At 35.7% G+C, this 140,184-nt stretch overlaps 18 protein-coding genes, 1 non-coding gene and 1 pseudogene across 27 annotated transcripts in view; 8 read left to right on the top strand and 12 right to left on the bottom strand.

Moving 5' to 3' along the window:
* Positions 1–812, top strand: part of LOC18021830 (F-box/FBD/LRR-repeat protein At1g16930) — a 2,227-nt gene extending 1,415 nt beyond the window's left edge. The window contains exons 3-4 of the mRNA XM_024158400.1: positions 1–80; positions 181–812. The exon at positions 1–80 is cut by the window's left edge and continues 61 nt beyond it. Of these exons, the coding sequence (XP_024014168.1) occupies positions 1–80; positions 181–468 (368 nt within the window). The 3' untranslated portion in view covers positions 469–812. The remainder of the gene's footprint in view (positions 81–180) is intronic.
* Positions 813–6,593: 5,781 nt separating this feature from the next.
* On the top strand, positions 6,594–8,060 carry LOC112088197. The gene is made up of 2 exons (XM_024158484.1): positions 6,594–7,403; positions 7,632–8,060. The coding sequence occupies exons 1-2, from the start codon at positions 6,594–6,596 to the stop codon at positions 8,058–8,060; spliced, it is 1,239 nt and encodes a 412-aa protein (XP_024014252.1).
* Positions 8,061–24,730: 16,670 nt separating this feature from the next.
* Positions 24,731–25,507, top strand: LOC18021829 (annotated as a pseudogene).
* A 2,648-nt stretch (positions 25,508–28,155) lies between these two features.
* Positions 28,156–31,764, top strand: LOC18021828 (histone-lysine N-methyltransferase, H3 lysine-9 specific SUVH6). Of its 2 annotated transcripts, none has more exons than XM_024158327.1 (2): positions 28,156–28,329; positions 29,042–31,764. In XM_024158327.1, the coding sequence occupies exon 2, from the start codon at positions 29,095–29,097 to the stop codon at positions 31,609–31,611; it is 2,517 nt and encodes an 838-aa protein (XP_024014095.1). In that variant the 5' UTR covers positions 28,156–28,329; positions 29,042–29,094; the 3' UTR covers positions 31,612–31,764. The 2 variants fall into 2 exon arrangements, with proteins under 2 accessions (XP_024014095.1, XP_024014094.1); XM_024158326.1 differs by having other exon boundaries at positions 28,162–28,329; positions 28,937–31,764.
* A 70-nt stretch (positions 31,765–31,834) lies between these two features.
* Positions 31,835–35,035, bottom strand: LOC18021827 (probable sphingolipid transporter spinster homolog 3). Its single transcript, XM_024158329.1, has 16 exons — positions 34,893–35,035; positions 34,532–34,663; positions 34,284–34,385; positions 34,084–34,188; positions 33,919–33,994; positions 33,755–33,829; positions 33,551–33,653; positions 33,412–33,474; positions 33,258–33,330; positions 33,082–33,179; positions 32,920–32,996; positions 32,724–32,837; positions 32,526–32,645; positions 32,318–32,446; positions 32,150–32,228; positions 31,835–32,051 (listed from the first exon to the last, which is right to left on the bottom strand). Exons 1-16 carry the CDS (start codon positions 35,033–35,035, stop codon positions 31,963–31,965), a joined length of 1,578 nt encoding a protein of 525 aa, XP_024014097.1. The 3' UTR covers positions 31,835–31,962.
* A 237-nt stretch (positions 35,036–35,272) lies between these two features.
* LOC18021826 (protein spt2) lies at positions 35,273–38,828 on the bottom strand. The gene is given in 10 exon segments (XM_024158375.1): positions 35,273–35,579; positions 35,680–35,763; positions 35,865–35,998; positions 36,091–36,914; positions 37,016–37,217; positions 37,303–37,360; positions 37,362–37,418; positions 37,509–37,732; positions 37,818–37,870; positions 38,520–38,828. Coding segments are annotated over 9 exon segments (1,698 nt in total). The 5' UTR covers positions 37,836–37,870; positions 38,520–38,828; the 3' UTR covers positions 35,273–35,482.
* Positions 38,829–41,690: 2,862 nt separating this feature from the next.
* On the bottom strand, positions 41,691–44,092 carry LOC112088247. The gene is made up of 2 exons (XM_024158552.1): positions 43,573–44,092; positions 41,691–43,486 (listed from the first exon to the last, which is right to left on the bottom strand). The coding sequence occupies exons 1-2, from the start codon at positions 43,960–43,962 to the stop codon at positions 41,819–41,821; spliced, it is 2,058 nt and encodes a 685-aa protein (XP_024014320.1). The 5' UTR covers positions 43,963–44,092; the 3' UTR covers positions 41,691–41,818.
* A 6,459-nt stretch (positions 44,093–50,551) lies between these two features.
* Positions 50,552–53,013, bottom strand: LOC18021825 (auxin-responsive protein IAA8). 2 transcript variants are annotated; one of them, XM_006404666.2, is made up of 6 exons: positions 52,759–53,013; positions 51,732–52,269; positions 51,420–51,649; positions 51,183–51,324; positions 50,928–50,989; positions 50,552–50,839 (listed from the first exon to the last, which is right to left on the bottom strand). In XM_006404666.2, exons 2-6 carry the CDS (start codon positions 52,244–52,246, stop codon positions 50,784–50,786), a joined length of 1,005 nt encoding a protein of 334 aa, XP_006404729.1. In that variant the 5' UTR covers positions 52,247–52,269; positions 52,759–53,013; the 3' UTR covers positions 50,552–50,783. The 2 variants fall into 2 exon arrangements, with proteins under 2 accessions (XP_006404729.1, XP_006404728.1); XM_006404665.2 differs by having other exon boundaries at positions 51,732–52,272; positions 52,759–52,949.
* Positions 53,014–55,330: 2,317 nt separating this feature from the next.
* LOC112088196 (glutathione S-transferase T3-like) lies at positions 55,331–56,476 on the top strand. Its single transcript, XM_024158482.1, has 2 exons — positions 55,331–55,340; positions 55,845–56,476. Exons 1-2 carry the CDS (start codon positions 55,331–55,333, stop codon positions 56,474–56,476), a joined length of 642 nt encoding a protein of 213 aa, XP_024014250.1.
* Positions 56,477–57,285: 809 nt separating this feature from the next.
* On the top strand, positions 57,286–58,614 carry LOC112088195. The gene is made up of 2 exons (XM_024158481.1): positions 57,286–57,919; positions 58,058–58,614. The coding sequence occupies exons 1-2, from the start codon at positions 57,286–57,288 to the stop codon at positions 58,612–58,614; spliced, it is 1,191 nt and encodes a 396-aa protein (XP_024014249.1).
* Positions 58,615–70,074: 11,460 nt separating this feature from the next.
* Positions 70,075–74,045, bottom strand: LOC18021824 (glycine-rich domain-containing protein 1). 2 transcript variants are annotated; one of them, XM_024158324.1, is made up of 10 exons: positions 73,918–74,045; positions 73,582–73,761; positions 73,149–73,266; positions 72,800–73,054; positions 72,255–72,710; positions 71,632–72,182; positions 71,345–71,525; positions 71,090–71,245; positions 70,452–71,015; positions 70,075–70,391 (listed from the first exon to the last, which is right to left on the bottom strand). In XM_024158324.1, exons 2-10 carry the CDS (start codon positions 73,743–73,745, stop codon positions 70,374–70,376), a joined length of 2,463 nt encoding a protein of 820 aa, XP_024014092.1. In that variant the 5' UTR covers positions 73,746–73,761; positions 73,918–74,045; the 3' UTR covers positions 70,075–70,373. The 2 variants fall into 2 exon arrangements, with proteins under 2 accessions (XP_024014092.1, XP_006404727.1); XM_006404664.2 differs by having other exon boundaries at positions 70,075–71,015.
* Positions 74,046–74,665: 620 nt separating this feature from the next.
* Positions 74,666–75,802, bottom strand: LOC18021823 (protein BRICK 1). Its single transcript, XM_006404663.2, has 2 exons — positions 75,431–75,802; positions 74,666–75,016 (listed from the first exon to the last, which is right to left on the bottom strand). Exons 1-2 carry the CDS (start codon positions 75,561–75,563, stop codon positions 74,892–74,894), a joined length of 258 nt encoding a protein of 85 aa, XP_006404726.1. The 5' UTR covers positions 75,564–75,802; the 3' UTR covers positions 74,666–74,891.
* Positions 75,803–79,693: 3,891 nt separating this feature from the next.
* Positions 79,694–82,865, bottom strand: LOC18021822 (agamous-like MADS-box protein AGL17). Its single transcript, XM_024158476.1, is given in 9 exon segments — positions 79,694–79,732; positions 79,734–79,784; positions 79,897–79,951; positions 79,953–79,978; positions 80,391–80,432; positions 80,607–80,706; positions 81,117–81,178; positions 81,319–81,397; positions 82,684–82,865. Coding segments are annotated over 9 exon segments (636 nt in total).
* A 27,957-nt stretch (positions 82,866–110,822) lies between these two features.
* Positions 110,823–117,822, top strand: LOC18021821 (probable rhamnogalacturonate lyase B). 3 transcript variants are annotated; one of them, XM_024158334.1, is made up of 16 exons: positions 110,823–111,095; positions 111,257–111,369; positions 113,575–113,653; positions 113,754–113,869; positions 113,974–114,024; positions 114,248–114,367; positions 114,540–114,659; positions 114,793–114,928; positions 115,033–115,203; positions 115,557–115,712; positions 115,803–115,909; positions 115,995–116,085; positions 116,201–116,342; positions 116,660–116,819; positions 117,078–117,194; positions 117,290–117,822. In XM_024158334.1, the coding sequence occupies exons 2-16, from the start codon at positions 111,272–111,274 to the stop codon at positions 117,651–117,653; spliced, it is 2,028 nt and encodes a 675-aa protein (XP_024014102.1). In that variant the 5' UTR covers positions 110,823–111,095; positions 111,257–111,271; the 3' UTR covers positions 117,654–117,822. The 3 variants fall into 3 exon arrangements, with proteins under 3 accessions (XP_024014102.1, XP_024014103.1, XP_006404724.2); XM_024158335.1 differs by having other exon boundaries at positions 110,823–111,369; positions 114,552–114,659; XM_006404661.2 differs by having other exon boundaries at positions 110,823–111,369.
* A 363-nt stretch (positions 117,823–118,185) lies between these two features.
* Positions 118,186–123,510, bottom strand: LOC18021820 (kinesin-like protein KIN-14R). The gene is made up of 18 exons (XM_024158333.1): positions 123,133–123,510; positions 122,480–122,778; positions 122,215–122,386; positions 122,051–122,121; positions 121,770–121,953; positions 121,522–121,631; positions 121,320–121,419; positions 121,156–121,242; positions 120,878–121,054; positions 120,521–120,794; positions 120,257–120,418; positions 119,965–120,180; positions 119,836–119,873; positions 119,582–119,745; positions 119,256–119,498; positions 119,044–119,172; positions 118,884–118,949; positions 118,186–118,798 (listed from the first exon to the last, which is right to left on the bottom strand). The coding sequence occupies exons 1-18, from the start codon at positions 123,359–123,361 to the stop codon at positions 118,319–118,321; spliced, it is 3,201 nt and encodes a 1,066-aa protein (XP_024014101.1). The 5' UTR covers positions 123,362–123,510; the 3' UTR covers positions 118,186–118,318.
* Positions 123,511–123,704: 194 nt separating this feature from the next.
* On the bottom strand, positions 123,705–126,574 carry LOC18021819 (KH domain-containing protein HEN4). 4 transcript variants are annotated; one of them, XM_024158570.1, is made up of 7 exons: positions 125,926–126,574; positions 125,292–125,720; positions 124,939–125,196; positions 124,686–124,847; positions 124,380–124,600; positions 124,184–124,295; positions 123,705–124,104 (listed from the first exon to the last, which is right to left on the bottom strand). In XM_024158570.1, the coding sequence occupies exons 1-7, from the start codon at positions 126,508–126,510 to the stop codon at positions 123,979–123,981; spliced, it is 1,893 nt and encodes a 630-aa protein (XP_024014338.1). In that variant the 5' UTR covers positions 126,511–126,574; the 3' UTR covers positions 123,705–123,978. The 4 variants fall into 4 exon arrangements, with proteins under 4 accessions (XP_024014338.1, XP_024014340.1, XP_024014341.1 ...); XM_024158572.1 differs by having other exon boundaries at positions 124,184–124,292; XM_024158573.1 differs by having other exon boundaries at positions 124,380–124,573.
* A 156-nt stretch (positions 126,575–126,730) lies between these two features.
* LOC18021818 (UDP-glycosyltransferase 91A1) lies at positions 126,731–128,254 on the bottom strand. Its single transcript, XM_006404658.2, has one exon. The coding sequence runs from the start codon at positions 128,223–128,225 to the stop codon at positions 126,807–126,809; it is 1,419 nt and encodes a 472-aa protein (XP_006404721.1). The 5' UTR covers positions 128,226–128,254; the 3' UTR covers positions 126,731–126,806.
* Positions 128,255–130,471: 2,217 nt separating this feature from the next.
* On the bottom strand, positions 130,472–130,544 carry TRNAA-CGC. Its single transcript has one exon. It is a non-coding gene; the product is annotated as a tRNA-Ala (tRNA).
* A 5,769-nt stretch (positions 130,545–136,313) lies between these two features.
* LOC18021817 (nicotinamidase 1) lies at positions 136,314–137,805 on the top strand. Its single transcript, XM_006404657.2, has 5 exons — positions 136,314–136,493; positions 136,693–136,876; positions 136,966–137,099; positions 137,216–137,401; positions 137,553–137,805. The coding sequence occupies exons 1-5, from the start codon at positions 136,347–136,349 to the stop codon at positions 137,631–137,633; spliced, it is 732 nt and encodes a 243-aa protein (XP_006404720.1). The 5' UTR covers positions 136,314–136,346; the 3' UTR covers positions 137,634–137,805.
* Positions 137,806–138,051: 246 nt separating this feature from the next.
* The window catches only part of LOC18021816 (protein NETWORKED 2D), a 3,322-nt gene continuing 1,189 nt past the window's right edge, over positions 138,052–140,184 (bottom strand). Inside the window, exon 2 of the mRNA XM_006404656.2 lies at positions 138,052–140,184. This exon is cut by the window's right edge and continues 729 nt beyond it. Within this exon, the coding sequence (XP_006404719.1) occupies positions 138,227–140,184 (1,958 nt within the window). The 3' untranslated portion in view covers positions 138,052–138,226.

Genomic DNA, 140,184 nt, shown 5'->3' with positions numbered 1-140,184 from the left:
ATGCTGGATTCAGAGAAGAATTCTGGGAAATGTTGCCAACCGTCCTTGAGAGCTGCCCAAATCTACACTCTCTCGTTCTGGTGAGTTTCCATTTGCTCACATATGCTCTCATGTAAATCACACTGTCATTTATGATGATACCGAAAAACTCAAAACTTCCCCTCGGTTATATGTTATCAGGAATTTAATCGTCTTCAAGATACGGAGCAGATTGATTTTTCAGATGTGCCACAGTGTGTCCAATCATCTCTCGAGTTTGTTCACATTAAGACGCCGTTCGTTGAAAGCATGCAAAAGGAAGGGACACCACTCACCAGAGAATCAAGTATGATGAAACTAGCAAAGTACTTTCTAGAGAACGGTGCAGCTCTCAAGAAACTGACAGTAAGTGCAAGTTTTTGTAACATCATCAATGAGATCAAGTCGATTCCAAGAAGATCTAGGAGTTGTCAGGTTGTCATAAATTAGTTTTTTTTGGGGGTAAAAACAACTATGGATTAGTGTTTTTTGGGTAAAAAACAACCATGGATTAGTTGTCATGGATTAGTGTTTTTTGGGTAAAAAACAACCATGGATTAGTTGTCATGGATTAGTTGTCATGGATTAGTTGTGCCAACCTGACATAAATCTCTGTTGGGTAAACCCTGAAACCAAAACCATTATCACAATGCAAGAGTTCTGGTACAGCACTGAACTCGTGAAATTGACATTGACAGTGTTATTTACTTTTCACCTAAGACACTGAATTAACTCGAACTCTTAGTTTCTGTGAGGAATTGAACACTGGAAAAAATGATTTTCAAGACCAAAACAACAAATCAATAGGATTAATGATGAAGAATTATAGATAAATGAGGATGGAGAGTATAAAGAGGACACGGACAGGCAGATACTTTTTCATTTCACTTCGCAAACTCATTTCTTTGTACTTTTAAACTCCTTTGAAATTGTTTTCATCTCTCTTTTACATGTGTTGATATTTGTTTTGTTTCATCGCCAATCTTGTACTCGGTTCTTTGCTTATTATAAACGAAACTCGATCCTTATAATATACTGGATTCTTGCATCCACAATAAGCAAACACGGTAGCATTGAATCCCTCAAAATCCATGGAATAAAAGGGTTTGCTTCTCTATCAAATATTGGTGAAAAATTCATTAATAGATTACTAGTTTCAAATTTGAGTTAGTAGTGATACCGACTTGGTCTATTTGAATTTGCTATGTTCAATTTTTTAAATGATCTGTTATTAGGCCCACAATCTCTTACTGTTTGAGCTAGCCCTGGGCATAAAACCCAGATCCAAAGAACCCGACCCGACCCGACCCACCCCGAAAAACAGAGTTCGGGTCGCATTTGGTTTTAGTGTTAAACCCAATAGGTTTCTGTGTATATTAATTTCGGTTCTAAGTTCGGTTTGGGTGAGAACCAAAAACCACCCGACAAAAATATATATCATATATATTATATATATATAGTTACATATTTACAGTTTTTCTTAATCGCTCCCCGATATTGCCGGTTCCACTTTCCATCTTCATCAAAACTTGACTATAAACTCAAATTAGACAATTTGGAAGCATTAATCGGTCTATCTCGTCGTTCTCCTCGTTCATCTTCGTCGAGAGTCCAGTCGCAGGTAATTCTAATCCCTTTCAAAAAAACCATTTCTTTATCCAATCATGATTTTGATAAAATTGATTCCCTATTTTTTAGGAAAACTAGTTTTTCAAATAACTTCTGCAAACAAAAACTAAAATCTACTCTTTAGTAGTTTTTATGTCTGAGGTTTTTGTTTAACAATAAATATATATATATATTAATTTAATTATTCTTAGCCATTAGTATATTTTATACATAAAATCAGTAGTCTCATACTATACACACACAAAAAAATCTCATAATCTTGTGAGTTAATTTAATACAAAATAAAATTATTTTATTAATAAATTTATATACTCAAATTAAATTTTTACAAAATAAAATTATTTTATTAATAAATTTATATATTCAAATTAATATTTTTAATACATGAATCAAATCTCATATGCATTTATGTATATAATGTGCTTGTTTTTTCTAACTTCATAAAATAGTCTATGTGCGTTTTTATTTAAGTTCCTATTTATAAATTTTTTTGAGTTTGATATATTTATTTTAGTAAAGTTTTAAGCATATGAAAAAAATGAAAAATAAAAACTAGAAAAATACGTTTTTAAAAAAAAGAATTGTAGACAAAAAATATAGAAAATATGTTTTCTGAGTAAAAAAGATTATATATTTATTTTAGCAATTTTTAAACACTTTAAACAAAACAAAAGGGGTTTAAAAAAATAAAACATATAACTCAAGGTCTTTTCATATATATATAGACAAAAACCAAAATCTAAATAATCTACCATTCAAGTTTTCCTAAAACCAAAATCTACAGCAAAATCAAAAACCAAAAAATCAAAACTAAAATCTGAAAACCAAAAACCTGAAACAAAAAACCAAAAACTAAAATCTAAAAACCAGGCAAACATTCATGGCCACGATTATGAATTTACGATTCTAGTTCTAGGATTTGAGTTTGTGATTTCTGTCTTGATTCGTTGATAGATTATTGTTGTATTGTTTGCTTGTTTCAAACTTTCAATGATTTTAGAACAATGAGAATTTGGGATATATTCTAAAATCAAATGTTCTAAAGTTTTCGTATCATTTCGAAGGAGAAGTGTTTACTTGTTGTCTATCACCTCGCAGATGGATTCTTCATCACCTCCTCACTTGAACAACAATGACGACCTGGGAGTACTCCTGCAAGTGGAAACAAGAGGAAAGAAGTTCCTAGATGTTCAACTAGTTCACTGAAGTCTAAGTCTAAGTTGAAGGAAAAGTCTAAGAAGAAAGTCACCAGCACAAGATCGCCTGCATGGGAGCACTTCACAAAAACAAAAGAGGATGCTAATATATGCTTGTGTAACTACTGCGGTAATAGTTTTGCTTGTGCGACTACTAATGGGACATCTAGCTTGATTAAAAGTCTCACACTCTGCAAGGAACATCTCTCTGTTGAGTAATGCCATTTTAGTTTCAAACCAAACCAGTTGGAATTCAAAGGTTGTTAGAATAGTAAAAGCAGAAAGTGTTGCTAAGCTATGTTGTTTAGAGTCTAGGTAAGGTTAGTGGGATTACTTGAAGTTAGGTGAGTGTCAGGAATAGTTTTTATGCCTTTTGTTTGTATAAGTCGGTAAGAAGACAATGTAAAAGAGAGAATGTTTTTGCAATGAAAAAAAATGAGTTCTAAGGGTCCTTTCTCTGAATATCGATTTCTTTGCAAGGTTACAATGTTTACAAACAAATTACATATGCTCTGTTTCTAAGTAGTTCAACATGGTATCAGAGCTCATGATGATTCATGGAGACTCTTTGAACAAAATGAAGATTGTGAATCAAGAAGATCCGACAAGATGAAGATTGCAAATCAAGAAGATCCGACAAGAAAGAGAACAAAAGTCAGAGAAACCGGTGCAGAGGTTCAAGAATCTCACAAGAACAAGAACAAAAGAGAATACTTGGCTCTGTGAACAAAAGACAAAAAAGAAGACACCAGAAACAGAAAAATAAGAATACAGGCGTCTGAGGAACATGATGAAAAGGAAGAGAATCACATGTTCACTGCAAGACAAGAAGAAGAAGAATCAAGTAAAGAGAATACTTGGCTCATAGAAAGTGGTTGTACAAACCACATGACACCTAATAGGAACATGTTTGTCAAAATCAACACAAACACCTATAAAGGTTGGAAATGGAGCTGTGGTAATGGCAGAAGGAAAATGAGACATCGAAGTAACAAAAAAGAAGGGAAAGAGAATCATAAAAGATGTCTTCTTAGTACCTAAACTTGGAAAGAATCTTCTAAGTGTTCCACAGATGATCACCAACGGCTATAAAGTCATCTTTCAAGGAAGCAACTGCATCATTCACGACAGATCTATAAGAAAAATCGGTGAAGTTCCTATGGTGAATAAAAGCTTTCACATCAAATGACACTCAAATGAAGAAGCTGCGATGGTGGGTGCAGACAAAAGTGCAGAGCTGTGGCACAAAAGACTCGGCCACACAGGATTTACAAATCTGAAGATCATGCAGTCAGAAGGTATGGTCACCGGCTTACCTAAGTTCAAAATAGCTCAAGACCGATGTGAAAGTTGCATTCTCAGCAAGCACAGCCGAGACTCTTTCCCAAAAGAATCCGATTCAAGAGCAACTCAGAAGTTAGAGCTGATTCATAGTGACTTGTATGGACCAATGCAAAACACATCCTTCAGTGGTAGGAGGTATGTACTCACCTACATAGATGATGCTACAAGAATGTTGTGGGTTTACTTCTTAAAGGCTAAGTCAGATGTCTTCAAAACCTTTAAGATATTCAAAAATCTGGTGGAAAATCAAGCCAACTGCAAAATCAAGAGACTCAGAACCGACAGAGGTTCAGAGTATCTGTCCGGTGAATTCACAAAGTTTCTTGAAGAAAATGGAATAGAAAGGCAACTGACTGCTGCTTACTCACCTCTGCAAAATGGAATCTCGGAAAGAAGGAATATGATATATCATGGTTTTTATGGTTTTTAACCATGGTATATGTCTTATTTATAGAGTCTTTTTAGTGTCTTTCGAGTCTTTTGGAGTCTTTACAGGTCCTAGGTACGTTTGGAGCTTAACTGGAGACTTTGGAGCACTTGGGAGCTTAATCAGGATCAAATTCGTCAAGTATGGATTTTGTGCTTTAGTGACGCTCTACACCATGGAGAGTGACGCGCGACACTTGTCAAAGAAATAAGGAAAAAGCGATTTTGTTTCCTATTTGAAGAAGGAGTTGGGCCTAAACGTTTCCAAGGAAGCCCAAAACGTGTCTTAGAGATATATATAGGGTTTTTATTCCCTTTTTACGATTACCTTAGATTTTCTTAGAGAGAGATTTTGGGGAGACAAGTCTGAAACTCTGTTCCGGAGAGAGAAGATTTCGAACCCCTGTTTATTAATCTATTTACTGCTTACTGCAAGCTATTCAATCATGTTTATTGCTTCAATCTCCATGTCTGAGTAGTTTGCTTGTTAGGTTTAGGGTTCTCATAAAGGTTTTCTCTGGATGTTTGATTAATTGATTTAGTTAGGATTCATAATCTATTTAGTTCTTCACCATAGGTTGTTCTTAAAGCTAATTCTGGACTGGCCACCTAGAACTTAGATCTTAGGTTGCTTAATTGACACGAAAGTGTAATTGAATAACTGGAAAGAACCTAGGGTGAGCAAAGTAGCTATTCGCAAAGGAATTTGGTTTAGATACTTTGTGAACATATCAAACTTGAGCATTAAAGCTGGTTTAAATATTTAGGGTTTGCAAAGGAATTTGGAATTCTAGGATTTTAACTTAGATAATTCTCACAACGGAAGTTGGTTAATTATAATTTTGTGATTCGAGTTCAAGAACCGTGCTTAAACCTGAACCCTGATTAATCGATTGTTCTGCATGCATTGATTTCCTGAGAAACGCCCTAAGCCTAATCTCCATCCATCTGAATCTTACAAACCGTTTTTATTGCTGCTTAGTCTAATTCTGTTGCATTGTTATTTATTTACAATATTTCTGCTTAGCGAAATTCAATTTCTAATAGGTTTATTGAGTGAATCTCTCGTCTCTGTGGTTCGACCCCTATTATACTACAATTGCACATCTGTGCTCTTGCAGAGTAGCTTTAGGGATTAAACTTTGAGCAGATCAAGTTTTGGCGCCGTTGCCGGGGACTTGATTTTCGCCATTAAACTTTAGTTCTTGAGTTTCGACTAAGTTTTTCTTAGTGTCGAGCGACACCAGCATTGGTGTCGCGCGACACCCGTTGTTTTTCTTAATTTTATTTTTGCTTTGTTACTTACATTGTTCTTTCTCTTTGTCTCAGAAACTAGCAAAGATGGAGAACGCATTGGCATTGATTCGTGATGATGCTGGAGTCTGGAGAGACCAAGAGGGTCATGTGTGCAATGAGAGAGGTCAGCGACTTGATGGACAGGGTAACATCATCAGGACGCTGGGTGACTACAACAGGCCTGAGCAATTCTATGCAAATCGGTCTGCGATTCGCGCTCCTGCGTTTCAGAGGAATGATTTTGAGCTCAAGCCTGTGTATTACACTCTTGTGGGTCAGCATCCTTTCCATGGCCACTCTCATGAGCACCCTATGGATCACATCGAGAGGTTTGAGGACTTGGTCACCAGCATCAAATACAATGGAGTGTCCAATGATTTTCTCCTCTGCAAGCTGTTTCCTTACTCTCTTGCTGGAGAAGCAGCTAACTGGTTGAAGCAGTTGGAGCCAGGATCACTCACCACTTGGGAAGAGACCAGGAATGCTTTCCTGCACAACTTTTTCGATGATGCTAGGTCTGAGGAGTTGAGGACGAAAATTTCGACATTCTCTCAGAAACCAACTGAAGCGTTCAAAGCTGGTTGGGTGAGATTCAAGTCGTACCAGCGAGATTGCCCTCATCATGGTTTCAGTGATGTTCAGCTGTTGGGTATTTTCTTCAGAGGTGTTGATTAGAGATATCAGATGGCTCTTGATGCTGCAAGCAATGGGAACTTCAACACCAGATACCCAGACGAAGCTGTTGAGCTCATCGAAAACTTGGCATCTAGCAATAGTACAAAGAATGCAGACTATCAGCGAAAGAAGCAGGGTGGAAACATGGATGGATCGCAGATTGCTGAGGTGAAGGCTAAGCTAGACTCTGTGCATAGCCTTCTAGTGGGTAAGAAATCTGTCAGATACCCTGCAGAAGTTCAGAATTTCGGACCAGATGAAGCACTTGAGGAAGAGGATGTTAACTTCATTAATGGAGCTGGATTTCAGGGTCAGAGATTTGGTACTCAGCAAGGGAACACGAATTACAATGGAAATATTCAGAGGAGTAGCTTCACAGGTAATCAGAACTCTTCTGGTTACAGCTTCAAACCTCAGTACCAGACATCCTACTCCATCAACAGTTTTTCAAGGAACTATGGTTCTCCTCCTCCTCAAACTCCAGATAATGAGGTGAAATCTATGCTGGAACAGATCTTGGAAGGTCAGCAGAAGATGACTGTGGATTTCAATGGGAAGTTTGATGCTCTGTATCTGGATCTGAATGGAAAAATTGAAGTTCTGAACACTCATGTCAAGAAGCTTGATACTCAGGTTGCTCAGACTGCAGAGTCTGTAAAAAGGCAAGAAGGATTCTTTCCTGGGAAGACTGATACCAATCCTAGGCATTACTGCAGTGCCATCTCGTTAAGGAGTGGTAAGAAGTTGACTCCTGTGCTTAAAAAGGGTGTTTCTGAGGATGAAATCGTGGAGTTAGACGAATCTGAAGAAAATTTTGAAGTTGCAGAGCCGGTGTCGAGCGACACCACAACCAGTGTCGCGCGTCACCAATTGCAGAGCAAAGCTGATATTGCTCAAAGCCCGAAATCTGCTGAGGAAAAGGTTTAAAAACCTAAGGTTCCTTACCCAAGGAGTCCTAGGAAGTCCAAGCAGGAGTTAGATGATGCCAGATGCAAGGCTTTGATGGAGAAGGTTGTGATTGAGATTCCTTTGGTTGATGCTGTGAAGATTGCTCCTACTCTCAGACACTATGTGAAGAGGATGGTGACTAATAATCTGAGTCATGAGGAAGGAGTGATGATGATTTCTGAACAGGTCAGTGTTGTGATTCAGAATAAGATTCCAGAGAAACTCTCGGACCCAGGAAACTTTGTTTTGGACTGCTCTATCTTCTCAAAGAGGTTCAAGAGATCGCTGTGTGATCTTGGTTCGAGTGTTAACCTAATGCCATACTCTGTAGCTGTTAGCCTTGGGATGACTGACTTCAAGCCAACTAAGATCTCTCTAATCCTAGCAGATCAATCTAAAAGAATCCCAAAAGGTGTCTTGGAGGATGTTCCGATTAAAGTTGGTGAGTGCATAATTCCTACGGATTTCGTGGTTCTAGAATATGGAGAGGAACCCAAAGATCCTCTTATCTTGGGAAGATCGTTTTAAGCTACAGCTAGAGCAGTAATTGATGTCAAGCATGGTAACCTTGATCTCCACCTGGGAGATACCATCATGACTTTCAAGATGGAGAAGCTGAAGGATCCCAACATAGATGGTCAGACATTCCAAGTCAGTGCAATACCTGAAGTGATAGTTGGAGATCAGAACGTGTTTGATGCTGAGAAGGTGAGAGATCAACCTGAGTTCACGAAAATGTCTATAGAACCAGTGACTGTTGTTGATCAGGAAGCTCCAAACATTGCACTCCATCCATCTCCACCAAAGCAAAGGTACGCACCTCTTGAGCCTAAGCCTAATTCTCGTGATATCATTGGAACTGATTCAAAGGATGCAGGCTCTGTCTCACGACGCAAGCTACGAGATTATCGTAGAGCACTTGGTTTTTTGTTTGATGATATTGCAGGCAATAGGTTGAAGCCACCCAAACACAGATCTCATCCTGGTGCTATTCCTGCATTCCTTGGACGACCTCATGCGCAAAACGCTTACACACCACCATGGATGAGACGAATTTCACAGAGGCACTCTTTGCCACTGTCTGATCCACCAGATGCATAGTCTATCCATAGTCAAGCTAATGACTTAAAACAAGCGCTTGGTGGAAGGCAATCCACTGGTAAGTCTGTAAATAAGTCTTTTGTTTCAGTGATTTTTGTTTTTCTTTTCGTGTTTTAGGTGAAACAGGGCTGGTGTCGAGCGACACCATACTCGGTGTCGCCTGTCACTTGATTTTCTACCTTTATCAAAAAAAAAAAAAAAATTAGGAAATCAGATAACCGGAGTCGAACCAGAAATTCGGATGGATCTGCTGCAATTCGGTACGAGGAGAACAAGTGTCGCACGACACTATCATCAGTGTCGCGCGACACCATCATTGCAGCCAGGTAAGTTCTTCGTTTTTCCTGCGTTTCTCTGTTTCTTTTCTTTTGTTTCACCAACTTCGGACTCGATAACACTGGGGACAGTGTTATTCAAGTCTGGGGGAGGTAGTTGCTGACATTGTGTTTGTTTTTCTTAAGAGTCAGTTGTGTCAAAATGTTTTTGAGTCAAAACCTGTTGGAGATCATGATGCTTTTCCTGGAATTATTGTGCTGACCTTTCACCTAAGTGACCACTGCTGCAGATTCAGTCTAGATCCGACTAATGAAAAATCCAAAGGCTGATCAGCTGACTAGAGGCGTCCATGTTTCCAACAGAATCCACTAACCTGAGCTAAGTACTGAACTTCACTTTTAACTCGCTGATGTGACTAATGCCTTAGAGCTTGATTCCTCGTTCGTACTTGATCAATGAAAGCATGTGTGAAATTTAATGAAGTGATTTCTCTCCCTTATGACGAGCCAAGAAAGTAAGAAAAAGGGCAAAAAGATTGAGATGACTTTCGCTTAGGAGTGAAGGGCTAGGAATGTTTCCAATGATCCCATTATTTCATTTCTAAGTTGGAATGATCACACAAAGGAAGGAAGTGAGGGGTAGGAATGTTTCCCATGACCCCACTATTCGCTGAAAACCTTTGATACAAGGTAAGGGGACAACTCGGGGACTCGATGGCAAACACCATCAGTACTCGCAGCTTTACCCTTATCGAGTATATGCCATAAAAAAATGATGATGAGTGTGCGAAAAGAATAAGTCTGGGGGAGAGAAAAGTACCAAAGTGTGTATGACTGATTTGCTTGAGTATAGTACGGGAAAGAATCTAGAAAGTTCTTGGCATCTGAATCATCAGTGAGATCCAGCGATGAAGGTTTATGGACCATGTTGTGAAATTTTGGACTTAATCTGGAAAGTTGTGAATGTCTACGGAGAAGTACATGGTGGTTCGATTTGGAATGATGAAGCAGTAGTTGAGTTGCAGGCAATTGGTCAAGGGCGATGTTCCAATGAAAGGTTGAGTCTCTGTGTTTTCAAACTTCTTTCTCTTGTTTGGTGTTATGTTTGCTTGAGGGCAAGCAAATGCTAAGTCTGGGGGAGTTGATATATCATGGTTTTTATGGTTTTTAACCATGGTATAAGTCTTATTTATAGAGTCTTTTTAGTGTCTTTCGAGTCTTTTGGAGTCTTTACAGGTCTTAGGTACGTTTGGAGCTTAACTGGAGACTTTGGAGCACTTGGGAGCTTAATCAGGATCAAATTCGTCAAGTATGGATTTTGTGCTTTAGTGACGCTCGACACCATGGAGAGTGACGCGCGACACTTGTCAAAGAAATAAGGAAAAAGCGATTTTGTTTCCTATTTGAAGAAGGAGTTGGGCCTAAACGTTTCCAAGGAAGCCCAAAACGTGTCTTAGAGATATATATAGGGTTTTTATTCCCTTTTTACGATTACCTTAGATTTTCTTAGAGAGAGATTTTGGGGAGACAAGTCTGAAACTCTGTTCCGGAGAGAGAAGATTTTGAACCCCTGTTTATTAATCTATTTACTGCTTACTGCAAGCTATTCAATCATGTTTATTGCTTCAATCTCCATGTCTGAGTAGTTTGCTTGTTAGGTTTAGGGTTCTCATAAAGGTTTTCTCTGGATGTTTGATTAATTGATTTAGTTAGGATTCATAATCTATTTAGTTCTTCACCATAGGTTGTTCTTAAAGCTAATTCTGGACTGGCCACCTAGAACTTAGATCTTAGGTTGCTTAATTGACACGGAAGTGTAATTGAATAACTGGAAAGAACCTAGGGTGAGCAAAGTAGCTATTCGCAAAGGAATTTGGTTTAGATACTTTGTGAACATATCGAACTTGAGCATTAAAGCTGGTTTAAATATTTAGGGTTTGCAAAGGAATTTGGAATTCTAGGATTTTAACTTAGATAATTCTCACAACGGAAGTTGGTTAATTATAATTTTGTGATTCGAGTTCAAGAACCGTGCTTAAACCTGAACCCTGATTAATCGATTGTTCTGCATGCATTGATTTCCTGAGAAACGCCCTAAGCCTAATCTCCATCCATCTGAATCTTACAAACCGTTTTTATTGCTGCTTAGTCTAATTCTGTTGCATTGTTATTTATTTACAATATTTCTGCTTAGCGTAATTCAATTTCTAATAGGTTTATTGAGCGAATCTCTCGTCTCTGTGGTTCGACCCCTATTATACTACAATTGCACATCTGTGCTCTTGCAGAGTAGCTTTAGGGATTAAACTTTGAGCAGATCAGAATAGAAGCTTAATAGAGATGGCTAAAACAATGGTTAAAGCTAAAGGTTTACCCTTAAAATTCTGGGCAGAAGCGGTCTACAATGCAGAATATGTTCAAACAGAACACCAATAAGAGCTCTAAAAAGAAAAACTCTCCTTGAAGCATGGAATGGTACCAAACCAGGAGTAAGCCATATGAAAGTATTCGGCTGCCTCTGCTACGTTCATATCCCAGACGAGAAAAGAACGAAGTGGGATGATAAGTCTAGAAGAGGAATATTTGTTGGTTACAGCTCTCAAACAAAAGGGTACAGAGTATATCTCCTGGAAGACAATAAGATAGACATCTCTAGAGACGTCATATTCGATGAAGATAACAAGTGGGACTGGAGCAACAAAGAAGTGGTAAAGGATCAGAACGTATCTCTTGAAGCCGAAACTGATAATGAAAACACTGAAACTGGAGAAGCAGAACAAAGCAACTATAATGAACCTGTAAATGAAAGCCTTGCTCCCATCAATACAAATCACATAAGTCCAGGAGGAAGCTCAAGTCGAGTGGATTACCATGAAACCTCTGCTCCAGTTTCAAGGCATGAAACAATCAGACTGCTTCTTGATGTGGCTGCCCAAAAGAGATGGAGATTGTTTCAACACGACGTTAAGTCTGCTTTTCTGAATGGAAGATTAGATGAAGAGATATATGCTGAACAGCCTCTTGGTTTTGAAAGAAAAGGGAAGGAAGAACATGTTCTGATGTTGCATAAAGCTCTCTACGGTTTAAAACAAGCTCAAAGAGCTTGGTACAGCAGAATTGACGAGTTTTTCAAAAGAGAAAACTTCAGGAGAAGTGACAATGATCATGCTCTATACACCAAAGAAGACAATGGGAAGTTACTGGTTGTGTGCATCTATGTAGATGACCTTATTGTCATAGGAGATGATGAAAGTATGGTGAATGAGTTCAAAGCTGCAATGAAGAACGAGTTCGAGATGTCAGACTTGGGGTTACTGAACTATTTCCTTGGAATGAAAATTGTTCAAAGTCAAAAAGGTATATTCCTGTCTCAAGAATGCTATGCTAAGAAGCTGTTAAAGAAATTTAACATGTATGAATGCAAGATCATGAGTACTCTTCTTATCACACCGCGTAAGAACCAGAATGAAGAATATGATCTTGCCAATAGCAGTGTCTACAGAAGCTTAGTAGGAGGATTGGTGTATCTAACTGCCATTAGACCCGACCTGATGTTTGCTGCTTCATACCTGTCCAGATATTTGAAAGAACCAAAAGTTTCTCACCTTAAGGATGCTAAAAGAGTTCTGAGATATATCAAAGGAACAATTGATATGGGGCTAATGTTCAGGGCTGTGAGGGAATCCAAATTGATTGGTCACTCGGATAGTGACTGGGGTGGATGCCAAAAGGATCTATAATCTACAACAGGCTATTGTTTCAGCATAGGATCAGCTGTTTTTACTTGGCAAACCAGCAAGCAAGATACTGTCGCACAGTCAACCCCTGAAGCAGAGTATATGGCTCTGTGTGCTGCTTCAAACCAAACAACTTGGTTGAAACGACTACTTGAAGATCTAAGGGTTCATACTCCAGTGGGAGTACCCATTTACTGTGACAGCCAGTCAGAAATAGCGATCAGAAAGAACCCTGTTCAGCATAGAAGGACTAAGCACATCCAAATCAAATATCATGTTGTGAGAGATTATGAGAAGAATGGGGAGATTCAGCTGCATTACTGCAAAGGTGAAGAACAACTAGCTGATATCTTAACTAAAGCGTTGGGGGGTCAGAGTTTTGAAAGATTTCGCATCAAGCTCGGTTTGATTGATAAAATGGCAAGTGGGAGTGTTGAGTAATGCCATTTTAATTTCCAACCGTACCAGTTGGAATTCAAAGGAGTTGTTAGAATAGTAAAATCAGAAAGTGTTGCTAAGCTATGTTGTTTAGAGTCTAAGTAAAGTTAGTGGGAATAGTTGAAGTTAGGTGAGTGTCAGGAATAGTTTCTATGCCTTTTTTGTTTGTATAAGTCGGTAAGAAGACAATGTAAGAGAGAGAATGTTTTTGCAATGAAAAAGAATGAGTTCTAAGGTTCCTTTCTCTGAATATCGATATCTTTGCAAGGTTACAATGTTTACAAACAAATTACATATGCTATGTTTCTAAGTAGTTCAACACTCTCGTGGGTGGAAAGTAAAAAGGAGAGGCAGAATGTTTTAACTCCTGAAGCGGAAGCTGACTTGAAGATGTCTAAAGCATCTGAATCGGTTTTTAGGCAAGCATGTACTAAGTTGATTGTGATGGGTGAATTACTTCAGGCGTTTATTGAAAGCATAGCTTGGAGGTATTTTTGTAGCAGGGTGAATCTGTAAAAGCCCATGTCTTGGAGAACAACTACCAAACATATCATGGAGTTGTACATCCAAAAGAAAGAAGAGATGAGGAAAATTCTATGTGGCAATAAGCAAAGGCTCTCACTAACAATATACATTTGGAAAGCTCCAACAACAGGAGCTAGCTACATGGTAATCACGGCTCACTTTATTGATTTGAAGTGGAATCTTAAAAAGATGATTATAGGCTTCAAGAACATCGATGACCATAAAGGTTCAACTATTTCATCTGTTTTGCTTTAATGTTTATCTGATTGGTGTTGTTATTCTTGTTTCAAATAGATATTTGTTGTGGATTGAGCTATATTTTTGTGTTTGGAAATGATACTTGTAAAAAGAGAAAGAGAGAGAGAGAGAGAGCCGTGAAACCTTGTTTCTTTCATTTCATTTTCTTAGTCAAAAACTTACACATTCTCTTGTCCTTACATCGACATATATCAAGAAGAAAAAGTCATCATATTCTGACATCAACAACTACAACTATTCATCACCAACTAATCTAGACTCTAATACATGTCTCACTCATTGTCGTTTACTGTTTCAACAACTCACCTTAACCACATTCTTCTAGTTTGGTTTGAAACCAAAATGGCATTACACAACAATTGGGGGAACTAATAAGGTTTTCACAATTACAGTTGACAATGGGACAGCCAACATTTCTGCTTTAAAACATTTCATGGAAGAATTCAGCAAAGTCGGTAATGATGCACTGGTTTTAGGAGGTGAGTACTTACATCTGCGTTGTGCTTCTCATATCATCAACTTGGTTGTTAAAGATGGTATACACGAGGTAGATAAAAGTGTTACTGCAATAAGAAATGGGGTTGAATACGTAAGAGGTTCTACAAACAGGGTGAAGGCATTTGACCTAAAGATGGAATCCACAAAGATGACCAGAGGAAGTCTTTCATTAGATTGAAAAACCAGATAAAACTCTACATACCTAATGCTAACAAGAGCTTTAAAGTTCATGACAGGTTTCGAAAGAATGCAAGCTGAAGACGTGCTCTACAACGCATACTTTGAGGAAAAAAATGATGGCAGAAAAAGGATTGGGCCGCCTACAAAGGATGATTGGGATACTGTTTCAAGGTTAGTGAGATTTCTAGTTATATTTTATAACTCTATAGTAGTTGTCTCAGCATCTACTTCAGTGAACTCTTACAATGCTACAATGAAATTGTCACCATTGAGAGTCACCTGATTAAGCTGAGCAATGACATTGCCCGGATGAACCAATGAGGACAAAAACAAAAACTATGAGAGATAAGTTCGACAAGTAATGGGACGGTTTAAATGAAATAAATAAGCTACTGATAATAGCTAGTATTCTCAACCCAAGTAACAAGATGAGGTTTGTTACTATATGTTGTGATAGGCTTTATGGAAAAGACAGTGTAGAAACTAAGGAGACCATCGCATCTGTCACGGATGCAATGACGAAGCTGTTTGAGGTGCATAGCAGCAACGTGGAAAACTCTGAAACTTCATCCAAATTCGCAGCAAATGGGTCTCAAAGTGGTCAAGAGACTCAAGAGTCACAAGAACAGGCTACAGGTAATGTTTTCGATCAAATGGATTTGGATTTTGAGAGTGGGTATGAAAGAATGGATTTTTTCTACAAGGAGATAGTAAGATGAATTAGGAAATGAAGATGTGATCTCAGATTTTGATACATATTTGAAGGAGAAGAGTGAAACTCCAAAGACAACCATGTTCCGTAAAGAGTATGATGTGTTAGGATGGTGGAAGCTGAATAGTACTACGTTTCCGGTTTTATCAGAGATGGCAAGGGATGTGCTTGCCATACAAGTTTCATATGTTGCCTCCGAGTCTCCATTTAGCACAAGTGGACGTATCTTAGAGCCTCACCTTAGCTACTTAACTCATTATATGATAGAGGTGTTTATGTGCCTAGGGCAATGGGCATACGGGTCCTCGGTTCGGGTTTGGGTTCGTCACATAACCCGAATTGATGTTGTCTCTGACCAACTTCGGATATCGGTTTGGACCGGATAATACCTGATATCCGAAATAACCCAAAAAATCCCGAAGAAAAACCAAAAACCCTTTTTATAGTTCAGATTGTGTTTGCCTCTTAGTTTTTCAGTCTGCGATTTCCCCTTTGCCTCGTTAAATCCCTGATTTCAATCTGGAATCAGTAAATCGACAAATCCCGCTGCCTTCTGAGGCATTGAGAATTCGATCTCAGGTAAGATCTTCTTCTTCTTCTTCCTTTAAATTGAATTGTCTGATGTTCGTCTTTTTCCTACTGTAAATAAAAAATATCGATTAGAACTACATTATTCCGATTAGAATTGATTATTGGATGCTCTGTTTTGTTTTATTTGAATTGAATTATCACCTATTGTTCATTGTTATGTAACTTGTGTACTTGTATGATGTTCTTCGGGTTTGATTAGTTTTTTCCGATAATAAAACTTGTTTGAGATCGAATTCATTTTTTTATGTTTGATTAGTTCTTCTGGTTTGATTATTTTTTTTCCAATGAACTCTCATATACTCGTTTCTCTTTATCATATACTCGTTTCTATTGTTTGTGATAATACTAACACAGAGAACGTTGTGAAGAAGATCAAGAAGCAGACATTAGGACTACTACTAGTCGTGGTAAACGAAAGGAATCTCATGAAGGTACTAGTTCTGAGCCACCAAAAATGAGAAAGCTTCTTGACACAAGGTCTGATGTCTGGAAACATTTCACAAGAACAAAGGAAAATCGAGACAAATGCAAGTGCAACTACTGCCAGAAGCTCTATTCATGCGCAACATCATCCAGGACTTCTAATCTGAAAAACCATCGAGGCATCTGCAAGCATTTCAAGGCATGGAGAGATGGTTATAGTCTGAGCCAAGGTCAGAGTCAGTCCGTGATAAATCTGAGTGGTTGTCTGAGCATTGCCAAAGTTCTTGAGGATGTTTTTCACCAGGCGACTAATGAGATTCTTGTGATTGGAGAGTTGCCACTGTCCTTTGTTGAATGTGATGCTTGGAAACACTTCTGCGAGAAGAAACTATATAAGCCTCGATCAAGAAGAACAGCAGCAAGGCACATTGTTCAGATGTACGTGGCTAAGAAGAGATCTCTCAAGCAGTTCTTCATAGATAACAAGCAACGAGTTTCACTAACAATACACATATGGGTATCTCAGCCTACAGGTAATCGGGTTTGTGTTTTTTTTTTTTTAAGTTTTCTTTGTGTCATTTTGCTTTGTTTCTAAATGACTAAATGTCTCTTGTATAGGTGTGAATTATATAGTGGTCAAAACACACTTTGTTGATGCATTTTGGAGGCTTAGGAAGTTTATCATTTGGTTTAAGCACATCATGGATCACAAAGGTCTGAAAATCTCTACTGTACTTTTGGAATGCTTAGCTGAGTGGGGTTTAGAGAATTTTTTTGGCATATCTGTTGACAATGCAACAGCTAATTCTTCTGCGCTTAGAAGAATTCACTATGATTTTGTTTTGTTAAATCCTGAAGCATTTGTATTAAATAGGGATTACATGCATATTAGATGTTGTGCTCACATCATGAACTTGATTGTGAATTATGGGTTAACTGAAATAGATGCTAGTGTGGCTACCATTCGTAATGCAATTGCATATGTAAGATCAAATACAAATAGGAAAAGCTCATTTGAACTAAGAGTTGATTTGGGTAAGCTGAAAAAAGGAAGTCTACCTTTGGATGTGAAAATCAGATGGAATTCCACTTACACCATGCTGTATAAGGCTCTTAAATACAGAGCAGCTTTCAACCGGATGGAGAAAGAGGACAGATTATACATTGAGTACTTCAATGAGATCGAGAATGAGAAAAAAAGGATTGGTCCTCCTATGGAAAGTGATTGGGAAGCTGTACAGAGGTTAGTACGCTTCTTAGTTATATTCTATGACTCGGCTTTGATTGTCTCGTCATCTGAAACTGTAAATGCGTACAAGTGTTATGGGGAAATAGTGACAATAGAGAAAGCTCTAATGAACCTCCGAAATAGTTCAGACTTAGAGCTGAAGAGTAAGGCTGATGTGATGTTCATGAAGTTTGATAAGTATTGGGACGGGATGAAAGATTTGAAGAAGTTGTTGATTATAGCTTCAGTATTTGATCCTAGGAAGAATATGGATTTTGCCGATATGTGTTTTGAGAGATTGTATGGTGAACAAAGTATAGAGGCACAAGAGCTGCATCAGTCACACTCTCCAAGGCAGTCACAAGACATGATGGAAGTTGTTGAAGATGATCTTGGTTTAGGATATGAAATGATGGACTCCATATACAAAGAAAAGGTAGCTGAGACTAGAGTGCATGATACAAGAGATAAACTAGATAGGTATCTAAAAGAGCCTGTTGAGAACCCGAGCACCATGGCTGGAACTGAATATGATGTGTTTGGTTGGTGGAAACACAGTGCTTCCAAGTTCCCAATACTATTTGAAATGGCAAAAGATATCCTTGCAATGCAAGTATCATATGTTGCTTCTGAAAGTTCTTTTAGCACATGTGGTAGGATTATTACTCCATAGGATTTGTCTAACTTACTTTATGGTTGAGGCTTTAATGTGCACAGAGCAGTGGATGAAGCAAGACCTTCGATGTAATGTTGGATCTATGGTTACAAAGAAACAAATCATCTCAGAATTTGAATATGAAGACAAGCTTAAGAGAGGTAATCTTCTCAATCGTGTATTCAGCTTATATCATTCTAGTGTTGTGACTTTTTTTTCATAAACATGTACAGAATTTGATATCCAACCAAATCAAGCTGAATGATTCTCATCTTCTCAAGTCATATTCAACTTCAAATCTCGGCTTTATGTAAGTTGTATATTGATCTTTGTTTGTTTCATTATTTGTCTCTACATATATATCATACGTTTTGTTTTGTATGTATTTAGGTATAAGATGCATTGTTTGAAGTTTGGACTTTAGAGTTTAGGCTTTGGAGACTATGAGTTATGCGATTTCAAAGACATGTTTGTTTCTTTGCCTTGGTATTTTTTTTGGAACTCCCTTATCATTCAAATACATGTTTGTTTAATCTTTGTTATGGTTTATGCATGTTTGGATGTTTGGATTGGAACTCTTCTTTTATGTTTGTTTTAGACATATTTTTTTTTAGATGTCTGAATGATGATTTCGGATAGTTTGTTTATTTTTCGAATAGTTTGGTTATTTTTTATTTTCTAATGTTTTTGGTTATAAAATATCCGAACAATCAAAACCCAAATTTTTTCAAACTAATCTCGGATTGAGAAATAATTACCCGAACCGATTATAACCCAAAATAATCTGAACCAATCCGAAATTTTCTAAATACCGAATTGATATTATATCCAATATCTGACAACCCGAAGATCTGATTATATCGGTTCGGGTTCGGATATCCGAATGCCCAAGCTTAAATTCACATCTGTTAAGTCCCATGTGCTTTTCTGCCTTTTATCAAGCCTCCTAATATATCTATTATATTAAAACAGAAGCACATTTAGTACCTGCTCCAAACACTCTTAATTTTTTTTAAGTGTTTAAAAATAATTTTAATAATTATTTATATTTAATTTCGAAAATTAGTTATTAATTTAAATATTTTTAGAGTTACTTAAATATAAGTAATTTAGATTTGATTTGATTAAAAATAATAAATTAGATATTAATTTAGATTTGATTTAAAGATTCTAATTTAAATAATTTCTATACTATTTAACATTTTTATCAAAAATATCTAGAATTTTTGAAAAAAAAATAATTCACATATGAAAAATAATGGTCATGTTTGAAATATAAAATATTTATAATGATGTAAATGATATGATATTTATGTTGCTTATATAATATATTTACGATTATAATTTATTTACAAATTAATAATAAAATAAAAGGTATAATTCAAATGTATAATATAAATATTAAAAATATATTTTTTAAAATTCATAGAACTAAAAATATATATTAAAATCAGGTTAAAAATATTTTGGTAACTAAAATCACTAATTTTGAATTATACATATATATTGAAAATATATTTTTCATACAAAATAAAAACATAAAAAATTAAAAATTATTGCATACACTCTAATGTGGTTTGAAAAACCAGTTGTACACTCCCTTCGTTGATTAAATTTTAGAAAATTATAATGCTAAATAATACTATTAATACATCTCAAACTATTAACAAATATTTATATTATACGGTAATATAAACGGAAAAGTTAGAATTATATTTTTATAATAATTCATTTTGCATTAATATTAGCGGACAAGTTAAAATTATATTTAATAATTATAATTAATTTTAATACTATAAAAATAGATCTAAACACAAAAATCAATATTTTCACTTATTAAAAAAATATTTATAAAAATAATTATATCTAAACTCAAAAACACAAATTATATTACCAAATTTGTTAAACAATAAAAAAATATTCCCGTGCGGATGCATGGGGTTAGAATCTAGTATTCTATTAAAACAGAAGAACGTTTAGTCTTTGCTTCCAGACATTCCTAAAACTTTTTTAAAAAATTATTTGGAAACACTTTTAAAATTATTCTAATTTATTGCAATATTATTTAAAAAAATATTTTCTTTTATATATATATATTTTTTATTTCTAAAAATTAGATATTAATTTAGATAACTAAAAATATAGGTTATATATAATTTAAAATTCAAACTATTTAAACTTTTGTAATTAAATTTAATTTTGGAAAATAGATATTGATTTTAAAATACTTAGACTTTCTTAAATATAGGTTAGATCTAATTTAACATTTGAAATTCTTTGAAATTCAAATAATATTTTTAAAATAACACATATGATTAATAAATACGTTATTGTATTTTTTTAATCATATTCAATCAGACTAAAATTTCACATATTGAAAACTGATAAATATTAATATTATATAATAATTTAATGGGATGGATTATGTTTTTTTTTATAATTGCGGTCTTATGTGGATTAGGTTATCAAAACATGCAAGATAAAGATAAAAAATCTTTCAAAATTAGTAAATATTTATATTATATAGTAATATGAATGAGTGTGTTAGAATTATGGTTTTATAGCCACATTCTTTTCGGATTAATAGAATGAGCGAGTTAAAAATATGTCTTTATAATAATGGTTATTTTTTATTAATAAAACGATTGGATTAGAATTGTGTTTTTATGATCGTGGTCATAATAATAATTGAAAACAATTTTCAAAACAAATTATATCTAAATACAAAAATAAATCTTTGTCACATAAATTCAATTAAAATTTTAATTAAAAAAAAATTCTTGTGCGGATCGTGTAAAATCTAGCTTTCCATTAAAAGTTACAACTAATATGAAGTTGTGGGCGAGCATTAACTACAAGTGTTTTTCTATACCAGAGACTTTAACAAAAAAATAATTATTATAATATCAGGATTAGCTGTTAAAAAAAATACCAAGCTTAATTGTATTTTTATAGTTGTATATACCATCATATATAAAAGGAGAGGAGAAACCTAGAAGAAAAAAAAGAATATTTTTGAATTCTGTCTTCATTTTAATAGTATAGATGGGTGATCTGAGTTTATATCATTTGACTAATCATTTAGGATGAGTGTAACCGTTCAGTAGTTTATTCACCAAGTTTTCTAATGAAACTTTTTTTTTTCTCTACCCAATTATTATATCACATATGGCTAATCAGAGAAATGGTTTGGGGACTATCCTCAACCGACTCGGTATGATTGATTTGGGAAAACATAGCTTATCTTGTTCGAGCTCCTTTTGCAAGACTATCTGCTCAGATATTTTGATTTATGGGGATATGAGCTAAAATTGAATTCTGAGAAGCTCTCTTGGAGAATACGGAAGGATTTCAACTCTATCATAAAAGATGGCCAATCTTCTAGAGATTCATACATGCTCACAAGGTTCGAACAATCAGTCTGGAAATAAACTGAAACAATCTGTCTCTCTCTCAAGCATGACATAGCCCATAAGAGGCTATCCATCTCAGCATGAAGGACCAAGAGGCTTCTGCGACATCCCTGATATCCAAAAATTTCATTTCCTCTGCCATCCTCCAAACTCCACCCTAGGTCCGGTCAGTGGTTGATACAAGAAGCATCAATCCAGCATATCGGAAAACGCTGGTCCTCGGATAAAGATATCGGAGGCGTAGGGAGGACCATCGTTCCACCTTCTATGACATCAACGTCTTCGGGTTGGTTCGTGACTCTCCAACTTTCTGTTTTTACCTTTACATGGAGCAAGATATCTTCCAGAAATTTTTCTTTTCTGTTGAAGATTTTGTCATTTCTTGCTTTTCAAATAAATCATAGGATCCACGGATATACATCATTTTGAGGATCTGTTATGTTTACCTTTTTCTTTTTCCGAAAAAGAAAGCTCATATTTTGATAAATAGAAGTATTCGAAAAGAGACCTAAAAGGGATGGGAAGTCTGATAACGCCCAAACTTATAAAACCGAGGGATATAAAAACGTAAAACGTAACATTATTTTGACTGGCCATATAAGAAAGATTTAGATATATACAAGTATTTTTGTTTGACTTTTTGTTAACATAATAAACAACTGTTGTGATTTAAGTCTAACGCATAGAACATGTATGAAAATCGCATACTACAAATTTTTTTAATTAGTTGAAATAGTAAGAATTTTTTTTATATTACTAATATGAAAGAAATTAAAAAGTCCAATTTAACACATTATATTGGCTTTAGTAACGTAAACAAATAGTTTAGTCAGGTGTTAGTTTTATGAAACAGGTATTGTTAGAGTCATATATGCAAAGGATATAGTTGTCATTAGTTCTCTACATAATCCCTAGTACATCGTGTATATATATTGTAATCATTCACACTAACTAGTGATTCTGCCCACGCAAGAAATAATTTTTTTACTTGGTTGTTTGAAAATTTAATAGTAATTTGGATTTATTTGTTTTTTTATTTTATGTTGTTGAGTATATTTGTTTATTAGATTTCTTTATATTTTAATGTTTGAAGAAATGACCGTAAAAAAGTGTAAAGAAAGTAAATAAAAACATATTAATATTCAAATAATTTAGTTTAAATTGTTTTAAAATTTTTTGATCACTGTTCTATATATTTTAGACATAGTTTTTGAAGTATCATACGAACTTATTCGAAGATGAAGGAAGGAGTTAAACAATTTAGAAGATGATTTTCTTTTTTTAGTGATATTCAATTAGTTAGAGATATAGAATCCTTTTTAACTTTTTGTTAGATTGTTTTTTAAATTTTGGTTTTCTAAAACTTTAGAAACGGTTTGATTTGAACAGCGAAATAAAACATTAAACCATAATAATTTAAACCGGTTTGTTTTAAGTTTTTTTTTACACATCATCAGATAAGAACCAATAAAAAATGACATGTAATTGCTAAATGAGTTTAAACGGTCTTTTTGCAGCTGAAACTCATTCTGGAGCTGACACGTAAGCGAAAAACTCTGAAAATCGCTGTAAACGCGATAAGTAAGCAAATCACTATACAAATAATTATATAGATAGATAGATATCATTAAGCCTTTAATCCTATAGGTATCTCGGGTTTAAAATGAGCCAATTGATTATACAATTACAATTGACAGTTTCTTTTTACGTTTATCTATCTGATTTTTTAAATATAATGTATGGAGGATATATAAAAAGAATACAAATCAATAAATAAAGACGAGATCGAGAATGGGAAAAAGTAATAATTAATGAATTTTCTATAACAAAGACTTTAACCAAAAAATAATTATAATAATATCAAGCTTAGCTGTTAAAACAAGACATAATAATATCATGCTTAGCTGTTTTTTTTAAGTTGTATATATATATTATCATCATATATTTAAATAAGGGGAGGAGATTACCGAGAAGGAGAAGAATCTACTCAAATCGTCTTAGTAGCAAAAATGAGTTCCGTTGGTGTATTTCGTGAGGAAGAAATCGATGGAAAGACATTTTATATATATTCCGGTGAATCATCCATTAATTCCGGTGATCTCGACCTCCCTCCTCTTCAACCTCTTTTCCTCTGTCCTTTTTTACGTTACAAAGCTCACAATGAGAAAAATCCTCATGATGAATTTCTCCTGTACAAGATTTCTCCTCACTTCCACAACACTGATGAACAAGTCCAGCAGCACTTGCCTGATTCAGACTGCAATGATTCCAACTGCGATGATGATATCTGTAAGCTCCCTGTTGTCCCTATCTTTTGGTGCAACGATAAACAACCTGATTATGATCAATTCCGTTGCAGTGCATGCTTAGATTCAAAGCTTGGCACAGACTATTATATCTGTCTCACATGTGATGATATGTTCCACAAAGAATGTGTGGAATCTCCACTTGAGATCAAACATCCTTCCTATCCCTTTCTTTCTCTCCAACTTTACATTTATTCCAGGGCTTCCAGCAGCCAGTTATTTTGCTTGTGTTGCAAAGAAAATCTCTTTGGCATTCTGTATCATTGTCCCACCTACAAACTTAGTATGCATCCGGTTTGTGCAATGAAACCAATACCCATTTTTATAGACCACCCAAAAAGCCATCCCCACCAACTCACCTTATTCGCCAAACAAGATTCCTTACTTTGCAATGTTTGTGGCCTCATTGAAAAATCTGTTCCCACTTATGTATGTAATCGATGCGTCTTCGTAGTCCATCAGTATTGTATATATATCCCATATGTCATAAAATTATGGTTTCGTCACCACCACCGTATCTCTTTTAGCCCTTCTCGTCCATCCGGAAAATGGTCTTGCAGAGTTTGTTATGAAAAGGTTGACAACAGTTGTGGTGGGTATTGCTGCGACAAATGTAGTGACTATTTTGTTCATACAAAATGTGCTTTGCGGAGTGACGTGTGGGATGGAGTGGATCTCGAAGGAGTACCTGAGGAACCTGAAATAATTGTCGAGCCATATGAGACGATAGCTGATGGAATAATACTCCATTTTTCTCATGGCCATCATTTAAAACTCGAGATCAGCATAGTTTACGATGAAGACAGGTTTTGTCAAGCGTGCATCCTTCCAATCTACGAGGGTAATTATTATTCGTGTATGGATGGATGTAACTTTGTCCTCCATGAAGCATGTGTGAATGCTCCTTGCAAAATACACCATGCTTTACATCCCCGCCCACTTACGCTTAAAGTTTCCAGTGATGAGCAAGAATTCTCAAAAGGTTTCTTTAAGTGTGATGCTTGTTATCGCGAAAGCTGTGGTTTCGTCTATGAAGTTGGAGGTTGCAGCCTAGACATGAGGTGTGCGTTGGTTTCTGAACCGTTTGACTATGAAGGCCATGAGCATCCATTATTCCTAACTTTAGACCGAGAAGAAGAAGAACGGAAAGCAACTTGTCAGATTTGCCAAGAGCAACATAGTTCTCTTCGAAAACTAAATTGCATCGAATGTGATTATGTTATATGCTTCAGATGTGTTACTTTACCATACAGAGCAAAGTATGAGTATGACAAACATTTTCTCACATTTCAGAATGGGAAAGACGGAAGAGATCAATTAGACTGGTGTGATGTATGCGAAAGAAAGATATCAAGTAAAGATGGGTTCTATGAATGCCATGACTGCTGCATCACTCTTCATGTTCATTGTTTGCTTGGGAGAGAACCGTATATGCAGAAACCTGGTCAAACTATAATGTTTGAGAATAAAGAATTTCATATTCTTCCCAACAATATCGAGTCTCAACCATTCTGCTATAATCATGATCAGCTTGATCATGATGAAGACCGTTTTCCACACAAAGTAGTTTTCGAATGGGAGGACAAGACATATTGCTCTTTTCTTTGTATGATTGGGTCATTACAGTGGTCATGATGTACGTCCTACGTTTTGTAATCTTTTTCTACGTTTTGTGATCTTTTTTCTTTCATTAAAAACGCATGTAATTTTGCTTTTCTTTTTCTTTTTTCTTTTTTCTCAATTTCACCTTGTTTTGTTTGTTTTTTTTGTAATCAATTCTATACGGACTATCTTTTCAATTTTCTTTCACTTTTAAATTTGCTCTCTAATTTATTTATGTTCATCTGTTTTATAAAAATTGGAGACCGCTCATGCATCTGCTTGTGCTTATGTTTCTAAGGATACAAAAAATAAGAATCTTAGGAATAGATGGTATGCTTAATTAGAAGTTCTTCGTTACTGAATCTATAAATAAAGTTGAATATAGCCTTCTGATTCAAAGAAATCTGCAAATGAATTAGCGGTATTTGCAATTTTGCATATATGAATCTCTATATTATTATTTAAGTAGACATTAAAAAAAAATATTTATTTTATAAAAATATTACATGATATGCCATTACAAGTAACAAAGAATAATTAAAATAAAAAAGGATATAGTTGTCTTTTATATCTATTAAAAAAAATATGAAAAGTCTTTGTTTCCCATTTAATAGAGTATATTTCTTATTAAATTTTTGTATTCAAAAATATAATAGGTTTTATATTTTTTGTTTCAAAGGATATCATAAAGTATATAAAGTTAAAAAAAACGTGAAAATAAAAAAAATTACAATTAAATAATATAAAAATCAAGACTAAAAGTTATGATATAAAAAGTGGTGAAATATTTTTTACTATAATTTGTTATAAGATAATTACTTTACTTATTTTTACCAAAAATTTGATATGAGAAAATTGATTTTTAATTAAAAAATTTATGGTGAAGTGAGAGTTATCAAATGGTGCATATTATAATTAATTTTATATTTTAATCTAGTACATACATGTTAAGTAAACGGGTTAGTTCAATATGAATGGATTATGATTCTAATTTTTTAAAATCTAGCGAAAAAATCTCGCAATACAAAATAATAGTTTTTTAAAAGGGTGGTATATTTAATCTACTAGATATTATATTTTGTTTTTTAAAACTAAATATAGTTTTTTGTATTTTAATTAATTTTATATCAACCTAAGTTTAAAGTGTATATTATATTTATTTACATATATAGTTAAAGAAGATAAAACTGTTTTTTATAGTTTGTAGACACATTATAAAACTCAGTTATTAAACAATGTAAATTAAATTTGATGATTATAATATTATAATATTTTGTGTATTAGCTTTATAATATATTAGTCTAATGCTAACGGGTTAAATAAACATCTTATTTTTCTTTACTTGCTTATAAAATAACTTTATATATGAATTAACTCATTTTTTATAATTCAAACAAAAAAAAATACTCTATATACAAATCAATTTATTTTATAAAATTCACAAAATAACTATTTTTGCAAAATAACTGTTTTAAAATATAATTGTTTTCACAAAATAATTGTTTTTGCAAAAATTATTTAATGTAATTAAAGGTTAAAAAAATATCACCCACGCTACAGCGCGGGTTAATCCTTAGTTTGTATTTAATTTTGTAAATTTGTGAGTAGTGTTTTTAAAACCGGACCGGACCGACAGTCCAACCAGGTTGAACCATGAACCAGAAGTAAATGCGGGTTGGGTTAGTCATAAAACCCATAAATATTTAAACCGGTGAAAACCGGGTTGAACTGCTAGAAAACCGGAAACCGGCAAACCGTCGCACCACATCAAACCCGGTTCAATTATAAAAAAACTTAAAAATCTCTTTCTTCACGATTATGTTTTGGTGTTTTTTGAACAGTTTTTTTTCTCTTGTTTTTTGAATGTTATTCTTTTTGTGTTGATTTTTTCTGATTCAGTTTGATATCCTTACTATTTATATATAACGATATTGTGAAGAATAACAAAAAAAGAAATTGCAAGGAAGAAAAGAAAATTAGAAAAACTATTTTAGAGAAATTTAAAATTTGAGAAAAGAAAAAGAAGGTAGAAGGAGAAGGGTGATAATGAAACTATGAGATGGGAACAGCGGCTTTTGGAGAAGAAAGGTAAAAGATGTAAAGTAATTTTTTTTCTAGGGTTTTATTGTGAATATATATATTTTTTTGAGCAAATAAATTTATTTTCTATGATTTATTTTTCTTGTAGAGTATGTAATAAACAAAACCTAAAAGTAGCAACAACATTGAAAGCTAATATACACTTAGTCACTCACAGATTTATTTATCATATATATATATATTTAATAAAATAAAATATATAGGATATAAATACAATGAACCCGGTTTGACTCGGTCGGACCGAGTTAACCCATGATCCAGAGGTCGTTCCGGTTTGTCTTCCGGTCCGGTTTTAAAAACATTGTTCGTGAGAGAACCCAATTTCTTATCAGTTTTTCTTTAAACTTTAAACTTAATAATCGCCCATCAAAATTAATTGAGATTTATTAATGATAATTGGGTCTTTCAAGTAGTTTTTTTATCCGAAATCACATAGCGATCACGTTTCCTTCCCCATATTGTGACGTGACACAGTCATTGTTATCAGTAAGGTAATAAGTAACTCGTCGCACTGTAATTACTCTTTTTTCCCTGCAACGTTAAAAGTTGTTCATTTCTGGAAAAAACAAAAAAATCAGGAAACAAATCGCAAAATTTGTCATTTGTTTCCTTCGAATGCTCAATCAAATCAAACAACACGATATGAGCTAATTCGAATTCGAATTCCGAAATTCGACTACTCACGAACGTGTTGTGGCCAATCGAATTCGATTCATCGTCATCTCCTTCCACCATTTGCGATCCTTCCTTCATCGGTATAACTTTTCTCTCTCTTAATTTCATCTGTTTCCTCCTCTTTCGTTGCTCTGAGACGCGAATTTGATCTTTTGTAATCTCTTCCTACGCGGTTTCTGTTGATGGAGATGGTGATATTTGCCTGCATGATTTCGAATTTTTGGGGTTCGTGAAATCTCTGCTTCGAATCCTGAATTCTGAATGAAAAAAGTTGTATTTAAAACTCTTCGGAATTTGAATCGTTCATACTTAGTTTTGTAGTCGAGAAGCTTAATAGGATTTGAAAAATCTGTTTCTCTGTATGTGAGAAGCTTAATGACGTTTTCTCAATTTTCTCATTAACCAGACTGGTGAAGTTTTCTTCATAAACGCTTCGTCTACATCTGCTTAGAATCCTGGAAATGGATTAACAATTTATGTTATGATTGATGGATTTTGAATAGTTCATACTTCGTCTTGTGGTCGAGGAGATTATATTAAACTTGATTTATAGATCTCTCTGCTTTGAACAAAAAAAAAAAAGATCTCTCTGCTAAGATTTGAACGTTCCTTTTTAGAAAAAAAAATCTGTGTGGTAGAATGTGGGAGGTTGTGATGCGGTATTTCTCAATTTGTTCATTGTTTCAGTACAAATCTGGTGATTTTGGTTCTCTTTGATGAGTTTTGGAATGGGGGTAGTGGAAAATATGGTACATACAGAGTCATCAAAACTGAGCAATGGTAATGTTTCAGAGGAGAAACTAGGAGGAAACGGTTTGCAGAACAGTAGCCGCATCGCCGATGTTATGTCCCGGCTAAAGTTCAAGCGTCGAAATGTTTATGCGGTTAGAGACTTCCCACCTGGCTGTGGAACCCATGCCATGAGGCTCAGACCAAGAACGGAAGCCAAGCCTTGCCAGAACGGGAATGTTGCTGATGACGGCTATGCTCGGTCTTCTTCTGAAGCTAAGGCTGAGTCTTTAGCTAAAGAGGAAGAGAACCTGGGACAGAGAGATGATGACCAGTTGAAACCTATTGATGAACAGCTAAGGTCTTCTGAAGCTAAGGCTGAGTCTTCAGCTAAAGAGGAAGAAAACTTGGGGCAGAGAGATGGTGATCAGTTGAAACCTTTTGATGAACAGCTAAGGTCTTGTGAAGCTAAGGCTGAGTCTTCAGCTAAAGAGGAAGAAAACTTGGGACAGAGAGATGATGATCAGTTGAAACCCTTTGGTGAGCAGCCTTGTAATGACATGGTAGTCGCGCCTGAACCGGAACAGGAGCCAATGAAAGAGGAATCTGACGCATTGATGTTGGCATTAGAAGATGTGAAGCTGCCGGAGAACACAAGTGATGTACCTATGGTTGAGCCGGTGGAGGTTCAGCCTTTAACCATATGTTTGCCAAATAGTAATGGTGAGAATGCGGCGCTGGTTCCTGTTGCTGGTGAGCAAAACATCGACAGAACTGGGTCGATGAAGAAGAGATTGGTTGTTGAGAAGTCAGGGTCTGGCTCTAGCAAAAGAAAGGCAAAGAAAGGGATTGCATTTCATGAACCCTTGAAGCTTACCAAAACGACCAGTCGAGAGTATGGCGAAGGATCTAGGTTGAAGAAGAACGGTGAGAAGAGGAGCTCATTTCCGCGTGAGAGGGAAACTCCGGATCCAGAGGAACCAGTCCGACGGCCTAAAACATTACATGTCGACATTTTTCCTTCGCGTCCAACTGGTTCAAGCAGCGGTGATAGTATGCGGAACAAAGTCAAGGAAACTCTACGTCTTTTCTACGGAGCTTGTAGAAAACTCTTGCAGGAGGAAGAAGCAAAGCCTACCAAAAGAAAGAATTTCAGAGTAGATTTCGAGGCCTCTAAAATCCTCAAGAGTAAAGGGAAGTTTCTCAACACTGGTAATCAGATCATGGGAACTGTGCCTGGTGTTGAAGTTGGTGATGAGTTTCAATACAGGATGGAGCTGAACATTCTTGGTATACACAGACCAAGTCAAGGAGGTATCGACTATATGAAGGTCGATGGTGAAATCTATGCGACGAGTATTGTAGCCTCTGGAGGGTACGATGACGAGCTTGATAACTCTGATGTCTTGACTTACACGGGTCAAGGCGGAAATGTGATCATAAAAAGCAAAAGAGGAGTGGATGAAAAACAGCCCGAAGACCAAAAGCTTGTAACGGGAAACCTAGCTTTAGCAAACAGCATAAACAAGAAGAACCCTGTGCGTGTCATAAGAGGCAACAAGAAGGCAGTTTTGGAATCATCAGGTTCTGCCAAAGGTGGGAACTATGTCTACGACGGGTTATATGTCGTCGAAGAGTTTTGGCAAGAAACAGGATCACACGGGAAGCTCGTCTTCAAGTTTAAACTTAGACGCATGCCTGGACAACCTGAGCTTTCATGGAAAGTGGTGAAGAACACAAAGAGGTCGGAACACAGGGAAGGTCTGTGCAGACTTGACATCTCAGAAGGGCACGAGAGGTTGCCTATTTGCGCAGTGAACGAAATCGACGACGAGAAACCTCCTCCGTTCATCTACACGACTAAAATTATATACCCGGATTGGTGCAGACCAATCCCTCCAAAGGCATGTGGTTGCACCACACGTTGCACTGAAACGAGAAACTGCGCCTGCGTGGCGAAAAACGGAGGTGAGATACCTTACAACTACGATGGAGCCTTAGTTAGTTTCAAGAACTTAGTCTACGAGTGTGGCCCGCACTGCAAATGCCCTCCTTCTTGTTACCTAAGAGTCACACAGCGAGGGATCAAGTTCAAGCTTGAGATCTTCAAAACAGAGTCAAGAGGTTGGGGAGTGAGATCGCTTAGCTCGATTCCTTCGGGTAGCTTCATATGTGAATACGTAGGTGAGCTTTTAGAGGATAAAGAAGCGGAAAGAAGAATCGGTAACGACGAGTATCTCTTTGACATTGGGAAAAAACATGATAACACTTTAGCGGAAGGGATGTCGAAGTTAATGCCCGAGACACAGGCCATGAAAGAAGATGAAGATGATGATGATGATGATGATGATAAGACGAGCGGGTTCACTATTGATGCTGCAAAGAAAGGGAATGTTGGGAGGTTTTTAAACCATAGCTGCTCGCCGAATCTGTTTGCACAAGACGTAATGTATGATCATGAAGACACGAGGTTCCATCACGTGATGTTCTTCGCCATGGACAATATACCTCCGCTTCGAGAACTCACTTACCACTACAATTACAAAATCGATGAGGTACGTGACCTCAACGGTAATATCAAGAAGAAAATTTGCTACTGTGGCTCTTCTGATTGTACCGGTAGACTCTATTGATCTATTCACCTCAAAAAAATATTCCCTGATTTTTAATCAGATTCCTCTTGTTGTATGTTACATTTAGACTTGAAGTAAGTTTGAATATTGTCTAAAACCAAGATAATCTAATGGTGGAAATGTTTTTGCTGAGTATATTTACAAAACAAAACGCTAAAAAGCTAGTTATAAAAGATTAATGAATGTTTAGTGTCTTCTACTTGTTATTTTGAAGACATTTGGAGTATATAGTGGAATCATTTTTCGAGTAAACTTGATGAATGTTCTACTTGGTAAAAGTGATATGCCATTGTGTTTTGGTCTTCTGGAACTGTACAATGTACAAACAGATTCCTATTTTTGCTAAAGTATTTATGGAGTTGGAATCGATTGTTCGTGCCTCCTCTGGTTCTCAGTTTCAGTTTCTTCGTTAAACCGGTCTACACCGTTTATGAATATCCCTGGCAAAACAATATTCACAACAAAAACAAGTTCTTGATTTGGACCACACAGCCTTCTTCTGCGATTATTCAGGTTAAAGAATTGAGATTAGTTTTACCTATAAACCATATTGCAGCAGCTAAGAACAGAATCGATGAAAGAATCAACGCTGTTTTTCTCCAACTCTCGATATGATCCTGCACATACAACATTAATGGAAGCACTTTGGTTCCCAAGAACTCTGTTTTTCCAGGATTGGAGATGGGAAAAGAAGAGATTATTTTACCTGAAGAATACCGACAAGAGGCGAAGAAGGAACATCGCCAAATATGTGAATTCCGACGGTAGAGATAGCCATAGATAATGGTCTTAAACTTGGTTTCACACAATGCAAACACACATAATTCACAGGAGCCTGAAAAAGAAGATAGACGAAACAATTATTGATGGTGCAACAACACTAAGGCTCAAAGTTTTTTTAAAAAAAAATTTACCTGTGTAGCAAACACAAGAAGCTCTCCTAAGGCAAAGAGAGCAATGAAACCATATAAACTCTTCAAAGTAAAAGCAGTAAAGCAAAATATCGCTCCGAGAAAAGTTGCTCCGGATAAGAGCTGCATCCAAAAAAGATCAAGAGGGTTTGATACAAACCTGATTAAATCCGAAAACGAAGAAGAACAAGCTTTTCTCACCTTAAAAGCATTTGGAATTGTTGCTGTGACGCGATCAAGTATAAAGCCTCCTGATAATGTCCCAACAATCCCACAAATGATAGTTACTGCCCCGAAGATCATATCAGCGTTTCTCTGTCAAGATACAGTTCTTATCAGAACAAAAGTTTGAATCTTTCATAAACCCTCAAGATGAAAGATTGATAAACTGTTTCACCATTTTATAAATATTATAACCAGCCTTTGGTCCCCAATATGAGTATGCTCCAATAACAAAATTGTATGATACATAACCTGTCAAGGTAAGTGTATCAATCAACAGAGAAGATAACTAACAAGAAGAAGAAATGAATATGAGAGAGTAAGAGGAAAATTTTACCTAATACGTTAACAACAAAGACTTTTTCTTTACATAAATCTTTCATATCTTTCGCAAATTGAGTAAATGATTTCCACACTACGCTCGTTTGACTTGACCTGCCAAAGTTGAAGTAAAAGATTTGATAAACTCTACAAAGCATATGGAAGAAAATTAAGATAATGAAATCAACTCACTTGTAAGTTTCAATGGGAACCTCAATCTCATTACCAGCTTGAAGATCATTTTTGTTTTTCGATGTCTCTGGTCCTGCAAAAGGCAAAGTCTCACTGCACAACTGTATAACCATAGCAAATTCTCATTGACATAGAAGAGAGATAAAAAGATTACCTACTGATGAAGCCATTACTTCAATTGATTTCACCGTCGTTACTGATTTAGTAGACGGAAACCCTGTTTTCAATTTTCTTAGATCAGTATCTTTTAACAGTTCATGCTTGATACAGAAGACAAAATGTGTTCTTAAAACCTTTTAGCTCCAACGGTTTCATCAAGAAACCAAGAACAGCAAATGGAGCCATTAACACAGCTTCTCCCCAAAACGCATACCGCCAACTAAAATGTTTTCCGACCTATAATCAAACAAAAAGGAATCATGGAATGCTAAACAGTTTGAACTCTTAATATAATTCTCTATAAACTTATAATTGCAACATAGACGTTTTATACATACGTATCCGCCATAGACATAGCCCAGAGCAACACCACTTGGTATACACATGTAAAACACACCAAGCCACACAGCTTTCTGAAGAAAAGAAAAAGGTTAACAGAGAGAAAAAAGATACGAAATTAATCAGAAATGGTGCATTTGACTCCATAAAACAAAAATGAAACCTGTTTATGAGGAGCATTATCATCTATAAATGGGGCTGCAAGACTAATGAAAGAAGCTTCACCGACACCAACGAACCTACGAGTAATCAATGGTGTACCAAAATTCAAAATTTGGAACAAGCAAAGTCAAAATCATATCTTTTACCAAAAACAAAACTCACTTACATACGACATAAGACGATGAACCAAAAGGCAAAGGAACTGCCACAACCAAGAACTGCAATTGTCCAAACAGTTAAGCCTACTCCAATAAGTCTAAATGGATTGAAGCTGCACTAAAAACAATACACCACTTCAATAAGCTTATTATTTTGTGCTTTGAAAGAGGGAGCCAAAAAAAAAATGAAAATGAAAATGTTTCTAGCCTTTTTGCTAATGAAGCAAAGATTGGTGATGCAATAAGAAGTCCAACCATAAATGAAGATGACAATACACCATCTTCGAAATTACTTAGATTGAAATGTCCCCTAAAAGAAGCAACTTTACATTAGAGAACATTCACAAAAACTTTAAAGCATTGAAGACAATCATAATTATATTAGGATAAGCAACATATAGAAAACGTAAATATTGAATAACTATCCTAATTCTATACAGAATCATAAAATCTTACTGAATTCCAGTTGCAGTAGTGCATTTGCCTTTATCATCACAACTCTTGCTACTTCCATTTACACCATTGCTAGCTATCGCACCTCGATCCATATAGTTTAACAAGTTAATGACGCAAAAGATCACCAGTAACCTGGAAAAAGGGTTTTGAGTAAATGCAAAGATATTAAACACACAAATCACAAATGAGATTCAGAGAACAAAGGCAAATCAGACTCATGGTAATCCAAAATCATGGGAAAAAGCTTTCAAATTTGCATCGTTTTCTTCATATTGCGGATAAGGGGAGTTCTCAAAATGACAAATTCCGTTTCATGACGGGCATAGAGGAAAAGTGAAGAGTAAAGCTATGAATCACATACCAAACGGGAGACAGAGAGGAAGATTCGACGATTTCTAAGCTCCGAACAGTCTCTAACTCCGCAAGAGGAGTAGAAGAAGAAGGAGAATAACGTCTCGATGGCTCCGTTGCAGGAGGAAGACAATCTTCTTCTTTGGTCACCATTTGATCTTTGAGAGAAGAAAATGAGACAAAAGGATCACAAAGATCATCTTATTGGACTTACTAAAAGTTTTGAGAAATTCATCTAAACTAAAAAGCAACTCCACGTGAATAAAGATATTCTTTTTCTCTCTCTGTTTCTTTTTCTTTATCATCCTCTCTGGTTTTACTCAGAAAATAAAAGGAATCAACTTTCACTAACTATGAAGGTTACCAAGAAAATTCCGGCAGATGCCTGAAGTGACCGAAATAAAGATATTATTACTGATTGTACAATTCCAAGAACAAAATATCCATAGTTTGAAAGAGAACAAAAAAATACAAAAAGAAAAGTTTAAACTCTTTTGCCTCAAAGCGGCAAAAGAGAGAGATTTAAATGAGAGAACACTATAAAGAAAATATCTGAAATCCTAAAAGAAGACAAAGAAGAGCAAATGATTCTTCTAACTTTTAACGGCTCAGCTTCCTCTTTCTCTCTCTTTTTCTCCTTTCTTCTTCCTCTTCGAGCATAGCTTCTCTTTCATCTTCCTCCCTTGCGATTCTCGCACTGCATTTCACAATTCCACATCAACCGTTTAAGGAACATATTCTATTAATATATAGAAGAAACAAACAAAATGAAAATCATGATCAAAATCTAGATGTACCTTCGTCTCTCTTCCTTCATGATATCATCAAAGTTTGCTTCCATGTTTCGGTCATCATCGTCACGCCCAGCAAAACGATCGGTCCTGAGATGGAAACGCAAAACCCACAAGTGTCAGGAAAAAAACTCTTAAAAAAAGAAGTAATGAATTAGATTACAGAGTAGGAGGAAAGTTCGAAGCAGTACTTGAACATTGATCTAATCATGTTCATTGCTATATCATCCTCTGACAATCTTGCAGGCTTCTTCTTCTTTAACGGCCTCCGAACATCATCTATATCACGCGGTGGAGGTCTCTTGGGCGCCAGTTTACTCATCATCTGTGTACAAGTTACTTTACAAATTAGTGACTTTGCTCGGTTTTGTTTTGGCAAACAGAGAAAAAAAGAAAGATGTGGAAAAATCATGATACCTGGTGTTTCGAGGTAGGCGCTGATTGTTTCGGGATCAATCGGGATGAGGTAGGGTCACGAGAAACCTTTCTCTGTTCTAACATCCGTTGTCTGGGATCAGATGACATTGGTCTCGACGAGGAGGACGGTCTCTGAGCACTTTGAAGGGAACTCTTTCCCGCCGAGATGGAGGGCTTTCTCTCCAATGACATCTTAGATGGTAAAGGTCTAGACGTGGGCGCTGAGCGACCAGGACCAACTCCATTGCTGCTACCCATCTGTTTCCTCTGGTCCACTGACATTTTCGCAGGAGCTGATCTATGGGGATCTAATCGAGAATTCGGTTGGCCATTCCGGTTAGCTGATTGGCCATTCATCAAGGAACTAGGCGGCCTGGTGGGTGCTTGACGGCTTGTCGAGGAACCTGGTCTTTGGCTAACCGAGGACGCAGCCCTTTGCTGCATTTGGCTGCCAGAGGAAGCTGGTCTTGAATTTTGCGTTTGGCTGCCTGAGGAGATCGGTCTCCCAGAGACAGATCTCGAATTCAGTTGGCTACCTGAAGAAGCCGGTCTTGAATTTTGCGTTTGACTGCCCGAAGAGGCCGGTCTCCCTGAGACAGATCTCGAACTCAGTTTACTGCCTGAGGAAGCCGGTCTTGAACCATTCATTTGGCTGAGAGAGGAAGCCGGTCTTGAACCATTCATTTGGCTGCCAGAGGAAGCCGGTCTTGAATGCCCATTAGCTGAAACAGGTCTCTTCTCCTCTCGAGGAAGGCCTTGAGCAGTTCGACCATTGATACCTGATGACTGTTTGGGCCTTGCTGATATTTGAGCAGATCGAGCCTCTTGAACATCACCAAAAAACCTGTATAAGTTATCTCCATGAAAATGGTATGCTTTAAAGATCACAAATTGTAAAAAGAGTTTTCTAGTACACACAACATACCAGAACTAGGAAATGAACCACTCCGAGACAGAGGTTCCTTCTTTGGAACAGGAAGCTCCGCATCATCGGAAAACAAAAACGAATAGTCTCTTGTGTCCTTGAGAGTCTCAACTTTCCTCCTCACCTGATTCACAACCTTAGGCCGCTTCTCATGAGACACATCTTTAGTGCCTGAACCGCTTGTCGGAACAGGTCTTTTTTTCTGCACACCACACAAATACTTCCATCAGCAAAAACATTTCAAACGATATAATGTGGAGAGAAAAGGGAGGTTTTGAGGTACATACAGTTTGGTTCGAGCTCGACATTGCACCTGTCCGTAGCTCAATGTCTATCAAGGATTGCTTTCTGTATAACCCTCGAGGAAATAACTGGCCGCGATGGACCAAAGAAGGAACCAAAGCTGCAGAAACACACACACAATTTGCTAAATCAAAACACATTCCATGATGTATTAATACCTAAAAAGGGAGATTAATAGCTAACCACATACTCGTTATAAGGGAGTTTTCTTCTTTTCTGTTGTGAAGATTGAGGATTCGCAATTCCCTTTCCCATGTTCTTCCTGATTGAATCCTTAATCTTTTGGCGCAATTCAAGATATTCCAATTCTTCCTTTGGGGGTTCTTCTTCTTCCTCCTCTTCATCCTCATACTCCTGCTCTAATCCATCGTCATCACTGTAATAGTCGTCATACCCAGCTTCCTCATCAAGGTCCTGCAATTGAATTAGCAAACATTAAACGGTGTGAGATCAAGCTTAAAGCGAATTCAGAAGAAAATCAACAGCTAAAAAATCTTACCTCTTCATAGCCCTGCATCTTTGCTGGAAGTTAGCCTACCAATTACCAGATTCCTGAAAATAAAAACCCCATTGAAGGACGCTTATTTCAACATGATTTTGACATAAAATTAATGCTAAAGTTCGGTTTTTTCCATATCCAAACAAAGTTTGTGAAAACAAGAAGATATTACAAATCGATTTTAAGAACGAGATTCATCAGAAATCCGTAGAAATCGAGATCGTACTTCAAACACAGAAATATCCACAACACGAGTTTCCAGATTAATAAAAAAACGAAATTGACGAACTTTAATGAGAAAATGGCAGATATTTGATCAAATCCCAGAGATAAAGAGACGGGAAAAAAAAAGAGTTTTCACGATGAATCCGAATTTTAGATCAAATCGATAGAAATCGAGATAAAAAAATCGGAGTTTTGACCAAAAACAGAAAACCCACAAAACTCGTTTCCAGAAATTCTTCTCAACCATATAAATCCAACCGATCTAGCAAATAAATAAAAAACAAAATTTCCAAATGAATCTGAAGTTAAGAACATGAATCATCGATTGAAATCCAATAATTTTCGATTTAAAACAGATCTTTTTCCAGAAAACAATCTCGACCAACGAACCCAACCCAGAAAATGTAAAACAAACAACAGATCTCAAACAAATCCACCGGAAAACAGTCAAAAACGACGGATCTGATCGAAATTTACCTGGAATTGACCTGGAATCGAAGAAAACCGACGGAAAAACGAGAAAATCGGTGTGAATCGATGAGATCTGACGATTCTGATCGAGAGAAAAAAGCGATTGATTCAGTACGGCGAGAGAGCCAAGATCTGTGTGGATCTGCGAAAAAAGGGAAGCTGCGAAGAGATAAAAAGGGGCAAGGAAGGAGAAGAGAGGATACTCTCGTGGGCTTAGGTTTTTGAAGGAATAAAGAGGAAAACAAAGGAAACCGAAGGACCCAGAAACAAAAAGGTCTATTGCTAATATGCGCCATGTTGCGCCTCTCATGCATCCAAATCCTTCTCACTCGCATATCTGATATAAATGGGAAAGTATATAAATTAATGATTTATTTTTTCTTAAATTAGGATTCTTTTTCGGTTTGGATGGTAAGAAATTTTAGCGATTTGCTTTCCTTTTTCTTTATTTATTTTTGGTAAAAGAATGAGTGAAACTGAGACTTTTTCTCCGTCGCCGATAAACCGTTTCACCGGCGAGAGTCCACAGGGAAAAAGTATTTCAATTTTAATCTGTATAGAAGATAGATGATACATCATTATATCATAGATTCACAATTATTTTCATATATTTTAAAAAAAAATTAAATTAATGACGCGTATCCAAGTATAATTAGATTAACAGCTAGATTGAGTTGTTGTTGAAACTGAAACTTTTTCATTTTGTAGTACTATTTCATTATTTATTAAAAATAAAATTATTTGGACATCGCAATGTATCGCTATACTATAAAGTGTAGTTAATATTTTTTTTGTTAAAATGCAGTTGATATTTTCATGCAAAAGCGACATGTTATAAACCACAAAATGACCCAAAAAAAATCAGTTTTTTTCAATGGAGAAAATACACTTTGGTTTCTTAGAAGTATCTTTATGATAATCTGGATTATTGTAGATACTCTATATCAACATCTATTGAAGTATTTTACAATGTCCTTATACGAAAATTGATTGAAATAACAATTGTAATGTTAAAGCAGGCTATAGAAAAAAATTGAACTTGAAAGTTGAAAACACAAATGGAATATGCATGATAGCATTTTTGATTGTCAATAAGATAGCAATAAGCCTAAAGCCTAAATTAAGTTGTGTTTTAATTAGTTCTTTAGTCAATATGATTAATGGGCCTTTCAGTTTAAGCCCATTTTAATAACCGATCAATCCAAACGGCTGAGATTTCTATTCAGTCCGAATCACGAGTAGCAACGTGAACGTAATCTGAATTTCCTCTTCTGATTAATGGTTTCTCGTGAAAGGGTTACGTAAGAGAGCTGAGACATAAATAGTTTGAAAGAAGCAATCGAAATCTGAATTTCCTCTTCTGGTCTTCCGTCGGGAATTGGTCAACTATGTAAATCTTAACACTAAAACCAAAAATATTGTTCAACTATACAAATGAATGAATGATACACCTCAAGGCCTAAAGCTCCTTTAAAGTATACTCATTACCAATAAATTAAATAAATTAAAGGCCCAAAACTCCTTATATCGACAGCTAGTTATTCTTATGATTAAAGTATATTATGAACATTTTGATTAAAAGGTATATTATAACAAGTTGTTAATTAAGAAAATTATAAAGTCTTGTATTTGATCATGTCGATTGAAAACTATCCACTATCTTACATTTGTGAATAACTTTTTTCCTTTAATTTGGATTTTGGTCTACCTAATCTATACCTGTCCGTGTATATATATATACCACATCTAAAAACTATATAAAGTACTATAAAATTAAAGATCTCTTGATACTTTAAGATGAAACTAAATCGTGGACTTGTTTGTTTGTACTATATGATATGAACTTTTAGATATAGCCCGTGCGTACCATTATTGCATCCCTTTAGTGGAACGCACCATCGCTATCCAAATAAAACGTTCTAAAAACATTTACTCAACAAATACTTTTGCCTTTTAACTTTTCTTCTCACTGTTTGTGACCGATGTTAGATTTTCTTTTCAACATTCTAGAAATTGGCATACGTTAGTCGGGCGAATAAAAGAGAAGTATACAACACTAACGCCGATTATTTTCTTCGGAGCCAGTAGAAAGTTCTAATTGTATATTTTTAACAAATAGTGATATAGTTAAGCAATTCAGTTTTCATAGTTAAAGAAGATGATTTATCAGAAAATGAATAACTGTCTTATACAATTGGCTTGTAAACCATTAATCTATTTTTGGTTATCGATTACATCAACATAGACATTTGATATTGATCACATTATAAATGATAATCCACTGGTTAGCCATATCAACTTTTGTTTGAGCCAGACCTGGTTATACTTGATGTAAAGGCATAAATGTTTGATCAACCCCTAGACCAATAAACTTACTTACCGAGGATGTAAGGGGTTAAACATTTTACTTCTTGATTTTCTTATCTAATTTGGGTGAAACCAAATATGTTGATAGATGAATTGTCTATATATTGTTCAATCTAATCTACCTAGTGTCTAGTGATGCATCTTGTGCGTAACAAAAGGGACACTCAAAACAATCATAGTATTAGTGTAAAAAGCCTACGATACCAACAAAAACAAAAGACAAAATTCCGCCGATCAAATGATATCCCCAAATCCTAGTTATTCTCATCGCAATCATATTATTACGGCTTCTTTATACTTATTTATTGTATTATTAAGAAATATTTTGTTGACCGTCGAGTTTGAATCATTGGATACAACGATTTTAATTAGTGTTGTAGCCGCAAAAAGGCTACAATTCGATTGTTCAGTACATTTTAGTATTTATAAATTACTATAATGTAACACCCATTATGAACAAGTACACATAGAATAAATGCTCTGGCTAAAAAAATTTCACTTTAAATAATCATAAAGCAAATCAAAGTTCTTATTATAAAAAAAGTAATTAAGTAAAAGAAAAGCAATGGAAAAATCATTTCAGGTTCATGATTAATGTATGTTAGGCAACTTAGGCTCTAGTCAGGTTTCATTCGAATACCATCGATTCATTTTGGTGTTTTCTCATATTGCATATATGTTTTCCTTAAAAACACACTAATATCTAAAATAACAATCTAAATACATATGAAAAAATATGACTGAGTGTTTACATGGTAATTGTTAACTTTTGAGTGACACTCATGGTATAAAATAACTCATGTCCAAATCTTGTCATCACTTGACCAAATATAACTTCATTATGCACCATTCTATATTTGTTTGTATCATCAGATCATTACACAAGTTCTATAGCCTAATTAAGGAAACTTTTATAAAACAGGCAAATAAAAAGGAAACTAAAATCTAGCGTTTTCGAACCCATGCAAGTCGCTGACTCTGTTCATATGTTTCCTCACCATCGCCACTTTAGCCAACCTCTCCGCCGCTTTCCAAGCCGACGTCGGAGTAAGCGGCTCCAAACTCTCCGTTGTCGCCACGTGTCTTTCTCTCAAACCGTTAAGATCTGCTAGCTCGGCGTCTATGCCACGTAAGCACGTATCACTCGAGTTCAAACCGTACTGCACCAGCAAGGCCCTTGCTGACGTCAGCAATCTCTGAGCTCCGGTGTAATCGTTTCGCTCTATCAGCCGCCGAGACTCCGCGACGGCTCGAGTGCTGACGTGGAGATTTCTGAGCCGTGAGATGTTTGGGTTGGACGATGATCGAACGGTGAGAGGGGAAGGAATCAGAAGCGCCCGATCTTCCGGGTTTCTTATTTCTTGTGTCGTGGGGTCCATGTAACGAGATCGAACGGTCATCATTCTGTGGGACCTACTAGTGGATGAAGAACTAACCGGTGCTCTGATTTCCACAAGCAAGGCTCTCTCTTCCTCAGCGTACATATCACCTAACCGGATTGAACCGGTTCCAAGCCAAGCAGGTCGACCCGAAAGAGAGTACATGGAAGTAATCTCTCCCTGACCCGACCCGGAAACTAACCCGAGGTTTATCGTAAGATCCTGAACAGACAAACTCAAATAACCGTTGATGCTGCTCGCAAACGCGTCCTCCGGAAGCGCGTGATCCCACGCTCCGAGCCATATAACGGGGATTCTAGAATGGGCCAATTGGGCCTGATGGGCCCGACGGCCAGTTAAAACAAAGACGGTGGTGAAGGGGTTTTTCTGCCGGCGATCTTCTAACACCTTAACCGCTTTCTTCAACGCGTCGTTCGCGCTCATTCCTTCACCGGAGCAAGCGATTCCGGTGCCGGAGCCGGGAACGGCAATGATATCAACGAGTCGCCGGGCCGATCTCCTCCCGCTCGCCGTCATCCTCCGTAACGGCAATAATCGTTTCGAGCTCGACGAAAACGCGACGATCGATAAACGATCCGTCTCTCTTAGATTCGAAATCACAAGCCTCATCGTTCGCTTCAGCGATTCTAATTTACCTCCGGAATCTCTCCCGCTCACGTCTAAAACCGTTACCAAATCCACCGGCGATCTACGCGCCGCTCCACGCGCCGTCGGAAACGGCGGTGATTTCACCTTCATGACCACGGAGTACGTCTCGTAACCTCTCCCCGCCGCAACGATCGCCGATTCCGGCGAGAGCTTTACCTCCACGTTTCTCGATGTAGGATCTGTTAACAGTTTCGCCGTTAGTGGTGACGGCGTTATAACGGAAAATTCACTGAACTCGCCGTCTTCGTTTTCATCGGATTCGAGTATTGTGTAAAAACCGGCGGGAGAAATCGGAGAGGAAATCAAAGGCTCGTCGTCGTTGTAGACTCTCAACGACTTGTTCCCAAGCTCGGTTCGAGAATCCGGTTTAGTGTAATTTCCAATCTCGGGAAACAGCGAGGATCCGCAAACCGGACAACAGACGAGCCGGTTATGTTCTGCGGCGGCGCGTGAGGTAACGCAGGGAAAATGAAACGTGTGTGAACACGCCGCCGTGAAAATCGCCGTACCTTGGCCTGATTTCACACTCTGTAAACAGATTCCGCATTTGTTGCTACTCTGCGTAAGCGAAAAAAACGATTAAATCAAAACAATTATCAAACGATTACGAAACAAAAAGTTCAAAAATCGATAAAAGTCTTTACTTTATTGAATCTGAGCTTGGACGTGAAGAGGGAGAAACTCGCCGGAGATTTGGGGGAAGAGGAGACGAGGCTTCTGTTTCTCGTCGGCGTTGTGATTGGAGTTGTTTCTGCGGAGGTTGTTCTGCACTTTAGCTTCGGAGTTCCGGGAAGAGACGGAGACGGAGAAGCGGTGGAGACGGCGGTGGATAGCGAAGTCCGACAACGAAGGCTGTAGGTGCCGGAAACGGAACGAGGCGTCGACGGAGTTGAGAAAAATCCGAACTTTGAGGCGGATTTGTGGCGGAAACGTTGATTCTCCGGTGAATCAAGAACTCCGTCGTCGTTATCGTCGTTGTCGTTTCTCTCTTTCGGTATGGAAGTGCAAAAGGCTCTTCTCCAGCCGTTTATCATCTTGCTTCTTCTTCTTCTACCTCGTGACTCGTGCGTTGTGTTCAGTGACTGAGATTTTTGTTTTCTCTGAGAAGATGTTGTGAGATTATAAGAAATGGAAAATTTTGAGATGTAGAAAAAGAGAGATGTGTGGGAGTGTTGAATTTAAAAAGGAGTCCTTTTTTGTTTCAATTATAGTGGAAGATGGATATTGGGATTATCTAAATTTTTTAATTTTAAAATTTATTTTGTCGAGATTATAAAAATAACTGACCCCCTAAAGCTGTGAATTTTTAATAGTTACTGCATTTCTAAGTGCTTTTCTTCTCCATAGTTAATTATACGAAAATGATTGCTTCTGGTACTAATTTTTATAAACATTGAACTTATGGGCGGCTATTATAGCCTTATACTGTGTACTGTCTATTGATATTATTAATCTTTTAAGAAATAAACCTTGGTTGCTGTCAATTAAAACACAATAATATAATAAACCTTAGTCAGCAGCTTATTTATAAAAGATAATACATCTCTATTATCGTAATACTACAAAACTTTAGGAATATAGATTTATTCATGTATATTAGCTAAAGTTATTATAGGTTACCGATTATTATTTTATGAAAATACCATATGTTGTGAGAAAATTGCTCTGAACTTGTTTGTTCACGGGAGGATAAGTTTCATACGAATAATAAAAATATATGCTGCGATATAAATAATAAGTTTCTTTTTTTGTCTTTCTGATAACCAAAAACATGACGTTTTGACGTTATTTTTTCCAACTACTCTAACGTTATATCAGTAAAAAGGACCGTGAGATTTTAGTCAACTAAAAAATCGAAAACAAAAAGTGAAAACAAGAGAATTATACGTCAGTCCATAGTTTTACTTAGAAAGTAATAATATGAAATCAATTTAGTCTCCTAGTTCGTGTTTTAAGTACTCCATCTGTTCCATTATAGTTGATTTTCTAGGTTTTTTTTCTTGTTTCATAATATTTGATTTCCTATATCTACTTAATGCATGTCTCTTCTTTAAATTGAATGAATAATATTAGTGCATGTTGTTTTACTCCATTAAGGCACAGTTAGAAAAGAAAAAGTAATAATAAAAATAATGAAATCAGTTGTAAAAATAAATTAATTAATAAAAATAAACAGTTAATAATTGAGCATTTATAGTTTTTTTAATCTATGTGTAAATATTCAGAAAATCAACTATAATGAAACAGAGAGTATATAAATTGTTAAAGATGATATCTTAAAAAATTAAGAAGTCTCATGTCCATGCATCTACAAATTAGGGGAGCATTTTGTTGATTGACCGTTCTTTCGGCATATAACAATACTATTGGATCCTTGACAGAATTTTTAATGTAGTAGATGAGAAAATATGATTTGGGTTAATACAGTTCAGTGTAAGTATAAAATAAATGCATTATGCATAGAGATATTCGATATGTATTATTGGATCTATGGATGTGAGCCATTTAATTTGTTTATATATCGATCCATGCAAAACATTTAATGTCGAACTTGATCCGATAAGCCATCACCTGATGAATAGAAAATAAACATGTTGCCACAGTAATAATACCTACTAGGCAACTACATTCGTTCAGATATTTATGGCTTGACCATAATGCTGAAATTCATGAGGTTCTATAATGATAATAACGGTAGGTGCAGTAAACATGTTATGGTGATAATTTTATCTATTTTCAAAGTGATATGAATTTGCGATTCTACGATTCACCTCAATAAAAGGGTTCACATCAAATTAATAAAAATGCACTATTTAATACTCCAAGGACATACGTGTTACTATCAAACCAAACAAAATAAAAACAAAGTCGACCTACGACTATAAAAATCAATGCTATAGAATATGGTACGAATTAAAAAGGTAATCGGCAAAAAAACAAAAGAAGATAATGAAGCATCAATAAATGAGTGTGTTGATTCTTGATAGTGAATGGCATGGAGATAGGACGAAGATCCCCAGAACAATTTATTACAGAGACGCCAAAAAAAAACCATAGCTACTGTTTTAGTCTGTGTACTCTGTAGTCTGTACCTTTTTTTAATTGTTGTAATGGGTCGGTCCATTTTTTATTTTTTTTTATTTTATCTTTATCCATCTCATGAATTTATTGCTACTTATCACTTTTTCCTCCTAATTTTTGTTTTTCTGTTTTGTTACAGCTTTTAACGTACATTGCATGTCCACCTACGTGTTTGGCTATTTTATATGTGTAGACAGACTATAGAGTCTTAAGCTACGAAGATAAGTACCTGCATAAACTAATCACACTTTTAGTAGTAACACCGTTATTTGCGGTTCGAAATTACCAAACATATTATTGTCCTAACTCATGTAACCAAAGCATTTTATGCGAATGATCATACTTAGGTGCAGCAGTTCAAATGCAAATATTAAATTTAAACGGTGTATGAACAACAATCATACACCACCCTAATAACTAAAGGATATTGACTCTTAAATAAAAGTTAGAAGGAAGAAGAAATTATACGATATGAAATTTATATTTTCATATCATATAAATTTTTAGATTTGGAGTTATCCAGCGGCATGAATTCTTAATGTTTCAAAATATACGTTTAAGGTCTGTAGAGACAAGAACAAATATACGTAAATTATATATGGACAACTCTATGATGGTTTCAATGAACGTATATGATCGTAAAGGTTTTAGTGAACTTATGATATGTTTAGATGAATGTCTGATATATTTCCATATTTTGATACTATGTATTTTTATATTTTCTTGTTAGCTATATATATGTCGTTAATTATTTTGAAAATGAAAAATGAAACTTCATTGGAGGAGAGGCTCTCGTCGTTTCTATTTTTATATGAGCCCTAGTTTTGAGAGGGCAGCGGCCTTTATGGTTTCCGTTTGTTTTAATTCAATAGCAGGGTCGAGGTTAATTGTGTTATTGTGTATGATTTGGTGTTCGACTTGGTTGATCGTAAATTTATCATTCACAACAATTTTGTATTAATAGTTTCTTGTAGAATTTTTTTTTTTTTTGTGACATAATTGAAAAGGCTTATGGAAGGCCCTTCCTCGATCATGTCATGTCATGTGCTTTTTTTTTTAATTTCTAGAGTTTCTTTCGTTTCTTATTTAATTAAATTTCACTTTTTATTTATAGAAACGACTATCATATTTTTTGAAACCACTTACACCAGAAAATCGATGATGACCACATATAAATTGAATGTAAGTTTTGTTTCATTGTTGTTAACTTTTTTTATCGGATCAATGCTAAATGGACATATATAGAAGAATTTGGAGGTATATAAAGACATAACCAAATAGATATTGTTTTCTTATAACAACGAAAGATATTGTTGGGAATAGTATTTCTCATATTATTGGTTTTTGTTTTTAGAACATTCTAGTTATTATTTTATCGTATCAAATGTTGCACATTTCCTACGTGGCAGACGATTATGTTTGTTTTTTCCTGCTCCATGTGCTTAACGGAAAAAAAAAAGAAAAGAAAAAAGAAACAAACTTATTAGAAAATTCAGGTCGTTTCAAAGTTTTGAGTCAGTGTTTCAAAGTAAAACTAGACCACTATGTTTGTGAAATCAGAAAAATACATTTCCTATTAACCCTTATACAGTTCCTATACTTATTCGTAATTAATTAACATTTTATACCAAAAATATTGTTTTCTCTGAGTATATAAATCCTTGAAACACTAAATATTTATTTCTAATTCAAAAGTTTCAGCAATTTTCATCTTTTACGCCTACCCATCCAATACAACGCGCGTATATGTATCATAGGCGAAAAAAAACATAGACAACTAGTCAAAGTCAAAGTGTCAAACCAGATTTTTAATCTAGTTAATTATTTCGTATATAATATTCTATAGTTTTGTCCTCAAACAATAATGTATCAGTTTTTTTTGTCGTCAGTAATGAATCTTAATTAATATATGTCATGCGAATTAAATTTGAAGAATTTAAACTAATTATTCTAAAATATGAGCATTGTTTGGATGGGTACGCTTAAAAGAGTTTGTTCTGTGCAATGAATAGAGGATTAGAAATTTAGAATTTAGTGGCTCTTTGGAGTGTATTTTTTTTCTTTTTTGTTCAACGCTCTTTGAAGTGTATATAATAAGAATACTTTGACTAAAAATATAAGTTTTAAGTAGAAGAAAGGTTTTGGGAGACACACCATATGATATGTGGACCAATCCATGATTGCACATATATAAGTAATTTTGTTTTGTTTGTCAAATATAGTTGTCTATTAAGGCGATTAAATCCTGAGTTGTGGTCCATTAATTATTTATTAATTATATAATAATATACATGTATTATTATCAGAATATTAAAATAAATTTGAGTTAATAACGTGACACTTAGAGAGTCTAGCCGAGTAATTATTTACTAGACTAGATATTTGTTTTCGTTACGCGTAATCGCGCATACATACAAATATTAAAGAAAAAATGATAATTTCAAATTGCGGTTCTGTGTAAGACAAATTACTCTCGGATAACAGTTGATCCAATCGTTGTTGTTATGAATTTTTTTTTTTTTTTTTATGCATTGTTTTCAATTTATCTAATAATCAGTATTTCGAAGTATATTTAGACCCTGACATCGATCCACATGACGAATCTTCATATTTAGACCATAACTTTTGCAATTGCTTATTAATTTTCCTCAATACAGTTTCGTATATTTCTGTCTACCTAATCCAATCTAACCAAATATTATCAATTGCTGATTTTGATCAGTATAAGATTGATATATCATATAGGCATATATATAGCCTAAAAACACTTGCATCTCAAAGTTTGGTACTAAAACAGCATGACAGTTTTCAATATAAAAATTACATGAAAATGATGTTTCCACACATACATATAGAAACACGTATAATATCTTATTTATATCAAAAAATGTAAAACATCTTATCTCATGTTAGTTTGGTTTTGAAAATTATGGATCTTAATTTTTTGGAAAAAAAAAGAAACCAAATTTCCCTAGCTACCAAATCCAAAACTACTTATTAAAGAAACCAAATTCCTGCGTAAACCATACCTTTCAAGTTCCTTACTTTGCACCAATTTATATATGTATCATAGGTTTGTCAAAAATTTAAGTGAACAACCATGTACCGATCCTAAAATGCTTAAGTTCGTTAGATATTAGATGGATGACAAATTACTTTTACTCTAAAACAGTGTCTGGTTTTTATCTGACTTCAAGTAAATATATTTGAGAAGCAAATTTAGTTTTCCATCTTGATCGGTCATTTTGAAGAGATTGGGACCTATGAATCTTAGTTTCTTTTCAACTTACAGAATCAAAGGATATATTACTAGCCACTAGCTTCCATTACACTGGGACCAATATTCTCCTAAGTCCACTAACTATGAAACTAGAGATATATACACCACTCCTACATTAATACCCCAAAATATTCACTTGATTCCTAAAAAAAAGAATCATAAAGGATCTATAAAATAAGAATGTAGTTAGATATAGAAAACCAAGACATGATAGTTTATCCATGGCTTAATACGTTGTTAGAGTCTTGTTTGCCTTACGCATTGTCCATATTCGAATTTGGACGGGAGCGCAACAATAATATTAACACAAAGCACAAGATTTTGTTTTTTAAAGATTATATGTCATAATCGAGTTTAGTTTATCTAGAAATGATTTTCGACCTAAGTCAAACTTCATGAAGATCTTTAACATTATTCCGCTTAACCATAAGAAAAAACAAGTTCTCGTATGAATGAACACTAACAAGACATCTAACTTATGCTTGACATAATTGTTTTGACGAATAACAAAACAATCAAATTAGAAAACAAAGTCAATGATGAAGTGCACTAACCACAAACTCATTTATAAGTGCTGCACTTTCCCACATTTGATAAGACTAATTGACATTGATGTCGATATATCAAAAAAAAAATTCCATTTTTTTATCGGGAGGGAATTCGAATATGAATAGGTACATTTTGGTACAAATATCAACTTGATAAAAAGATAGCTCTAACTTGACACAATATATATAATTCTAACACGTAGCAATCACGTTAGTTTGTGTAACTGATGTTGATCGAACTTTTGTTTGATTTAGAACAAAAAACAAATTAAACACTTACTGAAATAACACATAAAGTGTAGGTGTAAAAAATAAGCTAAGTTTCTGTTTAAGAGAAAACTTCGCTATAAAAAGAAAATGGTATGGGATAGACTTTGGGGCACTTAGGCAATACATAAGAGAGATAGTATGTCAAAATCTAGACATTTAATTCAAACATCGTTTATTCATTATCAACCTTTGTAAGAAAGCTGTAGAAGGTAAATTATTGGGATTAGTCTAAAGCTAATCCAGTGTTACACACTTTCCTGTTTTTATAAAATAAAAAAATCATGATTAGAGATCCCACTTTGTGTAAAAAAGGCTCTTTAGTCATTATATACAGGATTACCCATCAATGACCAAACTTTTATCGTAATTATCACTTAAAGAGACTTTTGTAATTTGTACTAATACTAAACAAATCAGGTTTTGCATATAGTTAAGAGGGAAAGGAAAGGCAGAAAAATCTAAAACATATGAAATAACAAGTGTTGAAGATCAAAGTAGAACACACACGAGAGCAAGTGTATTTGTTCTGAACAAGCCACATACAAATAAGAGATTCCAAAGTCTTACAAACACAGATTAGTAAAAGACTCAACAAAAGAGTTTTCAAACATATCAGTAAAAGAAGACTTGAAACATTGGAACTGTGCATAAAGTTTTTGTCTTGAGCCTCTTTGTTTCAAGCCCTGAGAGGGATTCGCTCTTTGTTCTTCGATTTCTCCATTGCCCTTGGAGCTGAAACAAAGCAAATCAACAATGAATTACGCCATTGAGCTTGTATTCAGATTTCAGGGGACGATGCATATCAAAATAAATGACTTACCTAAGCCAATAGAATCAGAGCCAGTCATGATCTTCAGTTTCCGACATGTTTCAGTAAATATCCTGCATATAGATTTTAACAAGGATTCAGCTTTTGCGGAGCAACTAAACCAAAAGATAACAATTTCAGTAGCATGAATCAACTTGAAAGTATTCATCTTTTTATCTGATGTTTGATCCATTCTTTAAAATTTTCAAGGAACAACTCATAAATCCCACAAAGTTAGTAAGAGTTAAGAGCTCAAGAGAAGCTTACTCCCATGGGACATCTCCAACGAGCATCCAGTCACCGTCTTTGTCTTCATAAGTAAGCACAAACTCCGATCCATGAAGAAGATCCTTCAGTTTGATCTCGCTCAGTCTTTCCCTCCCTTGAGCTCCATGAAGTCCACATTGACCTGAGATCACAAACAAGAAGCAAAGTCAACTCTTTTATCGTTTCGTTTCTTTTTTTTACAAACGGATTCACTTTGACACATTAGAAAATTCTCACCAAGAGTGAAGCAGCTGAACATTTTCTCAAGCGCAGAAGACAACTGTGGATAGGAAGTGTAAGTCCTCAAGTCGACTTTCCTCAGATACGGAGCACCATCCATGCTCACCTTCACAAACAAAGGACCAAGACCAGGTTTCCCATCAACCTCATCAGTGTTCTTCGAAGTAGAAGACGCCATTGTATTCTTCCTGTAAGATCTGATCGGAGGCCAACCAACAACCTGTGCCCTACAAATCCATAGATAACAAATAGCTGATTAACAAACTAAAGAGCACAACACTCATAAACTGGTTAGCATTCTTTACACACTTGGCAGCAGGTGCATGTTTCAAGCCACTCTTAGCATTGGATCTTTCTTCTTGAATGCATTTCTTGACATCATTCTTGGTGTTGGATGTAACTTTAGGAGACAGCATCATGTTGATACCTCCAGGTCTAACGGATCCTTTCACAGCAGAGAACTCGTCCCAAGTATCAGAGAATCCTCTTTTGTTGCCAGAGACAACATTCTTGTGCACTGTAGTAGCTCCAGAGGCATGGTCTTTACAAGGGAGAAGCGGGAAGAGAAGCTTCTCATCAGGCGTTCTCGGGCTTAGCAGACCAAAATCGGTTTCTCTCTCGGGAGATTGAGACTCAGGAAGGCCTAGCCTTAGCTCTGTAGCTTTGAAGTTGAGATTGCTCTTCTCAATCTCTGGAACAACAACATTGGGAATGGTTGAGCTGTCAACAGAGGAGCAATCAGACAGACCCAAGTAGTTTCGTTCCTTCAGACCAGGTGGTGTGGCCAAATCTTCCTTATCCACACTTAGCAATCGATAAGACATCAGATCTTAGTTTCAAGAGGACTCTGCTTTAGACACATCACAAAAATAAAAACCCAAATCAAATAAAGTCACACAAAATCTGCAATTTCTATTTATATATGCATGAAGAAGAATTCTCAATCTCAATAAAGAAAAAACGGCAATTAGCTTCAGAAAAGTTATGAAAGAAAAAGAAGAAGAACAAATTAGGGTTTCCCAGGAAAAGTAAAATTAGAAGACTTTTTCTTTTCGGTTCTTGTTCCCTAAGCTTATCTTCCCCAAAATAAGTTCACTTTCCATGATACAAGAAGCAGAGAAACAACGATTTTGTGTAACCTACTTTCTTCTGCATTTCTCCAAAATATTGAGAAATTCAGCTAAAAAATCGAAACTTAAACACCTAGCTTCGAGAACACAGATCTAAACCCAAATCAAATTATGAACAACGGGTAGTGAGTGAATCGACAGAAGTTACGAGAACAAAGTAAAAACTGAACTTTCAGAAGTTTTTTTCAAGTGTTAAACACTAGTACCTGGAGAGAGAAGACGAACACAGTAGAAGATCAAATTAACCAACGAGAGAGAGAGGGAGAGAAAGGAAAGAAAGGAAGTAGTGAAAGAGAAATTTGCACGAAATTTAGCGAAAGAGAGGAGAGAAGAGAAGCAGAGAGCTCAAGGTCCTTCCATGGAAAATGAACCAGAAAGCTTAAACAAAAAGCGCAACATTCAAGAAGAGAGGAGAACAAAACATGGAAGGAGTGGCAATTTTGGTAATTATTTACAAAAGTAGGGGCTTTTAGAAGAGAGAAGGTATTGTTTGAATATGATGGGGACTACCTTAGTAAGATCCGACGGTTGAGAACGAGTTGATCAGAAAGAGTCTGAGTCGTTGGATCCGTGGAGGAGTATAATAATAAATACATGTCGTTGTTACAGGTAACATGGTTTCAGGTTTCTGGTTTGGAACGAAGCATTTTTAAATTACTTTATAAAAAGCCAATGACGATTTTGCCCCTGTTAACATACGTGTGTTTTACTGTATCATTTTCTTTATATTAAGATATGTAAATGTAATTAACGCATATATCAGATTATTTCGTATGTGATTTGAATTAGACCTAAGAAAAAGGCTTTAATAGAAAGGGGACCATCCGATATTTAAGAGGCTGGGTGATCTAATATACCTATTAAATTTAATATTTTTCCATATAATCTGAGTTTTAGTAGTTATGGGACCACATATCTGTTGAACTTTTGTCTGTCTAAAAATATGCATAATTCCAGTGAAAATTACCAAGGAAAAAAAAAGTAAGACATAGCAATATATCAATGGGTAAATTTGGGAAATTACGAAACAAGTAATTATTGCATAAAGAAATGGAAGAGTTATTATTAATTAAGTGATATATATATATAAGTATATAAAGAGACAGAGGAAACATATGAGGGACAATTAATCATTTAAAAATATATGTATATATAGTATATATTATATACCTTAGTCTACGTGAGTAACCATTCTTCACTCTACTGACTATAAATAGTCTCTTGAAAGATGCATTATCACATTTTAATTCGTTGACAATAATAGTACTTTGTGTAAATGTAGCCATTTGTATACGTAACCAATCTTCCAAATACCAAAATATAAAGACGAATATAAATAAAAAACGAGTCGAGCCGGATATTCCGGATAAAATAATAATTTCTATGTTTCACATGCCATTTTCATAACCTAAATATGTGTGGTCAAGACATAAATCTTATTTTTTGTTTAAAATTAACAATAATAATACGGTAGCTGTGAAATTCTCAACACTAGGTATCAAAAATTATCTAATAATTATTCAGGAAAAGAGACGGTTGCACGAGTAACAAAATTCTAAGAACACAATCAATGTGAAAATGAGAGCGATGAATAATAATCTTAAATACAGTATTTAAAAATAAAAAAGAAGTGATGTTCTTTTTGGTTATGATCAAAGAGACACGTTGGAAGCACGCTTCAGGGAGAAGAGAAACAAACAAATCAGGCTTTGCAGCTGCGAAGTTGACATGCCTATCACCTTCTTCATCATCACCCGCGTTGCCTTTCTTTCGCATCATACGTCACCGTCGCGTATTAATATTTTTAATCATCCTCTTGTCTCCCCTTCTTTTTTTATTTTTATTTTATTTTATGTGTATTTGAGAGTTCCCTTCTTTGTAATTGTCTGTAAGATCACCTTTAACGGAGGTTCAAGAGGGTTTCATAAGTGGACCTGTTTTATGTGATTTCGTTTTTAATTATTTTTGAAGCTCAAATCGAGTGAGACGGTATGAGTAGAGTGAGTTTATTGAATTCGTCTCACTCGGGTATGACTGGACAAGTGGCGAAATCTCATTGGCTGTTGTGTGGAGGAGAAAGGGGTAAAATGTTTCGTTTTTTCATTTGGAGTTGAAATTTTTTTTGAGTCGTCGAACACATATCTCCTCGTCTCCCAGAGCGATTCGACGCCGCCGGTGAAGCCAGCCTTTTCTCCAGCCTTTTCTCGCCGCCGAATAAGAAAGGTAAGTTCATCTGACTCCGTTTAGTTCATTTCTGGGTAATTGTCGAGTGGTTGCTCGTGTTCTTCTTGAAATTGCGATTAGGGTTTTAGGGGAAATTGGGCAAAAAACGATTTAGTGTTTTTGTTCGGTTTTATTGTAGGGATTTATCACCAATTTGATTTCTATTCGTGGGTGTAGTGTTAATGTTGTTGTTCTTCGGTTCGAAATTAGGGTTTCGTTGAATTTGGGGAAAAATCGATTTCTGGTTTTAAAATTTAGGGCTTTTTGATTTGATTGATATATATGAATGATTGAATATGGTGATGATTAATCGGTTATTTGTAGTTGTAAATCGATAAGTTTTGTTGAGTACGGATAAGGGCTTTGTCGTTTTAGGGGAACTCGGGGTTTTTCCTCTCGTTTTGATTGTGTTTTTACTCGAAATCTGTTTTGTGGTTTAGTGTTTACGCTTTATAGTAATGATCACTAAGCTTGATCACTAAGTGTGATCGATAAATTGTATTGTATTTGGGTTGATTCATCTATTCCTATTGTATTTGGGAGGAAGGCTAAAGAATGTGTGAAGGTAAAAGTTCCTTATTCGTTGCTTTATTACGTTTAAGGTTTAATATTTGTCAGTGTATCACTTCATTAAACTCCCTTTCTGTCTTTGCGAGGTCATGTCACATAAAGATCGAAGCCATCTACTCCAACCATAACCGAGGAATACTTCCCGCGTTGAACAAAGGTTAGTCATAAACCCAACTACTTCACCTCGTAGCATTTAAGACAGTTAGGTGTATAGTTAAGGTACATCTTGTCAATGGTTGCTGCTTTAGATTAGGTTAAATAGAGATTAAAAACCCTTATAGACCATCATGTCATCGGTCATTACTTCTACGATGTAAGCTTAATGGTTTCATTCATTGCTAGCTACTCTGGTAGATATTTAGTAAAACGTAAAATCTCTTAAAAACTTTAAATTTAAATCTTTTAACGTTTTGAAAACTTGAGAAAATTGTCACCATAAAACAGAACATTGTAAACCCTTATTAATGTCACCACCAAACACTAAGCAATATACACTTAGGATCCCAGTTGACGGAGGAGCCCACTGTGACTGTTGACGCGAAAACATCAAAGAGGAAATGGCATCCAACTGAAGATATCGTTTTGATCTCGGCATGGCTGAACACAAGCAAGGATCCTGTCATCGGAAATGACCAGAAAGCCGGTGCATTTTGGGGTCGCATCAGTCTGTACTTCAACAACAGTCCGCAGTTAGCTGATTTTCCGGAACGTTCAAGCACTGTTTGCAAGCAACGGTGGGGCCGTATCAATGACCAGACTTGCAAATTTGTCGGGTGCTACGATGCAGCCATTAAACAGCAAAGCTCTGGTCAAAATGATAACGATCTGATGAAGGCTGCTCATCAGATATTTGTTAGTGATCACGGCTTTAAGTTCGGACTTGAACATTGCTGGCGTGAACTCAGGCACGACCAGAAGTGGTCGTCAGTATCCGCGGTGAAAGAGAGCGAGGTCAAAAAAAGGAAGATCAAGTCACCGACTGCAACATCGCCACATGAAGTTGATGCTGAGGAGTCACCAGAGAGTCGGCCCACGGGTGTGAAGGCAGCGAAGAAGGCTTTGGCAAGCAATGGCAAGGGTAAAAAGGGTGCTCAATCCGATGAAGATGACGGGCAGACGGAGATGAACTAGTTTTGGGAAATAAAGAAACAGGATCTTGCGATTAAGGACAAGCTCTCCAAGCAGAAATTGCTTGATAGTTTGGTGTTACGAATGAACTTACTTTCAGAAAAGGAAAGGGCCATCAAGGATAAACTAGTTAGTGAACTGTTGGGTTAATCTTTAGTGAACTATTGGGTTTTTCTTTGTTGAAGAATGGTGTTTTCATGTTTTTAAGACGATCACAATATTTAGGGTAGATTGTGAACTTCGGTTTATGCTTTCCATTTCGTATCCTTGTGTTTTTTAAGTTCATGTAATGACACTTTATCTACTGCATTATGGCTTGGAAATCACTTTCATACATTTACTTTGGAAATTGCTTTCATACATTTGGTTTCTGGACTTTGGTAATGGTTTTGTATTAAACAGGTTTGGAGAAAGTGCTGACTCCGCAAGTTGTCATAAAGCTTGTTTGTATCGTAGAGATGTGTCCTATCGTCTTTATCACTTGTTTGTATCCGCAAGTTGTCTTAAAGCTGTGTACTCATATGTTTGTATCCACATATTTATTTGAGTTGTATTTGTATCCACATGTTTTATTTTTTATATCTTTGTAGCCACATGATTATTCAGATGTTGGTATCCACTACAATCTCATCTCTCATAATCGCCCATCTATATATAGCAACAAAGCACCCTCAAACTATGTCTCTCAAAGTCTTCTCTTCTATCTTCTTCTATGCTATCTTCTCAAACACTTAAACGGTTTGAAAGTAATCCAACTCTTTTCTTCTAAACACCTAAACACCGTTTTTAAAATTTGTTGTTTAACCTCTCTCATGGCATCTTCTTCTTACAATGATTTCAACAATGGTTTTGATGAAAATTATGATGAAAATTTTGTTGAAAATGTTGATGATAGTTTGGATGACCAGTTTGATGATCTTTTTGATCAAAAATTTGACAAAGCTTTGAACTCTTTTCTTGAACGTCAAACAGTTCCCAAACCAAAGAAGAAGAAGAAGAGAGCATATATTGAAAGAAATCGTGAAGAAGGTCATATCCGTTTATGGAATGACTACTTTAGTGAAGATGCTACATACCCGCCCAACTTATTCCGCCGCCGTTTCAGAATGAACAAGTCATTGTTCATGCGTATTGTGGGACAACTTTCCCAAGAAATGCCATTTTTTCAACAACGGAGAGATGCCACTGGAAGAGTTAGTCTATCGGGATTACAAAAATGTACGGCAACAATTCGTATGTTAGCATATGGTAGTGCTGCGGATGCAGTGGACGAATACCTGCGCCTCGGTGAAAGTACAGCAATTTCATGCTTGGAACATTTCACGGAAGGAATCATATCATCTTTCGGGGATGAGTATTTAAGACGACCCACTAGAGAAGATCTTCAACGCTTGCTTAATGAAGGAGAGGATCGTGGATTCCCCGGGATGGTTGGAAGCATCGATTGTATGCACTGAAAGTGGAAAAATTGTCCAACAGCCTGGAAAGGCCAATATACACGGGGTTCAGGAAAACCAACAATTGTCTTGGAGGCTGTAGCATCATACGATCTTTGGTTTTGGCATGCCTTTTTTGGACCTCCAGGTACTTTAAACGATATAAACGTTCTCGATCGCTCACCTGTTTTTGATGACGTACTACAAGGTCGAGCTCCAAAAGTCAGGTTCTCTGTCAACGGAAATCAGTACCGACTTGGATATTACCTCACCGACGGTATTTACCCAAATTGGGCAACGTTTATACAATCTATCCACCTTCCACAAAGTGAGAAAGAAAAGTTATTTGCTACACGGCAAGAATCTGTTCGGAAAGATGTTGAAAGAGCTTTCGGAGTCTTGCAAGCAAGATTTGCTATTGTCAAAAACCCTGCTCTTATTTGGGATAAGGAAAAAATAAGCAAGATTATGAGAACGTGTATCATGATAGTAGAAGACGAAAGAAAATCCGACACCCAATATAATCTATCAGAGTTTGAACAAGGAGAAGGAACGAGATCTTCACAAGTCGATATGACGTATTCGACCTATATGCCCACAAATATTGGCAATATGATCGGGATTCGCAATCAAGTTCGTGATAACGATATTCATCAGCAATTGAAAAATGATCTAGTTGAACATATATGGCATAAATTTGGTTAAGTGGTTCATGTATTGTATTTTGTTATTTCCTTTAAGATTTCATATTTCAGTATTTTTTAAATGTTTGTGTATTTTAATGTTTTCTAAGTGCTTCATGTATTGTATTTGTATTCTAATGTTGTTTTTATGTAATTTTAATTATATAATGTTAATTTTGAAAAAATTGAATTTTTTTTTATAAATTATATTATTATTATATTCAATTGATACTCAAATATAGTTTCATTGATGGAGGGCATTTTTAAGGTGGAGATGACTCCTTTTTCAATAAGCAATAAAACTAATAAACAATTGCTATGAACCCCAACCATGGATATCATGATTAGAGATGCCTTAATGTTTCATGCTAAACTCATTTAAAAATTAAGGCGACCAAAAAAAAAACTAGATTATAAGAGATGACCGATCGGTGATCAATACCATACTTATTATTTTCGTGAAGATCCGTAATGAGTTTTTTAGCACTCTCTCTTTTTTTATAAAAGGGTATTATTTTGATATATTTCATATGTATTAAGATATTTTTAAAATTATACAAATGTGGTTAAATTTAATAAATATATATATATATTAATAATTAATGAAATAAAAAAATTAATATATTTAGATAAAATTAAAAGTTAACTTTAAAACGATACTTTTTAAAACGAAAAAGTATATTTTATTTAAACCCTAAATAAAATAATAAATAGGGAAACACTTTGCTTTGAGCGACAGTTTTTGCGGGGCAGTGCGATGACTATGGGACCCACTGTTTCCGCTGGTCACCTTTGTATTATTTTTTTTCTAAATTTTTTATTTTTAAATTATGTATCTGTTGATTAAAAAACAACTAATTAGTAATTACCACAGTTTAAGCCACACCACAGCCGTGGGATTTGAGTAATCTGTTTAAACCAGGCGACCAAGTTATCGACACGTGTTCACATGTCCTTTGACTATAGCACGTGTATACGGATAAAGGTTAGATAAGTCAAAGATCGAGTGCATGCGATCATATGATACATCACATGTGGGTATCCTATGTGTTCAGCTCCATATCATATATATTATTATTATATTATTATATATATTATAAGTAAAATACATTTTAAATTTCCAGCTCTCTCATTGATTTTGGAGATGATTAATTATCATCTTATACCTCAATAAAAAGTCTATATTAGCCTTTAATTTGGTTCAAATTAAGTTTAGTTATTAGTCTTTTACTGGGTTCAAAATAAATTTAGTTAAAATTTAATAATCTTAGTAAAATATAATCTTATCTTTAAATTAAATATGTTTTTAAATAAAAAATTCGACTATAGTTTTTTAAAATCTACCATTTTTTTAATTAAAAAATTATTAGTTTCTTAATATATATATTTTTAAAAAGGACCATTATTTTCTATTATTTTCTTAATATATTTTTAAAAACGAAAATTATTTTCTATACACCTTTTCATTGTTTTAATTAAAAACAAACTATTACTTTATTAATCTACTTTTTTTTAAAAAAAACGACCATAATTTTCTATACATCTCAATTATTGTTTTAATTAAAAAAAAAAAACACCCAAAAATCGAAAATTTAAGAGTACCAAAAAAACCCCTAAACTTTTCCATCCACTCACCTCATCTTTAATTAACAATTAATCTCCAATATCTTATTTAAATAGATATATACATGCTAACAGTTATTATCCTTACAAATATCGTTTATGCCTTTTATTTTATAAGTATAAATACGTATAGAACAAAACATGGTCAAAATAAATATTTCACTGATCAATAATATTCTTCTGTTATTCACTGATCAATGCCTTTTATTTTATAAGTATAAATACGTATAGAACAAAACATGGTCAAAATAAATATTTCACTGATCAAAAATATTCTTCGGTTATTCTGTTCTCATTACGTCTTTAGTTTTCTAAACCAAAAACCCTAGCTTGATTTGGCTAAACACGTTTCTCCTTCCTTTCTCATTGTTTTTGCAACTGAATATGATGCCAAAAGGTATAGTTTTCTTTTAACTTTATCTTTGATTCTATTCCGTGCTATTAATCATAATTGAAATCCATTAATATGTGTTCTTTCATATAATAGGGTTCTGGTTATTTGCCGGTGCATCTTCCTTTACCACAAAATTCCATCTATGATGATGTCAACGTGTCTGACTCGAAGAACAAAAGAAAATTGATATCTTGGATGGAATGCAATCAACTTAATCCAGCGGCAATGACATTTGTATATTCCAACATCCCTTCTAGATGGGTATGGGATCCGAAGCGATGTGAATGGATACCCGGCTCACAGTTTCTCGGAGTTCGGGTGTGCTAGAGGATTGTCCACTTAATTCTGGTGAACTCATTATCAACGCCTTCTATTGCTTGTGAGGAGAGGTCCGTGTTATTTTTAGGATATTAAAACTGTTGATGGTGTTCTTCATTCTATGTTTGATATGATCGTGACCAGCTCAAAGGAGGAGGAACCAGAGGTAGCTGGCAGGATCACTCGTTCCAGAGCTAGAGAGACGGCTAAGGAGGCTCACGCACTCATTGCCACAGAGGACAGCGATCAACTGGAGGTTGGAGCTCACATCTTCAACATCTCTATCTTGAGGAATGAAGAACCCAATAACAATGACTAGGTAACTTAGGTGATGATTCTGTACTCTTTTCCTTGGTGAAGATTTTGGAAGGCAAATAGGTTCTTCTCCAAGGTTTTTAACGAGGCAGAAATCATTGCTACGTCGAGTTACTTAGAAGTTGTTACTAATGGGTAATAACGTGCAAAGTCACAATAACTTGTGCACTAGTTGTTTTAGGCGCACCACTTAGGATTTAGAAGGGACGCCTTGCTGTTTTATTTTTAAATCAAACTTCGTGTTGTTTTTATTTCAAACTTCATGTAGTTTTGTATTAGGGCTGCGATTTTCTCTCTTAGTCTATAAATTAGAGAAAATCGCCTAAGTGTTATTCAGTGAAGAATTTTGATCAAACTTTTCACGTGTTCTTCTCTCTTTGATTTCTGAGAACTAAAAACTCTGAAATTCGAATTTCTTAAAACTAATCTGTTTACAAGAGATTATTCTATCCCTCCATTCCATCGAATTCATTCATCATACTTCCATCATCATCCATTCGATTATCTCACTACCACCACCACCCCATCGAATCGATCTCTCCATCATCACCATCATCGATTCCTTCGCGACGAGCCACACACACCACCATATCGAGTCTTCAACTCGATCCGCCAGCCACCATCGTCTCTCATCGTTTCGACCATCATCATCGAGTCACCACCACCATCATATCGCTGCATCTAATCATCTTTGCTTCAGAGTTGATCACCTAGGATCGTATCACGTGGTATCAGAGCCAACTCTGAACCAAAGGCTGAGCGAAACTCTAACCCTAATCTCTGTGCTTTAAATTTTCGTATCTGTGTCATTAGGGTTTACCGAGTTCTGTGCATCGATCTGTTTCCCTTGGTTCGTATCGTTCGTGCTTGTTATTTGTTTTGGATCGATCGTTGTTAGGGTTCCTGCTGTTAGATCAGTTTGATATTTATAATCGAGTTCTGATAAATCGTTGTTATTGTTTCCTAGTTTGATATTTCGAGTCTGTTCAATCCATTGTTGTCGTGATCGTTTAGGTTTATCAAGAGTCTCGTGTCTTCGTCTTCGATTAGTTTGTTAAGAGTCTGCGTGGTTTCGTGATCTCGTAACTAGTTTATTAGTGTTTTAGAGATTCATTAATTTTTGATTTTTTTTATTAGGCTTCGTTGTTATCGTTTTTTCTCGTTTAGATTGGATAATAGACTTCAATTTACGTTTTTTTTAGGGTTGATTAAAAAAAAAAAAAAAAAGAGTACACAAAAAAAAAAATTTCGTTAAATTTCATTAGTTAGTTAAGTTTGTTTTTAGATTTCGTGGGGTTTGCACTTTTTTTTATGTTGAGTTTTAGTTCGATCATGCTACTGTTTTTGTGATTCCGTCTAGAACAAATTACTGCGAGTTCTTTTAATTTTTTTCAGGTACCATGGAGCTTTCGGCTGAGGCGATTGAAGCTCTGAACCGAGCAATGTCTCAACAAATTAAAGAAGCGAATCAAGCCATAGCAACTCAGCTCACCCAACAAATCGAACAACTCAACGACAAGTTCGAGACCAAGATGAATGATCTGCTCAAAGATCTCAGTGCAAGTGGAGAAGAGTCGTCTCAAACTCCAACTCCGTCGGAAGCAATGCGCTTAGCTAAGGGTAAAGGGCACATAGGATCTTCTCGGAAACTCCCACGCCACCCAACACCTTCTGAAGGCAGGACTAAAGCTAAGTCCAGCCGAAGTCAAATTGGGGGCAGCGAAACTACGTTTAATCCGAGGAGGAACCCTACTGGTGCAGATTGAGATGGCCCAAGAGTAGATCGTCAGCACCGCAGAGAGGAATATATTGCTGGGCATCGAGTTACCCTGGAATCAGACCCAGAATACTATGAGGAGGACGAAGCTTCTGATCATAGACGAGAAACTGTGAGACGAGATCGAAGCCGAGGACATGGTCGAGATTATGATCCTCTACGTCAGCAGCTGTGTCATATCAAAATCCAGTATCCTCCTTTCCATGGAACCAATGATCCCGAAGCTTATCTAGATTGGGAAAGGAAGATGAAGTCTAATTTTCTGGTCCAAGGAACTTACGAGCTCAACAAGGTGACGATTGCAGTTTCAGAATTTCATGGGTATGCGCTTCTATGGTGGGAGCAGTTGGAGTCACCAGAAATCGCCTTAGGGAACTTCCGATTACTACTTGGGATCAGCTTGTTATACAGATGAGGAAGCGGTTCGTTCCAGTCCATCATCAGCGCGAAATACTCAACAAGCTTAGGCGCCTCGTCCAAGGTACGAAGTCTGTTCGAGATTAAATCAGGAATTGGAAACTTTGCTCATTCGTGCAGATTTACGAGAAGGAGAAGAGATGGTAATGTCGAGATTTCTTGGAGGACTTAACCGAGAAATTCAAGACAAGGTGGAACTTCAGGATTTCGCAGATATACAAGAGATGGTGCATAAGGCTGAATTGGTGGAATCTCAAGTCAAGAGGCGAAATTTCAAGTCCACATTCACGCCTAGTGTGCCTAAGCCTAAGGAGATCAGCAAACCAGCTTACTCCAGAGACATCAAACCACCCTCTACTGGAGTTAAAGAAGAAGATAAAGCTGAGTTCAAACCTAGAAGTGGTACCTCTATCAGCAATGTGAGGTGTTTCAAATGTCAAGGAATGGGACATTACTCTCGAGAATGTCCGAACAAGAAGGTTTTCTTGTTGCAAGAGGGAGGAGAGATAGTTCCTCAAGAGGACTCAGAGGCCGAATATGAAATAGAGGAAGAGGAAGAAGCTGCCGCCGTGGGCGAGATGCTGGTTGCCAGAAGGACTTTGAGTGTTCAGAGTCAACCTGAAGAGACTTGTCAGCGAGAGAACCTGTTTCATACGAGATGCTTCATTCAAGGAAAAGTTTGCAGCCTGATCATAGATGGAGGAAGTTGTACTAATGCTGCAAGCGAAGAGATGGTTAAGAAGCTCCAGCTCAAGACTATTCCTCATCCAAGACCGTATAAGCTTCAGTGGTTGAATGACAGTGGAGCCTTGACCGTATCTCAGCAAGTTATGGTTTCTCTATCTATTGGGAAATATGAAGATGAGATTTTATGTGACGTCATTCCCATGGTTTCGAGTCATGTGTTGTTAGGCAGACCATGGCAATCAGATCGTAGGGTGATACACGACGGTTACACCAACAAGCATTCATTCGAGTTCAAAGGTCGCAAAATTACCCTCCTACCTCTCACGCCTACCGAGATTTACCAAGATCAGATTCAGATGAAGCTCAAGGAGAAGGAGAAAGTCGCCAACAACCTCTACATAAACCACAGTGAATTTTCTAAACTCTTTGATCCTGAAATGACTACTTTTATGTTTGTGTACAAGGAATCCCTTGTTAGTACTAACCCTTCACAGGAGCTTCCTAGTGCTATGTTTGAGATTTTGCAGGAATATAAGGACGTTTTTCCAGTAGAAATTCCACCAGGACTACCTCCAATTCGCGGGATAGAGCATCAGATTGACTTGGTACCAGGATCAGCCTTACCTAACAGGCCAGCATACCGAACCAATCCTGTAGAGACTAAGGAGCTGCAGAAGCAAGTGGAAGAGCTGATGAGCAAGGGACATATCCGAGAAAGCTTGAGTCCATGTGCGGTTCCAGTTCTGTTGGTGCCCAAGAAAGATGGTTCCTGGAGGATGTGTGTAGACTGCCGAGCTATCAACAACATCACTGTGAAGTATCGGCATCTGATTCTAAGACTAGATGATATGCTGGATGAGCTCTGTGGATCGACAATCTTCTCGAAGATAGATTTGAAGAGTGGGTATCATTAGATCAGAATGAAGGAAGGGGACGAATGGAAGACGACATTCAAGACAAAGCAAGGACTCTACGAGTGGCTAGTTATGCCGTTTGGTCTCACCAATGCTCCCAGCACCTTCATGAGATTAATGAACCATGCCCTGAGACCATTCATTGGCGTGTTCGTAGTGGTTTATTTCGACGACATACTCATCTACAGTAAAGGTTTGGAAGAGCATCTAGACCACATCAGATCGGTTCTTGATGTTCTTCGCTCTCAATCTCTTTTTGCTAATTTATCTAAATGTTCATTCTGCACTAACGAAATTGTTTTCTTAGGCTTTGTAGTAAGTGCAGGAGGAGTTAAAGTAGATGAAGAGAAGATAAAAGCTATCAAGGAGTGGCCAACCCCCAAGAATATTGGAGAAGTCCGAAGTTTCCATGGTTTAGCAGGATTCTACATGCGTTTTGTTTGTGATTTCAGCACCATAGCCGCGCCCTTAACCGAAGTAATCAAGAAAGACGTGGGGTTCAAGTGGGGAGAGGCGCAAGAACAGGCTTTTACAGCCCTTAAAGAGAAGCTTATCAATTCGCCCTTACTAGTACTTCCTGATTTTACTAAGACTTTTGAGATTGAATGCGATGCTTCTGGTGTAGGTATTGGAGCAGTTCTTATGCAGGATAAGAAGCCCGTCGCTTACTTCAGCGAAAAGTTAGGAGGTTAAATTATCCCACTTATGACAAGGAGTTATACGCATTGGTTCGAGCTCTCCAGACATGGCAGCATTACCTATGGCCTAAGGAATTTGTCATTCATACCGATCACGAGTCTCTAAAGCACCTCAAGGGTCAGCAGAAGCTTAACAAAAGACATGGGCGATGGATGGAGTTCATTGAGACATTCCCCTACATTGTTAAGTACAAAAAGGTAAAGATAATGTGGTCGCAGACGCATTATCCCGGAGGTACACTCTTATTTCGACTTTAACATCAAAGTTGATTGGATTTGAGCATATTATAGATCTTTATGAATCTCACACTGACTTTTCTGAGAGCTATGCCAAATATCATAAGTTTGCCTGTGAGAAATTTATAGACAGGATGGATACTTGTTCTTCAGTAACCGATTGTGCATACCACGAGGATCCATTCGAGAGTTACTGGTACGAGAAGCTCATGGAGGTGGATTAGCTGGACATTTCGGTGTCACGAAGACACTTCTTGGGCTCCAAGAGCACTTCTACTAGCCGAACATGAAGAAAGACGTTGAGAAAATCTGTTCTAGATGTGTTGTATGTAAGATGGCTAAGAGTAAAGTTCAACCTCACGGTTTGTATACTCCTTTGCCTATTCCTTCTCAACCTTGGACTAATATCTCTATGGATTTTGTAGTTGGCTTACATCGAACCAGAAATGGTAGAGATTCTATTTTTGTAGTTGTTGACAGGTTTAGCAAGATGGCTCACTTCATCGCTAGCCACAAGACAGATGACGCTGTGAATGTAGCTAACTTGTTTTTCAGGGAAGTAGTGAGACTGCATGGAATGCCACAGATTATCGTTTCAGATCGAGACACGAAGTTCTTAGGATATTTTTGGCGAACGCTTTGGGCTAAGCTGGGAACAAAGCTCTCATTCTCGATTATGTGTCATCCTCAGGCCGATGACAGACCGAGGTGGTGAATAGAACGTTGTCCACACTCCTAAGGACTTTGGTGAAAAGTAACCTCAAGACATGGGAAGAGTGTCTGCCTCATGTCGAGTTTGCTTACAATCACGCTAAGCATCCCGCTACTCTCTTTTCTCCTTTTGAAATTGTATATGGGTTTAATCCACAATCACCTCTAGACTTGATCCCTTTGCCTTTAAGTGGAAAATGCAGTTTGAATGGCAAGGAGAAAGCTGAACAGGTCCGAAGAATACATGCTAAGGCTAAGGAGAACATCGAGAAGAAGACAAAGCAGTATGAGAAACATGCCAAAAAAGGACGAAAGGAACTGATTTTCGAAGAAGGAGATCTGGTGTGGATCCATCTGAGGAATGAGCGATTTCCAGCTGAGCGAAAGAACAAGCTGATGCCCAGAGTTGATGGACCATTCACAGTCATCAAAAGAATCAACAACAATGCCTATCAGATTGATCTTCAAGGTAAGTATGATGTTTCTGATACTTTCAATGTTTCTGACTTGCTTCCTTTTGTTGCAGATTCAGATTTGAGGGCAAATCCTTTTCAAGAGGGAGAGGATGATATGATCGTGACCAGCTCAGAGGAGGAGGAACCAGAGGTAGCTGGCAGGATCACTCGTTCCAGAGCTAGAGAGATGGCTAAGGAGGCTCACGCACTCATTGCCACAGAGGACAGTGATCAACTGGAGGCTGGAGCTCACATCTTCAACATCTTTATCTTGAGGAATGAAGAACCCAGTAACAATGACTAGGTAACTTAGGTGATGATTCTGTACTCTTTTCCTTGGTGAGGATTTTGGAAGGCAAGGAGGTTCTTCTCCAAGGTTTTTAACAAGGCAGAAATCATTGCTACGTCGAGTTACTTAGAAGTTGTTACTAATGGGTAATAACGTGCAAAGTCACAATGACTTGTGCACTAGTTGTTTTAGGCGCACCACTTAGGATTTAGAAGGGACGCCTTGCTGTTTTATTTTTAAATCAAACTTCGTGTTGTTTTTATTTCAAACTTCATGTAGTTTTGTATTAGGGCTGCGATTTTCTCTCTTAGTCTATAAATTAGAGAAAATCGCCTAAGTGTTATTCAGTGAAGAATTTTGATCAAACTTTTAACGTGTTCTTCTCTCTTTGATTTCTGAGAACTAAAAACTCTGAAATTCGAATCTCTTAAAACTAATCTGTTTACAAGAGATTATTCTATCCCTCCATTCCATCGAATTCATTCATCATACTTCCATCATCATCCGTTCGATTATCTCACTACTACCACCAACCCATCGAATCGATCTCTCCATCATCACCATCATCGATTCCTTCGCGACGAGCCACACACAACACCATATCGAGTCTTCAACTCGATCCGCCAGCCACCATCGTTTCTCATCGTTTCGACCATCATCATCGAGTCACCACCACCATCATATCGCTGCATCTAATCCTCTTTGCTTCATAGTTGATCACCTAGGATCGTATCAATGTTCAAGAGGGTATGCTACACTATGAAGATCTTGACTTCTGGGATCACCTGATGTGTTGTGGAGTCTTGTCCGGGAGAGGTTGATCTTTTGAGATTTCTATTGGATTATGCTAGAGATCCATGCACATTTGCGGATATTAGGACAGTATTTAGGAATGAAGCAAATTGGAATCTACATATAGCATGTATTTTTAATGTTTTTTTATTGTACGTTTGGATAAAGAGATTAAGAATAATTGTTGATATCATATTTGGCCAAATTGTTGAAGAGAGAGAGCATATGACTTTTGTAGTCATCTGTTAAATTAGCAGATTTGAAGAGTGATACATTTCTACCCCATATTTGATGAATTCTCTAAGAATCATCATGTTTCTTGATACATTATTAGAATAGTCAAACAATTATCTATCTAGAAATAACTAGCTTTAAAAAAAAAAAAATTTTAGGCGAATCGTTCTATAAAATCACTTTAATCTAAATTAAAATAGTTGAAAGTTCCATCACCATAACATAATTAGGAGATTCTAGAAAGAAAGAGGGAAAGAGGGAACGAGATATATATATATATATATATAATTAGAGAGAGAAAAAAAAAGATTAATGGAAACCGATAATGGAATACTTAGATACAAGGTTATATGGCGAGGAAGAAGACAATGATGTGATAAAGAAACATCTGAAGAATAAGAAATACAAAGAAAATGTAGAAATGAGAGGGAACAAGAAGAGGAAGAAGAAATCCGGGAGAAGAAAATGAAAACAAAGCTGAATAAAAAAGAGCCAAGGAAGAAGAAGATCATAAAGAAGAAGAATAACTTTAAGATGTAGACACGAAGGAAAAATAAAAAATAAAAAGACAATAAAGAAGGAAATTGATGAAGAATAGTGAGAATAAAAAACAGGAAGAGTGAGAATAGAAAAATATAATTCGGAGAAGACGAAGATGATGGAAAAGAAGAATGATAAGATAACGAAAAGAAAAAAATAAGATAAAAACAGTCAGAAAAGACAAGAAAGATATGACAAAGACAAAGAAAATAAAAACCATAGGAAGAATAAAAATGCAGATTAGACCAAGACATCGAAGAAGAAGGAGGAGGAAGGTAAGGATTTGGAGATGATGAAAAAAAACTGAAAAAATATGTAGAAGGAATTGAAGATGACAAATGTGATGAATAAGAAGAATAAACTGAATATGATGAAAAAAAGAAAAGAAAAATATGAGGAAAACGATAAACAAAACTAAAAAAATAAGAAGAAAAAGACGAAGCGGAAGAATTTGAGGTTGAAGATAAGATGAAGAAGAAACAAAAGAATATAAGCCAGAGATAACGAAAACGATCAAAAGAAAAATCGGAAGACGAAGACAATCATATACAAAAAAAAAGAATAAGTGTTGAAAAAGACAAAAAATGATAAAGAATAAGTCAAAGTCAAAGACGATTAAGTAGAAGAAGAAACATAAATCAAATATGTTAAAGAAGAAGAAGGAAAACGTGTGAAATAACTGATTAGAATGACACATATTTACGGAAAAAAAAAGAAAGAATTCTGTTGAGGAAGAGATAAAAAAATAGTTAGAAAAAACCTTTTGTAATTATAAATATACGAGTAAATGGTAATGTTCGAATGTCTAACATTGTTCTTATATTTTGGAAGATTTTTTTAAACAAAGTTAATAATTTAATGATGTAATTATTTTATGAAATTCTTGTGCCCGCACAAGGTGCGGACTAATTACCTAGTTATATACACAAGCACTTGATCAAATCAAAGAAACAAATCTACAAAATCTGAAATTGTAAACTCATTTGGTTTAGGCCCAATGAGTATAACAGGCTTAAGATTCACTTAGATAATAATCCTTATCTTTAGCGCAAGGTTTATGAACACGTGACATTCACGCTCGTTTCTAGCAACTCGGACACGAAATCATTGTAACAAAAAAAACTTTCCGTTTGTACAAACAAAAAAAACAACAAACTTTTCATATTTACAAACCAAAGATTAAACTTTAGTACATAATGAAAGAAGTACAGAAAGCTTTATTTATTTTACATACAGTCCTTACCGGTTTGCTATTGTTTTTCAAGTCACAACGGTGTCGTTTATTCCAATTTCACCATGCCACCGCAACCGCAACCGCCTCTACCGCAACCGCTTTTCTGCAACCACTAAAGTCACCTCCACAAGGCCACAACCACCATATTATGCTGCTTTCACCATGTTTCCGCATTCACCGCTACAGCCACCGCCGCAACCGCTAGCGTTTGCTGCTTTCACCATGTTTCCGCATTCACCGCTACAGCCACCGCCGCAACCGCTAGCGTTTGCTGCTTTCACCATGTTTCCGCATTCACCGCTACAGCCACCGCCGCAACCGCTAGCGTTTGCTGCTTTCATCATGCCTCCGCATTCTCCACTACAGCCACCACCGCAACCGCTAGCGTTTGCTGCTTTCATCATGTCTCCACATTCGCCACTACAACCACCACCACAGCCGCTAGCGTTTGCTATTTTCACCATCTCTCCACATTCACCACTACAGCCACTACCGCAACCGCTAGCGATTGCTGCTTTCACCATGTTTCCACATTCACCGCTGCATCCTCCACCGCAGCCACCGCCTTTTTTAGGAGCTATGATAGCAGCTCCTGTCTCCCCATTTGCCTTCACCGTAGAAACAAGTTTAGTCTCTTTGGTTTCCTCTTTTAGTCCATTACTTTTGAGGCTTTCTTGTTGCGCCACTTTGGTTGTGACATTAAACCCGTTGCCTCCTCCTTTCTTCAAAAGGGTATTGATTATGAAAGCAGATACGATACCGGGCAAAACCAACCAATTCTCCTTGGCCTGCATAGAGTCAAATGAGCATGGCAAAGGCAAAAGAAAAAAAAAAGTTACCTTTCTGGTTAAATCAAACTTGCCTCAATGGAACCGAGTCTCAAATCCAACAATCCCACAGCTTCTCCATATGGATGTTTCTTAGAGAATTCCACAAGTGTCATAAAATCTTGATCATTTCCACGGTTTGCGCAGTGTTTTGGCTCATAATCCAGCTTCCTCCCAGAGAAAATTTTCACCTATAAATCAATAAAAAAGCATTTCATCATTGGCATGCATTACATCATCGAAACCAGAAGATTAATCTTATTTAGTTAGAGTGGAATGTCAGAATATACCACTCGAGTACCCAAAAGCTCAAAGAGCGGATTGGCATTCGTTTGGTTAAGTGACCATTTGGAGTCCAACAAAGACCAGAAACTGCCATTACATTCCGCGAGCACACGAGTTTCACCAGAGTCAAGCACACCAATCACTTGTCTTTGAGCAGTGTGATCACCTTTAACTGTTGCTCCATCACTATATAACAAGGTTTGTGTTATCATTAGAGAATGCGTTTCATTTTGCAAGAGAGAGAGAGAGAGAGAGAGAGAGAGAGAGAGAGAGTTGTCTATAAAGCCCATACCTCATTTGGAGTGTGATCACCTCTGCTTGTGTTTCATCAACAACCTGTGTTGAACTCTTAGCCTGACGGGACTTTCTCATGATTGAAAAGAAGCAAGAGTCATTGCACGATGGTCTCGACTCAACCATGTGTAAAACAGATGGACTGCGTGTCGGTGGAGTCAATGAGACAGCCACTCGCAGGCCTATGGGATTTGGATCAGCTTTACCACCACCTTTACTGGGTGTTGTTAACTCCAACCACTTCTCAACAGAGAGTTGAGTAATAACTGGAAACAGAAACTCCTTTAGTGACAAAGAAGCAAAACCTAAGCTTTTAAGCTCCCTCGAAACTGGTATCTTGGACGGTGAAGAGGAAACAAGTTGGAAACGAAGCTCTCCTGTAGGTTCACACTGGAAAAACGCAACTTGCTTTTCTCCAACCTCAGATAAAATGGTCAGTCTACGTTCAGAATCGAAAAGAGAATCAGGCTGGCTTTTACTGAACAAAACCGAGAGCTTTCCTTTATGTCCATCTGGTAAGTTTCTAACCCCAATAATCTCCAAGAGCACCTACAAGATTTTGAAAGGATCACAAGAGAAAAAAGCGGGAAAAAGAGAGGATTTTGTGGATAAAGAAGCTACCTCAACAACTTCCACCTCAGGAAATTGGATTAAGTTCTGTGAATCGTCTTTTACAGTTGGTTCTTTGCTCAAAACATCAGAAGCAAAAGGAGAAGTTGTGACAGGTGCAGGTGTACTGCCTCTATACATTGCACCGGCTTTCCAGTATCTCGTACTAAATGTTTCCTCCCATTGGGCAGTAGTATTAGAAAAACCGGTATCGAGCTTCTTACCTTTTCCTCGGTCAGAATCTGTGTCATCATGCTCCAAGACCTTACCAATGAGCTTCTCCAAATCATTACAGTAAGACACAGGGTGGAGCTGATGCGTGTGCCAGATAAGGTCAACGTCATAAGTCGGAACGCAAAACCGTTTCAATGACCTTTCTCGGTTCGTTTTAATCAGATAGAGAAACCCTTTATACCTAGCAACAGCTTCTTGCAGAAAGATGTCATTGTTTACATGGGATCTCGAAACCTGTGGCAAGTAACATGAAGAATCATCAACAGAATCAGGAAAAAATTCCAAATCAACAAGATCAATGACAAATCTCATTCTCAAGTTACCTGGTGGTAAAATGGGCTTTGCCTCTTTACAGCTAAAACCAGATCATATTTGGTGCATTTCTCAAGAGCCGAAGTTTTTTCAGAGATATGCTCCGAGTCTACCTTCCTCAACTCTAGGTCATAAGGTTCCTCAGGATACAATTTCTTCCACAAATCTTCAGTTTTTGATCTGCAGTTTCCATTCACGGAAGATACAACGCCAGAATTGTCGAGGACTCTCCCGTAAAATTGCACACAGTCAGACTTATACCTCACCTGGATTTAAACATTAAGAGGAAACTATTCAAACATCTCACAACAAAGATATGTTTTTCCTATCAATGAATGGCTAAGAGTGTATAGCGGTTACCGGATTAAGCCTGTGACAATGCCAAATCCATTCACAGTCAAGAGGAGGGATCAAAGGCCCTTCACTAACTGATGCCTCGGAGTATTTGGCAAGCAAAGGCAGCCAACAAGCGTTGTACCTGAAATCACCAAAATCACTTACATTTGAGAATCTTGATCAATTAAGAAGCTATACAAATTTCCACTGATGTAAAACAAACAGAGAATCTACTTCGTTTTAAAGCACCTGGAAGCACCGAAATCACTTAAAGTTCGAAACTTTGAACAGTTAAAGAAGCCATAATCATATAATCACCGAAGAAAGATTCACTGATCTGAAAGAAAGAGAGAATATACTCCGTTCTAACATAACCAAATCTGTTGTTCAAGATTGTTCTTCATGAGATGCAATCACAAGAACCAAATCGAAAAGAAAAAAGGAAAGGAGATTTGACCTGTCGATGGCTTTTTCAAGTGCAGGGCCTTCGTAGAGCCACCGGTTCCTATCAACAGTTGCTAGGAACTGAAGCTGCTGCTTGGCTGCAGCAAATAAGTCAACGCTTATCTCTATCTTCTGAGCTTCAAGCCACTCAACTTCATGATCCTTCTCTTTATCCATCGACTATCAATTTTGCCTTTTGAAACGGATCAAACAAAACTATTAAGTTTACAAACGAATTTGAGCAAATTCAAGAATAAAGAAACCACAAATTTGATCCTTATCTAATCAATTACATAAACCTTATTACATGCAATTGAACAGATACGGAGTAGTAGAACGGAAATCTCACCTCCGATCGCCGGAAATATCACTTCTTCGCCGATGATTTGTTGTCGGAGACTGAGAGACGCTCTGCTACTGCAGATATAGCGACTACTACTTGTGATCACAATATTGACAAGCGAATTAGAAAATGACCAAAATGCCCCTTCAATGTAAAATCTTATATATAATATCTGGAGTGAAACAATAATGACTTCAAGTCTTTGTTCTAGTTGAAACTTGAAAGGAACAGAACTGTAACTAATTCGGATTTCACGTGAAGTTCACGCATCGTTTAACCTTATCCAATGTTCGAAACCGGTTTAAATCACACGGTTATCTTATGTCTTTTAACGGACAGAAGTCACAGAACCATACCGTTCTCAAATGGGTTTGGAGATAAACAGTCTCACCTTGACATATCAGTTATGAGTTGTGTTATTAGATACATAAAATTACTGGATTTGTGAGCAAAGCAAGAATCATGCAGAATTTGTTTGTGCAATGTGAAACCGACGACCTAAACCGGTTATAGCTTCAGCTTGTGCCCTGAGAAGACGCTCTACATGAATCAGAGGGGCACAATGCTAAAGATCAGATCCTACAATTCAATCAGAATGCTTTTGGTGATTAACGTTTTGTTACTCTTTATCAGCAGCCAAAACAAATGTCTATCAATGAGGAATCTATATAAGCTCCTTAGCCTTTGAGACACAATAACGGACAGAGAATCTTCTGAAAATTTTCTCTTATCTTTTCTGAAACAACAACATCAATGGAAAGATATTCTTGTTGAAGAAAATGATCAAGCGATTTTATGACACAATGAAATGTTTATTGGCATTCAAAAGACATGGAGGCAGACAACGATACACAGTTCAATAGTGGACTATTATAGTTTACTATAGCTATGGAAGAAAGAAAGAATGATTCGACGGTATACATTCAACGAAAGATGCTCAGGCTCGATCTCGATTTCAACAGATACTGGCTATGCGTGTTTCACGTAGCGAACAGAGAAGGATTTGCTGTCGCAGTACTCACTTGGACCTCGAGCATCTCCAAGCGACGTTCCAAAAGATCCAACTTCTCATTCAAAGATGCCAATTTGCTCTTTGTGGTCGATTCTGAAAACATACACACAGACATTAATCGAAAGCTTCATGGTTTGATAATCAGTTAAGCTCCAGAGAAAGTTACATCAACACAAAGATCTCTTGTTCTCTCTCTCACTCTCTCTCACCCCATGGATCTAAGAGCATTAAAAAAGTCAAAAGGATCACAAGAAGATAACGCCCCAAACGATTTGGCATCAAACATAAATTCGAACTAAATAAAATCTAATAATCTCAACATAAGAAAGCTGCAATTTTTCATCTAACCCATCACCAAAATCAATCTCCCAATCATCAAGAACCCTTCTTTGACAGAAAAAAACCCTAAAAGTTTCTAAATTTAGCATAGACAGAGAAATTGACGGACTTGAAGCAAGAAACTCCCAAATTTCGAGAAACCTAGCACAGAGAGATCAAGTAAGTTACCGAATTGGACGAGGAATTCGAAGAGACGACGAACATTGAGAGAGATATGTGAGATGAATTCTCGATTCTCCCAATCTGCTTGAACAGCGATTCCTACGTTCACTGCGTTCGTGATCCCTCCTGCTTTCGCCATTTATTAACCACAAACTCTTTAGTTTCCTCTTCTTCAACAGACACAATCACTCACAGATTTCAGATTCTGCAGCTTTTTCTTTTCTTTGTTCGCCCTTTTTCGATTCAATCCAGCTGTGAGAAATGATTGAGTAATCGATTAGAGAACAAGGGTCACCAAAAAGATTCTGAATTTTTATCGTCCTTTTCTTCGCAGGTTGTTTTATGATTGAAGAAAAAGAAGAAGAACTAGTAGATTGTAGAATTAAGTGGGTACTTGATGAAAGAAAGAGACAATAAAGGGGCTAAATTACAATTTTTGGATATGTGAATCAGTGAATGTTATGAAATTTGCATTTGGTGGGCCGGTTCGGTTTGATCCTATATTTTAATCTTTTCGTAGATTGCGTAGTAAGTGTACAATCTTTTTCGTTCTATTCAAATGTCATTATCAATTGAAGATTGAGCAATTCTTGGTTCTTCGTACATATATACTATTACAACCAAAAGAAAAGAAAAGAAAAGAAATACTATTACAACTAATCTTTAGTCTTTGAATTCAAGATAAGTCGTAAGTCAAGTGTTATTTGGTATGCTCATTTAGAAGGGAATCATCAAAGCTCAAATGGATATCTAGAGACACAGATATTAGATTTTAAGGCCAAAGACGTAAACTTTTTTTTAAATCTAATGTTAAATTATATTTTTTAAAAATCACAGTTCTTTATAATTTTTGTGAATGTTTTCAAATGTTAAAAGAAAACCTAAACAATGATTTAACTATTATCTCGTCGCAAATCAAACTTGTAACCATCTTCGTCTCGGTTGTCTCCTGTGTTACGTATCCAACAAAGTTGGTTTCTAATTTCAAAACAAAGACAAATTCTCTAAAAACATATTGATTTTATTTGGCATAGATGTGACATTCCAATTTTCGTTATATGTGAAAAAACTTATAAAAATTGATTTGGCTACATATATCATCAAATACACTTATCTTTTCGGACACTAATCTTAAGAGAAATTCAGAATTAAGTGTGCTTAAAACTAGAGCAATTTCAGAATGAGTGACCTACCGGGAAGTGGTCCGCGATACCATGTGAGTGAGGACAAAGCACGGGGAAAAATCACATGGTGATTGCAGGGACAATAGACAAGTCTTACGAGCTTCCCGGACTAACGCATCGATCGTCGGACAATGATGAGCCAACAGGCTTAGAATATAGATGTTGGACAAACGAACCTACATAGAGGATGTTGGGCCCACAGGCCTAGAGAGAGGCCGTTTGACTCACTGGAAGAGACAGTTGGGGCGTTCAGAATTGTTGATAACCAATCCAGATGAACGGCGGGATTCGAGTCTCATGGATTTGATAGTCGGCCCGTCTGGTTCCCAAAAGGGAAAAAGAGAGTATAGTCTCACAGTTGGTATTAGAGCCTAGGTTAACTAGCCGGTTCTGACCCGGGTCGCATCTTGGGACGTAGTTAAGGAGAATTCGAGGACGAATTCCTTAGAAGTCGGGGAAAATTGTGACATTTCGATTTTTGGTATATGTGAAAAGGCTTATATGAATTGATTTAGCTATCTATGTTATCAAAGTGCACTGGTGATTGCAGGGATAGTACACAAGTCTTACGAGCCTGACTAACGCATTGATCATCGGACAGTGGTGGGTCAATGGGCCTAGAAAAGAGGACGTTGGGCCAACGAGCCTACAGAGAGGATGTTGGACCCACAGGCTTAGAGAAAAGACGTTGGACTCACTAAAAGGGGCAGTTGGAGCGTTCAGAATTGTTGATAGCCAATCCAGATGAAAAACGGAATCGAAATCTTATGAATTTGATGGCCGATCCGTCTAGTTTTTGAAAGAGAAGAAAAGAGCATAGTCTCACAATAGGTATGTGATTCACACTGGATGTACTCCTAGTTTATACTGCAATAGAACAGTGATGTAGTTGTAATATAAAGAATTCGGAATCCAGAGGACCAGTGTTACTCTATGACTTTGCGATAATTGAATTAAAGCTAAGACGAAAGATGGTTTGTTTGTAACGTTAATGACAAGTAAAAACAAGCTAAAAACAATTTCAATTCAAATTTAAAACAAGCACTAGATCAAGGTAATTCGCAGGAGTTTCAGAGATGAGAATCAAATGACTATTCAGGGCACAACTTAAATGCAGGTCTCGAACTCAAACATAAAAGCTTATCGATCCACTGTCGTGATCTCGATAACTTTATCTAACAACCTAAATTCTAAACTGTTGTTTGAACCTAAAAAATTGCAGACAAGCATTAACGAGCAGGTTTGATGTGTTCACGATTTGCCTTAACTTCAACTGTCGTTGGCTAAGGACAAATCGCTCACCAGTGTTTGTTCTAGCAACCTATTACACTTTTGATGAATAGATTAACCTATGAACGTAAATTGAATGGCCAGTTCAACCTAAGCGTTAAGTCTAACAAAGGTGAAGACAATCGATTTTAAACCCTATTTGCATTCAATTCTCTAACTCATGAAATCCTTTGAAAACTTTAATCTAGCTAAGAGATCTACTCAGACATGGAGAAAAGAAACACAGCAACAGATAGAAAGGAATTCATGAATTAAAATCGCAGAAGAGATAATAGGGTTCAGAATTCTTCTCAAAGTGTAGCAGATTTCTTCTCCCAAAAGCTTACAAATAAAAACTCTCTCGTTCAGAAAATTGTAAAAAGAAAGCGTCGAAGTAAAGATAGCCGGCTCTGGACTCTTTTATTCGTTTCACGCGACTTGGAATTAGGTAAAGATGTTTTTCTTATTTTTCTCCCGGCTGGAGCAGGTGCTCCACAGAAGGTCGAAATCGGGAGCAGGTGCTTGCTGAGAAGGTTTCTCCAATTATGTAGGAAATTGATTCTTTTTGCTCAGCTTCATCCCTTTTTGCTCCAATGCCTTTTGGACCATCCAATCCTCAGCTAAAGCCGCCTAGTCATATGAAATAACCTGAAAAAGATTCGAAAGACTCTTAAAAGGATTAGTAAACACATGTTAGAATGAGTCAAAATCTCCACTCATCAGTATGTTTATTTCAGAAATCAGGAATGAGAAATTTTGGAGTATGAACGAACAAATCTTGAAAAACATTATTCAAACAGTTCTCATAACAAAAGAGATTCAAAAATCCGGGTAGCTAAAATCATTTTTCATGCATTTAATAATGTTGTGGGTAAATGATTTGGATAAATTCAGAAAATTTTAAATACTTTTAAATATTCTTTTTGAAAATATTTAAAGTTTTAATCACTAAACGCTAGTCGAGACTTATGGCACTCTCATCTCATTCACGTTCCATTTTGATACCCATTTAAATTAAAATCAATAGTCTCGAACAAGTAATTAGTTTACCAAATCAAAAATATTAACAGAAAATTTAGACAGGTATGTGTGGAGACGTGAAACCTGTCACGGATATTGACATGTCATGCCTAATTGGCTAATTGTGCATGTGGGTCACTTTGATCACTTTGACTACAGTTTGGATGTTTTAACCGAACACAGGCGAGAAAGAAAATTTTCTCACTCAGTTTGACATAAACTCACAAAAAAAAACCTTAAATACAAAGACTAAACCAAGCTATACAAGAAACCAAATTAATACTAAACAAAAAGAAAACATCAAAGCAAATCAATTTGAAAAGAACCCCTTTAATATTTTAGTTGCTATTCACTGAAAACCTAACAAAGGAAAAAATTTAAACTGCCATCAAACCGAAATTTAAATTGAATACCCTACTTAACTATATCTTATGTATCATATGTCTTAGTTATATACTTAAAATCAAATGAGAAAGCTTAAAAGAATACAATCGACAAGCTGCTCCATTGCTTTCCCAGTTTCCTTTATTTTTTGAAACAAACAATTGCTTACCCTTGAGACGATCTTTATTGCACAAAATTATAACCTTTGGTTTGTTCTTCAACATGATGACACTGATCACGCTTTGTCCTGCATGAAGAAAAGTATAAATAAATGTGCTATATCTAAATATATATATGTACGTATGTATGAACTATGAAGGGTTTGAGAATCAAGAACGAACATGTTGTTAATTATACGTTTTATGATCTTAGCTCTTCGATGGGATCTTATAAAGGGGTTGCTCAGGCTGGCTTAGCTGCAGCCTAACCTGTGCATGGGATTCATCGGCTGCATCTTCTAGCTCACGAAGCCCCATTCCATTTGTGCTTGACGCTGCATAAGCCTGCAAGCCATTAATTACCAAAAATATGTCTCAAAAATATGTCTAGGAGATGTTGGAAGGATGTATTATTTTCAACGCAAAGTAATTAATGAAGTTTGCATTCCTATTTTACCTTCTTGTGTAGTTCTACGTTTTCTTGATGAATCCTTTGTATTTTTCTCGACAACGAGGTTTTCATGATGAATAATATTCCTCTGCAAGAGTTGAACCAAAAATAAGAACCTGAAAGAACTAGAATTGGCAACATAGACTGATCATGTGTTTACGTTGTACCTGTGTGTGTTTGCATGTGCAAAAGATTTCATCTTCATAGTTAAAGACAACATATGTATTCAGTTTATTTTTCTATCAAACAAAATGCTTTCCGTAAATAGTATACGCAAAAGTATTTTGTTTGCATTGGAATTTTTTTTGGAGTTATATATATATATATATATATATATATATCACTGGAAATATTGTTTGCAATTCACTTTTTGTTTACAATATGCAAATATTTTATATGGAAAAACTAATATCGTCTTTGTTTGACATGCAAACACAAACACAAACATTTGACGTCTGATTATTCAGAATCTTAATTGATATATATCATATAGTACTGACCTTTCTGGTTTGTTCTTTGATTTCATTGGTCAAAATTTGCTCCTGAAAGGTTCGAAAAACAAAAGTTGATTAGTTTGAATATCATTGCTATATGATCAATCTTTAAACATCATCATGCTCCAAGACAAACGAGCTAGAGTATTCATATATGTATTGTGTAATATATATAAAGAGAGAGATGAAAATTACCTTTTTCACTTTAACAAAAAAAATTACCTTTTTCATACGAATTCCACGTAAACTCATTTCAAGTTGGCTTTCTATAGTGATCAACTCCTTAACGCTCAAACCATTTAATTGCTGTCCCATTAGTTGTCTGCTTCATAACAAAAATTTCATTGTAGATATATACAGAAAATTATTGCCCTTAATAACATCTTCAAAAAAAGTTACAAAGCCAAACATATACATTATAAATTTATTAGGGCCAAAAGTCCATTTTGGTAATGTAGCTGGAGCTTATATATCTATGTATAATAATATGGAGTTTATTAGGGACATAAGATCAGTTGAGATTTTGTGTTTTTTAAATGTATAAATATTATCATTAAAAATAAGGATGGCTACAAGAAGTAGTCAAATGCTAATTGCGCAAAAAATGATCTAAACAAGAATAAAGAGAAAAAAAATTTCTTAGGAATTGCAAGTGAAAGGAGATCAAAATTCATTTATAAAAGACATGAATTAATCCACTAGTTAGCTTTACAGTTTTAAGCAACTACGTACCGATGATTATCCTGCAATGAGTGAAGTTCTTGCCTTAGAGTTGTGACCTCTGTCTGCCAAAACTACAACACGCAACAGAATCAACCTCATCAACTCTCAAAATCTATTGTAATTGAAAAAATATGATTAAGATATTATACGTATAATTGCCTCTCCTCTTGTGAGTTGTGGACTTTTTCCATAGGTATAAGCTTATACGTACCTTAACTTCGGAAGCTGGGTTTGATAGTTGTTGCTGCTCCATCTTGGTCTTGTTAAATCGTTCAATAGCCGATTTCATACTGTTTATTTCAAATTTTCGAAATGTAGTTTATCAAGTAATATTTCTACATATTTCCACTGCTAGTGAAAGAACGGACGACTAAAAAGCTTCATTTCCTTATGAAATTTGCTCAGTCTTCAAAATTGTCATAAAAAATAAGCTTTAAGATTGTTATTACATAAGAAAACAATTCAGTATAAGTCAGGCATATTTCATTCATGAATGGTATTCACCATGATTTAACTGTCATATATATATTAAAAATTAATATATGATAAAAATTGATCTACAAAATAAATATGAAGTATTTACATTTGAAATTCATATATTTTCAACTTAATTTGTTCACGAGTTTCTAGGGCAAGACACATATTGGTAAATCATACTGTACTTGTTTTTGAAGTGCTTTGATAGTATTAGTCAGAATCCATTGGTAAAGATATTTTCCATGAAATATATATGATAGCTCTTACATTTTAAACGTTAAAATCTAATACATAATAGTTCAGTAAATATATTTTTTTAAAAATTCCTGATGAAATAAATTGATACACTAAGATATAGTTAAAAACATACAGAGTCATTTGATCGTTCTGTCATACTATTAAATACACAAGATACTGAGATTTGTATAAATGTCTACAAGTTTGTGGGTGATAACAAACATTTTATTTATCATCTCCAAATGTATCTATGGTGATCATCTTGTACACTCATTTTTATCAGTACTCTTTTAGTTTTCCAACGATGTACTTGTTTTAGCTTTAAGTACTATGTCCTCTTCCCAAATGTTTCTAAATTTGGCACAGTTATACTGCCACTCCATATACCCAATTTACAACCAAACGTAAACACACACATATATACATTATATGATATAGGTAGACACAACGACACACAAATCCACACACAAAAAAAAGCCATGAGCATCCTTCTAATGAATTTCTTCATCTTTAAAACTAGTATACTTCTTAATTTAGTTTTTGTTTGCTTTGGCATCCTCCTCCTTTCGCACTAAGTTTCCTTTCCAAAGAACATTTTTTGGAGCTATATGACACCACCTAGGATGTATATATATTGAAATGAGCAAGATGTACATAACAAATGAGCAGATCACGCAACTAAACATATCCCACTGAATTAACCCAACCCTTCTTAGAACACCCATACATGATATAATATATGTACCTACATATATATAATATGTTCCAAGTAATAATAGATTTACCCATACATATATATATACATGAATACGTATGTATATAGATGATAAAGATCTAGGGATTGAATAAGGAAGAGAGAAACCTGGAGCTGGCAAAGTCATAGAGCTTGTCGGTGTTGGAGAAAATTATGAGACCGATCTCGGCGTCGCAGAGAATAGCGAGTTCTTTAGCTTTCTTAATGAGACCCTTTCTTCTTTTGGAGAAAGTGACTTGCCTACTCGTCGAATCATTGATCCTCTGGATCACAATCTTCCCTCTCCCCATCAATTTTAACCCTATTTTGATCTTCTCTCAATCTTGGTGATCTTCCCCGTTCTAGGGTTTTTCTAGATCTTGGCAAGACCAAGGGAAGATGAAGAAGAACGAATCAGGAGAGAGAGAGAGAGAGAGAGAGAGAGAGAGAGAGAAAGAGAGAGAGAGAGAGAGAGAGAGAGAGAGAGAGAGAGAGAGAGAGAGAGAGAGAGAGAGAGAGAAAAGAGCTCCGAGGAAGTAAGAGTCAACAATCTCTTCGAGGAATAAACAAATATGTTTAGTCTATTTGAGTTGTTGTATTGGTAGATACAACTTGAGGGCCATTTAGTAAAGTACCAACCTAAAGATATGGCATAGTTAGAACACTGAACACATGAGACAGGCAAAAAACCTCATAAATCAAGTACTTATAGGTTATGCAAATTTACGCAGTTTTCATATGCATATTATACACGTTATACAAAAAGGGCACATTTTAATAAGGATTATCTTATCTGGATAAATGATAAATCTATACGTGGTAAGAAAACTGTTCTACAAACCATTCTGAAAATGAAGTAAACCTAGTAAACTTCTTTAATTTTGTCCAAACACTGAACCAAATGCAGAATATAACACAATAAGAATTTAGTGGTTTAATGAATTTTTTCGGAATCAAAGTATATCAAAAATAAAAACAAAACTTAAATCTGAAACGAAATCCAAATCATACGATTTGTATTCACGTATCAATTTTTTTTGTTTGTTTGATAAACTGTGAGAATCCCAGAAATTTGATCCATAATCTCCCCCTTCACGTATCAAACTTTACCAAAATGATATTTGGATCCTATATACTTATATATATATATATATATATATATTCATAAGCAAAAATATTCAAAACCTAAATCAAAACTGATATTTAGTATCGATTTTTTTTCATTATTATTATGAATTAGGTAGATTTAAATCTGGATAGTATATAATACGATGATATTAGCACAAACTACTAATCTAAATGTTTTCGTGAAAAAATCGGATTGGTTATCTCTATTGCAAAATACCTATAAAAAAAGCAATCATGGACTCTGATGGACAACATAATAATCTTAAATAAAAAGGTAAATGGATTTAAGAATTAATATATGCTACAGCTCTTGACAAAAACAAATTAGCATATATAGCTCATATAGCGCATCTTAACAAAATAAAAATTGCCGACAAAAAAATATAAAAATTAAAATTAAAATTGAAATTGAAAGATGACAATATTTTCTTCTATATCAATAAAGCAGCAAAAGTACTTTTCTTTGGGCACGTGTCAGACAGGAACTTGGAGTTACGGACATTCTGTTCTATGTACATATTTAGATCTGTTGCAAGTTTCCAAATATGGCAAAAATATATCAGATAATGAGAAAATTTCTTAATTCGCTTAGAACTTAACTGTACTTAACTAAACTACTTTTTTGGTCGAAAACTAAACTAGTTATGTTGCATAATATCTCTAATATATAGAGAAAGACTTAAGTTACACTGGTCATTGGTGAAGTAGCCTAGTACAAAATCTCCTGAATAAAATATCTCGGTTTTTCAATTTACCTACAATATATAAACCAAAAATCTTTTACGTTTTCTTCGAGTAAACTAACTACAAATGGATTTATGCTTACATTCAATTATTTACCATGAATCCTGTTAGGTGAGCTGGATTCAGTCAAACACCAGACTGGGCCGGAGGCCCACGAGACTTCGCTTTTGGGCCTGCATCTTTAAAGGGCCGTAATCCAATCTCTGATCCAGTTGTGATCTTCTTCTTCACGAGAGCTGCAACAAGAAACAGAGAGTGAGTGATAACAATCTGATATAGAGAGAGAAAGCTGAAATACAGTAGAGAGAGAAAGTGATCAGAGCTTACGGCGTTAAGGCGGTGTTCCGGTGGAAAGATTCCGGTCCCGATCGTCTTCCTCACGTGTTTCTTTGAGCTTGTTTCCATACGATTGTAAATCGCCTTCAAGCATCTCTTTGTAAACGATTCGATAAGTGAAAGCAGTTGAGGGATCCCGTTCCTTTCCCAAAGACGTAGCCATATTGGTGAACTCTGGGTGAACAAAAAATTGTGTTGTTCCTTTGATCGATCTTCAAAGTTATACCTGCGGATTCATTATTCTTAGATTAGAATCTCTACAAGTGGTATCAGAGCTAACCAGGTTGGATAGCTAAGGAGTTCTAGGAATAAAGGCTCGGAATCGGAACTTATCTTTGTTTAAATGTGACAGTCGTATACACGTGGGAGTAGCAGAAACAGCTCCTGAGCTTACGAATTGGGAGATGCTTTCGCACGCTCCTCCTCCTCGGCAATAGATTCTGTACACCTGATCCATTTCTTTATTAAAAATTTCTTTTGTATACATATGTTAGTCTGACAAATATTTTGTTTTCTTCAAAATACCAAAAGTTAGATTAAACATCAAAGACACAAAAGGGTTAAAGAAAGGTAAAGTAAACAGTTTCATGAAGGGAGAAACAAAAGCAACATAGAATATTGATAGATGTTTTTTTGTTTTGTCAAAAGGGTAATATTGACTGATGTTAAAGACAGGAGTTTTGAATTAAACATTGTATTCTTTTAGAGGGCCTTTTAGACCCTCGTTACCGCATCAGTTATGGTTCAAAAATCAAAATAGTCTGTCACCAAACTACAATCTGAAAACACAAGATCACAAAAATTACCGCATCAATAGGCTATTCACTTTTATAGAAATTCAATACCTTAGAGTTTTGGGATGTAACTGCGGTATTACATATTTTTCTGAATTTCAATACTGAAATAAGAACCGAGACCACTAATATTTTCAAGTATTATATCCAAGTCTGATATGTTTGTTATTACGTCACGGCTTGGCTTGCGTATTTATTATTTTCTTTTGTTTGTAACTATGTTCTTGATTGGCTATAGAATCACCGGTCTGCTACAAACTTATGTGATGCCATATCTTTAACTTCGCAAAAAAAGACTTCATGACAATGGATATGTAATCCGATTGGTTGCTGCTTGCAAGAACGATCTTAATTATGCCAACAGTCAGTTATAACTCTGGTTTCGTAGGCTGTATTCACCACTCCAAGACTAACATGCGCCAAACATAACATAAAACTTTAGTTAGGTTTGCTATTTCTATTTGAATTTCAGTTGTGATAGTTTACTCTTTTGGGATCCTTTGTAACAAAAAAAAAATGTTGTCATATTTTAGGCCTCAATCATTAAAGAAAATCAAGTAAATAACCATCCTTTGATCATACGTACATGTGAAAAAAATATATCATTATTTCTCAAATTTGACGACATGGTGAACATGGTGAAGAACCAGTGACCACGTGGGCATCACTGTTTTTGTTTTCAACCAATCAGATCTCGAGTCTCCAACAACATCATATCCGATATCTTTAATTTTTCTCTTTTATGTTAATCCTTTAAAAAAGACTTTTTTTTTTTTTTTTGTCGACCTTTAAAAAAGACTTAAAAGAAAACAAAAAGGCTATACTTGCCAGATAGTTCGAAAATTGCATTGACATGATCTTAATCATTGATCTACTTAGAACTGTAAATACATACTACATTCGAGATTTATGAAGTTCATATGAAAGAGAATAGAAAAAAAATGTTGATTAGGGCCGATGATAATATTGTTAAAAGTAATTCACGAAGACCTCATCTACATCATTATCCCCTTAATTTGATGCTTTTTTATCCAAATAATCCATATAGTTAAAATTAGATTTTATGAGGTCAGATTACTTAATTGAAACTTGGAATATGAGTCCTTGGAACTTGAACACTGGTTGTAATTGTACTATATATTCCAAGGTTGTTGGCCATGAGCTCATTAAATAAATTCATTAACAGTTACTAATATCTTAATTTATCGAACGTATAAGCACTTGAAACTAATTTATTATCCATTTATAAGAGTTACTGACGTATCAGTAACTTTATAATACTACTATATGTGTATACTAGAATAATAAACATTGACTAAAACAATGTCACTAATCTAAGATTTCATCATACATTCATACGACTATAATCGATTAATCTATACTCTTAGTCTATTCAGAATTGAAAAGTAGATTAATATTTTCAATTTTTAACAACAACATTAATACTTATAACGTTTCATAAATCCAAATATACTAAGACTTGATTCACCAAGCTTCCACTACAAGAAAGATCGGCTTTTACGTCGGCAGATATCGACGTAAATTCGACGTAAAAGAACATTTACGTCGAATTAACGACGAATTACAATTCGTCGTAAAACGATCGTCGTAAAACCCAAATCGTCGTAAAATCGTTGTAAAATTACCAACTCCGGAAAATCGTCGTAAAATCGTCGGAAACAATTCGTCGTAAATGCGACGTAAAATTTCCAACGGATGTACAACGAAATAACTCCATCATAAGAACGACGTAAAATCGATGTAAAATTACATCGATTTAACAACGATTAGGTGACGAAGAATTTCAATTAAGGGAAAAATAAATTTTTAATTATCGATGTTAAATCGTCGTAAATTTTCGACGAAAATCCGACGTAAAGATATTCGTCGTAAATTCGTCGTTAAATTTTTCGACGTTAGATCGACGTAAATTTACGACGAATTTACGTCGATTAATTCGATTTAATTCGATTTTAATAAATTAATTATTTAATTCGATTTTAATTTAATTAATGAATTTTTTAAATAATAAAAAAATTAAAAATAGAAAAAATTTGAAATTTAAATTCAAAAATAATTTATAAATAAAATTACTACAAATTGTTTTTTACAAAAACCTAATCTATACAAAGTCGTAATCGTCGAGGTTGAGATCGACGTCACGAGGAAGCTCTCCGTCTTGGCCGCCCGTCGCTGCTGGACCGACGTTTTCCGTCTGCATTACCGGAGCCGAAGACTGACCGCCCGTCACTGCTGGGACCGGAGCCGAAGTCTGACCGCCCTGCGTCTGCGGGTCCGAGGGTCCAGTACCCGAAGTAGCTCCGGTCTCAAAAACCCTCTGTGCTCGCTGTTGCCTCGCTCGGATTGCGGTGGCCAACTGCGGAACCGCTTCCGCAATGATGTCGAAGAGATCATGGATCTCGGTGAGCTCCTGCTTCTGGGCCACTTGCTCATGCCTGAGAGTGGTGATCTCAGCATTGGCCGTAGCAAGCTCCTGGCAAAGCTGCGGATCCTGCGGGCGGTGGAATCCGGAAGCCGTGGCGGCAGGACAGTCTCTAATAGAGCCCATCCCTAATGTTCGGCCCTTCTTCTTCGGAGCGACCTACAAATGGAAAATAAAAACGTTAATTATTTATTAAGTAATTATAAATATAATAAATTTTTAAAAAATTGAAATAGATCATACCTCTTCGAAAATCTGGTCTTGCTCAGCGACGGTCAACGGTACGTGGATAGTACCGTCAGGTGTGGCCTGGGTCTCCCGCTCGGCGATCCGCTGCATAGCGGCATTGTAGATCTCCTCGGACCGAGCGTCGACAAAGCTCCCGTCCTTCTTCCGGTGAGTGGTCTCGAAGAGCTTCGTCATTGGAGGTAGTTCTCCTCCGTTCTCCTCGGCCTACCAATTAATAAACATTATTAGTCAAAAATATTTAATAAATTATAGTAATAAATAAAATTAAAATAATAATGAAATAAATTATATTTAATTACTTACCATCATGAGACGTCTTCCCGCAAAAGATACTTGGCCAGAAGTGTGCGGGGTCACTAACTTCTCACCAGTCACCGGATCGACCCGGTTTCGGACGGCCGAACACTTAACAGCGGTGGTTTGGGCATGCGGGTCCACCCAATACGCCTTCAACCCGTTCCAACACCAAGTGGACATGGAGCTCGGCTTTGCGTCGTCGCCGTCGGTCTCCCATTTCCGCTTCCAATCGGAAACGGTGTTGACTAGGCGTTTCTTCGCCTTTTCCACGAAAGCATCGCGGACCGTCTCGTTGATCCCGATGTCCCAATTCCACCGTTGCTGCAAAAGAAAACAAAAAATTAGATAAACAATATAAAAGTAAGATTAATTAAATTTAAAACAATTTAAAATGATACAAATAATATTTAAAAATATTATCGCGAAGCACTTGTACCAGGTGTCGCACGTCTCTTGCGACACCTTGCTCCAATTGTAGTGCGGCTCCACGAAATGACTCTTAATGCAGTCGGAAACGCTCCGACCGACACAATTATCCAAAGTAAACCTATGAAACAAAAAAAAAATTATTACATTAATATTTAAGTAAATTAAAGCGTTAATTTAAAAACTATAAAAAACAAAAAAGTTTACTTACCAAAAAGAGCCTGGTTCCGCTTTTCCGGGAACCAGACGTCGTAAAGCCCCCCGTCCCGGTAAGGCTAGTAAATCCTCAACCGTAAACTGGGCATACGGATGAGGAGGGACGGGTACCGGTTCGGCAGCCGGGGCGGGTACCGGTTCGGGAGCCGGTGGAGGAGGCGGTGGTGGAGGCGGTGGTGGAGGCGGTGGTGGAGACGGCTCCGCGGTATTCGGAACCTGAGAGGCTCCGGAAGATGAGGAAGGGACATCGGTCCCGGTGTTTCCCGAGGCAGACGCCCGGGAAGAATGTCCGTCCGCCATGAAATTGATGTAATGCGTCTTCCGACGGAAAAAAATTATTTTTCAAATTAATTACAATGTCGATCCTAAATCTAACAAATTCCGATCCTTAATCTAACAAATTCTGATCCTAAATCTAACAAATTCCGAGCCTAAACTAATTCCCGACCTAAACCGTTTGAATTTCTAAACTATTTAAAATTATTATAATTTGAAATAATTAAAAAAAATTATTTACCTTTTTTTTTTGCGTCGAAAGGAGGAGGTGGGAAGGAGGAAGCAGAGACAGCGAGAGAGGAAGGAGAGATGAGCGACGAAATGAGGAAGGGGTGAGGTCCTATATATAGAATTTATATTCGTCGTAAATTCGACGTAAATGTTACGTCGAATTTACGACGAATTCGTCGTAAATTCGTCGCAAAGTTCCCACCGTACACAAAGCGAATAAGACAAACACACGTGGGTGTATCTGGACTTTGCGACGAATTTACGACGATCCGTGTTATTCGTCGTAAATTCGTCGTAACATTACGACGAATTTACGACGAATCGTATAAATCATTAAAATTAAAACGGCTGTGTATACACATATCGTCGTAAATTCGTCGTAATATTACGACGAATTAACGACAAACTATACAAAACTGATGAAATTCAAAAATTGAAACATCCATAAGGACATACAAGCATGTCTATTCATGATAAATGTGGTGTGTATAACTTTCTAACATGTTTACATAACTTAATGAAGGTTTTAGTAAGATGTAAGATAAATCCATACATCTTGTGTAAATGTATATAACACCTTAAGATTACTTGATAAACACATATATGTCAATTTTAGAATTTTTTTTTTTTTTTGTTTAGAAAGTTGTTTTACCTTATGAGATGGTAAGCCATTTCATTCTCTTCATCAAAATCCCCCCAGAACCCCATAAAAGATTGATTTTAAGATTTAGGGGTTACATTTCGTCGTAATCTCGATGGTATATTACGACGAATTTACGACGATTACTCCCATTCGTCGTAAATTCGTCGTAATAAAAACCACATTTCTACAAGTTCTTGAACCTCACAATACAGACCCTTATATAATACATCAGTTTACTTAGGAAAATGAACCCAAAAACCATTTTGTAAGTTGGGAAAGCTAAACCCTATAGGGTTTAGGGTTTGCATGTTACGACGAAGTTACGACGATTTCTTAATAATCGTCGTAAATTCGTCGTAAAAGTCAACATATGTTCAAGTCAACACATAAACAAATTTTCAATCTTCATATTATAGAGGTATGGTGGATCACTTGATAAATTTTCTAACCGGGTCCCCAAGAAATGAAAACAAGAAGCTTATATAAACAAAAATTTAAATTTGACAAATGTTACAGTGAAACGTTCAAATCATGCAATTAATTAATGTCAACATATTTAATTAGTCTTCATCAACATTTTCCTCGGTGTCCTCATCATCATTGGCATCATCATCACTGCTTGTCGTAAATTCGTCAACACCTTCTTCAGTTTCGTCCCCATGTAGATCTTCAACTTGTCGATTACGTGGATCAATTAAAAGAACATTTTCTTCAACATCCGGTTCTGTAATGTCGACACAATCATCTTGTTGCATTGGCGGGAGATCTACACCATCAATTATACCCCGTGGAGCAACTTTGACAACCGTCAGCCATGAAATTCCCGTATTCCGAACTCGAGGATATGGAACAAAGGTGACTTGTTCTGCTTGAGATGCAAGTATAAATGGCTCGAACTTATTGTATTGCCGAGATGCGTTTACATCTACCACTCCAAATTTGTTCATGCGCACTCCACGACCTACCGTAGGATCAAACCAATCACATTTGAATAGAACAGTTTTCATTCTGACTAATCCGGGGTATTCCACTTCAATTATCTCTTTGATGATCCCATAAAAGTCTACTTCACCTCGTACACAAACTCCATAGTTTGTAGTTGCCCGTTGAGTGCCATGACTATAAGTATGAAAAACATAGCCACGTGTGAAATACATAGCTGCAGTAGTTATCTTCGAAATAGGACCTAGGAGCAACTCATGAAACCATACTGCATATGTCATGTCATCATGCTCAACTTGACCTTTTAACCACAATGCATAATGTTGGTCTTTTCGCTTGTTAATTTCATCTTCTGAAACACCGTCAATGCATTCTCGGACTTGACTGACGAAAGTGCTGAAATTTTAATACATTGTTAATGACATTTCGCATGTTCAATATATCAAATTTTAATCATACATGGTTATAATTATGTACCTCTCGTAAGGTGCCAATTCCTCGCAATTCAGAAGTATATATGTATGTGCGCTGTGGTAGTCTTGTTCGTTTGACCAACGGGTTTCTTTCAGTTTCCCACTTAGACGTCCAATTGGTGAGAATATATCAGGCACACCTTCTACTGGGTAACTTTGTCCTACACCCCCATCGTCGTAACGTCTTGGAGCCCGTTTGCGTGTACGAACCTTTGGAGCAAAGTAATAAGACGTGAAATGAGAAGTCTCTTCTGTCAGACTTCCCGCCACGATAGACCCTTCAACTTTTGCTAAGTTTTTGGCCTTACCCTTCAAATGCTTCATAAATCGTTCAAACGGATACATCCACCTAAACTGAACAGGTCCTCCCAACTCTGCTTCATGAGGGAGGTGTACAGGTAAATGTTCCATAACATCGAAGAAAGCAGGTGGGAATATTTTCTCTAAATTGCACAACAATATTGGAATATTTGTAGACAGTTGTGCAACTACATCTTCTGATAATGTCCTTGTACTTAGATCACGGAAGAAAGCTCCAATGCCTCCTAGTGCCTCATGGACATGTCCCGGTAGGAGTTCAGCAAACGCAAAAGGAAGTAACCGTTGCATAAACACATGACAATCATGACTTTTCATCCCTGAAAACTTTTGTCCTTTATCCACAGATTTAGCCAGATTAGATACATATCCATCAGGAAATTTCACGGCTGATGATACCCAATTAAACAAAACTGTTTTTTGTTCAGCACCCAACCGAAATACAGGAACAGGTGCTTTCCCATTACTCACCATATGCAACTCAATTCTGTTACATATATCGGGTAAGTCTATCCGTGATTTAACGCTGTCTTTGGTTCTTCCTTGGACGTTCAAAACAGTATGCATGATGTTATCGAAAAAATTCTTCTCAATGTGCATAACATCAAGATTATGTCTAAGCAAATGATCTTTCCAGTAAGGCAGATCCCAAAATATACTTTTCTTGTGCCAATTATGATGAACCCCATATCCGTCAGGCATATTCGCAGGAGTGTGCCAATTTTCTCCAAGGGGGACCGTTTCAAGTCCACCCCAATGATCTATTTGCGCTTCAAGCTCTACTCCAGTTAGGTACACTGGTGGAGGGAGACGAACCAATTTGTTCTTTATAAACAAACGCCTATTTCTTCTATATTGATGGTTTGGTGGTAAAAACCGACGGTGGCAATCAAACCAACAGGTTTTCCTACCATGTTTAAGCTGAAATGCATCAGTCCTATGAAGACAATAAGGACATGATAACCTCCCATGCGTTGTCCAACCTGATAGCATTCCGTATGCCGGGAAATCGCTTATTGTCCACATAAGCACCGCTCGCATCGTAAAATTTTTACCACTCGAACAATCATATGTTCGTACTCCAACATGCCACAACTGGTTTAACTCATGTATGAGTGGTTGCAAAAACACATCAAGTGCCCGCTTCGGGTGATTTGGACCAGGGACTAATATACTTAGAAACAAAAACTCTCTTTGCATGCACATATCTGGAGGAAGGTTATATGGCGTAAGAATCACAGGCCATAATGAATATTGCCTACCAGACATACCAAATGGACTAAACCCGTCAGTGCAAAGACCAAGATAAACATTTCGCTTAGACCTAGCAAAGTCTGGATGTACGGTGTTAAAATGTTTCCAAGATTTCCCGTCAGACGGGTGAGTCATTTTGCCATCTGTTTGTGAATGTTCTGCATGCCATCTCATCGACGCAGCTGTCCGTTCGGATTGATATAGTCTTTTTAACCTATCAGTGATAGGAAGATACCACATTCGTTGGTAAGGAATCTTCTTACGCCCAGCAATTTGTGGTCTATATCTTGGCTTTTGGCAGAAACGACATTCTTCAAGCTTCTCATCATCTCTCCAAAAAGCATACAATTATCAACACAAACATCAATCATCTCAGAAGGCAATCCAAGACTAAAAACCAGCTTCTGAATTTCATAATACGTTTCAGCAGCCAAATTATCATCTGGCAAATACTCTTTAATAAGATCTGCCCAATCGTTCATGCAAACTTCAGATAGATTGTGATCTGTTTTTATTGTCATCATCCGAGCTGCCAATGATAATTTTGATAAACCTTCCCTACATCCCTCGTACAGAGGCTGCTTTGCTGCGTTTAACATATCATAAAAGCGTTTCGCATCTGCATTGGGCTCCTCAACAGTATCAGCATGTGTTTCATGAAATGCATCAGTAATCATTTCATGCATCCTATCATGATCTTCACCCTGAACTTGACTACTTTGATAATCATTGGACGCTACAAAATCCACATGTTCTTGATGATTACTAGTACTCCGTGCAGCCATCTGACCACTACTTTGACCATATCCCTCTCCATGCTGATACCAAATAAAGTATTGGGGCATGAACCCTCTATTCAATAAATGCTGCCAGACAGTGTCAATAAGAATATGTTTCCTATTTTTGCATTTCACACAAGAACAATACATTTTGCCGCTTTCAATTACAGTTTCCAGAAGGCCGGCTTGGTACATGAATATTTCCAATCCGTTTTTGAAGTCTTCAGTCAACGACCCATCACCATTTTTGGGCGTATACATCCACTTTCGTAGATCGTATATAGACATTTCAAAAACAAATATTTGACTTTTTGTTTCTGAAATTTGATAGAAATTTCAACTACTAAAAATTTTACTTAAACATTCAAAGACTCAAAAAATTTGTGTCTTTATATGTTTTTTTGGGTTGATGGAATAATGAGAGAAGAAGGGGTATATATAGAATTTTTTGTTTGGTTACCAACATATTACCATTGCATTTTTACATGAAATTTACGTCGAAATAAAATTTACATCACATTTACATTGATTTTACGTCAATTACAAGATAGAGGACAATTCGTCGTATTATCGATGTAAATATTACGACAAGATTACGACGAAATAAAATTCGTCGTAATCTTGTCGTAATATCGTCGTAACATTACGACGATTTTACGAGGGTTATTTTTTACGTCGAATTTACGACGAAATTTTTGATCGTCGTAAATACGACGTAATGTCGTCGTAAATTTACGACGACTACGAATCGTCGTAAATAATTCGACGGAAAAGTCCCTCTTTCTTGTAGTGTTCAAAGACATTTATAAGTTGTAGTTTCACACAGCTAGGCGTCTCTTATCTTGCTACCGAGACACCGACCAATTGTAAGTTAACACAAAGTCTATCTTCACACGGATTCTCCTTACTACTAAATAAACGCACGCTCACCTCAAAATCCAAAGACAAACTTCGCTCTTTGTTATTTTCGGTTAACCCTATTAACACCCGGGCACTTCATTTGTGAGTATACTACGAAATGTTATGTTTCGCCTTAGCTAAGTTTACCCTAAAGTTATAACCGAATGAATCTTCCTTAGTATAAACGTGTCCCCACATTTTTGCTCATTTGTCTCATGTATTTTCAACTCAGTTCTTTGTGCCAAACAAACTTTTAATTCTACAAATGTTTCCACAAACGTTTGCTTGTTCCAAAATTACGTGCTTTCTTGAATTTCAAAATACTTAGCTAAGACAAACAATTGTAGAAAGTGCGATCAACTAAAGATTGAGTATTATACTTATATCCCCTAGACATTATTTGAGAAGTCATTTATGTGTTGCGCTAACATTCAACCCCACGAAGATAGTGACAAACACCATGCTCATCACACTGATTTACGACCAATACCATTATCTTGATTTAATTATACCCCTAAATAAAATTACTAACCTATTAAGTGAAGTGTTGATCTACCCCAACTGTAAAAACAAAATATCTACCACCAAAATCTTATTCTGTAAATACTTTTGGAAGATTTATATTGCCCTTTGATATGTGTCTGTTTTGCATTATTTTTACTTTTTTTTTTCCTTTGTTCTATTCATGTTTTCTACAGTTTTACACATGACCATGCATAAAAGTCTTGTTCTAGGTTGCATTTTCGAGCCTTAGAGTGCAAACCATGTAAACAGTCCTTCGACGTATTATGGAGTTTGGAGGAGTGAGGATACTTGGCAGCAAACAGGAAAAAACAACAGAAAATGAAGAATACACTTTTGCGTCTAAACGAGTAAAAATAAAATACAAATTAGACAGCCCGAATTGATTGAGAGATCATGTCAGATGGAGGTCTTCATATGCCTATAGATGAAGCTCAAACTTATTGACAAGATATGAAATTGAGGTAGGAAAGTCGTGGATCATGTGCTTCGTTTTGCAAATTATGATGTTGAGAATTCATGACTAACAACCAAGTGTGAGCACATTTTAAACCTCTCTTAATTGACCAAAGCTTAGAAGTTTGTCATGTAAGAGGGTATCACACAAGCAAAACAAGGGAAATATGTTGAATCTAACATATAAGGTGTTATCAAAGAAAACTGTAAGACAATCGTCTCCGAATCGTTATTTGGTTTCTTCATTCTTTTCTTCCTTCTAATTTTTGGTGTTTCTCAGATGTTAGGTGTCTACCTCCCCGTGAAAATCATTTCATCCAAGAACCCTCTTGTTGTTGTTGGCTTTGGAGCGGTTTTCACTAGTCTGCTTGTATACATAGCCAGTAGCAGGATCATAGCCTTCTTGCTTACGATGCTGTTTAGGAGAGCATAGGTAATGACTTTTGGTTCTAAGAATTGTTTTTAATTTGAGTCCTGAAATCTTTTCATGATGTCAAACTAGGAGATAAATGTTTTTTTAGAGTATCTATTGATGTGGAGATGATCGAGGTGTTGCATGAAGGATAAGAAACTCAACACTATTAAAGTCAACCAATGTTTACTATTTCGCTTTTGTTTTCCAACATTTTCACCTTGGTGAAGTTTTTTTGTTGCAATTCTTGAGCTATAGTTTTCTTTCTAGTATAGGATAAAAAAACATGTTATTGAAGTGATACCATTACTTTTTTTTTTTTAATTTCTTATCGCTTACAACGTAATAAGTAATTAAGATAACTCAAGTTCAATGCCAACAATGATTAAGATTTTGGTTCCGTTTACTTGTTTTATTTTTCTACATCTATATTATATTAGCAAACACTCCTAAAATTTTTTTAAAAATTATTTTATTTTATATTTATATTTAATTCCGAAAACTATGTATTAATTTAGATATTTTTAGATTCTCCTAAATATAAGTGACAATTAATTTAAAACATTTTATTTTATATTAATATTTAATTTCGAAAATTAGTTATTAATTTAGATATTTTTAAATTTCCTTAAATATGATCATATTTAAATAAATTTCAAATTATTCAAATTTTTTAATAATTATATTTAATAACAAAAATTTAGGCAATAATTTTAATTACTTTAGAATTTAATTTTAAATTTTAAATTTAAATTGTACTTTCATAATAACCCAAAATATCTTATTGTATTTTATCATAATCAAACGGTCTACCATATTAAATATTTAAAATAAATAAATATTTCAAATATTTAAGATAAATAAATATTTCAAATAAATAAATAAATAATTCTAAAATAATATGATGGAGCTGATTAAGGTTATGTATTATTATACTTAAGTACTTATACGGGTTAGTTTGTTAAAACATGTAAGATATTAAGATGATTTGAGGTAATTAAATGAACAGATTAGCCAATTTATAAATATATCTATTTTTATAATAACATAAATAGTACTTGAATATCATATTATATTTTATCGTAATCAAATTCACCTAAAATATCAAATATTCAATATTAATAAAAAAAATTAATATTATAATAATATGATAGAACATGTTAGGATTATGCATTTATAATTACATTCTTATACAAATTAGTTTTTTAAAACATATAAGATATTAAAAAATTATTTAAGGCAACTAAACAGATAGATTAGCCAATTCATAGATATATAGATTATTTATAGGTAAATTCATATAATTAAAATCACATAATTAAATTTACATAATTAAAATCACATAATAACAAAGTTTATAATTAACATTAGATCGAAATATACTTAATTAACTTATATTTTTATTTTACTAATATACAAATCTATATTATTTAAAGTTAAAACATTATAACAAAATGTCCTGCAAAAAAATAGCTCGACACAAAGATGATGAAAAGCTTAGCACATCTCATTCTTATTATTTTTTCATATTTGAAAAATTGAAAAATAAATATTCTTTATTTTTCGTATTTGAAAAACTGAAAAATAAATATTCTTGATTTTAAAAAATAAATAAATATTAAAAACAACTTATATCTAAATAAAATAAATAAATACAAATTATATTAGGAAAATTAATTCCCGTGCGGACGCACGGATTTAGAATCTAGTTGTCATGTTATTTTTGAGTTTTCTTGATTTCAATTAAGACTAAAATTCAATGATTATTAAGGAGAAAGAAAAGTCTATAAATGAAACAAAATATCACAAAAAATCTGTTTTAGATCGAATTATAACAAATTCTGAATCTTTTTTTCTTCTCGTCGTTTTGAATCATTTAAATTTGATTTACTGTTGTTATGTCTAACATAAGTTAACGATTTGAATTTATCCTAGAGATATGCTAAATCTTAGGACCCTTAGCCTTCAACCAAAATCATCTATCGTTAATTATCAATCATGCCACATACGAAACAAGGGCACATAAGCAGTGAAGTTTGACAGCTAGTCTTCAATTTCCGGCCAGTTCTAGAAGAAATTTCTTGAAATGATTTTGCTACTGTAATATTGTAGGGAACCTTATTGTAGGGAACCTTACGGCAATAGATTCTAAGTTCTAATAGAGATGTTAATACGGGCCTAAATGGACAAGATATAAGAAATCAGGCATAATCTAAATTGAGACACTACTATTAGTAAAATTACGGGCCATACAAAAGCCCATTATGTAAGAAGATGTATAATAGGCGTCACCATATTAAATGTAGTTTGGAAAAGCAAATCCCAAACCTGTTTTCCAATCCAATATACTATATTAACTCTCTGATTTTTGGGGTTGGAGATAATATCTTTAGAAATTTAATTTGTTTTGCACATTCATGAAATAAATTACTTTTTAAGTAACATGAAGATAATAACTTATTGAAATTTTACATCTCTCATTTGGCGAATGTTTCAGATGAATTGTTTCACTGAGGATCAAAGAGACACAAGTAATCATCATATATATTATAAGCGAAGTAAAAATTTCGTTTAAAGCTTTCTCATTGAATCTCAGAGTGGCTAATTACCTTTTACCCCTCCTTAAAATAATTTTTAATTTAAAAAAAAAACAAAAAAAAATTGTTTACCACTAAAATCATGATTATATATAGATTATAATAATATTAAATCAAATCAAAATACATGATTTTATTTCAATCAGATCAAAATCTACGATTTTATCAAATCAAAAATCACGATTTTACAACTAAAATTATAATTTTTTTTTTTAAAAAAAACGAAATTAATTTTATTTAAATTAATTTTTATAAAAAAAATATTAAAAATCGAAAATCATCATATATAATTATGTTACTCCATAAATCTTTAAGTAAATCTTACTTAATAAATACTTAGATATTATTTTCTTTTTAAAAAAAATATTTATATGAATTATAAAAAAATATTAGAAAATGAAAAATCATCATATATAGTTATGTTACTACCTTAATCTTTAAGTAAGTCTTGATAAATACTTAGATATTATTTTTTAATAAAAAAATATATATGAATTATCCAATTTGCATGTATTAATTAGATGGAATTACCCTATAGACCATTCTGAATCGGATAATTCATATATATTTATATGTTTTATATCTATTCACATGTTTATATTAAATATTTATATGTTTTTTTAATAAATTTTAAGTTTTATTAAAAAATATATATGAATTATCCAAAATTTTTACAAAAATATTTGAGATGTAAAATTTATGTTTAAGTAGCTAAAACTCTAAGTTTTCTTAAGTTTTTATGTTGGAAGGATTCAATTCCATCTAATTTTGTATTTTCTTTATTTTTAAAAATTATTTAATAGGGTAACAAATAAATATTCTAGCACAACAATGTGAAAGAAATCGATGATAAATTATATACAAAAATCTGCAAATTTTGGGACCGTGAAAATATCACAACCCTTTTGTGGAGACTCCATTTTACTTAAAGTCTTATTTTGATATTTGTTATAATTTTTGATATTTTTGTTATTAGCATCATTAAGAAATTTTGAGAATTTCTTTTTTGGTATATATGTTTAAGCTCTTTTTTAAAAGTTGATTACCCAAAAATAGTTTTGATTGTTCGAAAGGAGCAAGCTACAAAAGTTAATGCAGCTTTCTTATCTAATAATAAATATAACACACTTTTAAGGAGAGTTTTAAGTTTGAAATGTGTATTTATCTTTTTTCTCAGCCTCAAAAGATATAGAGTCATAAAAAATATGAAGAGTACGTAATATGAAAAAAAGCATAAGGAGAAGAAGAATAAACCGTAAAAAAAAAAAAAGAAGAAGACGAAGAAGACGAATGTGTTAAATAATAAAAAAAATATGTGAATGATAAATTTGAATAAAAAATATTGGAAGAAGAAAAAAAAATGAAGAATAAGACATGAAAAAAAAACAAGAAAAAAATATGGACAAAAGAAGAATAAGGAAAAAACGATGAAGAAGAAAGAAAAAAATAATGTAGAGGAAAAAATAGGAAACAAAAAACTAGAATTTATTTTAATTAAATTAGTTTGTGGATTATTCAGTTATAAAGTTTTTTTTAAAGTAATTAATTTCCAATTTTATTTACTTTTTTAGTTAACTTTATTTTGATTTTTTATGTCTTAAATAGTTGTTTTAATTATTTTTAATTTATAGCATAAATTTTTATTTTTTATTTTTAAAACTTTTTGGCCTGCGCAAATCGCGGGCTAAATACCTAGTATTTACCAAAAAACCAAAAAAGAGACACAAGTAACTTTTAAAAGTTTCGTGTAAAATTAATTATTGAAGGTCCATTCATTTTTCTTGTGCGCATTAAACGTTTTTTTAATCTAATACAAAAACTGACGGTTAAACTGACTCCAACTAATTTTCAAAAGTAGCTGTCTTTGCCATGCTGAAATTATTAGCTTAATAATTTAAGAAAAAAAATTATAAAGAGATTAAGAATATGGAAGAAAGAAGATACCACATGTTATCATTTATGTGGAGAATCTATGAGTGTCGACAGAAACAATTTGGTAAAGGGTAAAAGGGGCCAAAAAGTCTTGTGAATCCTCAATAGTGATGTCCACGTGACTAATCTTTGTCCTTTTTCTTCTGCACTTTTATAATTATAAAATCGTTAATTATTTTCTAGAAGCACAAATCTTTGTTATTCTTAAACCGAAGTTAGTCCCAAGCGAATGTAGACTACATAGGAAGCTCAATGAAAAATATTAGCACAATTATTTTTGTAGGTGAAATTAGTAGAATAAAAGCTAATTAAAACAACAGTAGACGAAGAGATATAATTTATACGTTTGCTCGCCAGAACCATGATTAAATCTTATATATTACTTTGTAATGTTAGGTTATAGCTACGAATTCATCGTTGCATGTTTGAAGGGAAACCTCAGGTGCGAAAAATCGAGAAAACTATACGGGACTACGGGAGTAGTGGATTGTCCCTTGCTGTATTGGATCAAAATAACCCGTTCATGCAATGAATATATATTATAGAGGGGGATCTAATAAATCAACACATATAGTTAAAAAAAAATGCTTTGGACTGAAGTTGAATTGGACAAGAATATCGAGGTCGAAGAGGTCGAGGTGGAAAAAGAAAAAATCAGATTGAAGAAATCGGGAGATAGCTCCCACTTTTTACTTCCCTTTCTTTACATTAAGTTTGTTTTCTTTAACCACTCAAGTTTTAACTTAAATTTAATTAAACTAATGTTTAAATCTCTAGCTTTTTGCTACTTAGCTATAACTTGAAAACTTTTAAATTGAATATCCTTTAGCCAAAAAAAAGGTATAGCTGCGAGCTGCGAATCAACTTAATTTGTTTTGTAAAAATCGCAATTCGCTTTGGTGTAGTGTTATAGACTGAAACTTAACCTCTGATGCAGCGGCTGTTCGTGTTTTCCATTTTTCAATCTTGTGTTTTCCTTTTCATCAGTCTTTTGTTTTTTATATTTGTTTTGATGTTTATCGTTTGCCTTTAGAAAGTTGTGGTTCTTGTCTATTTTGGTTTAAGATGGATTCAAACTCCGTGGAGGCTCCCCATATCCTGAGAAAGTTAGTGGCCCAAGCACGATTTATCATCTGTGGAAGCAGCGGAATAACGTCTTGCATAATCAACTGTCGATCTCTCCTCACTCGTTATTCAAGACACTCGACAAAGACATCCGCAACATCATCTCCTCAAGCCGTCGCAATCTCTGTAGCAGTTTCATGCAATTGTGGCTAGATTGAATCGTGTTTGTGTTTCTCGATAGGTTCTTCTTCATACTTTGTTTTTTGTTTATTTTTTCCAAGGTATCAAGTTAATTAGGCTCTGCTTAATGTAAATCCTAAACTTTCATTTTAATGATATTTACTGTTTAGCAAAAAGAAAATCTTAAAGCCTAAAGAGAAAAAAAAAAGTCTTTTGAGGGAAAAGGAAAGAAACCTTAGAAGGGTGTTATCGTTATAGGGAAAACGGCCGATTCCTATACGAACTTTGTGTCTGCTGAAAGTCCATACACGAACTTTTAAGCCATGCCCATACCTACACGAACTAGCTTGATTTGGTCAATTACTACAAAACTGCTTGTAATCTCGTCAATTCCACCAAACCCGTTAACGGGTATATATTACCGTTAATGGATGCTGACGTGTGAGTATGCGTGGAAATGTTAAGAAATTTTTATTTTTTTTAAAGCTAAATAATTCCAAACGACATAAGTGGCAAGTCGTTACCTTTTGTCTATTGGAGATAAGGGTAAAGCCATCACCGTTTTGAAGCTTCAAATCATTCTTAAGCTTGTCAATGAACCATCTCCAATTATCCTCATTTTCGACATCTACAATAGCCCAAGCAATGGGGAACATCTGATTGTTTGCATCTCTTCCAACAGCTGCTAACAGCTGACCACTTATTAGGCACTTAAGGAAGCAGCCATCTAGACCAAAAATAGGTCGACACAATTATCTCCATGTCTTCTTCAAAGCAGCAAAACAGACATAAAATCTGTTAAAAACATCTTCTCCGTGCTCTCCTTGGATTGTCTCCAGCTCCACCGTCGAGTCCTTGTTAGAACTGTACGACACAAAACACAAAAAAACGAATCTTGTAAATACTGTAATCAAAACGATTAAAACCTGAAGATTAAACATGTAAAAACTTGAAATTTATCTAAGTAACTCAAGCCGATAATCTCTCAACCTTGAGAACTGCAGGTCGTGCTTCTTTTGGATCATCTCTAAGGCCTTTTTCTTTGCCTTCCTACACTAATCTGTTGTTGTAGTCAAACCCCAACGCTTCTGAATTTCACTCTGAATTGCTTTTGGCATAAAGTTAGGATTATCCCGAAGCTCATTCACAAATAGCTTAGCAATCACTTCTTGACTTATGATTTTTGAACGACCACTCTTCATACAGCTGTGCCTCTTCACATACACTTTAACCAGCCATTTTTGTAATGGCTGGTCATAAGAGCAGTAAATTCTCCACATACACTCTTCTTCTCCTTCTTCGGGCTCACTAGCACATTTAAGCTCCGATTTCTCCTTCTCCCAACGACAATATTCCACATTTCATCCTTCCTTTAACACATAATCAACCATCGCTTGTTTGAAAGCTTCCAAACTGTCGAATGCTTGACTTAACATTAGCTCACCACTGCCTTTCTTGTATCTGATATAACCTTTATCACCATCTTCATCATCATCATCTGAGCACACAGGAGTGGCATACTCATAAATTTCTTCATCAACAAAATCGGCCAAACTTCTTTCAATTCTTGCTTCTTCTTCAAATACACGCTCTTCCCTCACAGTCTCATCTCTTTCGGGCTCATCTCCCTCAAACTCAGCACTCTTGGGCTCATCTCCCTCGGCCTCATCACTCTCGGGCTCATCTCTCTCGGCCTCATCTCCATCAGTCTCATCTCTTGCAGTCTCCTCTGTCGCTGGTTCCGGCTCTACATATATGATGATTGCGCTTGTAAACTTAGCAGCCGCACACATCGTCTTGAAATTGCCATCCCCATTTGTTATCAATTTTCGATCATCCATTCTTCAGAAGGGATCTTATACCAGACTCTCTGTCCATACAGACTCACCGGAAGCTGATTCATCAGCTCTGTAAACAACAAAGATGGTCGACCTTCAATAATCCGATATCCTCCACCGCTGTAAACATCTTTCCCTTGAACCTGTTCAAACTTCCCACCATAGAAACACGCGAAAGTAATCTGCCTATCGACTCCATGACTGCAGAACATGACCAAAGTCATATATAATCCAACTCAGAACTACGAATTACATAAACGAAATTGATTTACCTCATTGTCGAAACTCAGCAAAACTCAGAAATGAAATAGAATCGAGTTGACACTTCTACCACGCAATCGAAATGGACAAACTTGCAGCACCTACTCGTCTTTTTCGTCGACGGAAACCATCGCAGCTTATCTTTTCAATCCCAAATACTCGATCCCAAATTTCCAAATCGCAACTTATCTCACGAACCCTAAATTAAAATTTCCCCCCAAATTGTAAACGACGCCTGATTAAAATTTGAGAATAATGTTTAAGTTAATTTGTTTCGTTAATTGAAAAAAATTGAAAATCAAACCGGACCGGTATTAAACCATCCCAAATCGCAGCTTATTTCACAAACCATAATTTAGAATTTTCCCCAAATTGTAAAACGACATCGTATTGAAATTTGAGAATATGGTTTAAGTTAAAATAAAACGCCATCGTTTTGTCTCTATACTTAAAATATAATTAAAAAATCAAACCAGACAAAACCGGTAGTACACCTGGCTGCCACGTCAGAAACCGTTGACGGACATCTCATACCGTATGCGGTTTTGTAGTAATTGACCAAATCAAGCTAGTTCGTGTAGGTATGAGCATAGCTTAAAAGTTCGTGTATGGACTTTCAGCAGGCACAAAATTCGTGTAGGAATCAGTCGTTTTCCTATCGTTATATAAGGAACTTTCTTTCTTTTTTTTTGTCAAAGGGTTATATAAGGAACTTTGTTTGATTATCTTGAGAATCAATGAAAAAAAATATAAGGAAGAAACTATTTCTGAGAATTTAATGGGTTTATAAAAGTTTGGCTAATAGGTATTTTAGAAACGAAATTCAACGGATTTATAAAAGTTTGGCTAATAGGTATTTTAGAAACAACTTTATTTTCGCTCTATCACTATCGACTAACCCTAAAAATTATTTGCGTATAGATGAAATGACGTTTCAATTTTTTTTGGAAAGACACTTACATCCCTTATTTTGATATTAAAAATAAGGTTCGATATGTTTTTTTCTTAAAAAAAATTTGTGCATTTTTACGAATAAGTGTTGATGAATAACAAAACTAATTATGTACACACTTGATTCCTGAGTATCTTGCACATAAATTTCTTTAAAGGAATTTTACTATAGCTCTTGTTTTGATTCCATTATATGCAAATAAAACGTGTGGATCACCTAATCTGAATTTCAGTTCGTATGTTTTACACTTGGTAAACTTGTGGAAAAGTTCTTGCCATATGTTTCGTAAAAAATCTGGATACCCCTTGATGGATTACAAAGATAGAAAAAAAGTGTTGTAGACCAAAAACTCATGGTTCTTGAAATTAAAGGAGAATACAAAGTCGTTCTTGGAAGTTTCACCAACTTCCCAAACAGAACAAGAACAGAAGAGAAGGAATCTTATCTTTTATACTTTCTTTTTAAAAATAAAAATGTTACGTTTTATCATTGTAAATTATCCCTAGATTACAATTTGTGAAAGTTAAGAAGAAAAAAATGAATTACCAATTTAACTCAAAATATATCCATATCATTTAAAGAGCCATAAATATCAAAATCTTAGTTCAACAATATCAAACCAACTCTATGGTCTACTTTAATTTTATATCATAAAAAACATATATAAATATTTCTCATAGAGATGTAAATCAATGTGTATATTTCACACGGCTAAACAGTAGTATGCGTTTCAACAACTTTAACCTTACGTTGCGTTGAAAAATGCAGCTTACGGTTACTTTGACTTTGACATAGAAAATTAAATGTAAATTTGTTCCTTTTTCAAAAGTGGAAAATTTAAAATTAAATACTCTCCACCATTCTAACCAACCTACTTTGAAAATTTTGTCTTGCACTAACGAAACCACGGAGCTGTAGGGCATTTCCGCCGTCATTAATATATTAATACCCATAAATTTTTTTATTTTCTTTCACAAAAAATACCCTTAAATCCGTAATGTGTATACATAGATAAAAAGGGATATATATATATATATATATTTTATAAATATCTTTTACGTTTTTAGATGCTTATATTTTTTTTTTAAGAATAAATTATTGTGTAACAATATGAACGAAAAAGATTTTATTATTGCTAAATTTGTGCTAAACTAAACCTCTATTTGTCTTACAGCCACATAAGTCTATTTTTTTCTTTGTGTATTTTTTATTTAACAATGATGTGTCGTTGTGTATATAGTGGGTCGGTTTGATGCGCCATCATTTGTTTCATCGATGATGTATGTCTTTTTTTTTTGTCGTCTGAGTATTCCATTAACAACTAATCAACAGATTACTATCGATGATGTATGTCTTTAATCTCTTTATAACTTGTTTTTTTTGGTGCCGAATACCTATTTTAAAGACATACACAAATACAATTCTCGATACAGCGAGCGTTACATATTTTATTTAATTTATATGATAAAATAATAATAATAATAATAATAATTTCTCTTATAATGGTTCGAGGTTATATATGACGTTAGCTATATCGTTGTATACTTGTATTTGTGTACGAAAAGTTGTTCGCAGATAAATTTAGACTCACTAACGTCACTAAATCAAAAGTATTCAAGTTAAATCATCTCATTATTACCTAATACCATTAAAAAAAATTGTCAACATATTATGCGATTTTTTTTATATCTTATTATATATTTCATAATATACTATTTTGGGATGGGTAGATAATAATGTGGAAGTCAAATTGAAACCGTTATTTTGGTATAATGTCATCGTACTTCCACTGAAGCATATTCTATTTAGGCCAGTTTGATTACATATGAATAATGAACGAACTCAGTATATAGTAATTACATTACTTTGTTAGTTTTTTCTGTTAAATTATGTACTATTAACTTGTAGATTTATTATAGCTGAGTCTTCTAACTGAAAATGATAACTACTTGTCGCTAAAGCATCATAATATGTCGCTGCATAGTGCACATTGCTGTGAAAAGTTAGCGATATATGGCTGTTGTATGTCGCTAGAGAATCATAAAATGATACTTTTGTTTTCTCTGACAAAAGAAAATGCAATGGTATGTTTCAAATATATACCGCTTAAGAAAGTAGAGAATTTTGCATTAAATGATACATATTTGAACTTTCATTAGTACGTTAGCATTGATAAAAAATACTTTGCAAAAGGGCACTTAATATAATGTATATGTCTTCTTCTTTTGCCCCGCTATTCTTGAGAACTGTCAAATCCTTTGTAGATTATAAAACTAAAAGAAACAACTTTTTTTTTGTCAACTGAACATTTCGATCCAACAACGACATATATATATATATATATATATATATATTTTATATAAATGGCTATTAACAGAGTTAACGTATTATCAGATTCTTGCCAAATCTGCTAATTAGCGAGACCATACTAAATAGTTTCTTGAGATATTTGCAGCAAATATCGCTTAAATTAACTTTTTATTATTATTTTACTTGCTTGAGATCAGACACTTAAATAAATTATTCGCATCAAATTATATGGTTCGGTTTAATTGGTATATATATATATTAATAAATATTTTATATTATTATTTGAAAAAACACTTAAAAAATATTTATATTATATATTATTAACAATTTTGTCATATTGAGGTGTTAATCTCAAATAACTTATCAGATATTTTTTGAAAGTAAACTAACATACTAGATTAATTACATATATTATTAATGTTAATTTAATTAGAAATTAATTTATATCAATTATATATTTAATATTCAAATATTTAATTTGTAAAGATATTCTTTCTCTTTCTATTTTTTATCATCATATTTATAAAAATTTAATACATAATATTTTTTATGTTACTAAACATTATATTTTTTATCTCATCTTTCTATAATCTTAATTTTGTTAAAAAATAATTATATTATCTATTTAATAATTAAAAAATCTAATTTTTTTCATATAAATTATAACTTTTTATTTTAAAACAAATTATTTTACTCTGATGTTGGACTAATTAGATAGAACGTACTAATCCGATTTAGTATATTTAATATATAATTTTATTTATATAAAAATACTATTAAATATAATTATAAAACTATAATTATCTAATATTTATGTAATTATATTACAAAATAAATATAATTTTAATTATTATTTACAATTATATAATCAGCACATATATTTATAATTATAAATATCCGCTAACATTTTTATAGTTTTATTTATATATTTTAAATTTACATATTCGAATCCAAAAATTATGGTTAATACTTAATCGGATATCACCTAGTTATAGAGTTCTGCATTTGATATAATTTGATGTGATACTTCAACTAACTAAACCAAGTCTAATTAAGATAGACATTTTACTATCCAAACTTTCTTCCACCAAAAACATATAGAAAAATACCAAATCTTTTCTTTTTTTTTGAGAAAGGGTATAAAAAGACCGAATATTATGACCTGTAAACTGTTGATTTTGGTCGTTTATTGTACTCGAAGAAGAAGACGGAAACAAGAAATGGTATGGAATAATCCTACAAAAAGAAGGATTGACAGTTCTAAAAAAAATAGTTGTACTTGAAGAAGAATAAAAGTTGTAAGAGTTTATCTTCCATTTTCAACGAGTTAGGCAATAAACGACCCGATAAAATCCTTTATTAATATGGATTTTTTTTTTTTTTGACCGTAGTTTAATGAGTGTTGTTTTTTAAAAAATAAGTGTTTCAGCACAGAAGTCGTCCATTTAGTCACAAATTGTTTTGTATGTAAATTAATATCAATAAATACGTGTGAATGTCGTGGATAGAGAAATTGAATAGTAGTACTCTTTTATGTTTCCACTTTTGGTATTTCGCCAAAGATACGTAAAGTTGACCCTACTCTGACCGAATGTCAAATTTTCTTATAGAAAACAGTTTCTTTTATGACGTAAGTTTGGCAGTTATTTCACATATATTCGCATTTTTGCATAGGATGTATCAATGAAAAATAAGTCTATACAATATACTGTATATATCATGTTGTATGTATATAAATATGATATTTTGATATTTTTCTCTTTTCCAGGGGTAAAAAGTCTCTCCTTACAAATTCGTAGAGTTTACCAACGAAATTTAAAATTTAGATGTTATAATTATGGGAGTTTGTAGTAGTCACTTCTTTCTTAACTTTCTTATTTCACAATTTCAAAATATTAGTAATTTTTAGCAATTTGTATGCTATTTATGACAATTTTATCTCTACAACGTGTATGTGTATATATTATACACAATATTGAGTCATGGATATAAAGAATCATTTCATTCAAAATATGACAAACTTTTTAATACCTGAAATAAAATGAAATGACATTCTGCAAATTGAAAATTGTGTTAGGAAACTAAGGAAAATTGAATAAGTGACATTTTCTGCAAATTTCTCTGTATATATATATTTTTTTTGGTAATGGCATAATTGAAATGCTAAAACATTCTATGTGAAACTTGATTCAACAAGTTCATTACTTCATAAAATGGCGATAGCATATTTTAGCTTACCAGAAGTAGCAGAAACTTTTTGCGCATGGGACAATGTGGTAAGGCTAAAGTTTTTTTCTTCTTTGTATTACAATTTCGACATGAACTTATATGAATGTAAATATTATGGAGTGGTACTTGTCAATTAGGGATGGACAAAAGTTCTGCTTTCTCATATAGGAATGTGTTTCCATTCCATTTTCCGATGAGACAAATTTTTAAAATTCTCTTTTGAAGGAATATTTCTGATTTTCATTACTAATGAGAATACTAATACATAATAGCAAATAAATACTCAATCTGTTCAGAATTATTTGATGTTTTAATAGGTTACTTTTGTTCAGAATTATTTGATGTTTTTATTTTTAATATAAAATTTAATAAATTTTTATTGTTTTATCTTTTATATTCTGCAGATTATCATTTTATTGACTGAATAATATTTAAATGAATTATAAATAATGTTTTAGTGTAAAAAAATAAAAATTAAATAAATTATTAATCTAGCAAAAACTTTAAACATTAAATAATTATGAACAGAAAGAGTACAATACAGCCTTTATAATTAATAATAAATATCACTAAAATGGTTTAAAGTTCTTACAAGTTCATATATTCATTATTTTAAGTTATTTCCTTTCCAAATTTTAGACATGTTTCTGTTTCATTACCACTTTGTCGGTTTTTTTTTCTTCCTTGAGTGTTTCTAATTTCTGTTTGTCTACATTAATGTTACGTAATGTTGATAATCCTAGAACATACATTTGTATAGTTATGTCATGAATGTAGTAGTTGGAATACATATAATATTTTTTACCAAAAAAACTACTTGTGGTAAAATATTTTTTAAGTCAAAGACTATGATATTTCTCTCTCTTTTTTTTGGAATTTTAATTTTCTTCTTAATTTGTTTTTTTAAAGAAAGATGAAAAGGTTAGGCAACAAAAAGTCACACCTGCAACATTAAGATGGCCTAGTTCAATTGCGTACGCAGACACATTTAGATATGCAACATTTACATATACTATACACGTATATGTATACACACACACATATATATATGTACACCTCCCCACCTCTAAATGTAGATTCTGAAGATTTATAAAGCTACTTAAGATTCTAATCCTATGCTTATTGTGAGAACTAAAAAAGAATAATCAGTGAATTTCAGAGAAATAGAGAAGAGAGAGAGAGAGATTACCTTCTTGTTTTTTTTTTTTTGAACAAAAGAGAGATTTTTTTTTTTGAACAAAAGAGAGATTACCTTCTTCATAGGAAAGCCTTTCTTTCTTCTTGTGCATTCCTCAAACTTTATCTTCCCAGAAACCCAACACAGAAGAAACTCAAAAGGCACTTAGATTACTTCATTTTTCTTGTTTTTATTTTACCCATTTTTAGTTAATCCTTGAAAAAAGGTTTCTTAATTCTTGTCTATATATACACAAACACGTATTTGTGTGTTTATATACGTATCTCTGCCTAAACGGTTGGTTTATATGTCGGAAGTTTAGTGAATTGTGGCGGAGATGAAAGTCGGAGCTCCGAAAAATAAGCCGGGTCGGGTCATCGTCCAAATTCTTGTTCTGCATCTTCTTCTTCAAAGTGTTCATTCTCAGAAATCACAGTATGTTTTTCTCTTAACCCAAACTCTGTATTTTAGTGAGAGATTTTTATTCAAACCGGCCGGGTCGGTTTTTTTTTTGTATTAGTCTCCTTTTTTTAACTTTTTTTTTTTGTTTTTTTTCTTTCTTCATAAATGCAAAAATTGGTTTCACAAGCTTTTAATTTCCATGTTCACATGTTGAACTTACTGAAACAGAGGTTCTTAACTTTTTTCATCAGAAACTGATGTTTACTATTTTGTAATTAATTTTGTTTGTCGCCATTATATTGTAGTTTACCTGTTTCTGTTTTTTTTTATTTAATTATTTTAGTTCATGAAGAAATTATATAAATCTAAAATGGCAAGTCTTAAAAGAAAATGTTTAGCCTTACTTTTCTTTCCTGGTAAAAATGTTTAGCCGTAGTTTTAGCCAATGCTCAATAATGCAAAGGTTTCCTTGATTCCATCCCTTTAGTAAAATTTTCTAGGTTATTAGAGTAGTTATTTTTGTTAATTTATTTGGTGTTGGATTCCTTGACTATACAAGTGGTTTAGAAAAACATAATTGAAGCTTCCGGTAATGACATTCCTTAACAACTTTCTTTAATTTGCGTATATATATATATATATATATTATCAGACGAATAAAACACATTATACATACATATACCACATTACCTATACCACATATCAAATTTTAAACGTAAAATATATAAAGTCGAGAATCTCGAAACCGAGTGGTCACGAGATGTGTGTTAAAAAGTTACGATTAACGTTAATTAAACGACAAAAAGAAACAAAGAATATTTGTTTTAAGGAATTGGTCTCATAAATCTTTCAAAGTTGGAATATGTTTTTTTTTGACAAAAAAGGAAAAAAGCTGGAACAAAATTTCCTTACACCTTCGTTTCCTTTTTTTTTTTTGGTCAAGCACCTTCGTTTCCTTTTATTTTAATTACAAAAACCTTAGAATATATTGGATTGCTTTTCCCTTTCGGCTCTAAACCTACATGTCTTTTTTTTCTTAACTACTAGTCTTCTTCTCAGTTGTCACACATAAAACTAAATATATATGGTCTGTATTTTTTTGCTTTTCAAAACTAATTATATTTGGTACAAATAATAATTTATGTTCTTTTTGCCTTTTCGTACCATATGTATATTTTTTGTTCCCTCCCTTGGAATTATTCTTTTCGTCTTAAACACTCGTCAATTAATGTTGACCGTTCATATTCGAGTGGAGTTCGTACTACACTATAACTAACACAGTTGAAGTTTTTAATATTAAACGAAAACAAATAATTTTTCATGTATCATCGATTCTAATTAGTAGACCCAAGAACTTTTGGATCGATAATTTTTCATTTTTAATATCTGTACTAAAGAGAAGGGTGTTTTGTGTCCAAACAGATTTTTGTTTGGTTTTCTACTATTCTACTTTTGAATATTTGTTCTTTCTGGTGCCAAACAAATTTTTCATTTAATTTTATATTTTAATTATTTCTAAAAAATAAAATAAATTTTATTTAATTTATATTTAAAAATAATTCCGAAAATTTTAAATTTAAATTTCAGTTAGTTTAGAATTTCTTAAATATAGATTACATTAATTATAAAAATTACAAAAATTAGTTGTTATCATCTTTATAAAATAGTAAATAGGATATTATGTTAATATTTAAATATTCAAATTTAAATAAAATTTTCATAATAACATAAATGATAAACAATATGTATATATAGTTTTTAAAATAATCACTCAATCTAAAAATTTAAATATTTAAAATTAGTAAATATTTATATTATATGGTAATATGAATAGACGGGTTAGAGTTATGTTTTTAGAATTGTATTCTTTTACGGATTAATAAAACGGTCGGGTTAAAATTATATTTTTATAACTATAATCAAATTTAATAGAAAATGTAAATAGAAAAACATTTATCTAAACATAAAAATAAATATACTACTTATCAAAATCACATTATCTATAAAAATATAAGTTATGTTATAAATTAGATTAAAAATATAATTTTTTCGTGCAGATGCATGAGTTTAAATCTAGTTAAAAAATTAATTGAGTTTTCTGAACTTTTTAACAAGAAGATTGACATTGTTTTTTCTTAAATAAAATAATGAATCAAACGCATGCTATAATAATCCAAATATACTTAAAGCTTCTAGCTCGGATTTATTTTATCGATCTTTTTTTGGTAAAATTTACAGAAACAAACTTAACATCACAAAGCCTGGCCAAACCATACCAGCCCCAATAGTTCAGCTAAGAAAAGTTAGTCATGATAAGGTATAAAAAGTATTTTAGTTTTTAATTTTTAATTTTTAATTTTTAATTCTTTTTTGTTTTTTTTTAATTATAATATAATAAGAATTTTGTTGGTTTTCAGGTGGTAGTTGATAATGGTATTATCCAAGTAACTTTCTCGAGCCCACAAGGTTTGATAACTGGAATAAAATACAATGGCATCGATAACGTATTGGACGACGAAATTGACGATCGTGGGTAAGATTTTTTTAACACAACTTTTTATACATTTGTTTAGAAGATGTTATATTAGAAAAACAAAAGTCTTACTGCATTTCTTGGATGAATCCTTATGGAAATAGGTATTGGGACGTAGTCTGGTATGAGCCGGGAAAGAAAGGTGAAACTGATAAGTGAGTTTATTGCAGCCTTTTTTATTTTACTTTATTTTTATTGCAGTCGTTTTAATTACGCTTTGGAGGTATATATTTATTTCGATTTTGCTGCCTACAATGATACAAAGTAGGGTATACATAAAGAATATTCTTATTCAATATATATAACAATAGGAGTATATGATATAATAATTCGATAAAATAACATTGTTTCTTCTTCTTGTGTGTGTGTATTTTGTAGATTAGAAGGAACCAAATTTGAAATCATAACTCAGAACGAAGAACAAGTTGAAATTTCATTTACCAGGACGTGGACGATCTCCAAACGTGGCTCCTTGGCACCTCTAAACGTAGATAAAAGGTACTTAGTCCATTGTTAAAAGAGATTTATATATCTCTTTATGAAAAAATAAAAGATATTAATGTAATCTTGATTCCAAAGTACAAAGTTATTATCGAATGTATATATACATATATATATATATATATTTTGTTTTGTAAAAAAAAATATCGAATTTAATTTTTTCTTAAAGGTACATTATTAGAAGTGGTGTCTCGGGAATATACATGTACGGTATATTGGAGAGGTTGGAAGGTTGGCCAGACGTGGACATGGACCAAATTAGAATCGTCTTCAAGCTCAACCCCAAAAAGTAACTATAACGTTTTATTAATTAATTATATTTATACTTAAAATTCTAATTTAAATTTCGTTATTCAGCAAATTGTTTTCGATTTAAATTTTTAAAAATGATTTTTTTTTTTTTGTTTGGGAGCAAATTACAGATTTGATTTCATGGCCATATCTGATGATCGGCAGAGAAGCATGCCATCGATGGCAGATAGGAACAATGCTAAGGAATTAGCTTACAAAGAAGCTGTTCTTTTGACAAATCCAAGCAACCCTATGTTCAAAGGAGAGGTATATATTATATACTTTTTCAATATACTCTAGCTCTTTATATAAAAAGAAGTACTAAAATAGGTACTGATTGATTGTTACATGAAATGGTATGTGACGCGCAGGTAGACGATAAGTATATGTACTCAATGGAAGACAAAGACAACAACGTTCATGGTTGGATCTCGTCGGACCCACCGGTTGGGTTTTGGATGATCACTCCAAGCGATGAGTTCCGTCTTGGTGGGCCCATCAAGCAAGACCTCACCTCTCACGCGGGTCCCATCACCCTCTCCGTGAGTCCATTTACTCTCCTTCTTCTTTGAGTCCATTTTGTAACTACAAATCTAATCCTCATGATAAGTGTAATTAGTTTTTGATTGCTAATTTAGTTTAAGTGCTAATCAAGCGACACTTAAGCTATATACCTTTTGGACTACTCAATTTTACTGTTGGAACTATAATTTCATTTATTTGCTATATTGTCATTATAATGAAAATATTCTTTAGAAACAATTCCACTATTTTGCTATCATTTAAATACCTTTGACATTTTTTTTTGAGGTTATTGCGTCTATAGTTTGATTGTATTTTTGTATACATTTTAACATAATAAATCTAATTATTTGAAATTGAAAATATTTTGTAGATGTTTACGAGCACGCATTACGCGGGGAAAGAGATGAGAATGGATTATCGAAATGGAGAACCATGGAAGAAGGTTTTTGGACCTGTCTTTGCTTATCTCAACTCTGTCTCTCCCAAAGACTCCACTCTTCGTCTCTGGAGAGATGCCAAACGACAGGTTCTTTTGTCGTTTCATTATTGTCATTAGTTTATAAATTTAAAATATAATTGTGTAGTTCCTAATTTTAATAACTTTTTTTTGTTGCAGATGGCTGCAGAGGTCAAAAGCTGGCCTTATGAGTTTGTTAAATCAGAAGACTATCCTCTTTCTCATCAAAGAGGAACAATCCAAGGTCAATTCTACATCAAAGACAGGTAAATAAATATCCCTGTTTTTCTCTTTAAAATTAACAACTACTTTTACCAAAATGTTTGAATCTTATTTTTCTTTGGATTGTAGTTACGTATCAAGGTTAAGAATATATGGAAAATTTGCTTTTGTTGGTTTGGCACCAATTGGTGAAGCTGGTTCGTGGCAAACAGAATCCAAGGTATAGTAAAAATAATAAAATAATAGTCTTACTTTATACAAATGCATATCCTTTTCGTTATGCTATATAAGTGTATATTATTTTTCAAAGATTTGTATTTTGTTTGAACAAAAAGGGGTATCAATTTTGGACGAAAGCTGACAGAAAAGGGAGATTCATAATAGAGAATGTGAGGGCAGGCAATTATAGTCTCTACGCATGGGGTTTTGGTTTTATCGGTGACTATAAATATGAGCAAAACATCACCATCACGCCAGGTACATACATATACCATATATACGTATAATTTATCCATTATAAGCCATATTTGATCATAGCTTAGAGAAGCATGCTTCATTATACCTTCAATTCAAAGGGATCTTTTTATAATATCACGCATTTTGTTTGCATATATGTAAAAGAGGTGCATCGAATCAATCTATTAATTAGGTATACAATTATAGTAGTACATCATTTTGTGTGGACACATTGCATGCCCGTTTAAATATGATTGTTTGTTTGCGTTATGTTTCTATACTGAACATTGTATTCTAACTACCATAACATATATACATAAACGCAAACGTAAACGCAGGTAGCAAGATGAATGTAGGGCAAATAGTGTATGAACCGCCGAGAAACGGTCCAACGTTGTGGGAAATTGGTGTACCGGATCGAACCGCCGGAGAATTCTATATACCGGATCCTTACCCTACACTTATGAATAAGCTCTATGTTAACCCACTTCAAGACAGGTTAGTATTATAATCTTCTTATCGATAAGTATCTTTAATTAGTAGATTAACCAAGAACCAGTAAAATGTCTCATTCCAATAGTTAAAAAAAATAAAAATATATAAGAACATAAATTGAGACTAAATATTAACTGATTCCATATCTAGTTTTGATCTTGGTTATGGTTTGGGTTTATTTTTCTTTTACATTTTTAATCTGACCCAATATAATTTATCACTCCTAATTACAAGCACATGAATCAAATTTATCTATTGCAGATTTAGGCAATATGGATTATGGGATCGTTATGCAGATTTATACCCTCAAAACGATCTTGTCTACACAATCGGTGTAAGTGATTATAGAAGAGATTGGTTTTTTGCACATGTCACCAGGTAAATACACATACTGTACTATCATTATTCTATTTTAATGTTGATATATTACAAATTCTCTATCTAATCAACTTTACTTGTAACCATTAATATAGAAACGTAGGAAACAATACATACCAAGCGACAACATGGCAAATCATATTTAACCTCAAAAACGTGAACCGTGTCAGACTCTACACACTCCGAATAGCTCTAGCCTCAGCTGCTGATTCCGAATTACAAGTTCGTATTAACAATCCAAAATCCGATCATATTTTCACGACCGGATATATCGGAAAAGACAATGCGATTGCGAGACATGGGATTCATGGGTTATATAGACTGTATAGTATCGATGTTGGTGGAAATTTACTAAGTGTTGGTGATAATACGATATATTTAACTCAAACGAGAAGTCTAGGACCGTTTCAAGGTGTTATGTATGATTATATTCGTCTTGAAGGTCCTTCCAGAACTTGATTAAAGAAAAAAAAAATCAGGTAGAGTGAAAAGAAAATTTACTGTAGAGGGAAATTTATATTTGTTTTGTTTTTTATTTTCTAGCTAGAAGAATTGGTGTTTATTCATTCGAATGTAATATCATTGGGGGGGGGTGTGAATATAATAAAACCAAATGTATTAATGTTTATATGATTTATGCATTTTACAAAATATATTTTTTCTACTTAAAATCAAATTGTGCATTTCAGTTTAGTAGAAAAATGAAACAAGCTAACAAATATTTTATTAAAATAGATAAAATACAAAATCTAACATATAATTAGGACCTATAAATATTTTCATTATTACTATTTAGCCGGTCCTACATATCACCGAGATGTGCCTTTCTTCTTCACCTACAAGCTACTCATTATGGACTCTATAGTCTACATATGTATCATTTGCTCTTTGCTAGGATCTAGGGAACTCCACTTATGGATATATTTTAAATTCTACCTTGGCATAAAATAAAATACATAGTTTTAGAGACATAAACCTGTTTTTACTTAAATTGTTTCATAAAAGTCTGAAGAACCCATCAATGTAATTGTTACATTACCGTTACCAAAATGTAACCATGTAACATATAGAGAGAGAAATCACAAGAGATTTAGAGTTTCTCTATGCTTTTTAGATATATCTAACTATCTTGACCAAATCTTCTTCGTGGAGTCTCTCTCTTTCCCAACCGGAGCTTGTTGTTCTCTCTTAATAACCTTCTTCTGAGCCACAGGTACTTGGTTCGACGAACCAGAGGCTGGTCTTGTTGGTCTGGTTAACCTGGCAACAACTTTTGGTGGGTCTGATTTCCTGATCCGTTTCTCCTTCATATGTGGATCATCATTATTGTTCTCTGTTTCGCCGCTTCTCGAGATCCTCTTCTTCCTAGTCATCTCATTGAGATTTAAAGAATCGTTTCTCCTCGTACTTGTCTTGAGACGGTTTGATGTTCTTAAGATGTTGTTGTTGTTGGATTCCGCGTTCTCATTGCCAAAGTTATCGTCTTTGAAGCAAGTTTTCACTTCGTTAGGAGTAGCGTTTGCAACATCGGGGAATTCTCTAGTTGCTGCCATTTGTTGTATATGCAGATCTTGCTCCTTTAGCCTCACTTCAAGTTCTTTAATCTGCGAAAGAAGTAAAAAGACCAAAATCTTTTCACGCATCTAGTGATAAAGCTCGAAAATCCCGAGACAATCCAATGAAACTAACCTTATGTCGTAGTAACACTGCTTCTTGGCTTTGCTCTTCTTTATGCTTCCTCTCCAACTCTTTCATCTGAGGAAACCATATCAAACACAAGAGCCGAGATGGTAAGAATTTTTACAAAATAAGATGGCAAGTTTGAGATAGAATCAGTCTTCCTCCTAACCTTCTGTTGCCACACAAGAGAGTTCGCTTCAGATTCTTTCAACTTATTCTCAAAACCTTTAATCTTTTGTTGCAACATAAGCGAGTTGGCTCCTTCAGATTCTTTCAACTTATTCTCAAGTTCCTTAACCTGCATGGACCATTTTAAGAAGTTTTGTAACTCTTGACCCTCAACAAAACATTATATAAACCAATATTGGAAAAAAAGAAAACCTTGTGTTGGAGATTGCTACAAGTCTCATCTCTGCTCCTTAATTTTTCTAGCAGATGTGCGTTTTGCTTTTCCGATTGGTTATGCATTGACTCAAGTTGGCTTTCAAGTTCTTTGTACTTTTCCTGAAGACTTCTGTATGAGTGGTCTCGTCCTTTGTTCTTACCCTCCAAGTTCTGTATGTCCTCTTCAAGTTTCTTTATAACCTCATCTTTAGATCGACTATCTTGTCGTGCTTTGTCCACCTTTATAAGTTATACATGAAGCAATGAGACACAATCCAAAAAGACAAATCCAGGAAGCCAATAAAAGCATGCAGGAGTCATACCATTCCTTTCAGCTTCTGAATCTCACCGGTATCAACTTGCTTTCTCGCAGGACCCAACTCAACCCCTCTTACACGAGTTGCAAAGTTAAGTGAACTTAGAGTCTCACTCACATCATGCTCAGAGGGACTGATTTGCACAAACATCAGAGTCTTTGAGTCACCTCCTGCATCATTTGCACAAACACACCAGTTTACCAAAAGCACACTGTAGCCACGGATTGATCCTTAAGGAAAGAGGCTATGAAGATTCTTACCCAGTGAATCTTGAAGCAAGTGTGTTAATTTTGAGTTCCTGATAGTTAATAATTGGAAAAGTGTTAAAACAGTATCCGGAGAGAGAGAGAGAGAGACACTTAGGTCAAGGATTTGAGGATTAGACTAACCTGTATGGAATGTGACTACTCTTTGTTGCCAAAGCATAAATCACATCCCCAAGAGCTGAAAGCGATCTGTTGATGTTCTGTGCTTCCTTCAGACGCTCACCTTGCACGTCAGTCTTTGCCAACCTCTCACTTCCCGCTAAATCTACTAGCCAAAGCTTGCTTTTTGTGCAATCACCATTCATCAGATTCTTAGCTTTCACCATAATAGAGAGCATGCTGCAAAGAGAAACATAAAATGAGGGAACGCCAAACATTCAAACATCAAAATGAGAGAGACATATGTCCGACATACCAGTGAGATCGGCTACTATGTTCATTCACATTATTGGATCCAACAGCTCTTGCATTGCTTCCAGCTTGAAGCACATTCCACACTTCATTTATGTTTTCCACTTTTGCTTCTACTAATCCAGGAACATGATGGCATCCCTCAGCAGATTGTTTTATCTCCAACCTTAGTATCAAAATCCAAATAGATTGAGATTAGGAGCTCTGTGAAAAAATTCTGTTGCAACCCATATGTGTTTTAAGAGTTGATTAAACTAGAGTTTCTTACTTCTTTGAGGCTGGTGAGGTTGCCAACAAGTCTCTTATCTGTTCATTGTAGACCTCAAGGACACTAACCGATATATCATATGAAATTGTCTCTCTCCTTTCTCTAGCAACTTCAAATAATTGCTCTACGGTTCTATAGTTGACACCTCTGTTCTGTGGAGTACCTTCCATTGTAAACGTCTTTCCTGTTCCTGTTTGCCCGTATGCAAAGATACACACATTGTAGCCGTCTAGGACTGAAACAACCATTGGAGAAGCATCCGCAAAGACATCAACTGCAGGATCAAGAAGAAAATTTGTTAGCATTCAATGTTAATTATACTTAATGATCTAAGTTGACCATGACAAATCACACTACCTTGACCATCTTTTGGTGTATAAACTCTGTCAAACTTGAAACTTTTCTTAGAATTATTCCCTGTAATGACACCAAGCTCTCCATCTTTTGCTCCTTCAAAGTCAACAGTTGTGGCACACCTTGTTGACGTCTCTTCCTTATTCAAAGGGCGGCAACGACAAAAGACCCTAATATTGCCTGAATATAAGGGATGCTGTCAGTAATCTGTATAGGTGTAAAGTGAGATGCCAAGAAGCGAAGGCAAACATCAGGAAAAGATTTTTAAAAAAGCTCATTACCTTTTGTCTCCTGAATATAGTTATATAGCTCCTTCCGCTTCGCTTGCTCTTCACTGTACTTCTGCTTGAGATCCTCACACTGTGAAACTGTTTTACGTGTTGATAATGGTATTAGTTTACGAAATTTCCTTCTTCAGGACTAACTAAAAGAAGTAACTACTCACCAAGTGCCTGAACTCCATCAACCATTTTGTACAATTCAGGAATTGATTCAACGCATTCATGTGCGTCCTGAGATAGCTGAGATTGTTCCCTTTTCATTATCTGCATAACAACAGTTTCCAAAATACTAAAAAAATATTTGAAAAAATATGTAAGCTGCAGAGAGGCTATGAAAAATATGTACTTGAGGAAACATCCAGCTACCTCTATTTTCTCCTGTAGAGTAGCAATTGCAGATGCCCAATGTCTCTTGTCATTCTCATATTTGCTGGTGACACTCTTCAAAGAATCAGCTTGCGCTGCCACAGTTTGGTCTGTTTCAGGTGAACACCGAATCAAAAGCAAGAAAAACTCCGCCAAAAAATATATATATAAGTAACAAACTTGGACTGACAATGATGGGAATTCTCTTACTTTCACCCATATATCAGATATGTTAAGTTTGAAATTACCTAGAGATCGTGCCTCGAACATCTTATTGTCAAGTTCCATCATCACTTTCTCTAGTTGCTCATTAGCAGAGGTCAGTGACATCCATGCTTCGTGGCACTCGTTTGTCTTATGTTGGCATCGTTCAGAAAGTTCTGCTATCTTCTTCTCATACTTTTCATGAGCTTTGGCTCGCATAAGCCTCTTCTGCTCGCAGAATATCAATATAAAAAGAAGAAATTCAGGTAATCCATTACGCTTATATTTTTAAATGATTAGAGCCAGCAAGCTAATTAAACAGTACCTGATTTGCAGAAATCTCTATTTCAGCAGCACAATTCTCACACTTAATGTAATCTTGTGATGTCTTCAGAACTGTACAGTAATGCAATGAATGAATGAAGAATGAGAACTTTGAGATTCCCTTAATAGGCTAAAACCTTAAATAAAACCAAAGCACAACATTACCTGAAACCTGTGGTGCTTTCCTCAGACAAATCCCACTAACCACTGGACTTCCATTTATTCCTTCGAACCTCACTCTAACCAATCTATCATCCATTACCATGACCCTTACGTCAACCAACAAGAGTGGCCTGTTTGCGCCAACCACCGAGAAGATATCGAATTCAGATAAGACCTGAACATAAACAAAAAAAAAACACTTATTCAGCATTACGCAAACTCTTACTCATAACTACATGGAAACACAATATTCAGTTGGTCTACTTGCCTTCTCATCTTGAACATAGACATTGAACACCCTTATCCCTTTAGGTCCATTGGTATTAATAATCTCTGAGAAATGAAAATCGATGAAGTATTCTCCTGGAGGAAGATTGTCTAACCGGTAACAAAAGTTCCCTACACGAGCTGACTGGTAAATGAATGGGTAATCTCCAGCTTCAGCTATAAACTCAGCAGTTCTCAGCACATCCCCTCCTTCGAAATAGGTGTCTCTGAGGATATTCAATTCAGAATCTAATTCCTTTGAATCAACTCCTCCAGCATTTATGAACATGATGATCTCATCTGCTACCACAAACAACAAAAGAATCCCTCAATACACAAGCTTAATTGAAGTCTTTTGGGTTCACTAAATTAGTAGAGAAACCTATTTCTATTCTCTACAATCAATCAAATGCAGTGGGTGAGTGTGAAATCTTCGATTATAGTGTAGAATCGAACATAAACAGAACAATTCTAAGATATAGTGAGTGATTTCCAGATGTATAAGGCTCGATTCTGTGGAAATTAAGCAAAACGCACAACAAAAACCCAAGGGATTTAACAAGTAATCGAAAAGGAAATGCAGCAGAAAGCCCAAGATCAAGGGGGAATAAACAACTCGAGAATATAAAAATTGAAATTGATAGAGGATCTAACCTGGGCGATTAGCTCTTGTGAAACCAGTGGGCACGAGCCTTGAATTAGGGTCACACACCATTGAATCCGCCATAGAATCTCCACACTGATCCACAGAGGTATCTCCAATCTCTAATTTCTCTTTTTCATCAATAACGAACTGGGAAGTAGAAATCTCCGGTGAATCAGATGAGGTCATTATTGAATCCACCGGAACAGAAACAGTAGAGCCGATCTGAACATCTTCCATTGAAGGCGTTTCTCGTAAATCCAGAACACAAATCCGAAATGCAAATTGTTTCTCTCGGTTCCGTTCTCTCTCTCTCTCACTCTTCGAAAATCAATCAAAATGCAAAGTAGAAAGATAGAGAGATAAAGAAGAAAGGCGTGACCGGAGAAGGATATTTCTTTTCCTTTTCTGCGTTCAGTGTTTTAAAATTCGAATCTATCTGAGACGACCGTTAAGAATTATGTGTACCGTTAATGATGGGCCTACGCTATGGGCTTAGTCCGAATGCTTAGTCCCCGTATTAAAAATTAAAAAAAAAAACCGAAAAGCTCCAACCGGTTGGTGATGATAACATGAACCGGTATATTAACCCATAAGCATCCAGAAAACTGCTTTTACACAGTGCAATGTTGTGTTCTTCTAGATACAAGCTTTGAAGCAGATGAGATCAAACAAAACAAAAAACTGCACTTTCTTGATTCTGACAGCTGCTAGTTTCCAAAACAAGAAAAACAATTTTTTTTACAAAAGTAGGCTGCAAAAGATAAGTTGCCAAAAAGTAAACACAAGTGATCTCCATTTTTACAAAAGTAGGCTGCAAAACGCCACAATAGCAGGAGATCATCCATTTTCTTCTATCATTGATCAGCAAGGATAGACAGGATCAAAGACATAGCTGTGCGGGTTTGTTCAGGAATCCCAGAGAGTAAGACCGTAGCTTCAGCTTCTGTAGGATCCTTGACATCCACTTTGGCTCCTGAAATCTGTAGTTACAACTTATCAGCTACATTTGCCTCTTCTTTTGTCTAGAATCTAATATGGTTCAAGAACAGAAGACATTACCTGTGCTAGATTATCTAGACCGGCTCCATCTCTGCCATAGAGTGCAGCAAGTGCATCTTTCTCGATAGCTAGATCCAATGTAACTTTTCTCAAAGATATACCTTTACTTCTGCTTCCAAAAGAAAAAAGAAATACACTGTTTTATGCCACGAGATTGTTAGCAGAATGGATTGTATTGTCGCTGGGAAGAACGGACCTTGGTGGTAAAGAAGAGACGTCTCCATTGCTAGAAAGTTGAAGCTGTTTCATTCCCTGTGTCAAGTCATTGTCTAGCAAGCCGTTGACTCCGTTGGCGTCTTTAAGAACCTCATTGTGCATTAGATAATCAATCGACTTCATTACTTCTCGTTCACCATCTGATACCGAGAGAGAATCACCTCTGCCTGCGTTCTGCGGTTTTGTTGAACCACCATGGTTCTTAAATGGAAGCAATCAACCTCTCCATAAATGAAAGAAGAGACAGTCAAGAAAACTCTGGCTTAGGGGAAAGAAACACACTTACTTGTTGTGATGGTTGCAGATTATACTTAGCTGCTTCACTTTCATATGGATTACTAACTCTAGCTCTCATTTCTTCTAAAACCTTCTTTGGAAATAGGTTACCCCGTAATTTAGAAGAAACGTGAGTCAACGCCTTCAGTACATGCCTATACTCTCCCATAATCTAAAAAACAATGAGCAAATCTCGGTTAGTATTTTCTCAATCTATAAGGACACAAAAGCTTTATACTGATTACAAGAAACACGCGCTTTACCTCTATCAGCATTTCATTTTCTGAAATACAGTCCAGCATCTGGTCACCTACTGAAATGTGTACATTGTCACCAGTTGCTATGTTTGCTTCTCTGTTTCCAATTAAGTCAATAGCAAACTGTGATGGTACCAATAGCTTCGCTTTCACCAAAGCACAATGCAGTCCCTGATGCAGACCTTTCCCAACATCAATCTCAGCAGATCTTGCATATACAAGAGCCAGAGCTTTTTGTGCATGAGAGTACCGTGACTCTAGATTCTAAAAAGAAAAAACAAAACAAAGTGAAAGTGACTACATCAACAAAGAAACTCGGTTAAACAAATGTAAACATCGAGCAAGAAAATAAAACCTACCTCGCGTGCGGAAATGGTAGCAACTTGTTCACCGGATTCTTTCAAAGGAGCTCCGATCGAAATCGAAGCACCAGTTTCATTCTGCAGAGCTCTGATATTAGAGCCTTGTTTCCCAATTATGCCTCCAGCTGCTAAACTTGTGCAGATTAGTTTAAACACGACCTTCCCTTCTGTTTCTTTTGAATCCTGAAAACCGTTTCCTTCTTCATACCGTGATGGTAAGTAACGTCTGTTGGATGCAGCGGTTTCTGAAGCATTAGGCAACGAAGAAGAACGCAGTTCCGGGAAAAACTCCGAATGAGGATCCTCTGAGTTTCCATTGGCTTTGCTGCAAAGTGGCGGTGGATAGCCATTGAGAGGTGGACAATTTTGAAGAAAAGTTGATACCATAACCAGTGCCTTCTTCACAGCCAAGACTTCTCCCGTAATCTTTGTACAGAAATAAAAGAGCCATTCACAAATCAAAACAACAAAAAGTTATCAACTTTAGGTTAATATGCAGAATAATTATAAATAAAAATCCAAACTTGGAAGAACAGTTGACTGAAATGGTGAAACACTAAAGACTTTATTAAAGTTTTGTTTTTTTTTTCTTCTTTTCAAAGCAATTGATTGCAAAAGATGAAAACTTTACCTGAATCAGCTCATCAGTGTTAGTGCCACAAACCGGAGGAGGCAAAACCCTAATCATGGCACCGGAATTTCTCCGCATCCACTCCACATTCTTCCCTCCAAGCCCCAAAACGGCTCCAATCTGATTCTTATTAGCAAGAATCCCACAATAAGCTTCTTTACCATCATCGACGACGACTCCGCCGCTATCTTTCGCCGCCAAAACCGCCCAAGATCTCTCCAAAACCCTAATCAGCGCCGTCTGAGCAGCGGAAACCTCACAAGTCACCCAATCGTCGTGTTCACCGCCGGAGAAATCTCCGACTCTATCAGTCAATAGAATGCTTTTGTCAACGGCCTTTGACCCGACGATGAATACTACCCAGTGATCGGACCCGTTCACCGGAGTCTCGCAGTGGATTTTAGTACCGGTCTCTCGCCGGAGCTTGGATACTATACAGCCGTTTGCTCCGATTATGCCACCGATTACTGACGCGTGGCAGACAACTCGTAAAGCCGTCTCGCCCTGTAACACGTGAATCACCGGACGCTGTTGCGACCGTCGATTCTGGTTCGACACGGCGGCTACTCCACGGCGGTTATTCATGGCGGCGCAAGTTAGCAGAACGCTTAAAGTGTTTTCTTTTTCTTCCCCACAAATCACGGTGAAGAAGCGGGAACGGCAAACGCTAATAAGAACCAGATTTGTCTATAGTAAAAACTACGATTTTGCCCATAACGCGTAATTTTCGCTTGATTTTATTATCAGTGCGTTTTAATGAATGTTTTGAAAACGGAAAATTGGCAATAATAAATTGCGATTTGGCTTTACAAACGCGAACGCTACAGTCAAAGACAGCGAGGTTTAGGGAAACATTTTCCAAGGTAATTAATTGTCAAAGTTTAACGATTAGTAACGAGATAATTTAAGAAAGAATCGACATAACGATCTTGCCTATCCATGTCACCAAACACTCTTTTCATCTCCTTCACATTCTCTCTATAAACTTTCCCTTCTTCTTCCTCCATTACCAATCTCAACGACTTGGCCACACTTTCTTTAGTAAAGAAACCTTCCGTCTCATCCCGAGGGATCATATACCCGATTTTCTTCTCCTCAATTACTCTCGCGTTCAATCCTTGGTCGTATACAAAAACCAACATCGCCATCGGTTTAGCAAACCGGACAGCTTCGATTATTGTTCCCCAACCGGGATGAGTTAGAACCAAACCGATCGAATCGTGGCTCAATGTTCTCAATTGCTCAACCCAACCTCTCCACACCATCCCTCTCTCCTTCGTCCTCTCTTCGAATCCTTCAGGAAGCTCGACCGGTTCGGTATCCCACGGACCGCGTCGAGTCTTTAACACCCAGAAGAAAGGTAAACCGGAAAGCTCTAAACCGAAAGCGATCGCGTTTAGCTCCGTCTGGTTCGGTTTAGCTTCTGAACCGAAAGCTACGTAAACTACGGACTTGCTTTTCCGCGAGTCCAACCAAGCTTTGATAGACAGCCACGTGTCGGTATCATCGTACTTCTCTTCCGTCTTCGGAGGTAAAACTCCCACCGGAATAACCGGTTTCCGGTGAAGATCCTGTATAAGTCCCAACCACTCAGCTTCGTACTCGTAACAGCTCCTCACGGCGATGACGTCACAACCGTCGATTACTCCGGCGACACGGTGGACGTCGGGGACATTGCCTTCCGTTGTCTCCGCCATAAACCCTTTGAAAATGTACCGGCACTCGAACAGCTTAAAAGCCACCGGAGTTTCGAACGGGACCCATTTAGGCGGCGTCATGAAATCCGCCGGAGAAGTACGGTACTCATCGAATCCCGGCGGTTTCAGAATCCCGAGAGTCGCGCCGTTGAAAGCGCTGAAGAATCCGGTTTTAATCCCGAGGCGGCGAGAGATCGGAGGAAGCCAATACGCCGCGAAATCTTGTAGGATCCAATCGGGTTTCGAGGATTCTAGAAACTCCGTCACCGGGATTCGCAATCCGTCGAAGGCGATTTTTAAGTAAGGTATGAGATCGAAAGGCACGTCGGTGGTGGCTTCGCCGTCCTCCGGGAGTTTTTTGTCGACGCCACCGGAAAGAGGGAGCTTGACGAATTTGATGGCGGAGTGAAGATTTTCCGGCAGCCGTGGAAGGAGGCGGTCGATGTTACGAGGAGTGGAGATGAAAGAGACGGTGTGACCCTTTTGAGCAATGAGCTTGGAGAGCTCCAAGTATGGAACCATATGGCCAAAAGCTAGCCATGGAAACATTGCGACGTGGAGCTTGGCTCCATTTCCTCCATTGTCGCCTTTAATGTTCGTCATTGTTTAATTTCCAATTTTCCATTGTCGACAATTTTTTTTTTCATTTTATAGAGGAAAAAAATGAAGAAGCAGAAAGATATTTGCAATAAAAACAAATTTCAGTTTTTCATTTTTATTTATCTGATTGTGAAAAACAGATGTTGTAGGTAAGATGAACGGGTGTGATTTATGATTGGTAAGATGTGTGGATGTGGTGAAAACTTTTAAAATCTAGATTTTTATTGTTCGAATTATTGCATTGTAATATTTGTATTATTGTATATAATCGTTGTGGATGTTTTGGACCTAACTTTCTTTTCTAACCACCATTCATGGTAATAAATTTGTCGAAATTAAGAGAACAAGAAAAGATGTTTTGTCTTTGTAATTGTTTGCACATCAAATGGTAATCAATCTCATTCAAGTTTAAACCGGACTGGTTAAGTCAACCAAGGGGTTGGTTTAATTTTTGTTTGGGCTCAGTTGCATTCTCATTGTTAACGGGTTTTCTTAACCGATCTAATTTCTTAACGAATTATTGCATTGTAATATTTGTATTATCTATATATATAAAGTAAAATGTCCTCTCTTTCTCATTCTCATGATGCTATATCATTTTCTCAAACTCTAAAATTTTGACACATTATCAATGCATTTATTAATTTATAATTTATTATATTTTATGTCATTATACTTTAACTATAATCCATTAATTTATCAAGAATATGAAAAGACACTCTTTATAAATAATAGTTTATATATTAATGCATTTATTTACTATTATTTTAAATGATTTACTTTATTTATATGATTCGATAGACATTAATAGTAAATCATAAAATATTAAGATAGCCGGATTTGGATCTAGTTTTGCCAAATCCTAGAAACAAATTCTCGGATCCGAATTTTTTAATATCTAAAAATATCCAAATTTGTTTTTAAAACCGTTATAAAACACTAGAATATAACAAAAGACATAAATTTAAAGAAAGTTAGAATAATAGATTATAAAATTAAATGCATATTAACGGGTAAGAAATATTCGCACGAGTTTCAAAAAGCTGGAGTGACAATTATATCATTTCTTATTTTAATTATTTTTGTTATTAGCATATCATGTAATAATTTACAAAATAATAATTATTTTTAAAATGACTACTTAAATAATAATATAGAGATGTGAAAATGCATATTTTGTGAAACAAATTGTGGTACCACAAAATGTTAACATGTTCAACCTAATCTTTGAAACATAAAATGGGTAAAGTTCCCCTTAAAAATTATACAGAGCTCAGGTTAGAGAGGTGACATTGAGAGTGACTAGAAAAAAGAAAAACCTGAGAAAGATAGAAATTTCAACCGGTCCAATTTGTTGTGTGTGGTTCAACATGTTGCATTGACAAGGGAGAGATAACATAAGAGGGAAAAGGAGAGTGAGAGGGAGAGGGAGAGGGAGATGGAGATGGAGATGGAGAAGGAGAAGGAGAGGGAGAGGGAGATGAAAAGGGAAATGTGTGTAGAGAAAAAGAGAGATTATGAATATATTTTGGAAATACGTTAGAGAATCGAGATATTTTCTACTAATTAATTGCCTATTACATATATTTTTTTTCCTAAATGCAATAATCAAGAATTGTATATATTCGAAAATCATAAACCCATATAAATATAAAGATATCTACAAATTAAATTTGATTTGAAGTTTTAATTGATACATTATTTAATTATTTTAAAAATTTTGTATATAAAATTATTAAATGCTATAAATATATATTAAATTACGATATAAAATTTAATGAAAAAAATGATATTGTAGAGTTTTCTTTTAAATATGTCAATAAATACAATACAAAATTCCGCGCGAAGCGCGGATCAGCCCCTAGTTGTATATAATCGTTGTGGATGTTTTGGACCTAACTTTCTTTTCTAACCACCATTCATGGTAATAAATTTGTCGAAATTAAGAGAACAAGAAAAGATGTTTTGTCTTTGTAATTGTTTGCACATCAAATGGTAATCAATCTCATTCAAGTTTAAACCGGACTGGTTAAGTCAACCAAGGGGTTGGTTTAATTTTTGTTTGGGCTCAGTTGCATTCTCATTGTTAACGGGTTTTCTTAACCGATCTTATTTTTCTAAACAGAACTCTTACAAAAGCAGAGCTCATGTGTGAAAAGTGTGTTTTAAGATATTGTAATGGGCTTGTTTGATTAGGTCCATAATCATGCTTTTGACGGCCCAAAGGGTAAAAAATAAAGATCATAAGATGGAGGTGCGGGGAATCGAACCCCGTGCCTCTCGCATGCGAAGCGAGCGCTCTACCATATGAGCTACACCCCCAATTGCTACAATATCAACTGTTTTACAATATCAATAGTATTTCAAATCATCCATCCAAAGGAAAAAAGAAGTCTAAGTCAAAAACCAGAAATTTGTATAGACAAATTGAAATCTTTTGATCGAAAGACAGAAGCCAAATTCCAAATTTTTCTGAATTCTTTCGACCATCTTCTTGTTTTCCCCTCTTTGATTCTCCTTTTTTGGGGGTTTTTGAATTTTCTTCTAGACTCGTATTGAGACCGTTAGTATAATGACCTGACTAGGGGCTCCACTTGAGCTCTAAGAAAGGATAAATCAAGCCTAAGAGATGATATATGAAAGAGAAAATCACCTCTAAGGTACAAGATTCGGTGGTTGGTGACGATGATGGAACGTACAGAGAGAAAGATAAAGAAGAAGATAATTCTCAGATTACTTTTGGAAAAGATGCCAACGGCAGTACATAAAGGTGACCTCACGTGGTCCAGAGTTTGACTAAAGAAATACCAGACGTAAATCGAAATAAACCGAAAGGAGATAAACCGGGATCCAAAGATCAAAACCGGATGATAGTTTATTGGTAATGAGATAATCCTATCTCAATACTCCCCTGTTGGGAAGATCCTTGTCCTCAAGGATGAAAAGTTGGATACTTGGCGATGAAGTCTTGGTAAAACTCCCACGTAGCTTGATCAGCTGGATACCCCTTCCACTTAATGAGTACCTTAGTGACTACAGCATTGCGATGTTTAACCATCTTCTTTTCGAGCACCGTTTCTGGTTCCTTAGCGGTGCCCAGGTCAAGTAAATACTGCGGTAAGGTAGGTACAGTAGAAGAGGGGTTAGGACAAAGCTTTAGCTGGCTCACATGGAAGACATTATGGATAGCAGCTCCAGGTGGGAGATCGAGCTTGTAAGCCACAGCACCGATACGTTCGATCACTGGAAATGGACCATAGAACCTGGGAGAGAGCTTATGAGGCACCTTCTTGGCCTTCAGTGAATGCTGACGATAAGGCTGCAATTTCAAATAGACAAAATCTCCGACCTTAAACTCGCGGGTAGAACGATGGGAATCCGCGTATTGCTTCATCCGGTTTTGAGCTCGAAGGAGGTGGAACTTCAGCATGTTTATAAGCTCTTCACGTTTCTGCAAATCGCGGTCGATAGTGGCGGAAGAGCTCTCACCCGGCAAGTAAGGGAGGTGGATAGGTGGTGACTGACCATAAACGATCTCAAAGGGTGTGCACTTAATAGAAGAGTGGTAAGTAGTATTATACCACCATTCTGCAAGTAGCAGCCATTGACTCCAAGAGTGAGGAGTCTCGGAGGTCATGCATCGGAGATAGGTCTCCAGCGTACGGTTGGTGATCTCCGTTTGCCCATCAGTCTGGGGATGGTAGGATGTCGAGAATCGGAGGTCAACACCATGGACCCGGAAGAGCTCACGCCACACCTCACTGAGAAAAGTGGGATCCCTGTCGCTGACAATATCCTGAGGCATTCCGTGCAGCTTAAAAACCTGATCAAGATAGAGATGCGCCACTTTGCGAGCCGTGTAGGGATGTGACAAAGCCAAGAAATGAGCATTCTTGCTTAGCCGATCAACCACCACCAGTATACAATGTTTCCCAGAAGATGGAGGAAGACCCTCGACAAAATCCATACTGATGGACTCCCAAACGCCATTAGGGACCGGAAGAGGTTGAAGGAGACCAGGTTTGGCGGCTTGATCGTACTTATTACGCTGGCAAACGGAGCAGTTGCGAACGTAGTTTTGCACTTCAGTACTCATTCTCGGCCAGTAGAACAAGGATTTCACGCGATGTAAGGTTGCATCTCGGCCCGAGTGACCCCCGACAGCGGAATCATGGAGCCATCTCAAGATGTGGAGCTTGAGATCCGCATTGTCTCCTACCACCAATTTCCCTTTTCGGCGAAGCTCATTGTTAACGAATGTGAACGAGGGGTGAGATCTCTTATCAGTCGTGAGTTCAGAGATAAGTTTGAGTAAATGAGGATCAGTGTTCCATACCGCTTTGAGAGAAGCATAGAAGTCCTGGTGAGCTTGAGAGTGTGTAATGCTGAGCAACTCCGAACCCGTGACCCTGGAAAGAGCATCTGCAGCTACATTCTCCTTCCCTTCCTTATACTGAATTTCGAATGAATATCCCATGAGCTTGGATAACCACATATGTTGGAATGGGGTTGTAACTTTCTGTTCGGTAAGGAACTTCAGACTCTTCTGATCTGTCCTGATGATGAAGGGACGATGAGTTAAATAAGCACTCCACGTTTGCACGGCGTGGACGACGGCCAATAGCTCCTTCTCGTAAACTGACAGGACTTGGTGACGTGGACCCAAAGCTCGGCTTATGAAACAGATAGGGTGTTGGTCCTGCATAAGCACCGCGCCAATGCCCAAGTTCGAGGCATCAGTTTCCACAACGAACACCTTTTCGAAGTTAGGTAGAGCCAGTACTGGGGAGGACGTAAGAGAGGTTTTTAACTGCTGAAAAGCTTCTGCGGCTTCGGGATTCCACAAAAACCCATCCTTCTTGAGCAGAGTTGTCAGCGGACGAGCAACAACGCTGTACCCTCGAATAAAACGTCGGTAGTAGTTAGCGAGTCCCAAGAAGCTACGGAGCTGTTTCTGCGAAGTAGGGACAGGCCAGTTCTCGATAGCTTTAATCTTACTAGGATCGGTACTGACGCCCTCTGCCGTGATGAAATGACCCAAATACTCAATCCTGGTGGCCGCAAAAGTGCATTTTGAGGGCTTCAGGTACAACTGTTGTTGCTGAAGGATGGAGAAGACCTCGGCGAGGTGTGACAAGTGATCATCCCAAGTAGCACTGTATACGAGGATGTCGTCAAAGAAGACGAGAACGAACCGGCGAGCCACAGATTGGAAGATATGGTTCATCAGGCTTTGAAAGGTGCATGGAGCGTTCGTTAAGCCGAAGGGCATTACGACATATTCGTAATGGCCGGCGTGGGTCTTGAATGCGGTTTTGAAGACATCTTCAGGGGACATGCAGAGTTGATGGAAGCCTGAGCGAAGATCCAACTTAGAGAAGTATTTCGCACCCCCTAATTCATCGAGGAGATCTTCCAGAAGAGGAATTGGGTACTTATCCTTGATAGTCTGCTTGTTGAGACCCCTGTAGTCGACGCAGAGGCGCCAGGAGCCATCCTTTTTCTTGACGAGGACGACCGGAGAAGCGTAGGGGCTCGAACTACACTGGATGATGCCCTGCGTTAACATTTCTTGAACCATTTTATCGATCACGTCTTTCTGCAGAGATGAATACCGATAAGGACGTTTGTTGATCGGATTAGCATCGGGGGTAAGGGTGATCCGGTGATCAAACCCCTCGCGAAATGGTGGGAGGCCAGATGGTTCGTCAAAGAGGTCGTTGAACTTGTTCAACAGAGCCTTGAGAGCTGGGTCCTCGGAGAGTTCACTTGTGTCAGCTGAAATATGGGAGAACAGCGCCTGAGGGATTAGCTCATCCTGCCCCGAGGTCTCAGATACTTCCTGCAACTGGAGAAGGGCGATTTGTGGCTGTTGCTTCATCAGCTTATCAAGCTTATCACCTTTGATAACCTTACAACCTGATTTAGTAACTCCCCAGAGAACATGTTTGAGGCCGTTCACCGTGAACTCCATTCTGAGGTTTAGAAAATCCCACAAAATCGGACCAAGTGTACAAAGCCATTGTACCCCCAGAACAAAATCGCAGGTATCCAGCGGGATAGTACGGACTTCTGTGGTAAAGGTATAGCCTTGTACCTTCCAAGGGATAGTGCATTTGTATTTGCAGCTACAACTGGCATGGGTCTCGTTTGCTCCAGTGGGCATCCCATCTCTTTTGCAGTGCGGAGATCGATGAAGTTATGGATGCTTCCGGGATCTATGAGGATGTAAAGCTTCTTATTCCCGTACTGACCCACTACCCTCATGCAATTGAAAGTGTTCGATCCGTTGAGAGCATGCATTGAAATGGTGGGAGCATTATCCACTGGTTCATCCGATATTTCCTCAACAGTCAGCTGTCTGGCAAACTCTTCATCAGAGTCTGAATTCGCTTCTTCCTCACACTCCATAACGAAGATCTGCGAACGTTTATGCTTCAAATGATGACCGGGAGTGTATTGCTCATCACAAAACATACACAAACCTTTAGCACGGTGTTCCTGCATCTCCTGGTATGAAAACCGTTTGGGCTGCCTATCTGGTGAGGATTTAGGGATGTAGTTTGGTTTGGAGTTGGTATGCTTAGGCGGGGCAGGGAGAGGTAATATCGGTGAGGAATCCTGAAGGCTGTATTGCTGATTCCGCTGATTGGAATAAGAGGACTGTTTAGGAAATGGATTGAAGGAAGCTCTACTCTGCTTCACTGGTGTGTGAAGTAAAGATGATTCGTGCAGCTTAGCGATTCGAGCTGCTGCAGCCACAGATTTCACCTCAAACTGTCTCGTGTGGTAGGCGAGGTGTGGGTTCAAGTTGGATAAGAAGATACTAAGAGCATGGCTAGCTGGGATAGCTATTCGGGTGCGTAGACTCTCAAATTTTCTCAGGAAAACTTCCACCGTATCTGAGCCCTGATGTAGACTCACGAGCTCCGCTAACGGATCGTCAAACAACGCACTGAAACGCGATGAGATCGCTACGACGTAGTCAGTCCAAGAGGGAAAGATACCATACCGTTCTGCTAAGTAGTTATGGTGCCATTCGAGGGCGGCTCCAGAGAGGTGCAACGCGGCGAGTCGAACCTTCAGATCCGCCGGCGTGCCGTCTAGATCGAAGAACTGTTCACACCGATAGATCCATCCTCGAAGATCCGATCCGTCGAACCCCGGAAATCCAACTTTGGTGAGTCGCGAAGCCAGACCATTCGGTAGTGTAGCAGATCCGTCTCTGTTCAGATTTATTCCGGCGAAACCGCCTTCGACCCCACTCGGACCCTGAGGATCCGGTAACTGGACCATCCTCGCAGGGAGGACTCCAACTGGAGGTGAAGAGCCGTCGACCCCACTCAGACTCTGAGGATCTGGTAACTGGATCATCCTCGCAGAAAGGACTCCAACTGGAGGTGACAGGTCGGCACCGCACTTATTCCGCTCCACCCCACTCAGATCTGGCGGATCTGGTAACTGGAACGTCCCTTGTGAGAGGACTCCAACAGGGGGTGCAGAGCTTGAACACGGATGCGATGGATTGAGCTGCGATGCTGGAGCTCCGTGAGAGAAATAGCCCATGATCATCGTCTCGAGCTTACTGAAGCGAGCTTCCAGCTGATCGGCACGGATCTGCTGAGCTTCAAACCGTTTTTCTTGCTGCAGCTGCGGATCCTCCGGAGGATCACTCGTAACTGGGACCGCCATAGCTTGTTTCTCCTTTTTTCTTGTTTCGACCATTGTTCTTCGTTTTCCCAGAGATTAACCTGGCTTTGATACCAATGAGACCGTTAGTATAATGACCTGACTAGGGGCTCCACTTGAGCTCTAAGAAAGGATAAATCAAGCCTAGGAGATGATATATGAAAGAGAAAATCACCTCTAAGGTACAAGATTCGATGGTTGGTGACGATGATGGAACGTACAGAGAGAAAGATAAAGAAGAAGATAATTCTCAGATTACTTTTGGAAAAGATGTCAATGGCAGTATATAAAAGTGACCTCAGGTGGTTCAGAGTTTGACTAAAGAAATACCAGATGTAAATCGAAATAAACCGAAAGGAGATAAACCGGGATCCAAAGATCAAAACCGGATGATAGTTTATTGGTAATGAGATAATCCTATCTCACGTATCGATAATGTCGACTGATGAAACCATACTCAATCAGCTGAAGAAGGAGATTCCAGTGGATGAAGAATCTCTGGTTTTGAATCCAGACTCGAGGGTCGGTCTCGTCATCGTTGACGTTGTTAATGGGTTCTGCACCGTTGGCTCCGGAAATATGGTTTATATACTCTTCTTTCACAGTTTCATTATAATGCTGTTGTTTTATGTGTTCTAATTTCTCCAAGAAACCGGAAATTTGGACGCTTTTGTTTTTGATTTTTTGTTTAGTTTCTTAATGCCTACCAAGTGTTTGTGATATTGCCTCAGTGATACGTTATTTGAGCGAATTTGAATCTGTTTGCCTTGTGATTCTGCAGGCTCCAACAAAGCATAATGAACAGATATCAAAGATGGTGGAGGAATCTGCAAAGCTTGCAAGAGAGTTCTGCAATCGGAAATGGCCGATTTTTGCGTTTCTTGACTCCCATCACCCTGATATCCTGGAGGTCCCGTATCCTCCTCATTGTATTATTGGAACCGATGAATCAAAACTCGTTCCTGGTATTTTTTGCTCTGTCAATGTCTTCTTAGATTCTAAAACCAGTGAGATAGTGCTCTTGACTTCTTGTTTTTTTCTGATAATCTATCAGCTCTGCAGTGGCTTGAGAGTGAGAGTTGTGTCACTCTTAGGCGCAAAGATTGCATTAATGGGTTTGTGGGTTCTATGGAGAAAGATGGTTCTAATGTTTTTGTGGATTGGGTTAAGGAAAAACAGATCAAAGCCGTAAGTTTTTTTTTTGTTTTATTTTATAATGTGATCAGTTATGGTTAACAAGTTCAATGCTTTTAAGGCTTATCTTCAACTTACTTAAAGATCCTTGTGTGATTGGGGATCTACAGATTGTGGTCGTAGGTATCTGCACGGACATATGTGTGTTTGATTTTGTGGCTACTGTAATCTCTGCCCGAAACCACAGTGTTCTTCCTCCTTTAGAAGATGTGGCAGTGTACTCTCATGGCTGCGCCACTTTTGACCTTCCTCTTCATGTTGCAAAAGACATCAAAGGCGCTCAGGCTCATCCCCAGGTATTTAGATTTCTCTTGTGAAGCCTGATAAATTGATTTTTCTGAAATTAGCATTATAAGCTTGTACAATTGTCTTTTCTTTTGTCAGGTTCCTTTATTACTTTTGAATCGGCTCATCTTCTTATTCTTCTGTTGTGTTTCTTTGTACCAGGAGTTGATGCACCATATAGGTCTGTACATGGCTAAAGGAAGAGGAGCTAAGGTAGTCTCTGAAATTTCTTTTGGTCAGTGAAAGACTGGCTCGCAGGAAAATTTTATCATTTCAGTAAATTGTTGAATTTGCCATTTTTTCATGTAAATTGTTCATGAAGCTTCTTTGCTGAAGATCAACTTTTATGTATTATCTCATTATCTGAATGAGAAATAATTTGATATCTCATCTGTCTAAATGAAATGTTCAGTCTGATTTTACACTTGAGTTTTTGAGAGACAATGACTCTTAGAGTCTTAGCATAGTCTCATAAGATTGTTACCGAACCATGTCTGTTTTTATGCCATCATGAAAACACAAACTCTGTTTCTTGTAATGGTTCTTGGCATAAAACTTTTGAAAAAAAAAACTGGGAGACACCCCTCTTGCTTCAACAGTTACAAGCTGTGAACAATCTACAATACTCAAAAAGGATAACCAAAACACAACACTATTGTTTCAATCTCGCAAACCAAAAAACAAAGGAGATGGGGGATAAAAATGCTCAGTCTCCCCAGGGAAATACAGGTAAAAAAGACGAATAAATAAAATCCTCCATGAATCGGATATAAGATACAGTATATGATTCAATTAACTCTCTGGATTGTAAGTATTGTATAATATGTAAATGTTACCTATGTAGAAGTCTTCATCTTTCTATATAGTGAGGGATGCATGCAGGAGAATATGGACGGCTTTGCTCTCTTCTGTTTGGAGCCAAAGATGAATGACCTTAAGGGAACTCTTGAGCGACTATCCGAATGCTGAAGGTCAGGATCGGATCTGTGTTTTGAACCCGAAAGAGAAAACTCATCGCTTAGCTTTCCTAGAGTCTTGTCAACCTCGAGTTGAAGCGTGGTAATGTGATCTAACCCAGCCTGTAACTCGTCTGCCACTTTGTTGTTCTCCTGCTTCATGTTCAGCACCTCACCTTGGAATTTAGCAGCTTGATAGCTCGTGAATCTGAAATCATCGTCTTCAGCACTTGATTTCAGTGCTTTTGTTATCTCATCCTGTATGTTACACAGCGACTCGAATCTTGATTTCAGTTCCTCTTTCAAAGCTGCACCTTTCTCCAGCCAGAGACCCAGGTCTGTGTTTATTTCCCTTAAGTGTAGATAAAGTGGTCGAACATCTGATCTCAGGGCATATTTAGCTGTGCTGCTTCCATCTTGCTTTCTTCTTTGCTCTAGCTTTGATATCTCGGCTTGTAGATCCTCGATTGATGTGTCGTAGCTCTGTATCTGTCCAAATGCTGTGCTGAACCTTAACCAGAAATCTAAATTCTCCTCTAGAAGCTCATCAATATTCAACCTGAACTGTTCCTCGACCAGGGACATGTTCACGTTTTCTGCAGCCATGAATCCGAGGGAATAGTCGTCGTTTGACAACTGGTTTTCCATCAAGTCATTACTGTCCGCAAGACCCTTCTGTAGGAGGCTCATTTTCTCTCTTAGTAGCTTGATCTCATCATCTTTTGTAGCATTCTCTGTCTTCAGCTTTGTTTTTGTTTCATCCAAAGTTTTCTTCATGTCCTTGTAGTTCCTGAGAATAGTCGTGTACTCCGTAAGCAGATGCTTTTCTCTGTTCTCCATTCCCTTCATGAACATCTCTTTCCAATTTGGTTCACTTTCTTTCTCCTTTTCATCCTCTTGTTGTTGGCCACTGAAAGCGATGTCAGATTCTTTAGATGATATCTGCTTCTCTACAACATTATCAAGAACAGACTCTGTCTTGTCAGATGCAGCCTGCTTCTCTGAAACATTATCAAGAACAGACTCTGTCTTGTCAGATGCAGCTTGCTTCTCTGAATCAGAATCAACTTTTTCAGTAGATTCGAAAACAGTCTCTGGAGTTTTACTTTGGATGCTGATATCTCCTGCAACTGTTGTCAGATCGAGGATCTGTTCAGAGCTTTCACTCTTCTCGGCCAGTTCCTTTGTCTCTTCAGAAACAGCTAAACTCCTCTTCTCACCTTCCAGATCTTTCTCCGGTTCCATTTTCATCGCCAAGTTATCAGACTCGCTCTCTGGCTTCACCTCATGAAAGTTCCCACAAGAGAGGTTATCGAGATTATCACATGCTTCATCAAAATCTGTTTGGAGATTGCTACTCTTATCCATAACATTTCTGTCCAAATCCTGCAATGCCTTGAGTTTATCTTCCATTTCCTTCAGCTTCTTCCTCAGATCACTCTTGTCATCTGCTAACATCGCCTTATCAGTTTCAAGAGTACTGATCTGTGTCTGAAGACCATTGGTCTCGTTTCTTAATCTCTGTATCAAAGCAGTTTGTGAGGAAACCGCACTCTCCAAGCTAAGCACTTTGTTCACGAGCTCATCGACTTTCTCAGCCATCTCTGTCGCGTTGGCTGAAGAATTCAAACCAGACTCGAAATGTTCTCTAATCTTCTCCTTTACAGATTCCAACTCTTTCTTCTTCCTAGACATCTCTTTCATCTCATGCTCCAACTCTTCTGTTCTTCTAACTTCATCACCATCGTCTTTCGCAAAGACACTTTCATCCCCTAGAAACTGGCTAGCCATTGATCTTAGCTTCTCTTTAGACTCCTTAATCTTCATATGCTCTTCTC

Source organism: Eutrema salsugineum, unplaced genomic scaffold (assembly GCF_000478725.1).
Source record: "Eutrema salsugineum unplaced genomic scaffold, Eutsalg1_0 scaffold_15, whole genome shotgun sequence".
NCBI classification, from domain to species: domain Eukaryota; kingdom Viridiplantae; phylum Streptophyta; class Magnoliopsida; order Brassicales; family Brassicaceae; genus Eutrema; species Eutrema salsugineum.
The sequence above is the reverse complement of the archived record's forward strand: the minus strand, read 5'-3'. Positions and strand labels throughout refer to the sequence as shown.

Excerpts from the sequence above, each read along its gene's own strand:
- LOC112088247 (XM_024158552.1), bottom strand. The coding sequence starts at position 43,962 with ATGATAAACGGCTGGAGAAGAGCCTTTTGCACTTCCATACCGAAAGAG. Across the intron at positions 43,487-43,572 it reads CCAAGCTCAGATTCAATAAA|AGTAGCAACAAATGCGGAAT; the intron begins GTAAAGACTTTT and ends TCGCTTACGCAG.
- LOC18021823 (XM_006404663.2), bottom strand. The coding sequence starts at position 75,563 with ATGGCGAAAGCAGGAGGGATCACGAACGCAGTGAACGTAGGAATCGCT. Across the intron at positions 75,017-75,430 it reads CGAATTCCTCGTCCAATTCG|AATCGACCACAAAGAGCAAA; the intron begins GTAACTTACTTG and ends GTATGTTTTCAG.
- LOC18021820 (XM_024158333.1), bottom strand. The coding sequence starts at position 123,361 with ATGGAAGATGTTCAGATCGGCTCTACTGTTTCTGTTCCGGTGGATTCA. Across the intron at positions 120,181-120,256 it reads CATAGTAGCCGATCTCACTG|CATGCTCTCTATTATGGTGA; the intron begins GTATGTCGGACA and ends TTCTCTTTGCAG. Across the intron at positions 119,746-119,835 it reads CTTGCTTCAAGATTCACTGG|GAGGTGACTCAAAGACTCTG; the intron begins GTAAGAATCTTC and ends CAAATGATGCAG.
- LOC18021825 (XM_006404666.2), bottom strand. The coding sequence starts at position 52,246 with ATGTCTTATCGATTGCTAAGTGTGGATAAGGAAGATTTGGCCACACCA. Across the intron at positions 51,650-51,731 it reads AAACATGCACCTGCTGCCAA|GGCACAGGTTGTTGGTTGGC; the intron begins GTGTGTAAAGAA and ends ATGGATTTGTAG. Across the intron at positions 50,990-51,182 it reads GTTGGAGATGTCCCATGGGA|GATATTTACTGAAACATGTC; the intron begins GTAAGCTTCTCT and ends ATCTATATGCAG.
- LOC18021824 (XM_006404664.2), bottom strand. The coding sequence starts at position 73,745 with ATGGATAAAGAGAAGGATCATGAAGTTGAGTGGCTTGAAGCTCAGAAG. Across the intron at positions 73,055-73,148 it reads ATTGTCACAGGCTTAATCCG|GTGAGGTATAAGTCTGACTG; the intron begins GTAACCGCTATA and ends GTTTAAATCCAG. Across the intron at positions 71,526-71,631 it reads GTGATCACACTCCAAATGAG|TGATGGAGCAACAGTTAAAG; the intron begins GTATGGGCTTTA and ends CTTGTTATATAG.
- LOC18021821 (XM_024158334.1), top strand. The coding sequence starts at position 111,272 with ATGAAAGTCGGAGCTCCGAAAAATAAGCCGGGTCGGGTCATCGTCCAA. Across the intron at positions 114,368-114,539 it reads CCTCTAAACGTAGATAAAAG|GTACATTATTAGAAGTGGTG; the intron begins GTACTTAGTCCA and ends TTTTTCTTAAAG. Across the intron at positions 115,713-115,802 it reads GGAGAGATGCCAAACGACAG|ATGGCTGCAGAGGTCAAAAG; the intron begins GTTCTTTTGTCG and ends TTTTTGTTGCAG.
- LOC18021819 (XM_024158570.1), bottom strand. The coding sequence starts at position 126,510 with ATGAATAACCGCCGTGGAGTAGCCGCCGTGTCGAACCAGAATCGACGG. Across the intron at positions 124,601-124,685 it reads ATCTGCAACCATCACAACAA|AACCATGGTGGTTCAACAAA; the intron begins GTAAGTGTGTTT and ends CTTCCATTTAAG. Across the intron at positions 124,105-124,183 it reads GTCTAGATAATCTAGCACAG|ATTTCAGGAGCCAAAGTGGA; the intron begins GTAATGTCTTCT and ends TTGTAACTACAG.
- LOC112088195 (XM_024158481.1), top strand. The coding sequence starts at position 57,286 with ATGGCATCTTCTTCTTACAATGATTTCAACAATGGTTTTGATGAAAAT. Across the intron at positions 57,920-58,057 it reads GATGGTTGGAAGCATCGATT|GTACTTTAAACGATATAAAC; the intron begins GTATGCACTGAA and ends TTGGACCTCCAG.
- LOC18021827 (XM_024158329.1), bottom strand. The coding sequence starts at position 35,035 with ATGGTGACCAAAGAAGAAGATTGTCTTCCTCCTGCAACGGAGCCATCG. Across the intron at positions 33,475-33,550 it reads GAAACCGTTGGAGCTAAAAG|GGTTTCCGTCTACTAAATCA; the intron begins GTTTTAAGAACA and ends AATTGAAAACAG. Across the intron at positions 32,052-32,149 it reads TGCTGCAATATGGTTTATAG|GGATATTCATAAACGGTGTA; the intron begins GTAAAACTAATC and ends TTGTTTTGCCAG.
- LOC18021817 (XM_006404657.2), top strand. The coding sequence starts at position 136,347 with ATGTCGACTGATGAAACCATACTCAATCAGCTGAAGAAGGAGATTCCA. Across the intron at positions 136,494-136,692 it reads CCGTTGGCTCCGGAAATATG|GCTCCAACAAAGCATAATGA; the intron begins GTTTATATACTC and ends GTGATTCTGCAG. Across the intron at positions 137,100-137,215 it reads AGGAAAAACAGATCAAAGCC|ATTGTGGTCGTAGGTATCTG; the intron begins GTAAGTTTTTTT and ends GGGGATCTACAG.
- LOC112088197 (XM_024158484.1), top strand. The coding sequence starts at position 6,594 with ATGGCTCTTGATGCTGCAAGCAATGGGAACTTCAACACCAGATACCCA. Across the intron at positions 7,404-7,631 it reads AATCTGAAGAAAATTTTGAA|ATTGCTCCTACTCTCAGACA; the intron begins GTTGCAGAGCCG and ends GATGCTGTGAAG.
- LOC18021828 (XM_024158326.1), top strand. The coding sequence starts at position 28,966 with ATGAGTTTTGGAATGGGGGTAGTGGAAAATATGGTACATACAGAGTCA.
- LOC18021818 (XM_006404658.2), bottom strand. The coding sequence starts at position 128,225 with ATGACGAACATTAAAGGCGACAATGGAGGAAATGGAGCCAAGCTCCAC.